This window comes from Caloenas nicobarica, chromosome 3 (assembly GCF_036013445.1).
Source record: "Caloenas nicobarica isolate bCalNic1 chromosome 3, bCalNic1.hap1, whole genome shotgun sequence".
Taxonomy (NCBI): domain Eukaryota; kingdom Metazoa; phylum Chordata; class Aves; order Columbiformes; family Columbidae; genus Caloenas; species Caloenas nicobarica.
The window spans coordinates 25757202-25877811 of record NC_088247.1 but is presented as its reverse complement, the minus strand read 5'-3'; the positions used below and the strand labels follow the sequence as shown (position 1 = coordinate 25877811).

Below are 120610 nucleotides of genomic sequence, written 5' to 3'. Positions count from 1 at the left end.
TTTGCAAGCGAGAAAGGTTTCAGAATATACAGAATATACATGGTCTCATATTTTAGTTCTGTACTTTTAACTAAACCAAAACAACGTGAGGAGTGAGCACATGATCTCAAAGGAAGGCCTCTTTCTTTTGGGCTTCATTTACCTGTAACTAATGTTCTCCATACTATATAACACTCGGATTGCATTTCATCTACATTTTCTCTCCTGATGTGCAGGGCTGTATCACTACAGTAAACTTATCCTGCATCCCCCATTTCAATCTTGCTTCCAGTGACCTAGCTTAGCTTTATATGCTTAATTTGCACAGTTTTATTGCAGGCATATTTAAAAAAAAAAAAGTCAGGTGACACTCAATGTAAACTACTACCCAAAGATTTTATTTTAAAGTTTTTATTTCTTTAGTCAAAATGAACTTGCAATCTCTGTAAATAGCATAGTACATACCCACTGATGAGTGCACATTCCTATTTTAAAAAGGAAATGGCTGTATTAGCAAAACCACAAAAAAAAACCCAGAACAGGTATCAAAAGACAAGTCTAATGGCCTTTATTACTTGATCTATGATCTCAAGGTTTTAGAACAGCAAACCTAAAGAAAAATGCATGGTATCATTGCCAAAACTTAAAAGATTCAGAAAAAAAAAGCAGTAAAGAACTTTGAAATTCCTAGCAGAGGTAGCACATGATAGTAAATTTAAAAAAAAAAAAAAAAAAAATCATAGTTTGAAATCTGAACCGTTACAAGACAATTTAAGTCTCCAAAGCTGAGCAATCAGAGCTAAAACCCAGTCATTCCTCTATCTCCATTTTGTAGTAAACGAGTGGAACCTGGAGAAATTATTGGCAGACTGTTTCCTAGGGAATGAAGGGAATCTTTCCCTTTGTGACTTCAGCTGGGCTGTTCAGCACTGCAGGATGCTGTAGCATCAAAGGGCAGCTACTTTTGAAAGCACAGCTGGTTTGGATGCATTGCGATGAATGGCAGAGACATTAAGAGAGAATATGTGTGTGTTTATATATATGGGCTTGTAGTCCAAGTGTTCAAGTTTTTAATACAATTTCTTGACAGCCGTGCTTTTATCAGACCTGCCTCCCACACTGTCGCCACCACAGCTAAAGAACTGGGGATGAGGGAAAAATGCATCAGACCACAGGATTTCTATTTCACCCTATTGCAAGAAGGCTTTTGCGTGGAAGTTAATAGAAAGGCCAAGGTCAGCAACATGCAATCACTACGCAAGACATTATTGGACATAAATCTTAGCCTTCAGATTTGCTCTGGGTTTTTTTAATTAAGTTTTGCTAATGAGACAAAAATCTGGACGATGTTAATTCTGACACTGAGTGCTATAACGCACCAAATATAACACACGGAAAATGAGAAAAGACGTGCTCATGGAAACTCAAGCCAAGTGCTCATTGGAAATGATGATCCAGTTCTTTTCCTTATGTCTGTATGGCTCCATCAGTTCCAAGAGAATGACTCCCGATTTGCACTGACATTAGCAAAATGCAAATCTTCTTTATTATTGGAAATAATTTTTAAAAGTTTAAAAGGAAAAAAAAAGCTACCTTATGTGATAAATCTTATCAGCCAATCAGATTAAGTGAACAGGCAAATCTGTGTCTTAAATTGCGGAATTCTGTTTTCATTTATTTTGTTGGCTTTTGGGTTTTTTTTTTGGTTGTTGCTTTTGTTTGTTGGTTGGTTTTTGGTTTTTTGGTTGTTGATGGGTTTTGGGGGTTTGGTTTTTTGTTTGTTTTGGTTTTAATTTTCAACTTTAAAGTCTTGCTGATGATAATCCAGAGGCAAGGGATTTGCTTAGAAATGACATGAGCTAGTTTACACAGGAATGAGATTTCTTTTAAAGGGATGTGAAAATGTAACTAGTGCTTATAAACAGCTTTGTTTTGTGACATAAGAAACTGCTGATACTTGATAAAATCCAATTCACATTCGTTGGTGTATGTTCAAACCTTAAAAAAACCCACAAATTATTCTGTTGTGGTTCAGGAAATATTTTTATTTCAGTAGTTTCCTTTGTAAGCAAAAGTAGCTTCATGCTCACTGTACAAAAGCATGTGTTGACTTACCTTTAACTACTTACTAACAGTTAAACGTGATCCTTTTTCTCTATTGAAGATTAAGCTATTTCAAGCACAACAGCTCTGCTAAGATTTTCAGTTAGGGTCCAAGTCTTAGTTCTATTCTTCACAATTAAGTACAAAAATATCTGACTTGTAACTGTTTCAGCTCTACCTGATGTCTACCCTTGAGCTTCAAAAAACTCCACACATTTGGCAGGAATTCAAGTATTAAGATCACTGAATACTTGGTGGAGTAACAGATAAAAAACAGTGAAAAATGTCCAATAATTTCTTTAAAGCTGGAGCAGGATTATTCCACAGCCTTTCTTTCAAAGGTCTCCCTGATTTGTCTGAATGAGCTTATTAGAAACCATAAAATCTCATTGCTAATCACCTTCAGAGTACAGGCGATAGCACTGGCTGGTGGGGCTCTAGGTGGTGAAGGTCACTCCCAGGACAGATGACAGAGCTCATCCCATCAGAAGACTGCGGCACCTTTCCTTCTCCTGGCTGCTGCAAGTGGGCTGGGGTGAAGCTTTGTGCCCAGACCCAGAGCAAAAATTGCAGTACTGCTACCTTGTGCCAGGAAAACAAAGTGATTCTTGGTCAGTTTATGAAGAAACCACGACACCAAACCTCAGTTCAGTCATTTGCCAGTAGATGTAACTCAGTGCATCAGAGAGGCTGTGTAATTGCTTATATCCAGGTTAAACTCTGCAATGATACAAGCCATCCCTTGCTTTCAATTTAATTGGAAATTTAACCGATGACTCCTTGCACAAAATACATCACTGGTCCGCAATGGCTGCAATTGTTTATACTTACTGCTCTATTATTAATGTCTGCAATGCAGTAAAAGTTTATAAAGCAAATTCGCTTCATTAAAAGTATGATCCCACAATGTCTTCTCTCTTCCATGCACTAAATACAGGACAGGATTCACCCTCCCAGGCTGTGAGTGACTAGCTCCTAGATGTGTTTATGCAGAGAAAAGCTATGTGTTAAAGTGATTTTCTCACTGTCACTTTGGTCTCCATATGTTTGGAGCAGGCACAGGAATGGGGGTGCTTTCACCCTGTTTGGCAACAGCCTGGAAGCTCACTCTGGGTTGTTGGCACGGTATCAAGCAGCGCCACTTTTAATTCAAACATTTCAGGGCTGACTGTCTTAATTCTTCTGATGTTAATCCAGGTTACATGTAACTCAGAATAGTGGTGGCTTAGATGACAAATTTTGGCAGATATTTAACAGAGTACTGTCACAATGTGACATGGCCTCTGGGACCAATGCACCCAGTTCCTCAGATATTTAAATCAACAGATTTAGGGTCACAGTCAGAGGTAGAGGAAGAGAAACTGACCCCAGCTGCCCATGCCAAAAAAGTCCTATTCCTCTCACACACAGATTCACACACACACAAGTGGTCAAGTACTCAGAGTCAATAACCACCACGTGTAAAAGGAGAAGACTTTGTGGGTGTTACATGGTACTAAGAGGTTGCTACAGCCTCGTAACCTTTTCACTCTTCCCACCACAGCAACACATCATGCATGCATCCCGCGCCAGCTGCATTGCTTGGTCAACCTCAAGGCAGCAGATGCCATCTCATTCTTCTTATTGTCAGCCATACTCCGGCATTGCCCTGAGGTCAGCCCACCCTGGGTTCAGACAAGAAAATACACGTGGAGACTGGGAGGACCTGTGCATGACCCAGCACATGTGCGTGCAGCCACACAGCTGCAAGTGCCCTCCTAAACAGTGCTTCACTAGGCCTTGCAGAACAGGTAACAGCAGTCATTGTGGCTTATATCTTGTTATGAACCTGTCAGGAGACACAACCAGACATGGAAATCTTGACAGTAGCCCCATCATATCATGGGCCACCTACCACTTTCATTATGCTGTCAGTGCAGATTATTGTGGACAGGTCAGCCTGTGCATGGCTGTGCATAGTTCAAAGAGGCGATGCTTGCAGTGAGCTTGCCAATCTCAAACCTCACCAACCAGTTAGAGGTGAAGGAGAAGGGGAATATACTGTATTTCACTGTCAATATGAGCTCTCAGAAGGTGGCGTGCTGGTGTTGCATGGCAGATGTGTACCTACTAGTGATCTTCTCAAAAGTGTGGCCCCACCTGATCCCACCACTCAATGCTGGCACCCCAAGTACAAACTCTTCTCTTGACCATGTGTAGACTGACAATGGAAGAGGCAGAAGGAGCCTCCCAAACCAATACTAGAAGCCTGAAGAGATTGCCCATGTGCCTACCATTAGTCTTACCACAAAGCAAGCTCAGAAGCGCTTTGGATACATATTAAGTTTGGTGTTATCACAATGTGAGTGTCACCAGACCACTTCTAGAGAAGTCAGCTTACAGTAGGCTCTTCCCTTAACTTGTAAGCTACTCTGTGCCTTTTGCTTTGGGGTGTATGACTTGACTGGTGTAGACACAGCCTAGGATTGCCCTGTGCATGGCCAGGTACTACTCTTTGCATAAGTGAGAGCGGTCTTACACGGAAATCGCCAGCTCGTTTTTGTTCAAACATCTTTTATAATGTACAAAGAGATGCTGCAAGAATGATATATGCAACTTATTCATATGAAACGATTATGCCTTGGCTAATGCACACACTAGAGAGCCACTATTGACATGCTCACCAACCCTGGTTAAGACAGCCAGTGACCCTTTGGGGCAGGAAAGCATCGCTCAGCTGAGGGAGGACTGGGCTCCTTGATCCTCATAACAGGCTGCTCCTCAGCGCTGCTGAGCTGCCACTTTCTGATTCTCTGCTTTTAAGGATTTCTTTATACCTTAGGGTACAGATTTTTTCATTTTGTCTCCTTGAGCTGCTGTTGTTACCCTTTTAATAAAATCTTTCTGTCTGTGCTTTTGCTGTTCTCATTTTGTATAGCTTTAGCTTGTGAACTTCTTGAAATTTAAGCTATCTTCTTATTAAAACTGAGTCAAGAACATAGCACTGTGCCACACCAAGCCAGGCTTTGGATCCCAGACAGCTGAACCCTTGGGCCAAGGGCTGCCCTCAGCCTGGTGCAGCAAGCCAGTTTCCTCAAGTAATGAATTCTGATACTCCTTCCCATGGCCCGTTTTATGCTGGTGCCCAGGTACATCCCTTGTGCTGGGCAAATCTCCTTTCTGACCACCTGGGCCAGCTTTAATAAGTCTTTTCTTGCCAGCTTGATTTGTAGCACATAGCAACAACAGAAACAACAGCAGCATGCATCGAATGGGGAACACACTGAGTATCAGACTTTGTATTAGCCTGGAGGATGGGGAAAAAAGGACCATAAGCCCTCACAAAGCGTAGGCATGATGGGAATGTGTATTTTACCAGAAAAATAATGAATAAAAGCAGGTTAAAGGCATCAGAATTTGGCCTAAACATATTACTCTATTGCATAAACAGCATCCATTAATTTTATAGTGATATTGAAAAAGCAAGCAATTTTTTGTGTCGAGTTTAGCACTATATAATCTCTCTTTAAAAGATTTTTTTTTCCTCTTAATACTTTTTCCATTGGTTTCTCAGGATAGACTTCCTAGACTGCAATTGCCAATGTACTCTCATTTTTCATTCATAGATGGAAGCTGTTTGAACTGATAAGGAAACTGTTTTTTAAAGTATGCACAGATGAAGAAACTTACAGACCCAGAGGTCAACGAAAAGATTCCTCTTTTTACCCTTCCTATAATCCCAGTAGTTTTTCTCTTGTGTTCCGTCCACCTATGGCCTTCAGTCTATCACCTGGGCTAATTTAAAACTAAAACATATATGAATAATTCTCTTGGCTAGACATGCTAGATGGGATTTGGGCTTTACAAAAATGAAATTCAAGAGGAAAAGAAAGTTGAGTTTGGAACAACTTCGTAGCAAAGCAAGTGCTTTGAAATAATGTGCAGGCTCTTAGAATCACACAGATCATACTGGTCCTAAATATAAATTTTGCCTGCTTCAGTGCCTGATTGAAAACAAGAAATTCTATTAGGTCCTTGGTGGGTAGACCTATTACATCTTGTACAGTATTTATAATATATTTATAGTTATAAATGTGTATATGTATTAATATATATATTAGTTTAAAAAGATTTTTTATTATATTTACCTACATGTATTGATTTCTGTCCCCAAGAACTCTCTCTTGAACTCACCGAAATGCTTTTCTCAATATTTTTTTGGTCATTTGGTTAATGGCTATGCTGTCCACAAGATGTACACACTTAAATTTGACTATTTTTCTATTGAGAAAAGAAACTAATACAAAACCAAAGCTTATCTATCTATTGGTCTGTTCATGACATTTTGAAGGACATGTGTACTCCTGTAGGAAAAAGGTATATTTTACCTATATAGAAAGACTCAGTGATTGCTGTACTTCTGTCTTAACAGTTTCACAGTTCAACAGTTTAAATGCAGGCTGGATTTAAATTACACCGAGTCCAATAGTGCAAGAGGTTGAGTAGCCTAAGGACTATTCCATTTAAACTGATAGGAATTTTAATGTTTTAACTGATGAAAATATTTTCTAAATTAGTTCATCACATTAATTTTAATGAAAACAGCACCATGTCTCATTAAAATTTTAATCTTAACCACAGCGCAGAGCAATGTGTCAAGAGGTAAAATGTTCCTGCACACCAGGACAGGGCAGTTATGCAAAGGTTCTGGACATGCACATATCTGTGGGGTGATTTAAAGGATCAAGGGGTCAAGGAGAAGGTGGTTGACTGATGCAGGCATAGACAATCAGCTTCCATAGATGTTTATAATGCACCTTGAAAGCAAATTTTTTGAGATCCAGGCTCAGGCAACATTCAGTCCGTGGGAAAAGCATAGGGTCAAACTAAGAGCAGCATAAGCTGGAGAGGAAAGTGGTGATTCTCATACGTGCAGCAGGAATGCAGCTGGTCATTCTGCTGCTCTCATCAGCTGGCACAGACACTGCCTGGCCAAAAGGGCCACGAATATTGCGTGGCAGGGAAGAATCACTGTGCCTGCTGATTGCTGTGGGTGCTGACACAAACTTTGATAACTCCTGGAGTGCTTCACAAAATGTGTCTATATAGCAGCAAAATGTGACCAAGGTTAAGAGCATGGGAGCATTCCTTTCCCAACGATGCTGCCATTCATCCTCAGCTATTTGAAATACACGAAGCTAAATTTACAGGAGGAAAAACAAGAATCACAGCAAACACTTTGCAACAAAAATATGGCTTTATTTATTTTCAACATGTATATTATTCCTAAAGAAAATATGCTGTGTTATTTAGGGCATCTTTTAAACCAGCAAGCACTTCAAGAAATCATACTTCAATATGGCACCTTCATGTGTGTGTCTCTGGGGTTATTTATGCTAGTACATAAGATTGTCTCTTGAAAGAATATTTGATTATTATAACTGCTTTGCAATTAGCATACTGGAAGCAATTTTATTGTAAATGGTGCTTTAAATAATACTTGTGCCGTTGATTCCTTCTTAGTATTGAAACAGGCCTCAAGATACTCTACGGTTTTATCACTTGATCCTAATCGGGGCTGGAAAAGAAGAGTTTTCACATGAATACAAGTAGTCAAAAGTACAGATTAGTAAACTATATAACATGCACGTGGGTCACTTAGTTTTCCTAATTTATGTGACCTGGTGAGCTGACTAATGAACCTAACTCATAGTTTCACAGAAAAAAAGGCTTGAAGAAATATTCAGCCACCCCATTAGTGCTGTCACTGTGGGAGAAGATGACAGCTGGCACACCAAACTTATCCTGTGAGATACTTGCCCATCTTTGCAGCAGCCTGAGATTCAGTTCTTGAATTTCCACATAGCTGGAACCATTCAAATTCTAAACTGACTCTGTCTTCCCGAAATTTAGGTCCATTTGTTTTTTTCCTACCCTCAGGAAGGATGGAAGAGTCACTAATATTACTTTATAACATCCCATTTGCAGACATACCAACTGCAATGCCTCTGCTCTATCCTTATTTCTTTTGTTCTGTGTGAGGACACTGAAACCTCTACATCTTTTCTAAAACTCCCATTTGTTTTCCACATACCATGCAACTGATTCTTCACTAACACTGAACAGACACGAGTAACTACCTCTTTCATATTATAAACCATCCCTTCAACATCTCCTGTGAGTGGCATTTTTCTTAAGAGCATCGCCTCTAACTCAGATTGAGTTTGTGGTCCCTTATAATCCTCAAGTTCTTTCCTGCAGTATTATTGTCATTCCTTTTCTCTCGGTGCTTTTCATATTTCCTTGTATTTGTCTTCAGTTAATTTTATCATCTTGATTTCAAGCTATTCCTCTAACATGTGACATTTTTTGAATTCTAATCCTGCCTTCTGAGCTGCTTTCAAGTCCTCTCAAATGGGCATTATCTGTAAATCTGGTAAGCTTGCTGTCCATGTGATTGAACAAGTAATTAATGATAATGTTTTATACCGCTAGAGCTAGAAGGCAGCATTGTGGAAGCCTGTGTGAGATGTTCTCCCACTTCAGCAGCAAACAATTGTTCTCCGAGTCCCGCTTTCTAGTCAGTTGCGCATCTCCCTTATGTGAATTTCATTTAGTCTGTATCTGCTTTGCTTGCATATGAATGTAATGTGGGACTGTGTCGACAATGTGCTGTATAAGATGCATCTCCTATATCTGTTTTGCTGTCAAAGAAAGAAATGAGATCAACTCAATAGGATTTATTTCTGTGTCTCTGTGTAAGTCATCTTATCTCCTTACTGTTCTCTAGATGCCTACAAAGAGGTGGTTTCATACTTTGTTCCAGTGTCTTGGAAATGCCAGGGCTGACTTTTCTGTGATTCTTTAGATTTTTCTTTCCAGTCTCATTAGATACGTCGTGTTTGCCTTTCTCCAGTTTTCTGGGAACTTACTCATCCTACTAATCACTAATATTTGAGAAATTGCTTTGATTGGTTTAAGGGTAAGTTTCATTAGGCTGTGCCATCCTGAATACTCGAATATACTTCAGCATTCCTTCAGTTGTTCTTTTCCTATTGTCTCCATGATACTACCCCCAAATTCTTAATAATAACTGAAATAAACTTTTAGTAATAATTAACCTTCTTTGTGAAGACTGAAACAGACCAAAAAAAGGCATCGAACATTTCAGCCTTTTCTATTTCACCTATTTGCTGACCTTCCTTGTTAAGTACTACATTATATCTGCTCTCAAGCGCAGCAAATTATTTGCAATACAGTATTGTTTAGCAAACAATTAATTTTAATAGCACTACATGGTTATGCGCTCAAATATAAAATAATATTCATCTTACTTCAATGACATTACTTCACAATCTAATTCCAGACTACACCTCAATTTCTTCCAACTGTTTAATTTCATCTCCCTTAAAATTAATTCAGTTGTGACTTTATTCTGTGATGCTAAGAAGTGGAATTGTTCTGTATTGGTACTTATTAATAGAAAATCATTCACCAAATATAGCCAGCTTATTATCCAAACACTAAATTGTATAGCTAACTCATCCTGTCATCTTTTTAAACAAAACCATGAAAATATATTAAAATTACACTAAAGAAGTAGTTACATATTCAAAGTGTGACTGTAACCAAGTCAGAAAAATACTAATACTCACCATCATATCTAAACAGAACCTCTTTCATTGGCAACCTGTAGAAAAAAAGGAAATATAATGTGAAAAGAACGTGGAGAGGACAATATAAACCGGAGTATGTTAAGCAGGCACAGTTCTACAGACTGGTGGACAACTTCATACAGCTCCTTGTCTTTTAAAAACATGATTTTCCTGCACTGTTAATTTATAACTAAGATACTGAACATGGGACAATTTTTCATGCACTGATGTGTTTGAGGAACTATACTGCATACAGCAAATTTCAACAGACGAAGCATCACCTTGGTCAAATGCACGTTAGAGGACATTTCAGACTCATGTTGGGTTTCCAGTTCTTTTTTGGACCACATCCTGGGAGGACAGAGCATGTGGCCAACCTTGCATTCACATGGCATGGATGTTGTTTTCCTCCACTTTAGCAAGGATTTCGACACAGTCTTCTACACCAAAGTACCCTAACTAAGGAAGGGGGTGGACTAGAGAGTGCATGAATAACTGGCTGGACCACTGGTCTGAAAAGATAGTAGTCAATACTTCAAAGTCTCTGTTCCAGGTGGCACTTCAGAGGATGCTAGAGTGAATGCTATTTGATATCTCCATCAGGGACCCTACCTGTCCAGGAAGTCTGTGGACGTTACCAACTTGGAGGGGAGGGAGAGACTGATACGCTGAGGGTACAGCTCCCATTCTGGAGGACTTTGCCAGACTGGAGGAATGGGCCAACAGGAGATTTGTGAACGAAGGCAAATACAAAATCATGCATCTGGGAAGGGACAAGGGTGGGGAAAAAGTGAGCAATCCCATGCAACGGTGCAGGCCAGGGACTGCCTGGCTGGATAGCAGCTCTGCAGAGAAGGACCTAAGGCCTGGCTGGAACCAAACTGAATGTCAGTCCACCCTTGTTGTGATGAAGGATAACCTCATACACGGTTGCATAGCCAGCAGGTTGAGGGAAGTTATTTTTCCCCTCTGCTGGGCACTACTGAGTCTGCATCTGGAACATAGTTTCCATTTTTGAGCCCTCGCAATAGGAAAGAGTTGTCAAGCAACCAGAAGAAACTCAATGGAGGACCATCAGGATAGTTGCAGGGGTTCCTTGACTACTGGAAAAGGCATATGACGTATGAGGGGAGGTTACAGGGTTTGTTTAACATGAAGAGTAAGTTAAAGCACACCTATTTTCGCTCTCAAGCTATTTAAGCAGGGTTTATAGAGAGCTGAGATTTGTGTGGTGAAAGTAAAGGAGGCAACAATTAGGGAAATTTTAACTAGCCATAAGGAAAAATATATTTATGTGGCAGTTGCACTTCCCCCCCACACACACCCTGAGAACTGGTGTGGCGGTTGCACTGGTAGCTGCCCATCCCCTCTCAGAACTGAGGCCTTCAATGGGGCAGCCAATGGCTCTTTGTGGAGACCCAGAGTTGGTGGGCAGGGTCGTCAGCAGAGGAGGGGCCAAGAGCGCCCACAGCCCAGAGAAGCCGAGAAGCTTCTGGAATGGCCACAGCCAGATCTGATCAGACTATAAATGAGGTTCCTGCTGGAGACTCCCTTTGTGTGGTCTCCTCAGAGCTGTGGGTCTGTCATGCTGCCGGAGTCCCTCCCCTTAGACGGAGAAGCCGTCTGAGGTAACCTCCCGGGATGGGGAGCGCCTCACCTCCGCATGTGGGTGAGTGATAAATTACTGAATATATGCTTTAATAAGTCCTCGTCTGGTAGACGAGTGTAAATTCCTCATCTGGAACAGGCAAGTGTTTATCTCTTATGGGCAAAACAGGGCAGAGAGGTTTTGTTTTCTTGTGAGTGCATATATGCATGCTGTGGATCCTCATTATTCTTATTTCGCTGCACCCCAAATAATCTCCTAACCTAATAATCTGAACCTGTATCTTATGTTATCAGAGTGCTAACTAATTGTATAAACCCCATTTCTAATCGGTTTATCAGTGGTACTTTTCTGGCCAGAATAAAGTTTTGTTTTGGACCTTGTTGTCCACCTAAACTTATTTTGGGGTGCCTCCGTGACAATTTTTCATAAGAGTGGCCAAACACTATGACTATTTTTTATCTGATTCTTTGATTCTAATTACTTATGCACTATTTAATTATTGAATTTTTTTAAAAAAAAGCCCTCTTCAAACTCCAGAACTCGAACTGTGTTTTGACTATCTATTCAGGACAAGCTCTTTTCCTCTAAAATTATTATATAGAATGCCTGCCATTATCTAAAGGGGTCCGAATAAACCAGCTTTTTCCTAAAGCCAAATAGATGGAAATAACCCTTTAAATGACATAGTGGCATTTCATACTATCATATTTATATTACTACCCTTTCAGTCTTTTTAATGTAAGTTTACCATATAACTAATACATTTACAATAATTCTTCTTATAGCAATCACATTAGAAATAAAATCCTATAAATTCATAAAATGCATTTTCCTTGTTAATGCGTGGTGAGTTAATATGCCTTTTCACATCAGCAGTCTATAACTGAAGCATTTTGCTTAAAACAAGGAGATACAATTGAATCTGGCAAAAAGTATTGCTTGAATACCTGTTGCAAGTATCAGTTTCCTGTTTTACACATAAAGTACAAAAAAGAGTTTAAAGCATTCTTAAAGTATAAAGCAAATAGAAAGTGTGTCCGCTGATATTTAAAGGTTTTATTTCAGAATTTTCAAATGTGCATATTTTGGACCTACCTTTCTATTTATAAATATCAGAAGACTACAGTTTATTGTGTCCTTTTAGTGGCCCATCCATTTAGGACGTTAAAAAAATTGTCACATCTAACGCATGAGATTTCCTTTAGTAAAAGCAGTAGTTATTCTTACTTTTAATGCTCATTTGCAGGGTCATTAAATTTTCAGTTAAATGAACTGTTCTGAAGATATGGAGAGAGCCTACTGCTGCAGTCCTTGGCTTGGTCAAAATAAACTATGGGTGGTGAGACTATGACTTCAGAGAGGTACAGGTCACTTTGCTCCAAAATGTTTTGGAAGATTACAGGTCAAGTCAGAAGAATTCTCATTTTGGAGGTAAGTGACCTCAAAGGATTTTCTAATTTGCATCAGCTCAGAGCTTTTCTTATATGTATTGCTGTTGCTCTTTGCCTTATTATTTGCTACCTTAATCACTATGCTTAAGCTCAGTCTGTGCAGTGCCCTTTATGAGTTATCTAAGGCCCCCTAGTTCATTAGATAATTCATAATCTCTGCAAATCAACAGTGCTGCAAAAACCACTGACCCTGCATCCCAGGTGGGGGACCAGAAGAGATGCTGATGGTGTCAGAGTTTAACACACACATGCTCTGCAGCCTGGCCAGCTACAGAACCGGCAGTGATGCTCTGCCATACCAGTGTACACCAGCTCGCCGCTGTCTGCAGCACAGGGCTGTAATATTATGCAAGACTGAAAGTAAAAATAGTGTGTCTGCAATGTGATGGGTGGAGATCCCATGTTTGTGGCTCCAAGGAAAGCACAAGAAGCAAACCAGTCTTTCACTTCAGTATATCTGCACGCAGGGAAGGACAGGTCCCAGCACCAAAGGGAAGACAAAGGTGCTTGAACAAAGGAGTTGACATTTGTGTAAAAGTGGCTGCCAATACAGTTCCCTCTAGTTTCATCTGGTATCTACCACAACCCCTGTTCTCACTTTGACAAGGATCTTTACCCGTTGAAAAGGTAGGTGAGAGCTGGATCATTCCAGAACACCTAACCACCACCATCAGCCTCCTCCAGGCTGTCAGGACAAGCTGGAGGAGAGGACAGCCTGCACCCTGCCCTCATACCTCCTCACCAGAGCCAGGGAAGGGCACAGCCCATGCTCATCCATCCCATCCTCATAGTGATCATGATGTCAAGCACCTTGGTGGGGGAATTTTGCTCTCTGGGATTTTTTTTTTTTGTAAATCCAGGGTACAATGTCAATATTTTTGCTTGGAAAAACACCTTTTGGGTCTGATACTGCCATTTGGGCTGGAGCTTTGTTCAAATGTAAAACCTCTTACATAAATTCTTTAGTACAAGGACTCTTTCAGAAAAATGGGTGCATTTTCTTCTTATATGTAAAATCTATCAATGATTAATTCTAATGTTGACCTCTGAACAGGAACCCTCCTCAAGTAAATAACGATTAAGAGCAATGTACAATAGAACTTTAGACCTTATTGACATTTTCACAGAATTTAAAATTTCAGTAACTTTTAAAGTTGTTTAAAGTAGAGCGGGGCAGATTACTTGTTTCCCCAGGAGAAAAAAAAAAAAAAAAAGGTATTTTACTAAAATTCACAAAAATTTGCACGAAAGATGGTCACTGAAATTCTGTCACCACTGAAGTCAATGGAATCATCTTTTTCTGATGAGGTCTTTTTATGACTGTTGACCTTATAGATCCTATTATTATCTCAAATAATTATTGCAGATCTTTCAGGAATAACAAACAGATAAGACAGAGTAGCAGCTGCAGCAAAAGATAAGAACCTAAAGTAAATGTATAACAGACCTGGGATTTTGCAAGCCATGTATGAATAAGGGTAATGAGTACACACTTTTAGCACCTGCATGCAATGTCCTTTTGGGACATATGCCCCATGTTCTCACTAAATAATCTGACTCAGTACTGTTCTGAGAATGATCATAATGTTATTCACATGCCATAACCTGGGCAAACACTAGATTTACTTTAAAGGAAGATAGTCAGTCTTAGAAATTACTGGTATTTCTTTTGCTTAGGTTTCACAAGAAGATAGGTTTTACAAGAGAGAGAACAGAAAATGTGTCATCTCTTGACATTATTTCCTGACCAGCTTGTGGGGAACCTGCCCCAGTTCTTCCCACTGTGTCTGCGTGTGGACTAGTGTCCACCTGTCTAGTCATGGTCAGTTTTGTGACAAGCCCCAGGAAACCAGAACAAATATTCAGCTTGCTCAGCTTTACCAAATGGTGTCTGACACTTTTTATTTTAAAGCTGACTATTTGCCTCACCTAACATTATTTTAAGTGGAGAATGACCATCACCTAATAAGAATTTAATCAATGGAAATACGAAGACTGCTGATAACAGCGTAGATAAATCGTCTTCTTTCCAAGTGATTGTCTTTGTTCTTTATAAATGCAACCACAATTTCATCAGATCTTTATTCTACAGGTCATGGTATAAATGTTCCAACTGTTGGAGTGCATTTAAGATTTTAATGAATTGATTGATAGAAATTAGGTAAAGTGTTTGTTTATATACAAAGAAACTTTTAGAAGACAGTGCTATATATTTTACCTGCCTTGGGACAGACTAAGCTGGCCTCTAATCAAAGGAATTTAACACTTTTGTTGTCATTGTCATCAATCTGGAACGTTACAACCTCTTGTTTTCAAGGATATCTTGGTCATTGCAGTCTGACTTTTCTATGTCAGCACGAGATGCTTCACTTTCTACACTAAACTTAATAATGCATGTTAAATTACATGCCTTGTTTCTTAAAAGAGTTTTCTTTGAAAAGATCTCTTTCCTAGATCTACAAAGCTCTTCCTCAACTAATTGTAAAGACAAAGGATGAGAGATGGGGAACTAGCTGTTTGCTTTCCGCTAACTCATTTTCAAATACAGGAAAATCAGTTGCATCATCAGATGCTGCATTTATATACACACATGTGCACACATATGTATATATATACACATACATATACATATATATACACACATGTGTACATACATACACATTTTAGAATGCCTGATGTGGTGCAAATCTGTTTCATCTCAATAACAAATTTATCCTCAGAACTATTCAGTCCCTCTCACCACCCAATAATGAAATACTTTTACTTTGATAATATTTCAGAAACTTTACAGATGAGATAGAAAAAAACAACCTATCTGAGAAGCTCAGCAAGGTTTGTCGTCTGACTTCATTTTGTGAGGGCATCTTGGGGCTTCCTTTGGACAGATCCCCAGCAGAAACAACTGCTTTTGAGAGAACAAAGACATGGCTCTTGGGAGGTGGAGTGTCTGGGTTTTGGCTGGGATAGAGTTCATTTTCTTCATAATAGCTGATATAGTGCTGTTGTTTGGATTTAGAATTAGAATAATGTTGATAATACACAGATGTTTTAGTTGTTGGTAAGTAGTCAAGGACTTTTCAGCTTCTCATCCTGTGCCAAGTGCACGAGAGGTTGTGAGGGGACACGGCTGGGACAGCTGACCTCTTAACTGAGGCAGGAAGGCCGTAATGAGCTAGGAAGTATCTCTAAGTCTCTGTCCCTGTGCACAGGAAGGCTGGGGATGTGCATAAGAATAAAAGGCTATGTTCATGTCTCATATATTCCTGGTGCAGAACAGCAGTCTCTTAATCCAGCCAAAAAGTGAGATGTCTACTTTGTGTTTTAAATTATTTTCACTTTTTTTTAAACCTTTTTTTCAGTGGAAATCAAGATAAATTGGAAGGATATGTTAACAGGCTTTGTCAACAAACTCAGAATTCACGCAAACCCTCTGCTTCCAACATGCAAAGGGACTGACCTCAAAACTCCCTCAATATTTTTCAAAACAGTGAGACAGTTACTCCTTCGGTAGCAATTACTGGCAAACATCCATTTCGTTTATTTAAATGCTCATTTTGTGGCTTTTAGCAAGACTAGCATATAATTTTTAAATAATAAATTTAAAATTACCTGTTCCTAAAATGTAATTATCATTCCTGTTTAAATTTTTAAACTCATAAAAAACTTGTGAATTAATTGTGTGCATGTGTCCGGTAACCAAAGGAGGTCTCAGGAACAAAAATTAATTCTTGTGTCATAAATGTACTCATACTACTATTATTGGTAGTAAGTTATGCCGCCTTATGTGAATTTCTAAAATAATGTTTAAAATGTCATTTAATTAAAGATGTTCTATTACATTCCAAAGCCTGCGGTAAACAATATGATAGTTCATTAAATTACATATGTTTATTTCAACATTGAGGCTATATTTCAGCTTCATGTTCATGACTTTGTTGGACAAAAGATTTGCCTGTGCTGGCAGAACCTTTTTAATTTTGATACATTCTCAAGAGAAAATTAATGATGTGTAGCATATCACATTGGCTCCCACTGAGTGAATTGTCTAGGGTGGTAACCACTGTGGTCTTAGAGTTTAGATATGTAAAAGTAGTAGGGAATTGGCCACTCAATTTAGACTTCAAGAAGATTTATGTCCTTTGAAGTCAAATAAAACCGGCACTGTATTTTAATGCTGGGCGAATTCACACTATGTGTTCTATTATATTTTCTTGACAGTCCATTACGAAATTCTCAATAATTAATTATCCTAAATGCTTCTGGTAGTTTTTGTATCTGTTATTTAAAAAAGAAGTTATAGCAATGAGAGCAAATTGTGGAATGCATGATTCAAATGGGCCTAACTGTATAATTTAACAAATCTCACTTGCTAACATCCCAACAGCACACATCAGGAACCTGAAGTGTAAATGATAGTGCTACTCCAAATTCACACAAGCAACAGAGCCTGCAAAACAACTCTTTTTTTTTTTTTTCTTTTGTCATTAATCATTAAGAATAATTAATGCTTATCTAATCTGTGCACTGGACAAAAACAGATTTGGGAGTTCAGCACATTTCTTCTCATCAACTTTACACAAGCTACGTAAGTAAAATATAAAGCTAGCGTGCAAATGCTTAAACCCATCAAATGTCAACTGATTACCTGCTTTGAGCTGAGTGTTTCGTTTTCTGGAATAGGCACTATGGGATGACTGGGCTGCCAAGCCAAGATGTCACAGGTTGGAGAGAGCATGAGATTAAAAACAGGAAAGAGGAATTAGTTATCAGTTCTATTTCTGCATAAAATATCATTAAAGTTTAATAATGTAAGCCAATACCCTCAAGCATGCAAAGGATAGCAAGGCAAGGAGAAACCCTATGTGTTCAACAGGCTCCCTGCTGATCAGGCTCTCTCTTAATACTCTTTATCTGTAAGAAAATCTATTTCAAGGTATGGTCTGTTGTCTGTTATATCATATTACCATAATTAGAAGGGTGAGGAATAGACAAATAACAGTTTGAAAGAGGCATCTCAAGTAAAAATCATAGCAAGGGTCCCTGCCTTATAACACATTTAGTATGAGACAATGCACATAAAGTTATTTAAAATTGCAGCTGTATTTCTGCCACTTTGAATATCTGTCTTCTTAAATCTCCTCCAGAAGAGCTCTCCTTGATCTTAAATTTCATAGACATTCATCATACAAACATTTAAATAAAAAATGCTGTATAGCAGCAATTAGTATGTGCAGAAAGAGGTTTCGGATCTCAGGCATTTTTCAGTGTTTTAAGTATTATATGAGTTGCATCTGAGTAATGAAGTTCAATGGATGTGACTCAAGTGAAGAACCATACCAATTTCAAGAAGATTTTAATTAGAATACAGGTAAATAGATGAGCTGCAGTTTATAAAGGCAGTCTTAAATCATAAGCTTGTGAGATTTTCCTATACAGTGACATGGATACATTCTCTTTAGAGCAAAAGCTGCTGAATGTATTGGGGTTTGGGTATTTTAGGATTGTACAAACACAAGGTTGGAAGAAGCCTGCTATTTTCAATGCATCAAAGGCATCGCTTTGTTTTGGTATTTAGATCAAATAGTAATTTAACAAATAATCTGTTGCTTAAAAAAAATATTGCTCTTGCCCTAAGAAAATTAATTTTGGAACGGTGCTTTTTGAGAAGCAAGACTGATCAGCTAAACTGGCTCTATAAAGAAAGAAGGATATTGAAGCGGAATATACATTAATCTTCACAGAATCACAGAATGGTTGGGGTTGGGAGGGACCTCTGGAGATCATCTAATCCAACTCATCTGCTAAAGCAGGTTCACCTGGAGTAGATCACACAGGAATGTGTCCAGGTGGGTTTTGAATGTCTCCAGAGAACGAGACTCCATAGTCTTCTGTAATTACATTATGGATCTGCTATGTATTGCACTCACCCTTTGTAAATTTGCCCTGATTTATTTACAGGGAAGCAGGAATTGACTGTACCAACAAGAGCAGCAGTTACAGAAGCTTTGAACCATTTAATTATTTTTTTTTCAAAAAAAAAATGAAAAGGCCAAGTGAATAACTTTAGGCAATACGTGTATTTATTTATTCAGTGAATTTAGACAAGGGGCTAACTTCAGGCAAAGGAAGGGTAAGGAAAGGGTGAGGAGCCCAGATCCTCTCAGTGGCCACATCCCTCTCTCTGCCACACACCTGGCTCTGGATTTCAGCCAGTGCTGCTGCCAAGGCAGCCCCAGACCTGACACCACCCGGCTGCTGCAGCACAGCTCTTCACAACAGACACAGGAGGTGTCAAAAAGCCTACGTCAGAGACAGAAAACCTATTTCCAATCCCAGTATCCTGCAGTTACTGAGGGGGAGGCAATATTTTTTGGTATGCAGGTACAAAGTTCTAGCAACACCTGTGGTACGTTGGCAAGCTTATTTCATTGAAATAAACCCTAGAGTTGAGTTACCTGTTGCCTCACCAGAATATGGCACCTTTGTATTCCAGGCAAAATAAAAAGGGTGAATCACAAAGAAAAGAGAAAAGTAATGATCATTTTCTGTTTGCTTTCTGATGTGCAGTTAAGCTCTCTGAGAAGAATTGTCCACTGCTTGCAAGGAAGAAAAGCTCCCTAGTCAGGTAGTGATTTGAGAATGCAACAGCTCTTTCTCTCAAATTGCATGGAGAGTCAATCAATGAAAAATGCAATTTTTGTGTTATCTCATCCTGGCCTTTCTTGCTGGTATTGCCTACCATGTTAACCTGAAATGCCTCTCTGAGTCGTGATTCTGCCTCACCTTGTTCCTTGAGTATGAGGTCTCAAGTCCTTCCTTAGACCTGACAAAAGTAATCATCTATTTTTGCCCAAGAAATGTATTTGCTTCCTTTATTTTCATAGCATCCTCTGTTCAAACTAAAGAGCCAACATGTATAACAATCTCTGTGTTGTCTTCTCTGCATGGTGGTCAGCCCAGAGTGTTCGGAGGACACTTAACAGGACAGATAGCCTACCTGATTAAACTCAGGCTTGTACCTGAATCATATATAGTATAGCTTACGGCCCTAAGCACAGGGGAAAGACCCTCATAGGGTATGGACATCTCTGTTGATGGTGGAAGATGACAATATTGCATATTTAATTTCTATTCTTCTTTCCTTCACCAGTTACAAAATTCTGCATTACTCTTACAAGGTTAATGGATAATTCTTAACTTTTCCAGACATCACTTAGTTTTCTGATAATGTGACATCTTGTTTATTATTTCTAAGAAGACAAAAGGAGAGAACTAGACAAATCTGCATTTGTGGCTGCAAAAGTTGTACTGAGGAGAGCAGAATGTCCTGATAATATAAGTGTTTGCAGCATGTAAGTTCAAAGCGAAATTTTATACCTGGCCAAATAACCTCTTACACACTCAGTCAAGGCTTAGAAAAGAGGTGGTTATATAACATCTTCGTTAGACCTTTGTTCATTTAGCTCTGTAATCAGCAAGACATATTTGCCTTTAAAAGGTCAGTTTATCTTTATTGGGCTATGAATCACAGCTGCCTCTTAACTAATATAAAGCTTTCTGAGGTGTTCTCAAGGTAATACCTTTTTCATAAATCTAAGTCATTCTCTAGGGGGTCTGCAACCTTTGCTAATTGAGACACAGGTTTAAAACTCTTCGGAACCGGTGAGAGATAAGGCACATAAGAAATAAGAATGTTTCAACTATAGTAACCAGAGAACATTCAAGTCCACACTATTCTTTCAAACTACTCCATTAAGTCTTTAAAACACTGAAAATAAACTAGGTACTCTTATGAAACAGAGTCATTGCTTAAGAATAGGGAAAACTAATGATTTCTCAAAAACTAAATATGGTTGTTTATATATGCATAACAAGCAAACTTTTAAATAAAACAATTTTATAGATAACCACTTTTTCTGAATATCAGAACATGAAATCTAGGTTACCAATAAATGCCAAAACACTCACATCAGCAGAGCAAGGACTACACTAACTAAGGGGAGAGAAAATATATAATGTAAAGGGACAATTTACAATTATGATGTCTATAGTCTCTCTGAAATGACACAGCATAAAATGCATTTCAAAGATGCACTCAGTTAAGCACCCAATTCTTTTGCACCTTCACGTGTCTATAAAAATGAATGTAAAGTAGAAATGGCAATCACAACAAAGATTTATAATGTACTTTCAGCCACGTATGCAACAGAACATCCTGACTGACTTGCAAATCGTCATTATACACTAACGTACCTGTGCATTTTTAACTTGAAGATTTCGAGACTCTCTCCAGATACTGATAAGTACCTGCACAAGAGGAACGACTCGCAAGCAGACATGCTTCCCTGACAGATTCTCACAGGACACAGGCCTGGAGTGCACCAGGGTGGGGCGAGGCTGGAAGATTTGCAATAGAATACCAGAGGCTGGAGGAGTTACAGGGCTTTGCAGTAGGGATTCCTTATCTCTAAGTGGAGCTGGAGGGAGATGCACGCAAGCCCAGCAGTGCAATTTTCCTTGGGCTGCCTTTTCCCAGGCCAAGTTCAGCTTCTCCTGTGGGTCTAATCTATGATGGAATTGGCTGCGAATTTTATGCCAAAATGATTTTTCAATGGAAAAATACAAGCAACCAAAAAATGAAGCTTTCTGAAAAACATTTTGATCTCTCTTGCAAACTCTCACTAGTCATTTAGAAAATCAAAATGAAGCATTTAATCATAAGAAATCCTGTCTGTAACTGGAATATTGTGTTTTCTGACCTGGATGTTTCTTTTTGGACCACTTCCACCTGATATTAAAATGTATTTCACTATCAGTGCACCCTGTGGCAATCATGATAAGAGCCTCTGTTTTCTGCTGTGGGCTGATCAACCTTCGTAGTTCCTCACAGGGCTAATTTCACTATAGGTGATTAAGGGAGCTGGTGGCCAGTGAGGGTACCAGGCCCCTAACAAAGACTTAAGGCATGAGAACCACGACACACGCATAGAGTAAGTCAGCAGAGGGCACAAACATCTTCTAATCATATGGATTAGAACTATCTGCTTTGAGTTAGTGCATATAACCCAAATGATGCATATTAATTTCTGGAGTATTTAAATGTTTTCAAATTTTCATCTGTATTGGAAAAAAAAATACAGAATTTCCAACAACATAAGTGTTTGAAATTTCCCTCAGCATATTGTCTGTGAACTATTTATGGACTCACAGAAACTGAGTCATTGCTTAGAACAGACGATGCTTCCTTGCCCCAGGAAGGGGCTCATTGCTCATTGACTTACAATAGCCAAAGAGCTTTAACTGCTTTCCAGGTGAGAGTGTGAAATGAAATGCATTTAAGAGGTAACCTTCCCTTTACATATCTTCTTCACAGATTCGCTGCAAACTGAATTAGCCCTGTTTTCTGAGCAAGCTTCTCATGCAACAGAGATCTTTGACCTTAACTGATTTAAATCCAAACTACAAACTTTGACTGAATTTTCAAAAGTATACATGTATAACTGTCACCTACTATCTGAAAATTTGTATTAAGAACATAGTCTGCCTATCACGTAACCACTAAAATGATAACCACTGTTTAATCAAGAAGAAGAAAAAGCTGATACCATAATTTATGGCTTATCATATCTGACCTCTACATCAAAGTTCAGAACACTTTGCCAAAAAGAAGAAACACACTAATGCCTTGAAATTCATAAATCTCTGTAACACAGGTAAATACTGACTACATAGCTCTGGGTGTTTGGGGATAGTTTCCATCAATTATGAATTTTTTTCCTTCAAACTATGTTTTCTCCCTGTCTTCAATAAAAAGCCTAAAAGCATCATTTTTGTTTCTCGCATAGGTTACATGCCCACCCAATCTTGTTTGATATATTTCACTCAATAGTATATTTCTAATTTTGCTGTTAATAACAACCTTTACCTCTGTGTGGCTGTGATTCTTCGTAATTTTGTCTTTTATTTTTATTACTATCTTACAAGCAATGGCACGTCCCCAAGTTGCAGTTCCCATTCGCCATATCATTAATAGAGATTATTTTTTAACATTCTCATTTTCTATGGTTTCAAATTCCCCTGGAAATGGAGTTGTATCCAGTCCAAATGCAGTCATATATCAGGATTCTCGGAGCAGAAGCAGCCTCCGAGCTGTGGCAAGCTTGCCCCCATCACCATGGGCCACATCACAGAATCCCCTTCACAAACCAACAGAGACTTTGGAAACAGATACTAGGAGTGTTGTAGCATTTGTGCTGTTGTGTTTCCTTTCATTGTTCTCCTAAGATGTGTGTTCACGTATTAATCTGAAGATACCGAGGGCTAAGATAAAGACATCTCAGAAATGAGTTGTTAGCTAGGACTAGAATTTCTATGATATTTGGAATTGGTTTATGTATTTAAAATGTCTGCCTGAAATCCACTACGCAGAAAACTAGACACAATCATCCTAGAAAGCCAGGCATAAGATTGAACTGAAGTTTTATGTTATGTAGAGACTTCTAAGAATGAAGACCAAGCAATTTAAAGCACTTTGGTGCTTGGGGCTGGTTTAAGCTATCCCAGCAGAGGCAGCCTGTATAAATGAGAAGGCGGAAAGCAACAGAAAGGCCTATAAGTATGTTCTACGCAGAAACTTGGACACTTCTCAGTACACCATTTACTAGCAACCACATTTTGTTTTCTAAGTACAGAAAGTGCCTGCTGGGGTTTGATCCTACCATGTTCAAGAAAACAACGTTTTGTGTGCTTGTTTTCTAAATGAACAGAAGTATGCCAAAAAAAGTACCAGGGTCCTACCAACAACAACTTCTCCTAGTGGAAATAAGACAGCAAGGCTCTCAAAATTGCCTAAGTACCCAGGCCAAAAGGAGTGACACAGTAATCAATTCTCTTTTTCGCTTTGGAAGAGCTGTCTCTGCAGGAGTGGGTAGCAAAGCTCTTTCCAGGCACTGACAGACTGAAGATGTCTCCAAGTTAAGTGCATGCTGCTGTGTCTCCTATTGAGTCTAAGCTACCTTCATGTTCTGTTGCTAACTTAATGGTTTCGAAGAAAGTGATTGATTACTAAGTTATGATCCTTCTAAAGTGCTTTTGAATAAATACCGTTTTTTAAAGACAAGCTGAGCGAGAGCTCTAGAGGCATTTTCTGCAGGCATGATCAAACGAAGTCCAAAATAATAGAAACATCATCTAAGTGTGATATGATTAAAATAGCTCACTAAGCCCAAGCAATGCGATAAAAGAATATACAAAGGAGACACAACAATATTAAGCATTAATATTTCCTCAACGACGAGGTCCAATTTGTAGCACAGCACTAATGAACTGGCTTGTTCACCTTTGATTTCTTTTTCTACACTAAAGCAATTGTTCTGGATCACAGATAGTAGAAAGTTGATAAACCAAAATATACCTGCACAAGTACAGTATTTAAATATCAAAGTTCAAAGGAAAAAAGAAAACTCTCCTCTAGAAATAAAAGCAGCTGGGATGATGTCTGCAAGAAAAGTGCTTCTCCATGGCAACCTTGAAAGGCTGCCGTACTTGCAGAACATCAGTTCTTACTATGCTACTATTAATGAAACTCCAATGAGGTAAACACCACTGACTTCATTTAAAAAATAATAAAGATTCCCTTTAAATATTCTGCTTACCTATGAGCCTGCAGACCTGCAAGTGATTACAGAAGGTTGACACTTCCAACATGACAATATTTACTGATTTCAAGAAAACTTCATTTAGGTCCAGGTAGAAAAATGGTAATTTTTTAATATTTGTCATACCTCTTTCAAAAAGCCAGTGCCCTCTAATCCATTTTCAAGGCTTTGCTGCTAAATATTTAACTGACAGGGAGATTTTCAGAGGGATATACATGAATTGTGTGCTCAGCCCTTGCTTACAGAAAGAAAAGGCAGTTGGAACATCAGTAGGGACTGAGAGGTGGTCCCCAGCTGTGGGAGCTACCCCCGCTCATTCCTGTCTATTTACCTGGGCAGGTCATTCCTTTCTCCTTCAAAATGACAGCTGGTTTCCCAGAATCTACTGCTCCCTGCCCAGACAGATATTTACATGATTGTCCCTCCATATGAATCATAGAATAGCCCAGTTTGGAAGGGTCCAACCTTTCATGGGAAAGGGAGCTTAGATGAGGTTATCTCGCCCCCTGTCCAAACACATCTTTAAAACCTCCAGTGATGAGGACTCCACCACATCCCTGAGGAAGCTATTCCAGTGATTGATTGTTCTCACTGTAAAAAAATTCTTTCATATAACAAGATGAAGCCATTCCCAGTGCAAGTCGTATCCATTGTTCCTTGTCTTCTCCAAGTGGCTCCCTGTGAAGAGAGAGACTCCATCCTCTTTGTAGCCACCCTTTAAGTACAGGAATACTGTAATGAGGCCTTCCCTGAGCCTTCTCTTCTCCAGGGAGAAAAGACCTAACTACTTCAGTCTTTCCTCGTAGAGCAGGTTCTCCAGCCCTTTGATGATCTCCATAGCCTTTCTTTGGACCCTCTGCAGTCTGTGGGGTTTTTTTAATTCCAGAAACCAGAACTGGACACATTATTCCAGGTGCAGTGTTGTACTCTTCCACTGTACCCAGTCCTCAGCTAAAGGCTGGAGGGATTCCCTGCAGAAGCACACTTTGGGGTTAACCACAGAGCTGAATGTTACCTTGGACTCTCTATTGCTGCAATGGTTGTGCTCAAGTCCGTCTTTCTGAGCTGTTTCATTCCAAACAAAATGAAAAGGAACTTTTTTATAATAAAAAATTTGACTTATATAATTATTCAAGATCAAGGTGTGTAAATAAGGGCAGCAGCCCCTGGGGCCTGGGGGACAGGGTGAGAAAAGGGGGGACAAGGGAGATGACAAGGCCGATGAGAACAGAATCAGCTCACTTGAGTGGGTGACATTTTTATTTCAGAAGCACCCTGTGCTTAGATGAGAGGAGAGAGCCTTCTCTGCTCCTTTTCTAGGAGGACAGACACAATACCTTTGTTCCCACTGCCTCCTCCCATCAAAGCTAAAACTGCCTTGTGAAATTATTTGGGGCACAGCATACAGATTTTATCATAATCTACAAAATCTACCAGGTCTATCTTTCAGCTTCATCTGTGCAATTCCATCAGATATGATGATTCAGGTGCTTGGTGGAGCTTCAATCAAAACCAACCTGGCACTGGCTCCAACCTGCCTAAACAACACCGCAGTGTCCTTTCCATAAAGCATTTCAGATAGAGACAGCTGCTATTTTATTATGCCCTGAGCCAACAAATGAAATGATACTGGTTTTAGGAGCTCATCAAATCAAACCTCCCTAATATGACACAGGTGATCATTCTGGTTTTTCCCATATCCCATTTCCCACTTCTGAGGGAACAGTTGTTTAAGGTAATTTTTTAATGAAAGTGCAAGTGAAGAGTAGCAAATTCATTCACTGGCACATCCTGTCCATTCTCCATAGTGTATTTACAACATATTTCAAATTATTGTAAGAATTTATGCCAGTGAGTTTTGCCCTCTAGTGGAATATGAAGCAAAATACAAGATACAGTTAGAAATGTAACATGTATGTATAGAGTGACTGCGAGAACACTGGCCACGTGTTTACTGGATGGCTGGAGAGACAGCAAGCAAGTCATGGTGCATATTGTCCCTTATCCTCACGAGTGGAGAGGGGAAACTGCAGGGAATTTACAGAGATGACAGTCCAGGTTAAGTAGAGAATGGAAAGAAATTCCCATTATGTCAGGATTTTGTTTACAGAACAGGTCTAATGGTTTGAAATTTCAACAGCTGGTGCTGTGTCTACTGTACTATGCTTTCTGTTCCTTCAATTATTTATGACAATGAGTTAAATAACTTCTTTTGAAAGACATGAATAACTCTGACTGTAGTTGGGTGGCGCAGAAGACAGGGTTATTGCAAGAAATAATAGCCAAATATCATCAGGGTTTTTATCAACATATATTGACTCAAATGTTCAATATTGATCATGTGAATAAAATCTAAATTAATATTCCTTTGCTTATCGAAAAATGTAAATGTTATAGACCAAAACAGAAACAGTAAAAAAATTTTAAGTGGTGAACATTTAATTCTTGTGTAAATGAAACTCTGTTTGTATTAAACTAGGGCAGTATTGACATCTGATTACTCTGTTTCCCAAAGTATTGGGCCACACCTACCTAGAGAGCGACATCAGTTCAAAAGTACAATGAGTTTTATAAAGGTATTTACTAGCACTACCAGTAATGCTTAAAAATCTTACCTATCTCTGACAACTGAGTTTGTCTCATTCTATATAAGTTAACCTTATCTTAATTGGCCGAGACTTTAAAATTATTGCAAATAAGTAAATAATTAAAACTATTTTAAACACTAGGAACCAATCAATGGTAAATTGAGTTATACTGAAAATTCTCCAAAGAAGTCTCAAAAATATATTTGTCTCTAAAATCTTTAGCATTTTCATCAATCCTGCTTCACAAGATCTAATTATTGAATTTTTTGTACTAATCATGGTTGACATTATAGATTCCCATGTATTTTCACTATAATCTTATGGGACGGAAGAGAGTACTTGCTACATTAACTAAATTAAGGGATACATTTGGAGAAACAAAAAGCGTTATCATTGCATGTGGTCTCGATCAAAGTCAGCAACCTGTTTCACCTACATGATGAGAGGGATGGCAGTGGGAAGTCAGTCAGAAGCCCAAATGCATGAACATTTTTTGCTTAAATTGTCACAGTAGGTCATACTAGGGCCTCATCTAAAACACAGCCCTCCCAATTAGCTCCCTGATGACAAAACCATTCAAAATGCTACTGCAGAAGGATTTGAAGTAAAACCAGATGATCCTCTGAGCTTTGCTTTGGTAGTATACAGCACTCTTCAGTGAATTCTGGGCTATGGATGGTGCTGCTCAGCCCTGGAATGTTGCAGACTTAAATACAGAGTCAGAGTTCAATGTGATAATAGGAATATATAAAATATACATAATACATAAAAAATTTAAAAATAAAATAAAAGTTATTTACAGATGTGCTTACAGAAAAAAACATGTGAAACACATTTCCTAACAGGGGACAGTAAAAAATGACCCAAGTAAGAGAGCAAATTTATGTTATACAGGGAAAAGGAAGAAATCAAAGAGATAGAATATAGAAGTACAGAATAGTTTGGGTTGGAAGGGACGTTTAAAGGTCATCTAGTCCAACGCTCAGTGATGATGTAGCTCTCATATTCACATTTTACAGAAAAATAAAAAACAAACTTAATGTCAGAGAGATGTGGCTGCATTTATCAGTTTGCAAAGCTCACAAAGGTTGCTTGGAATGACAAAAGCTCCTTGAGATAAAAAATTGTGGATGAAGAGGCCTCGTAATCAACACCGTATGGGTGGAATGCAAATACTCAGGCTGGGCTGTCCTATGGCCTCTGCATTCAAGAGAAGAGTTTTGGGTGCACAGTACTATGGGAAGTCAGAACAGCAGCAAAATTTCCCTATTTCAGCGATTATTCAGCAAGAATACCCCTTTTTGAGAAAACAGCTAATATGATATACCAAAAAATTATCTTCAGACAACTTTTCCCTGCCTTATTCACCTTCTTATACAAATTTCTTAGTTTCTAGCAGTGTTTTCATTAGCAACAGCAAGTACCCATTTTCAATATAAAAATTGACTTCAGTGGTCATATGAACTGTTTGTTTGCTCGTGTGAATGTCCTGCAATGAAACAGGAAACCTGTCAAAAATTACTTGATCATAAAATCATTGCTGCCTAAATAAATGTGTCAGCTTGGTTTAGTAAAAATTGAAACAGAACAAAACCCTGTCTAGCAGATGTGAAAAGGTACTAAAACACAGAATGGAGGGCAGGGTTTAGTTTTAGTTAGTTAGTCCATCCTAATAAGTGAGTAAAATAGTAAATTCTATAAATCCCACAGGACAGAAGGGCCAACTTCAGACAACATTAACACTGTCGTCATTGCCTGTTAACCTAAATTATGTTTCTAGATAGGGAGATAAAGGTGATTCCGGGCATTTCTTCAGAGTCTGACAGCTGACCAACATCTGCAGAGATGATTCTTCCCTCCAGAGCAGTCTTGGCTCCCAGTGTGCCTGAAACTAGTAATGCATATTTCACTCTGGTGCTTCCCCTCATGAGGGAACCGTGACAGAGCCTAAAGAAACAGCACCTAATGCCCATGTTTTAACCTCTTGCATCCCAAGTCAAGCACTCCGTACATCTCAGAGTGGGATTATCTCTCCTGGCATCAAGGTTTGAGCATTTGCAACCAAATCCTGTGTTAGAAAAAGAGGACGTGGGAGGAATGCATCTAAGAGGTCCAAAGAGTATCTTCTATGGACTTCCACAACTGATGTGTTTTTAACACCAGAAAGGGGCTTTCTTGAGGTATGGTAGATACCTTGTGCTGGCTACTCTTCAAAAAGAGTAATGAAGACCTGGGGCCCCGTTTTCACCTCAACAAGGCTCATTACGAGCCCTGTCACCCCTAGACATTCGACTACAGAGATTTTGTTTAACTTCTTCACTGCCATTTCAAAAAGGACACCGATGTCAGCAAGGGTGCAATTCCCTTTGCTTTGGCAAGAGACAAGTGCTTGCCAGGATGACAAATGCCTCCGGAAAAGCCTGTATTTCTTTCATGTTAACCTCGCTTTCCTCAGTCCCCAAGGAAAAAGAAACAGACCATTACTTTAGTTTGGGTAAATGTTAAAAGTAATCTGAGAATGAGGGATAAAATAGATAATTCCTCCCTTAGAGAACAAATGGTTTGAATGAAGACTGGTGTGAGCCCTGCCCTAGCTGGTCTGGAGTCAGCAAGCCCTGACATGACCTATGCGAAGGGAAGGAAAAGCAGTATCTCCAGGGATGCTGGAGATATGGTCTTGTCTAAGATGCATCTCCCAGAGCACCCGCGGGCACTGAATCCTAATGACTCAGCTGAATTCAGCCTAGAGTTAAAAGGATCAAAGCCTGAGAAAGCTCTTGAATCACACCACATTTGATGCTCACCTTATTGTACAAAGAGTCGTGGCTGTAAGGGCTATAAGGATTCTCGTGAAAATCACACGCGATGGAAGACAAGTGGCTGAAAGGTCCAGGGTTTAGACAGTCAGTGAGAGAGACGGACGAAGGACGCAAAGGGGACTTAGTTGGAGGGATCAGTTTAGTTGAAAACAGAGGGTGTAGGAGACCAGTCTCCTATGGAAAAAAAAAAATAAAAAGCAAACAGAAAGAGATTAATGCATGAGAAAAAGAAGTTTTGGACAGAAAGCAAAGTGCTTGTCTTGCACCTTATTTTACATTTCGAAGGCCTTGATGCTTAACTAGGAAAGATACTCTACCTTCATGCCAAGACAATTGCTTTACACTAAGCACTTTCATCAGCATGAAAGTACGCACACAAAAACCTGCTGTAGATGTCCCATTAAACCAGCTACATTTTGACCAAGGTCCAGTGCATCTCCCTCCTGCAGCTCAATTCACACTCTCATGACAGAAAAGAAAAGCCCAGAAGGATCTTGTGCTAGGATGAAATGGTCACGTTTTCTGAGAGGGTGAATTGGAAGCAAAAACAATATAAAAATAGTGTCTGAGAGGTACAAAAGAAAGTCTGACTTATCTAAGCACTAGCAGAACCACTTCAGGCTTTTTAACGAGACTCTTAACAAGCCTTTAAGAGTTAAACCAGTGAAGGTCAACACACAACGTATTTCACTACTGCAAACTGTCAGCAGTTAATAGTGTTTCTGTTTTTTTTTTTTAAAAAAAACCAACACAGACAAACAAGCAAATAAAAAGCCAACAACAAAAAAAATCCCATATGTGCTTTGTGCACCTAAAGGAAAAAAATCTTAAAAAAAAAGAAAATTGAAAGACTTGGGCTAGAGTCAAGGAGGCATACCCAGCTTTTGCCACAAATCTCATGCTTGAGTTTTGTCAAGGCTGTTGACACCATACACCTCGAATTCTCACCCTCTTGGCTGGCTGAGTCCAGACCAGAAACTCCCCTGCGTGCTGTGCCTTTGAGCTCAAGACTGAGAAAATTTGTGACAAGAGCTGTGATTAGTTCCAGCAGAAGTTAATGTCCTGCTCACCAAAAGGGTGAGCGTGAGCAAAGGAGCAGATCAGAGCCCGGCAGTGGTGAGAGCAGCTGGAAGGAGACCAGGCAACAGCCGCTTCACACTGACTTTGCCTCCTGCTGCTCCTCCTCCAAGGCACCATCCCTCATCCCTATCTCTATTCATGATAAACCTGGGCAAAGCAGACTCACAGCTTCATGCCAAGTATAACTAATATCTCTTTAGTTTATCCTTATCTTGTTCTTCCATTGCCCAAAGTGGTTTATTTTTTTTCTTGTGACAAAGGAGCCTATGTAAATGCTTGTTAATAACCATTGTAAACATGTGAATTCTCCAACTTCATTCTAGTTGTTTTCTTCTTACTGTGTAAAAAAATGCCCTACTTTTTCCCTAAAAAAAATCCATTTCCCCAGTTTTAATTGAAAATTTTCATGAAGCCATCATGTCAGCACTGCTCATGAGTTACACGTATTATACTTCCAGAATATTTTGTGGTGCTCTTTTGAACAAATAGGAGCACAGCTGAAAAATTCCTGAAACTTTACTGAAATGTACTGGGAAAGGGAAAAAAAAAGATCTTTCTTATGATGGGGAAATTTCCTTCTCCAGTAAGGCTACCTAAAAATGTGGGAAGCTTAATTCTGGCAGACTGGAACCTCAGAAATACTACAAACTGTCTGTAACAAGTGTTTGATGGGGAGTTATCCACTGAATAGCCAGTGTGCTAAGTTATATTACTATATGTCCTCAGGGAAAAAAAAAAAAAAAGGGCAGCATAAACTAATCTAAGAAAAATTCAAAATAATAACGTGATTTTTCCCTCCTTTGTAAATTTTATTGGCAAAACAATGTCAATCTATATACAGTATACTCAAAACACAGATAAAAAAGAACTAGCCATGAGCTGAGCTACATAGTTTTCAGATGATCTTTACTGATTTAGGAATCTCTTTTTGTCTCTTGGCCTAGGAAAATAATGACACATCATTTCAAGATTGCTAACATGAAAGCTCATTCAAAGTAAAACAATATATTATTATTTTCTCACTTCCAACAGTATAATACGTAGTGCAATAAGAAATATAAATTAATAATTAAAAATATTACTTTGGATAACGTGCATGACAACAGCTACCTGTTAAAACAGGCTTTTCCACAAGGGGACATTACTTTAATGAAGCAAAAACCAAACAAACTGCTCTCTGTTGTGGGAAAGAAAAATAAAAGTGTGCTCAACACAGGGACATGAGCTGAAGGTCAGCAGTTATGGCTGGCTGCATCATTATGTCTCAAACTGAATGTCACCCACATAGTCACCAGTGCCCAGTGTCACAGTGGGAGGTTTGGCAGGGAGGGAGGTACTGCAGAAGTCTAAGAAAAATCAAAAGAGAGACATTAATAAAGCTGATGCCATCTGGAACCTCATTTACTCTGTAGCAGGCTCAAAGATGCAGTCTGAAAAGGTCTGTCCTTTCAAGATGGGCTGGGTGAAGGAGGAGTAGCAACGTTACCCAGGGAGGATGTTGTTGGCAATGGTATATTAGAAAGAAAAGAAAATGCAGAAGGAAGGAGAGAACAGAAATGTAAGAGCTGAACCTCCCAGCAGGACTGGGAAAATCTCCAAAGAAAACCAGGGAAAGTCAGTAACAGTATAAGCAGTTTTGCCCTCAGCCGCAGTAGATGCCTGCTAAGTTCTTATTTGAGGACAAGGGGACTGGCACCAGTTCTTCTGCAGAGAGCCTAGCTGCTAGTCTCCTAGTTTTAATCCACAGCTTTCATAACCCATGAAAGCAGCCAGTTTACCTGATTTAGGGGTAATATTTGTGGGAACACCTCCCTTTTTTTTGGAAGCCAGCTGCTGTGCAGCCAAAAATGCTAACTACTGAGAGCAGGTGAAGAGGGAGGATGAGTGTCCTTATAGATTAACAACCCCATGGTAGGGACAACCACTGCAATTTTCAAGCTGTTGTCTGGGCAGCGAGCCCGGTTCCACAGGCAGTGCTGCAGCCCATTTACAGTCACTAAAACCCCTCAGGAGAGTTTTACAGACGCTGTAAGGTTGCGAACATCCTCATGTGGGCACTCAAGTCTCCTCCACTTGCAAGGGACTTACATCAGTCCCATAAACCTACTCTGAGAGGCAAGAGCTGAAATCATAAGCATATGCTGTCATGTTCAGCAGTTTGCTGTTTTCCACAGATATGGCAGTTATCATGCTATCAATCGTTGTATCAGACCACCACTAGACTCATATAGCCATTTCTCACACAAACAAAACCAATTTATTTAAGTCAGTGAATCCAACCGACTACAAGTCAAAGTACTTCCTTTTTCAGAACAAAGATGTCCTAATAGAGATCTCCCAAAATAACAAGTATCTTACAGCAACTTCTGGTATTTCCTAGGTTAGGATAAAATACGTATTTATCATTACTTTAAAGAATATGACATTGATCTTTAAATAAATGAAGCAAAACTGAGCACACTCGTTGTGAAATTAACTTTTCCATCTATCAAATTCAGTTCACTATTTGTTTAGTTTGTTTTAATACATAGCTTTTATATAAAATACTTTTGGCTTCTATTATGACAACCACATTTATTCATGGACTTATTATGTCCTCAGTCCTTCGGGAATATGTACCATAAGTAATATATAAGGTGGCAACATAAGTAATATATAATGTGTAAGTTGATTGATTTTTACAATTATCTTGAAATGTCAGAAAGCTTCGAAGTATGGCAATAACCCCAGGTTTGTATTTGCCAAAAAAATACAAAGTTTGATGATTGCATCATTCCTTCATTAGCAAAACTACAGCCAGCAGAATCAGTGCCCAGACCTGAAGAAAGGGAGGTATGAGCTGCCCCTGCCTTTGCAGAGAGGCCCCGCTGAGGTGGCCTTGACCAGAAAATCTGTTGCAGCAGCTCAAAGTCAGTTCTCCTCGTCCTTCATCCCAGGCAAATGGCAGCACAGTGCCTTGGCATCAGAAGGTTGTCAGGAAGTTAAAGTATGAAAAACTCATTATGAACTCACCTGTGGTCTCTGAAGTCAAATATTCACAGTCAACCTCAAAAGTTCAGAGACAAATTGTAAATTATCACTTTTATTCATTTTTTCTTATGTTTTACAGAAACTGTACATGCTATAGAAACCTAGAGAATGAGAAAACTTCTGATGCCACCATATGTGTTGCTGAAATCCACTAATACTACAAATAAATCTTCCTCTGTTTGTAATTCTGTAGTACTCTTAACACTGGCTTTGCCCTACAGCAAGTCAGAGATATGGGGTAGAATGGAAAGAATTAAAATGAAAATCTTAACAAAAAATCAGTTAAAAAAGGCAAAAGAGACGACTACCATTGCTAAAGTCTCTCTCTAATTTGAGAGGGGCACAGAAGTAAAAGAAATCCGATTAGTAAGGTATTTTATTCACATCATGTCTGACATGAGGACTATTGGCTTCATTTTACTACCCTCCAGCTGGAAGATTCCAGACATACTGGATAGGTTAATAATGAGCTCCTACAGGGATATTCAGATTACGTATCCCAGTTAAGGTTTAATTCACCATAATGCACACAAGCACAGTCTGGCAAAACCATTTATCTGGGGTTTCTCTGAGATAATGCCCCACACAGGCCTGCAAAGCTCAAGATTTTCAAAGTGATCCTGTGGCTTTATGCAGAGGTCTCTGGGAGAAGACAGCACTTTGGCTGCCCCATGGGCTGCCCATTAATGCCCCTCACATGTGGCAGAACAGCTGTCCCCTCAAGCTGTGGAGGCACCTGAATACAGACCTGGAGGAGCTACACACTGGGGACTGACAGGGAAAATCACTGTGGTCCTCTGCAGTCTCCCTTGGGGAGGGAAGAGTGAACCTTGCCCAGTCCTTGCAGTCCTGATTTCTTTTTAGAGAGGATTCAGGTCTATACCCAAATGGAGGAAGCACTTTCTAGTAGATCCAATGCAGACACCTGCTTGACAGGGCAGCACAGGATTTCTAATTTCTTTCAGACAGTGTTTCCTACAGACATCATTAAAAGGTCCTCTCCTCAACTTACAGATTTTTAGACCACCAAAAAAACATGCCCCTGTAGAAAACGCAGCTGCCCATCTCCAGCCTGGAGAGTCTTCTCCAGGAGCCAGGTGTCCCTTGGGGAATCATCTAACTTTGAAAAAAAAGAAGACACTAGGACAGAATAAGTATCGAAGATTATTCTGTCACTTTTAAGGATACTAGCTGAGGCTACAAAATCCTTTAGAGTGAGAGTTACTCACCTGCTCAGTATCTTGATCAGTGATTTCTTCAAGGTACTTTTTAAAAGGATTGGGTTGGTAGGGCTCCTCCTTTTGCTGTGCACTCTTCGCTTTCACCAGCACGGGACGAATGACACCAGGTTTTGTCTTGACCCATAGCACACCCAGGAGAAAGAGATGAAAGAAAAATAAAATACTTTATAATTTACAGAATATTTATTACACAAGTCAATTCCAGTGGCGCTACACTGACTAGACTTTTAAAAAATTTATTAATAACACTTCACCACCAAAATTATTCATGCTGCCTACTTTTAATAAAGATTGTGGACAAAAATAGTAAGAGCTGATTTTATGCACAGAACCTTATCACTGACGTCCGTTTGTTACTGACACAAAAATAGATGCTGGGGTGTCAGACTATGGTTTGTGGGATTTGCTGACTGTCTTTGCTAGCCGTTCAGCTGCATCTTGATAAGAACATGAAGTCGCACTTTATGCACAGCCAGATGTCTGCTTTCATGCTGCAAAATCCTTCCTGGGATCCTCAAAACAGTAACTGTGAAACAAGGAAGGGCAACGTGATGCTGTTAACTTAGACCCAGGCAACAACATATTAGAGGAAAGTTCTTCTGGGGTATAATACCACTGATTGCGTGTTGGATTTTGACAGTGTCTTTAAGAGTTCACTTGGTAAAGTACAGTTTTAGATCATTTAATCATCATGGATGTGTGATACCTCCCATTTCAGACAAATTGGATTAAATAATCAAGCAAAATGTCTTAGTTAGCTACCAAATAACCAAATATTTGACTATTAATTTGTCATTTTAGCAGATCTGTGATTTTCAGAATTCTTATAGTAAAGTCTGACATGATGGATTGTGGCATGAACTCTAAACGGAGGCTAGAAGATAATTTTAAAACAGACAACTTGTTCAGTAAGCGAAGGAAGAAGAAAAGTGTACATTCTCATTGGAATTAGGTGAGTACTGAAGTCCTGGCGGGGTCTGCGATTGAATTTAAACTTTGAAATGTCAGTTGTTTTCATGTAAACTAAAAATAAAATCAGTAGGCATCCAGCAAGGACAGGGCAAGATGGGTGCCCATCGGAGGGGAGGGTGCAGGAGGCAGGAGATATTCCCATGTCTTGTGCTTCTGCCTCTGGCCCAGGAAAGGACAGAGCAGTGCCCAGGGGCTGAGGTGGAGGTGGCAGAGGTAGGGAAAGAGCACAAGACACCTGGGAAGAGCAAGGCCCAGGCAGCAAAACATCTTCCCTTAGCTTTGTGTTTTATCCCCTCCCTCCTTTCCATAGGTCGGGGCCCGTTCATCTGCCTCGTCAAATAAGAAGAAATACATTCAACTGAAAGCAAAATATCAGCCATGAGGTGATAGTAATTTTTTTAAAAGAGTAATAACTGCTAAGTTGCAGTAAAAACTTTTTCATTACAAAGGTCAACTTAGTGAAAGACGCAGTGCTCATTTAATGAATTTATAGTCCATAGTTCATGATTATTTCTTTTAGGATCCAGCATAAAATACTTATCTTCCTCTACGAGATTTGTGAGAGGAGTTTGTAAAAGTGAAAGACTCCTGGCTTTCAACAGTAAGGTAAACATAAAAATAAAGCCGCAGTTGTTATCAAGTCATCATTATGCAAATAAAGGACCTGTGGCCTTCTAGCACTCCTCCATACCATGTAACCATGCTATTAAAAGACCATTGAGGTACCTGAAATCATCAAGGATATGCTATTCGCCTTATGTAAGAAGCCTCTTTCAACAGTACACTGTGGAAATGCTTTTAAGGAAGCTTTTTCTAAACAACATCATGTACTCAAGTGCTGACTGAGTCATATGTTTATGTCTGACTCTGCTAACAGAGTGGCAGATATCAGCCAGCAACCAGCATTTGAAATACTTTATTAGCTCCCTGACAAGCAATACAAAATCTTTGATCCAAAACTAAAAAACTTGAACTCTTCCTTTGATAGCAGGTGGCACAACGGACACTGCTGAGAAACAAGCTAAGACTTAGTTTTCCCAAGGAAAGTGTTCCTTTTCCTGCAATAGCACTGAAAAATGTTATGGTAGCATTAGGCTGTCATCATACAGCTACAGCCCTATTAGCAAATTATACAGGGTCAAGACACAAGCTCCAGAGCTGACCCATAATCGATTGTACGGAATCAGTGTCAGGATGCTCCCTGGCATGGTTTCGGCCCAAGTCAGCAAGCACACAATCAGAAATAGGAGGATAGGCTGGGCCAGGGTGTCTCTCAATAGGTGGTATGGACATGGCCACCCTTCTTCAGGGACAGAAGGTGTTTTGGCTGTATGGAAATGAGCCTTGCATGATATTTGCCTCCAAAGTCAGAAGACTGAACTGTTATTATGATACTGCTTGTCCCTGAGATCTTGCTGAAACTGGTGAGCAAGGTCCCAGTTGCAATCCTTTTCCTCTCAACAGAGGCCTAAAATCCTCTGAGTCCATTTTTTCTCCTTTCTGAATCACTGTCACTTCCCCTTATCCAGAGTATTCAGAGATCCCCAAACTGTGTATGGCCAGACCTTTATTTGATAGCTAGCAATGACAGCAGCCACTCTTTGCAGTGCTCTCTATCACTACACAGACATTAAGTCATTCTGGATACCTGAACAGCTTTCTCATAAGCCAGAAAGTTGCCTCTGAATGTTTAACAAGGACTTGGCTTTTTTAGTATGTTATTGATGCCATGCTGTTTTTAAGCAGCCTGTCTCTGAGACAATCAGACAAATGATTAACAAAAATATGACATGATTAGATAAAAATATACAACAAAACAGGAGAGCTAGCCTTGGGATAGAAGAGTTAGCTGCCTTCTTTCTTTCCTTTCTGCTCTGAGTCCATCAGACCTCGCTTGACAAATAGCAAGCACTGAGTTTTTTGCCTGTATAGCCTTTATATCCAACTTTTCTGTACAAACAGTCTCCCGCAGTCTTTGAAGACTTCTGCTTCAAATGAGTTAACTAAAGAATTCCCTCATAGAGAGGAACCATTCCTGGTCCTTTCCAATAAACTCATCAGTTTTGGGGAAAGGGACCCTGAGGCAGATGGGGCAAGTAGGCAACACAGCACAGCCCAGCCAATGCAGTCACCTTCTGTCAGCACTGAGAAGCCAGAGTCATCTGAGGAGTCTCTAAATGGTGGAAAGCACCTGCTTTCAGATAGTGAGGACTGACTCCCTTGTCATGAAGAAGCAGTGCAGTTTCCACTGTCAGCAAAAAGATGCTTTTGCCCTAATAATACATGCATAGGGCATTTGTCTAGTTGAACTGTGAATTACCCTAAAATATTCCCCTTCTATTTATTTTCTGCCACAAATTAGTCTTCACAAAGGGAAATGTGTTACTGAACATATTAGTTTATTTTCCCTTATAGAGGCCTTGCAGTTGGAAAAACGTGATAAAGCATTCCAGGCAGTGTATCAGTCTACAGTGAAGTTCTTCTTTCATATATTTGAAGGTGTGAAGGCATATAACTGTGGTTAAAAGGATTTCCTCTTCCTCCAGCTAAGTAGTAAATCACTGAACTCACTGAAAAGCCTAGAAAGGAAGGATAATTATTTTTTCCACCTCCATGCTGAAGCAGCAGCAGGTCTTGCACCAGAGCACAGAGAACAATAAGAGTCACGTGTTTGAAATTCAAGTTGTCTTTTGTTCATACTGAAATATTTGCATTTCAGGAAAGATCTGAATTTTCAATGACATGTCTGATACTATGCTGCATTATGATTTCCACTGGCTCTCTGCTAAACTAAGACAAGACTAAAATGAATGTATTTAGTTCTTTTCCATTCAGCTCACAGTACAAGGATATGTCTTTTTCACAACAGCTGGATAAAAGGGACAGACCCGCAGTGAGAGCATTGTGAAGGAGGCACTCACCGCTGATGCTGCTCTAGGACCAGCAGAGGAGCAAGGTTGCAAGTTTGGGAGCAGAAAAGGGAGCAGGTTTGCCCAGGCACTGCTTGCTGCCGAGGCTGGTGGCAGGGAGGGGAGGAAGACCAAGTCCTTAGCACTGGTGCTGCTTTCTGCTTCCCTCTCTGCATCCTTCTCCTTCTTTAGGCAACTCTTTTAGCGCACTGGAGTTTCCTTCACTCACATTTTCCTTTGGTATACCATGAATCTCTTTCATCTCCTACTTTTTTGTGTGATGGCTCTATATGGACCACTACTCAGCATAAGTGACACATTTCACACCAGCAGCACTGCAATTTGGTGCTTGAGAAATTATCGGCATAGAGCCATGGCAAGGACTGCCTTCCAGAAGCCATTCATCAGTGCTTAAACGCCATGAAATCATTCTGGGTGGACAGATGTACCCACAACCCCTGATTTTATGTTCGACCTGACAACTGTGCTATATTTGATGCCATTCTGACCTGAAATGGGTCTTAAAAGATGCTGAATTTACTACTATTTGACTTGAAATCAATCATGCTGTAATTCTTGAGGTGTCATATTCTCAAACATGGTTTAATTTATTTCATAGAGCCTTAGGCTCAACAGCATTAAACGTGGGAAATACAGGAACCTCAGTAATAAATTTGCTTCAAAATTAATGAACCAGAGAAAAAAATACTTCAAGCTGCCAAGTCACAGCTAAAACATTCTAGAACAAAAAAGCCACAAAAATATGTCTAGGTATTAATGAGAACACTCCAGTTTCAACTCCTGGCCCAGACCATGAGGATTGTTATCTATTTTTCTCTAATGCTTTTCTTCCTTCAAATGCTTGAACTCATCTTCTGTCAAGCCTTGAGTCCCTAGAACTCCTATCCACAATCTTTTTCACACAAGAAACTGCACTGTATTATTTCTGTTACTATCATTTAAACTTGCTCACAAAACACAGAATTATCATTATGTATTTGTTCTAATCTATGAGTGCCTTCTCACTATTTTTGTGTATAAATACATTCTGATAAATCCTTCCACCTGAAAACCATGAATGACTGTTGCAACATGAAAATGTATGAACCAAATAAACTTAGGAAAATGCTACAAAGTTAAGCAAGACTGGTCCCACGTGAATTTTGTCTTATTTACTTAATATATAAAGGAAGAGTTAATGATAATGGCAACATTCTGTGTGGTATTGGTGTGCTGGGTATGGCTTTGCACTTTGTTATCACGAGTCATTCATAGTCATCTTTTGAAAGAGTAGAAAATCTGTTGATGAGAGTCACAGTGGCATGCCCAGTGCTTCACCTGTCCATTGGATAAAAGTCGCATAGTTGAGAGGAATAGAGACAATATTTCTGGTCACCATAAATAATCAGTTCCGTATAGCTAGTCAGAGATGCCACAAGAGAAAAAGTAATTAGCTGAATCATAAATCCTGCAAAATTGCTAAGTCAAAACGTTACTACTGAAGAATTATTCATGAATGGAGATCACAGTGTGCTCAGAGACAGTCTTGCTGTCTGCACAAAAACACGCAAAAGTATTCCACTGTTGTGAATGCAACTTAAAGCAAGTGAAATAAAATAGATAGTTAAATAATTAAAGTAGTTATAAAAAAGAGGAAAAAATCAAAGGAGCTACCAGAAGGACAAAATGGTTATAACTGACCCAAATACTGTTTAAGACAGTAACATTTCAGAAAAGCTGTGCATCAGTTTATAAAAAGGATTAAGAGATCAATAAATTCTGGGATGTTCAAAGAGCAGTGCAAAGACGTGGGGAAAAAAAAAGGAATAAGGAAGAAAAGTCTCCAAAGACACAAACTCCTATTCAAATACCATATAGAGGAAAAAAAATCTAGCCCACAATATAAAAATGTCATGTATTAGGCCAAGGAAGACTTTGAGAAAAATAAACTTGCTAAATGCCCTTTCAACTAGAAGTCTATGAAGCCACTGGATATAACCAAGACATAAAAAAGATGCATGAAGAAGAGACCAAGGCTGAAAATTAATTCCTCACTTCAGCTTTCCTTACAGGAAGACTTAGGGAAGTTCTAAGTCCAGCAAAGGAACAATCTGGAGGAACTGTCTCGAGTTCAGTGTTAACAAGACAGGTTTGAGAACAAAACAATAAAATGAGCAGATGAAGTGCAAGGAGTAAATAAAAGTATAAAGCAATTCCAGTGTGAAATTGCCACACTATGAAATGTGGTATTTAATTTACTCCTTCAGACATAATCAGCACCAGAAGAATGAGAAGTGACCAACTATGGGGCAGGTTTTACTATAGGATCCCAAAGGGCACCAGGAATCACAAATCGCCACGTGTCACATTTTAAACTCTGCAAAATAGTAGGAAAAGATACACTAAAGAACAGAATTAGTATATATACGGAAAAATAATAGGGAATGGCTTTTGAAAGGGCCTAATAAATCTTTTACAGTTATTTAAGAGTCAAGGATGCAAGAAAGCTGACTGATACAGCAGATGTAGGTTATGTTTAAACTAGCAATATGAGAATCTTTTGGCACCTAGGAACACTCATGAGATGAAACCAAGTAGGAATAAACAGACCATCTTACATGAGGCTCAACATTTGGGTTTTTTTATTCCCACCAGCTCCCTAAATGCATGGCCAGGGATAACAAAATGAGGCTGCATCACAGATTATAAAGTTTGGTGGACATGCAGCCCTGCTGCACATGGATTTCCAAAGACCTTTGTTGAAGGTCTTCCAGCAGGGTCTACTAAGGAAATGAAACTGCTACAGAGTAACTAAGTGAATATTTCTTATGGGCCAGTTAAAAGATAGGAAGGAAAAGGCTGGAATGAATGTTCAAATTTCACATTGAAGGGAAGTCACAGAGTTCCTCAGAGGTGTGCCCTTGAATCCGGGCTTTGAATTATGGATTTTCATCAACTAGAAAAAAGTGGCTAGTAAGGTGACAAAGTTTGCTGGTAATACTGAATCATTCAGGGCAGTAAAAACAAAATATCAGTGCAAAGAGTTGCAGATAGATCTTATGATACTGAGTGAGTGAATGATAAAAAGGCAGATTAATTAATTCAACATTGATACATTTCACAGAGAAAAACTAAACTGCATCCTAGATTTATGCATGCAGTGATGAACTAGTTAGCTCAGAAACTAGCTGTACTCAGGAAATGTGTCTTGGATTTATTGCACACCCTTATTAACAAACATTGATTCCTGCTCAAGACAAGTAACAACTAAATAAACTACTCAGAATTTTAAGAAAGGAATAGAAATAACAATAAAGAACCTTATCACATCATCATGTAAATAGGAAGTGCTGTGTTCAGAGCTAGACAAGAGCAGTTTGTGGTTTTAGTCTCCTAACCTCAAAAACAAAAAACCTGAAAAAGATATAGTAAAAGGCAACAAGGATCCACAAATATATGGGACGGTATCCATACTTCTCAAAGACTGATTAAGCAATTTTGACTTTTCTGTATGAAAAGGAGGTGACTGATAGGGTATTACAGTTAATATCCAGAAAATCTTTAGTATTATTTAGACAGTGAAGAAAGAAAAATGATTTACTCTTTCAGTACAAGAACTGAGGTCAAGCATTAGGTTTAAAACAAAGAAAGTACTATTTCATACAATGTATTATTTTAAAATAAATCCTGTCGCTACAGAATGTTGTAGAGACCAAAGTATAACAAGATTCAAAAAGCAACTGGAAAAAAATAATTAAAGAAGTGGCAAAAGATTACTAAACATAAGAAATTGATTCAAGAAGTCCCTAAAGTTCCATTAGCCAAAATACAGTGGGAGAAATCTCTCATCCACACCTCATTTTTTTCCCTAAATATTCACCAGTGGTCACTGTCACCTGGACAGGCTCCATGACCTCTTTCCTGACTCTTCTTCAGAAAGTTTGACTCCAACAGCATTAAACTGTGTTCAGAGCTAAAATGAACATCTAATGCATAATCTCCCTTTCTTTATTTGATTTTTATTCTTGTTTTTCACTTGTTAAGCCATCTTTGATTTAAACCAGTGTGTAAGAAGAAAACAGATGCCCGAACATTTTTGTATATAAATAAAATTGTAGAAATGGAAAGGGTCCAAGAACCAGCAATAGACTCTGTAGTTGTCATATACCTCAAGATTCAGCAAGACTCTAGTTTGTCATTTGGTCCATGCATTTACAAGTAGTGTCATGATTTACAGTTATTTAAACCAGGTGTGTATTCAGTACAGAAGGCAGCAATGTAGCTCTGTAGAAGCAATACAGCTTTGTAGGAGGATATTGACTGAAACTTCTTTCAGAGTCTAAGAAAGTAAATAATAATTACTTTAGATTTTGTGCTTATGCAAATTTTGAAAAGCAACATAGCACAGCTGTGCATTACATACCAACTGACTCTCTGTCATCATAGGTGCTGATTTGTAAAGGTTGGCCTGCAAAAAACATAAATATATACAGTATTACATACAATATCACACTTATTACAATTATGACAGAAGAAAAACCCAAAAGGATAAGGTTTTTCACTGATGATGGTTCACTGTTTCACTGTTAATGGTTCCTGAATGACAAAATAATGCATTCACATTTGACATTTCACTTATATTTTTCTGAGGCCTGTTTTAGGAGAAGAACACATGGACAGTAGTACGGTTAAGTACAGAAGCTTTTACCACTGATGCAGTGATGTCTAATTGGTAAGTGAAAATATTGTCATTTCATCTCTAGGTATAATCAAATATGAATGCCTGTTGTTAAAGTTTTAGGGATACTTTTTTCTAAGTGCAACAACATTTTTTCATCTTGATCTGATATTGAAATCCTGACATTTCTGAATTTGCTCGTGTCAGTTAATTTGTAGTATCAATGTTATTAACACTAACAATTCTGCAGGGAGATTAGTCCAGCCTTCTCATCCTTCTGACTCCACATTATGAAAACCAGAACAATCCTACTCAAGTATTACATTTTTTCTGAGTATACAGTGAACAGCAGAAGCCCTTTTTTCAAGATCAAGGGTAAATGTGCTAAATGCAAATTATTTGTGTTTGTATGTGAAATAGTCATGTGCCACATGCTTTTTTGCCTACACTGTGGCAAGGTTCAGGATTTCTGGTCATGAGCTACTTCGAACTCTGTAGGACTTCCTCTGGATAACACACTGATTCTGTACAGATAATGTGCCCTTCCTTGATGTATAATAGGTGTGATTTGCAGGCCTTGAGACTCTAAAATGTGAATATTCTTCTGTATGGTGGTAGAAAGGGTACTAGATACAACGGTTAGATGCTATAGCTATAGTATAAGACTGCCATTACGGCCTGCACCCTCTGTAGAAGGACCACTACACTTGGATTTTTGTTGACTCAACTATACCTTCTTACAGTTTCAAGCAGAGAAACAATTCCAGCACATTTGGTGAGGGAAGACCATACTCTTCCCTTGTCCTCCCATGACAAAGACCTTGCAGAGGTTTGGTTACAAGACTCTAGATGTGGTCTCCCAAGTGTTAAGCAGAGATGTTTAATGACTTCCCGGACCTGCTGGTTCTACTTCTCTATCAGTGGTGAGAACATCACCATGAGTCATGGTGGAGGACTGTGCTCCTCACTGAGAGCACTCACATCTCTGAGCACAGCCTCTGGTGGAGGAAACCTTCCCACTCACACAGGGACAGCTGTGGTTTAGCACTAAATCTACAAGAAGTACATTGTGTGCCATTGGCAGAGTAAACTAGAGGTTTTACTAGTGGTTACTTATATACTAGGAGCTCTCTTTCATGCTACGAACCAAGTGTGATGACCAGTCTCATGTTGAGCTTAGAGACACCAAAGCACTTCAGAATGATCTACAGATACAAACTGCTGGAATTAAATTTTCTCACTTCAGTGGTGCAATTGAAGAGTAAATCTCATTTCAAAGGGGTTACCTGAAACGTATATAAGCACAGCGGACCACAGATGAAGAAAAGCACTACTTATTTGTGCATGCCTGTGTGCACTTTTAGCTGCTTCACGTTCCCTCATTTTTTCACTTCTCAATTTCATGTCTATTCCCAAACATATTTTTAAATATTTATTTGTTTCATTTTTCCAGAAAGTTCCAGGAGAGACTGGTAAGGAAGAGTTTAGAAGGGTGATTTTCTATGCCAGTAAAGAAAACCTAACTGTATCCATATGTACACAAGTTGCATGCCTGAATTTATGGTATTTGTCAGCCATAGTTCTAGGAGCTAGAGATCTACACTGGAGTGATATTAAACATACTCTGTTCTCACAGACTGCCTCTGAAACACACTCTTCTGTTTCATTAAAAAGCTCTCTTCCAATATCCTTTGTAATTAGTATGAGCCAGCACAATCTGTCAAGTAAAAATTACAGTATGCAATAAAATCTGCATGTCTCCACATTCAAGAAGCAAAATTGATCATTCAGGCATTTTGCTGGCATGAAACTGGAAGTCCTCTATTGCTTTGCCAGCACTGCTTTAATTTGAGGTTCAATAGAAATGCTGAATGATGAATAGTAAGCAGAGATTTCTCACCACATGACTAGATGAGTTGTAAGTAAAATATGGAACCTGCAGTAACTGTGTGTGCTAGTAAGAATTCTAATGTTAATTTGGTTTAATGTTTCAATAATTGAACAGGTTACTCAACATAGAGATTTTCTTTATATGTTGGCACATGCATATATGTGACAAAACAGCTTCTATTCATCTAAGGGTTTTCAGCCAGCTCTATACCTTGGAAAGAAAAGTTTGGGTCAACCCCAAATTCTGATGGATAGGCAAGAACCAAAGGACTTCTAGCAAAGCAAATCCCCTACAGTGCAGACTGAGTACAACCAAATGGACCCTTCAGCACCTCTAACAATCTGTTTGCCAAATACCTGAGCTTCTGCCCCATGCTCAAAGCAAACAACAACAAAGAAATATGTGAATAAATTAATTTTAACATCACATTCACACAGGTAAAACTATCAATATAACTGCACTGAAGAGATTCTGGCCGTGGTGGGTTTACAGCAGGGGAAAGACATCCCAAGTCTCAATTAGCAGTGCTTTAACATACTCGTTTCTCTGTATTAGTCAACTTCTCAAGTCATGAGTAGATGCCTGTGCAGATTGAGCCAGTATTGTAGCAAGAGCAGACCAATTAGACATTTCTTCATGCAAAATGTAGAGTAGTTATAAAAGTACTTACATATCTGGTTTCACGTCCAGCTGCTCTCTGCAGTGTTGTTGACACCTTGTACAAAATAAATAGATATGTTAAGAGCAAAGAGTTACTCTATGGAGTAACTCAAAGATATTTTAATCATTGTGACAATTTGTCAATTGCTCAAATTCAATAAAACTTCAGATTTCCAGAAAGATTCATGTGATACATGAGAATAACGTGTATTAAAGTTTTATTCATTGTGGAAAATATTATTTCATTTTTTACTTCTCAAAATCATTGTTCCCACTTCTATTGAGGATGGCATTTAAATTATCTCTCAGAACTCTCATAACAAAATGCTTATTATTAGATAGCCATAGGTGTGGTTGCCCCATAAAATGTAAGTTTCATTTGCTCACAAAATAACCTGAAATAGCACCTTTCTGTGTTCTCATTTGCAAGAAATTGCTTTCATCTGACTATGACTCTCTTTTACCCTATTTTAAGCACTTTGCTCTCTCATTCTGAGGTGCTCACAGCCTTTAGCTGCTAAGGAATACTGGTTCTGTGCCCTATTTTTGCATGGTAGACTGGACATTGTGCAGGATATTTTGAATGTATTGACTCTTTGATGTGTTCCTTTGCCAAATATCCTTTTCCTCCTATTTCCAGTTGGATTTCTGTCATTTTCACTTTAATGTAGCTACTACAAGCAACTTAAATTACCCGGAGCAAACTGAGTACAGGACCCTCTTCCCTTGGTTAGTCCACCTTGTGAACAAACCAAGAAGGCACATCATTATAACTTAGGGAAAACAGAAGTTTAACTCCAGTATAGAAAGATATCTGTCCCTCTCACTATCCGTTTCTGAGTCATCCAGGGCAAATGGATGTGGCAGACATCCCCGTCCTGTGAGGGCCTAGGGTTAGAAGGAAATCAGCACTTAAGTCTACTTATTAATTTAATTGTCCCATTATTTGAAAAACAATAATGAACAAGAAAAAAAAATTCTGAAATATGTTTCCAATCATTGAAGCTAGAAATATTGCCCCCTCTGTAGTGAGGACACATAGATGGGACAAAATCTGGGAGACGGCCAGAGACTGTGTAATATGGAAGGCAAGATATGGTGGATTTCTTCCTTGTGGATCCTAGCCTCTGAAGCCTTAATAAACAGTTTTTCTTTTGTAATATAACTCCAGAGCTACGGTTCTGTCCTTCCATGTCTTTTAAACTGCCAGGCATTTCTACTGACATTGCATCTGTCAGCTGCAGCTTTCTTTTGCCATAGCCTCTACCGCGATTTTGCTTGACTTAATGTCTACCTGGAAAGAACCCTTAGTGTGTGAGTGGGCTTTTCCACATACCTTGCCAACATCTGACTCGGTGCTCATCTGCAGAAAACTTGGAGAAGATTCACATCGACGCTGGAAAATTATTTTCAACAGAGAACAGGCTTATTAGCGACTAGAGACAAGAAGAAAGGAAGATAAAAAGTCAATCCCACATACTGATGGGTTACCATAGTCAATGGGTCCTGCAGGACTTGATCAATGACAGCACACAGCTCTTCTGTTTGTTGTCTGAGCTGGGCAGGGGAGCACATCTGAAAAACAAGGAGATATCATTCCATTAGCCTTTGCTTTTTGATTTCAAATAGAGATTTGAAAGAGATATAACAGTATTACCTCTGAATGGGTGTCCAAAGCAGTGCCTTCAGTCATACTAGCAGTCTTTGTTGGCTCTTCTAATGCCTGCAATTAAAAAAATTTCGCTGTTCAAAATTTTAAAAACTAAGCAAACATACACTTTTTGCAATACTGTGTTTCCAAATGTGACACTTTTCATTTCACCATGACAAAACGGAAAAAGCAGGAATTACAGGCCTAGTAAGGTTCTTCAGGTTACCATCTTCTGATTCTGAACTGGAGGGAAAGGGGTTGCAGAGAGGCAGCTAGGTGAACTGTCTCTACTTTTAGAGATCAGAAACTACCAGTTTAAATTGTCTTCTCCTTCAGCAATGCCCCCGACTTCTCAGTGGATATGGTCGTGTGCCATGGAGGCATCAGGGTCTGCCAGCCATGTACTGTCAGGGCAAAGCCACCACCTGCGAGCCTGCGGACAAGGAGGGGGTCCAAGCATGTCAGAGGCACTTCTTTTTCCTCCAGTAGTTGTTTTCTTTAAAAAGTGCCTCTTGTTTAAAGAGGACGGTGATTCCAAATTGCAACAAAAACAGTGCTCACCATTTTTGGACCTTAGCCCTAAGTCAGAGTTGTATAAAGTGAAATGTGCACTAAACATATGTGAAACCACACTAAAATACAGCTAGTCCAAACAGGCATGCAACCTCTCCAAAACAAGCTTCTTGTGCTTGGCTATACAACCCACTTTCCTACACTCATACTTGGAGCAGGTTTAAGAATAGTGGGAATCAGTTGGCTGATCCCTCTGCTTTATGAGGAAACTCACAAAACACCCTCAAAATCCAAACTCCAGCGCTCAGTTCCCTTTTCATCTTTGTCCAGTCTGTGAGGCACACACTGCCATCACCCATTTTTGCTTTGAGGCAATTTTTAAATAGACTCAGTCCTGAGACCAAAAATTACTCTGGAAGCCTGCTAATGTGTGAAGCTGGAGTACGGGGGAGGCACCCACAGGGTTTATGGATTTTTTATGTAACACGTTATGTTTTTCTGATGTTTCCTTTTGCTAGTTATTTCCAAAAAATAGATTATAATAAGAGGGGGAAAAAAAAAAAGGAGTATTCCAGTAAAGCACTTTTTCATGCATATGGGACTATGTGGGAATGGACTTATCCCAGTGAGGCAGAGGTCAGTAATAGAAGGCATATGTGGAGCTGGGACAAACATGGCTGAATCTTTAAAATAAAGAAAATAAGCATATACTTAAGTAATTATCTATGAGTTTAATTTTGCTGAGTACAGGGGGTTTTTTCTCCTGTTGCCCAGCTACTGGCAGCATATATCTATGTAGACATAACTGAAAAGTTAATGACAATTAATTTTTAATATTATTTTAATACCATCCACAAATGATCCTGCACACAAGCACATTTATGGAACACCATGTATTCTGTCAGGGAGCACAGTAAGAAAAAATTAAGAGTAGCTTCTTTCCAAACACATTTCTTCCCTTTCCTCCAGTGTTGGACAAACCTGTTGGCCTTAGAGTAGTTGTAGTTCAAAAGGAAAAAAGTAAAGGAACTATTATTTCTGATATACAGAAAATAATGCAATCATATCCCAAGAAAAAAGATGGAAGATATATAGAGTTTCTCATCTCTGCTATTTCATCACTGTTACCCAGCTAAATTCTGAGATCAACAGACCATCCTGTAGAAGGGGAGGGCTCAGCAAAAGAGGGCTCAGCACTACACTGGAGTACTGTGGCCCTGGTTCAACTTCAAGATTACATCCTCCCAGTAAACATAAAATGAAATGATAAAATGAAGTAGAAGAGTCATTCCAGTGTCTGTGGGGGCCAGGATTACCAAAGCAGCCTGGTATAGAGAGATGAGTCTTAATTCAAGCTAGGAAAAACAATAAGTTTTAATCAGTCATGGGTTCAGAAGGGAGAGATTGCTAAGTTTCTCAAAACCCCCAAGAAATCAGTAGGGTAATGAACATAATAAAGTTGTTGTTAAGAAAAAACACGTTTCTATTTTATATTCACTTCACCAGAGCAGTGGGAGAGGGTGAATGCAATCAAGAAACAACTACCCAAAATCTACCAAGGAATCTTTCTAGAAGAACTACAACCACATCTGCAAGTGTCTGGTCAGAACCAAGACTGTGGATACTTTAGGTATTAAACATCTATCAGTTTCAGTAGAAATTGGGAACCCAACTATCTTTGCATTTTGTAGCCTTCATTGACTAAAGAACTCAAGTAAGCACAGCACTAAGACCTATGTGCTCTGTAGTCCCCCTGGGATATCGACATTGTGCAGGAGCCATACTGAAGAAAGCTGCAGCATTCTTTTCCCTTTCTGAACCTTTGGGGAAGGAAAATTTTAATCTTCAGAGTGATACATCTAATTTTTTTCATTGTTGTGCTTTTTTTTTTAATAATTTTATTTTAACAGTCCAAGTCCTCCAAAGAAAGAGAAGAACAAAGAGAACTACATTTAGGCATCCCTATCACCTCTACAAATAAAGTTTCTGTTAAGTGTGTTGTTAGCTTTTGAAAATACAACTCAATCTTTTTTCCAGCAATGCCTTTTTTTTAACGTAGAGAAAAATGTGACATTAAAAAGTATAACTAGCTTTTTTGAACTCATTACTGAAGTTACCATGCAATAATGTTATGATTAATTTAAAGCATTAGTGTTATCTACAGTATTGCTGATTAGCACTATCAACAGCATTCAAGCTTCACTTCCTATGCTGACAGTCTTACTTCAAAAGTGGAACATTCTTATTTAGGCATTCAAAAGTTTTTAATAGATATGAAAAACAATGGGGACCTTTGATTTAAAAGAAGAGTGCAATTTAGAGAGAGAAAATGTATTTGTGACAGAATTTAAATGTTCAGATGAAGTAACTAGTTGCTAAGCCACTAATTTTTTCCTTACAAAATGAAGCTTTGAGGGTGTGATGCATAGGTGCCATTAACGTCAGTGATGACTACAACCCTTCCCTCCTATTTCCCTCAGGATATTTGATTGCTAAGGCTGTATCCGAGCTGAAAGGATACTGATAAATGGTCCGAACAGTACCTCCAATATTTTATTAGAAGAATCATAGCTCTTGGAAACCTACAGGAAATATAGGACATTGTTTCACCCACCAGTGAATCACATTAATAGAGGGAGAAAAAATGAATACTGTAACCTGGAACTGACACAGCTTCCTTCTTACTGTATTCTGAAGACCCTGTACTGAGTAAAAGCCAAGAAGTTTCTTCTTATTTATCTTGTATATTTTTCCCATCAATATATTTTTCTAAGCCCTCAGCATATGCAAAAAAAAATCCCTCTGTATAACAGAACTTCATATACGATGAGTTTCTTTAATATATTCCTTGAAGATCCTGGGAGCTGATACTGAAATGACCTGACTACCTTTCCTCTTTATTAATATTAAAAACTGCAAGGCCTTTGAAAGAAGGAGGGAGCTTGTATCCTGCTCCTACATTGGCACACTTGGTTATTATTACAGATGAACTATGTCCTTTATCACTCTATGACTGCACAGAAGATTTCCTTTCTTTCTTACCACAAGGTATCGATCTCTAGCCTTGAGAAGTATTTTGACAGGAACATGTAGTCTGGGTGCAAGAAATTCACTCAGTAAGTGCACACCAGAAGAACTCGGGGAAAAATAAGTTTCTTTTAAATCAAAATATTCACGACAAAGTGTTGTCAGAAATGCTCCTGACATGCTTGATAATAGCCAATTGTCCAACAGTTAGGTCTGCCATCTGAGACTGGGGAAAATCAGCTTTCAGGTTCCTTCTGTGTGATTTCAGTGAGGGACTTCAAACTGTGTTTGCCAAAAGATTTTAATAACACAATAGGTAAGAGTTCCCTCAAGGCAAGAAATTAAAGCTAGGTCTCCAATGTAGCAGATCACTGTGGTATTTACTCATCTGCATCTCTTTCTCTTCACGAAAAAAAAAAATAGTCAAACCACTCTCATTTTCCTTCTGTATGTGAATACTGCACTGCTGGAAGTCCACTGAGCATGTGATGATGAGATGCAATTACTAGGTCTTTGAATTTTTTCTAGAAGTGCAACATCATCTGGAAAGACTGTTTTAGACTCTCTTGAAGTTAGCCAAATGGCACTTTGACAAGAGAAAATGCGAAGAACAACCATATAGAGACAAAATCAATAACCTAAAATATGTATTCTTTAAGAGAGGAGACTTTTTCCAACATCTATTTAAAACTGAAATTATAGTTCTGTACTTGTAATTAGTTGATAAATACAAGCTAGATCAGTCAACAGTTCTTTCATTTGCACCATAGCCTAGTGCTTTCTGAAGATTGGTGAGTGTGGGATAAGCCTCGACTGTGAATCAGGTGTACTTCGTGGTAAACTCCATCATTCTGGTTTCACCATAGTTCAGATTGGGGGAAGTCTGAGCAGAGCATTTGCAGCACCTCCTTCTCCCTTCTCCTCACCCCAAGTCTCTATGCCCAGTTTTCCTTTCCATCAAAATGATGCCCAGATAAGGGAAGGTCATGCCAGTCAGCATGCAGAGGAGATGCGTATCTGGACAAATACAGCAAACCCGGTTCCTCTGCATAGACCTCGCTGTAGACCAAGGTTCACTGATTTGTTCAGATAATACAAATTTGGTTTGCAATTGCAAGATGTCCAACAGAGTTTTGGGGTTACATCTCAAATTTGACATAATTCTGAAGATGAAATAGGATCTCATTTGAGAGACTGCCTACTTAAAGATAAGAATTTTTCTGTAGCCCCCTGAAATAAACTTTTCATCGCTATCTGTTCTGAGTAAAATAGATTTTTATAGATATTTGATAAATAAAATCTCTAAATAATAGGTGCATTACTTTTTAAATACTAGCTGATTAGGACTGGAATTTCGAATTAGACTGTAATCACTTCTGTGTAACTGAAGAAGCAATAAAAGAGTGAATGTCAGTAGAGGGGTGACTCACTGATTCAACATTAATAAGGCCAGAAGGAACCACACTGAGCACCTAGTGTGACCTTTTCTTTAAACCACAGAACTGCCTGGAATTACTTTATGAAGTGCCAGAAAAGAATCCTATCTCAATTTTTCAATTTCTATCATAAAGAGCCCATTTCAGTCTCTGGAAATTTATTCTAATGGCTAATTAATCCTTTCTGTTAAACTTTTGCCTTATGCCTACATTAAACTTGTCTAGCTGCTTCTTCTAGCCAGTGTATCCTATCATCTGCTGGGCAGAGCTCATTATCACAGTCTGTGGACCTACCTCATCGCTGTGAATCTATGTGGCTGTGATGACACTGCTGACTGACCATGGTCACCATCATCTCATTATCACCATCTCTTCTCTCCTTACTTAGGCATTGTGGAGTTGTACCCTTGCTGGTGAGGACATGGTCTGTCAGCCCTGCTGTCACCCCAGCTTTTGGTTCACCGTCCCTGGAGAGCAGCCCACTCTTGCTGCTCTCTGACAGAGCCTGACCATGCTGAGGACAAATCCCTTAAAAACAAGTTTTTGCTTTTCTGGCTGTGACGGAATTTACAGCCCAGTCATCCAAGAGATATTCTGTATTGGCCTTTTTCTGAATAGAGCACAGGCAATGCGAGGAACATCAGGTTCATACAAACTCAAACAGATTGAAAGCATGCCAGTTATGAGATTTGATGAGATTAAGCCACTTCTGGGATTGCCAAAGTATACATACATATACTCAATAAGCCTTTTCTTCTCTCCTAATGAGCACAGATTGAACAACTCACTTTGAGAAAGAGTGTTGGAGGATAAGAACATGTTCTAGAAAAAACATTAAGATGATGATAGCCTAATGGTTTCATAAGGAGAAGCTGAAAAGTAGCAGCTGATATTAAAGCATCTACACTCATATAAAAGAAAAAAATGACTTGAGAAAGAAAGTTAGACACAAGGAGACAATTAACAGGCAGACAAAACATTCTACATTACATGACACATCAAAGCCAGTTTTCTCTCATGGGATCTAATTAATACTGCACGTGAATTGTCACTAGGATCGCCCACATCACAGTTCTGACTAACCCTATTTCTCATGACCACTCAAATTAAGTAATATAATTACTCACGCAGTGGAAAAAGTTGACTTCTGAGAATGTACTTTTCCAGTTCAATCACATAGCAAAATACTTTTTAGCACTTTAGGCAGATAATGTGTTCCTAATCATGCATACAGCCCAGTAATATCTGTGCCTTGCAGATGTTACCTGCCTTCCTTCCTTGTTAAAAAAAAGACGCTTGAAAACTTCTTCTCCACATAACCATTATCTCAATCTTAATAAAACATCATGTATGTAGTTAAATCTTATTGTCCTTAATGTCTTTTTAATCCAGTGCATGAGATGCATTCCATAAAACGGGAGCAACACAATTACTGTCATTAAGCCACAATGTGTCATGAGTTCCTTCCTGGTTCCCTTCCCCATATTTTTAGGTGAATACCTGGATATCAGGGCTTGGTACAATGGGACCTGAGTTTACCATGTGACTCCTTCATGCTTCTTTAAGATCCATACTCCAAATGCACATCACCTAACAAAACAGAACTTGCTTATGAGCACTATAACTAGCTGCTGTTATGGATCAATAGGAGGTTATTGTCCATAATTCCCAAGCTGAGAGAAAACATGTAGTCAGGCCATACTGAAACATAGAGTTTACAATGTAAATTAGTCAAAAGCCTCAGCTGAAGGCAGATCCTGTAGCTTAAAATTGATTTCTTATTAGTTTCACATGACTGCTTTCGCTACCGAAGAATATACCAAAGCCAGCATTTTCAATAAAATTCCCCATCTTTTGAGATACTTTTCTACAGATACTGACATTAGATTATACGGTTCAGTTTTATGTATTGGAGACAAGTAGCCCATGGCTTGCAAGTCAATGCCCCAGAGGACAGCAGTGAGACCATCAAAAGGACTCCCCTTTCTTCTGAAAATATGTGGTCAGACGGCTGACATTAACCCACTAGTTCACATCAAGAGTGCGCTTTCAAAATTAACACCCTGCTCAAAGTCACCTTCCTGGCTTGGTTTGCAGAGTAGTGCAGTCTTAGAGAGCACAAACTGGAGGCTTTTTTATTAAGTTAGACCTGAAGCACCGCTTCAGGAGTCCGCCAAATGTTTCCAGCCACTAACAGACACTCTGACCAAACAAAACCCTTCCAGAATACATTCCATAGGGGTGTAGTGTCCCCTGCATCCGCTGTTTTCTTCCACAGAGTCATTTCTGTTGGACCACACTGCATGCTATTGCACACTTAGCCTTTGTTAGTGCATTCAAGATTTAAGGAAGGGGAGGATCAGGTTTTCTATAAATAATTTAAAAATTATCCAAGATTAAAAGAACATTGGGAAAGAAAGAAATGTCCCTTTTTTGAAAAAAAAAAAAAATCTTATTTATAACAGTTAACTAGCAAGTACTAGGTCACAATCAGTAATATTTTGAGGAGAAAATTATCTTCAAAATTCTTATACCCCCTCCACTGTCTTCAGGCTCTTCAGACTCCTAATGAAATCAAATGAGCTGTATATGTGAATACATATTTAAATGAGTGGTTAGAAATGCTTAATCTTACAGAAATTAACCTGGGGCTAAGTTCCTGAACTAGGTCCACAGAAAGATTTTTCTGATAAAGCTATAAAATGGATGTCAGAGTGATTAAGCATGCCTTAAACATGTAAGACACTTAGCTCATTACTCATCATAGGAAAGTTTTGTTAAACTTAGTTGGCTATTCTTTTGTGTAAAAAAAATTTGGGAAAAAAAAATTTAAAATGGACATTGGTGGGTATTTTGAACCCTTTATGCAAAATCCACATTTTCAATTGACTTTCAAAGACGCATTATCTAAATATATCTAAATTTGTTGGCTGTCTTTGGTAGTAAATAAAGTCAACAAAGACCATCCATAGAATTGGAGAATGGTTTGGGTTGGAAGGAATCTTAAAGATCACCTAGTTCCAAACCCCCTGCCATGAGCAGGGACACCTTCCACTAGACCAAGTTGCTCAAAGCCCCATCCAACTTGGCCTTGAACACTTCCAGGGATGGGGAATCTACAGCTTCTCTGGGCAACCTGCTCCAGTGCCTCACCACCCTCATGGGGAAGAATTTCTTCCTTATATCTAGTATAAATTCAGCCTCTTTCAGTTTAAAGCCATTACCACTTTTCCTATAACTACATGCCCTTGTAAAAAGTCCCTCTCCAGTTTTCTTGTAGGTCCAGTTAGGTACTGGAAGGTTGCTATAAGGTGTCACTGAAGCCTTCTCTTCTCCAGGCTGAGCAACCCCAGCTCTCTCAGCCTGTTCTTTGGATCTATCATCCTGACCTACAGAAAAGGATTGTTAGTCCAAACTACCTACTGGGAACAGGCCCCTGGCCCATGATGATTGTTGAAGTGCTCGGGGAAGTTGTTTGGGAGAATGGTAGTTAACAGAGGCCAGTGCAATGTCCAGAACCATTCCCACAGTTTAACAATACAGCTGGTCAAATTGGCATATCTTGGGACGTTAAATTTACTAGTATAAGCATAACCCTTGAATAATCACTAACTGACCAAGACCTACCAATTGGTAGGTCCCAGAATAGCAGTGCTCCAGGCACTTTCCAACAACAAAACAGACTTTGAGATGTTTCCATTAATGGCAATTCCTTTAGGACTTCTAAGGACTCATTTTGTCTTTTTTTTTGTAGAGGTTTTTTTTGCAGAAATTCAGATTAGCAAAAGTTTTGATCTTCAGTGGAAAGTAGTTGACCCTGAATAATGATTGTAATTATAATCCTGAGCAGTTAGTTCCCAGAGTTTGCATTCTGCGATATGCCCCAGAGAAATGTCAGAATATGTGCGTAAAGTTGAATGGTCTCAAATACATAATGTAATTCCCACATCTTTGAGCAAACACTAACCTTCTGTTCCATAAGTAATGTGTTTGTAGGGATTGCTGCAAATGCCTTGTAGCTTGTCTTGATCTTGTACTGCTAAAAGGGTAAACCAGAAAGCAGGAAGAGCAGTAAACAGGGTAGCAGAGGAAGAAGGAGAGAGGGGGAAGAGAGGGGAAAGGTACAACAGAATGAAAGATGATTCCAATTGTCTTGCAGACATGGTGCAACAATACAATGCTTACTTACTAGCTAGGAAAGCTATTTCTTAATCTTTTTCCATTAAGATTTTAAAGGACTGTAATCTACATCTTTTGCTTTTAGGAATGAAGTAGGACAAAGTGAATTCCCTATACCAACTTTTAACTTCTAAAGTGTTTTTGACCACTTTCTGCTGACTACTATACTTAAATGAATGTCAGGAGAGGTTGTGAGTTTTTTTCCAAGTTAGGTTGTGATTTGATACTTCTGCCAGCACATGCACCTCAGCAACTGCTGCTGTGTGGTGTGATACTGGACCACTAAGTCAGAGGGGTTTCTGTGACTGGCTTTAATGAGACTGATTAGGATCCTTAAATGCTGAATTACTTCTGTAAGTGGATAGATCATTTAAGTCATGTCACAGTTTTTCATCTCCTGAATAAGTAACTCTACCACCCAAACAAATATTTCAAAACGAGTGTAGAAACTTTCACATTCCAACCAAGCATACAGAACTGACAATCTACACCATTAAAAACCACAAAAATTCTAAAATTAGCCTTTAAAATGATTATTTTTAAAAAAATTATATCTTAAACTATATTAGCTTGCCCAGTTACTTTTAAGTCTTTAGAAACCATACTTTCTACATTTTCTTTGCAATTATGGAAGTTGAATTCAGTAATTTTTGAATTATCGATGAGATTCCTCTGTACTTATGTGAGTTCAACAGCTAGGATTCTTAATCACATGATTTCTGGAATATTTTTCTTTTTAACAATTAAATAAGGATTTACTACATAGCTCCCTTATCAGCAACATTCTAATTAAAAATCATACATTCACACAATACTAGAGTTTTAAGGTTTTTATTGATTATTTCTGTGAGAGTCACTCAGAAATAGTTATGTGTTAATCACTTCAGGTTTTTTAACATACTGTTGTCTGCAACAGTGAATACTGGTGACTGAGATAAGAGGCTGAGCAGCATGCTGTACTTTGGGTTGTTCTTTTGTCACTTCTTTAAATCTAATAAAAGCCTCAATGGCAGCAGAGGGGACAAAATTTAAATTCAGATAAGAGAAATCTATAGTATTCTTGCACCTCTCTTGAAATATTGTTGGACATCAACTTTTAATTCTTTCTATCCTTGTTTTTTGGGGTTTTTATAATTGATATTTTATCAATAAAATTATATAATTCAACACGTAAATGAAATGCAAGGTCTTCACTAGCCCACAGGCTTTTACACATGATGAGATGTGCATCATATATGATAAAAACACTTTGACTACTTTAAAGTTACAGTGTTATATGAGCTAAATAAAAGCATATCAGACTGTTAAAAATGTAAGGGTTTCTATGCTACTTTAAGGTGTTTTATCACTTCTAGTTACTATAAGACCTGCGAGCAATGTTCTATTGTCACGATGTCTAAGACAGATGGAAAGTCTTTAGTTCAGTATCTCATCTGTATGAATATGTTTCTTGACACATTAGTTCCCATTAATTAAATTTATTCGTTAATGCCTAAATACATTTAATAATCTGGTTTATAGGAATCTAGTAATATTTTTAAACAGCCATGGACTGTCAGGTCTGCTGGCCTACACCATGGTCCAGCCAGAAGCAAACCAACTCCAGTATCAAAACTTGGGCAAATATCAGTCTGGGGAGTTTTAGGGAAAATTTCCTGCTTTTCTTGCTCAAATAATCACTTAAGGGACTCACAGGGCCTTGCAAAGTGTGCTAGACACATACCTATAAAGGCTTCAAGTCAGCAACTAACCATGGTAGTGTAGAGCTCCTCATGAGTAATCTTTCCTGCTTTGTGGTAGGTTTTGCAGCTGTGCAGAGCTCCATGTTGCTACAGTTAGTTTGTTTCCCAGCTGTTTTGGGTAGATCTACATACATTTAAATAGGAAAAATCAAAGAATATGTAGAAATAACACCCCATGAAACCACTGCAAAGAGTTTTCAAACAACCAGAAGTTTGTATTCTAATCTGTTCCTGCAGAATCAGCAATTTTATCTGTCTCCACTCCATCCTACTGTTTATTTTGCTGTATTAGGTCTAATAGGACATTATTAAAGTGGATAAAAGAGGATTTTTTATTTCCTGCAGTCACCCACGGTTCAAAATTCACACTAATCTGTGGATTTATCTTTATATTCACTCTGCAAAACAGTCATACTTTTAAATCTTTGGCAACATAAGGATAAATATATAAAGCATGGGAAAGCATATGCACTTATATATGTAATACAAACACAAACAGATAAGTTCATAAGTTATTCTTTGATTTGCATGAATTGGTGCATGCATAGACATAGATATCTAAAAGCTGCCTATTAAAGAAGCCTGGTTGCATAATTGCTTTGGTATCCTGCTAATGAAACTGTTTGATGCGAATATTGAGAAGTACATCTAATGTCAAAAGTCTGGTTTAATCGGTTTAATCCGTGTCTTAACATTGTTCCAAGGAACATTAAGGTTGCAAAATTACACATGCCAAAGTCAGGCACTTTTCCCTTGATATTCACATAGCAAATTCATACATGCAAAAATTTTATCATGGATCTACAGCCATCAGATGGAGCAACTTGCTTTTTGTCCACTTCTGAAGTTGACTGGATTGGTACTAAAGAGACCTAAATACTGCTCAGAATGCTAACATCTCTCCTCAATGTTTTCCTTTTTTCTCTGGAAATATCCTGAGATTTGAGGCTCAAGTGCTATCGGAGAGCCTAGTACCATTAACAGATCAGCAAAGTTTGTTGAGCTATGCTATAAACTAGCTATGGAAATAAATCAGAGCAGGAGGAAAGGGGAATATTAAATGCACACTATTGTTCACTGTAAATGAAGTCTCAGCTTCACATTTTAAAACTACAAGAGACCTTTCCTGCACTGAACACTCAGCTGCATGTGATTAGAGATTTCAGGTCTTCCACATCCCCAGTGGAGCCAGCTTTGTATGATTAAAAATTGCACCAGATTAACAATCCAAGTCTGTTCAACTAGTGGACACTCTCCCAGTTTCAACGGGGTTATGGGGTAGTTTCAAAAGTGCCACCTTATCACATGATAAATCAGAATTAGCAGAAAAAGGGACAGTGGAGAAGACAGAAAGAGTGTAATAACCTCTGCAAATATAAACCCAGGCAATAGCTATGTGTCACAAGCAGAGAATTTCCTTACTGCCAGAGACTCTCACAGTGCTCATTGCACTATCAGAAACTGCAACTACTTTGCAATCTGCAGGCTCAGTCATGCATTCCAGGTCTGTCTTGGAGGTTTTTTTCTTGGAATTTCTGCAATTTCTTTTATCTTTTTGTTTCATTAAGTAGTACTGGCAGGGTGTGGCAACACTGTACAGCTGTGCTTGGCACAATGATTCATCTTGGGCTGTTTGGTTTTTAAAAGAACCATTCATGACAATTGCTACTTTGCGCTGATTTAAACCTCTCATTTTCAATTAACATTTTCCAAGCAGTTCAAGTCACCCTTGCTATTAGGAACGCATCTGACACAACTTGATCTGACAGACCAGGCTGTAATTTTGTGCAATGAACAAATAAATCAATAAACTACAATAGCCTTTCTGTGAAACTACAATAGCCTTTCTGTGATGGGCAGAGCTCAGATATCAGCAAGAGAAGGCAGATAGGAAGCGCAGAGTGCAGCTATAAGACAAAAAAGGCTAGAAATTCCTCTGCAGGTCTGATGTCTTCTGCCACTACCTCTTCCTTTTTACACAGCAGTTCCTTTTGTTTTCACCTACTTGCTGCATGTTTTTTGATCAGCTTTCCTTTCCTTCCATTGCCCATTCTTGAGATTTAGGTATAAAGTGTGACTGGTTCCCAAGCCCTCCTGCAGCAATCACTGCCATTGTTTATTCTCACTTCGCTGGGACTCCCCTGCCTTTGGGCGGATGACAAACAGCGGGAGTGTGGCTGATTTATCAAGCATGACTTTCATATTTGCAGTAGCTCATGTTGTGGGAAGCTTGGTTGGGTTTTTTGTTGTTGTTGGTTTGGGGGTTTTTTGGTTTGGTTTGGTTTGTTTTTTTTTTTTTTTTTTTTACCCTTGCCCTCTGCCTAGCACAAGAAGATGAGAGAATTACCAAAGAAAAGGAAGAAGCAGAAGACTGTCCTTATCTTCCCTCTCTGGCTCTTGGCCCCAAAGTCCCTGCTCAGGCTGAGCCTCTGGGCTGGTCCTGGAGCAGGACAGAGCAGCTGGGGTGGGTACAGCCTCCCGGGGAGCAGGGGGGGCAGGTGGGATGGGGTGCTTGGGAGTCAGTTGTCACTGGAACAGCCAGTTCACATCAATCAGATTAAGATGTTTCTTGCTCAGCCCCACACCTAAGATCACCATAATTCTGTTACTTTCAGTAGGAATAGATATGAATTTACATTAGCATGGGGTATATAGAACATGTTTTATGGTTTATTTTTGACACAGCAGTGTTTTAGGTGAGCTTCAAAAATAAGTGCACCAAATGTATATCAGAGCCTATGTCCACAAACCCGGGTTTAGTAGTATTTCCTCCAACTCATGAATACAGTATTTTATTTTTATGCTAAAGGATTCCTACAGCATCTTCCCCACAATATAGAACTCATTGCTAGCAATTTTATATGGTAGGATTTAGTCTTTGCTATCTTCACTATCAATACAAAACCAGTTCCTCTTTAAACAATTTTTCCACAGCTCATTTATTTTACTAGCATTGTGCAACACAGATGTGGTTTTTCCTACATGGACAAAGAACTATTAGAAAATAAGCATGCACCAGGAGTACCTTGGGTTTGATGTTTTCATGGTCAGAAGGCAGGGAAAAAGACTGTGGTGAAGTCAGCTCTCTGGGTCTTGATGGCAGTGTGCCTGGTGACTTGTCTGAGACAGGAGATCTGCACTTTAACACCAGTGAGGTGGCAGATTGCTCAGGTCTTGGAAAGGAGGAATTAGACCTATAATTTGTATGCACCAATGAAGAATTAAGCTGCAGTGGTTGGGAATTAATATTGCCAGTTTGTGGAACTGGTGGAGTAGAATGAGGCCGTGGGAGAGACCACTGCTTTAAAACATTTGAAGGGGTAGGAGAAGGGGTACTTATGTCCTGAACAGATGTTTCTGATGAATCTGATTTAGATCTAGAAGCTGAATGCAAAAGACTTGGGGAAGGAGGTGGCTGTTTTTCTAGGGCGGGGGAGACTATGCCACTAAGACTGGTAGAAGAAAGCAAAGGATATGACCGGCAGGTAAAGATGGGTGAGTAAGTGTGTACTCTCTGAGACGTCTGAGGCACCCGGGGCCTGGAGGCAGCATCCCGCAGCCCTTCTGGAGACGGAGAGGTAGGGTGTGCAAGGGAGGAGGGTGCTGGGGCACAAGAAGGAGGCAGCGTAGGCTGCAAACCTGGAGAAGCAACTGATTTTCTATGGGAGGAGACAGGGGATGACAGAGGACTTTGGTATTCTGGAGAAAGTGTTCCAACTGGAAGGTGCTTTTTAGGAGAAAGGGACCTTGCCCTAGGAGTGAGCTGAGGCTTGGTGGGTAAAGGCAGGTGCCGAGCCCAACCTGAAAGCCAATATTCCTCTCTGCTGGGAGAATCTGGCTTTCTAGGGGGGCTTGAAACAGATTTCTTAGGGGTTGGGGGAGTTGTTTTGGACTTTTGATCTATTGCAAGTGTTGAGGAACCAAGGGAGCTAGGAGAAAACGTGGGACAAGAAGCAGGGGAAAGCGGTCTCCGCTGAGAAGAACCTGATCTCAAAATAGCAGTTAACAGGGTCAGTCTGGTTGGCAGAGGGGATCTGACATCTGATTTTGCTAAATTTCCTCTAGATGACATTTTTGTGCAAGGCTCATTTATACTACATATGGTCGACGAGGAGCCATAAAGAGAGGGTGGAGACAAAGGTTTAGGGCTAGGAGATAATGAATGTGTTATGATATGTACAGGGACAGGAGACAAAGTATTCAATCTTTTGGAGGAACTGGAGGACAAAGGCTGAGCTGAAGATCCTTGCGTTTCATCTGAACGTGGAGGATCAGGGGAAAGACTTGGGCTCTTTGCTGGAACAGAGGATGTGAAGTCTCCCATTTTGCAAACACAGCCAGGGGTATAGGGACTTGGTGTTCGTAGCTTATCATACAGTCGGGGAGCAGAGTAACAACTGCTTGGTGCAGAAGAGGATATTTTAGTCATGGAGGAAGGTGAACTACAGGAAGCAGACTGAAAGTAGAGAGATGATTCTTGCTTAGAAAACCCAGTTGCTGACTGCCAGTTGTTATGGGAGTCTTCCAGCGAAGAGGCTTGATTCAGGTTAACCACGGCACCACACGCTATTTTCTGATTAGTTGGAGAAATTAAGTGGACAGCAGGTGGTTTAGAGGAAAGATGATCAGAGATGGAAAGAGTAGAAATTAACTGGAGAAAAAAGAAAAACAGAAATGTTAATACAGGTGGAATCTGTGGAACTGTTAAGCACCCCACATTTCAGTCCTGTGGTCATGCACATAGTGTTTCCATTAGTACTGCTCTGTGAGTTGAAAGCACAGGACTGTCTTAAAGTCGGGGATACAGCCTGATGGATGAGGTTCTCAGGGGAGGTGGCTGTGTGCAGACAAGTTATGTGTTACTTTATTTTTATAAAGACCTCGGTTTTGTTGACATAAACAAGGTTCAAGGCTACTGTGTTTTCCATTTTATGGAAAATCCAAGACAGTTGTGCCATCGGTGTCCAGAATCATGTGATGCCGTTCGCATTGTATAACCACAATGGAAAGTGAGAAAATGGCAATATTGTCCCATCTCACTTTACCAGTTCAGTGGAAAGTAGCCTTTCTGTAAACGAGATTCAAGTCAAGTACTCTTTTTCTCATTCAGTAAACAACACCTACTGCAGCACTGTGATATCAGAACAAGAAATTTGCTCAGAACTGCTTAAATCAGACGTCCAGTTTGTTTTGAACTTTTCTTGTCATTCACAGAGCAGTGCCTTTGACAGCTTGCAGGCATATAAGAGTCCTTATCCCTTTCTCCACAGTCTTACAATACACTAATAATATGGTAATGAGCTCTTTCAAGAGTGCCTTTTTTCTTTGGTCTATTCTAATTAGGATTTGTCAAAACTAATTAGAGCATACAAGTATATTATCAACCTCTTATACAGTTTTATGCTTCTAAAGAAAGAAATTCTCTCAATATCTTCCAAGATATTGTAATGCTGAAATTAAAAACTGGGATATATGCAATATGAATAAAACATACCAGTATGAAATAGTGAGCTAAGTCAACTGTAAAATCAAAAGGCTACAAATTATCACCTAACTTTTGACTGAGCAATTTGAAAGCAGGGAAATTGACTCTAATCCCTACAAACTTAATATAAATATAAGAACACCTATTTATCTATCGGCTGATACCCTCAAAAGCTTACATAATTCTATAAAAGTCAATTATAACGCCCAGTTTCTACAGACACATGGATTTGGTTCAGCTTATGAATTCTTCTTAATACAAATATCTTCCCCATAAAAGAGAGGAATTATTATTATTATTATATCATACAGTATTGATTCATCACAAAACAAAAATAAGTACAAAACACAGAATTTTCAAGTGAGTGCATGTGCTGGAAGAAGCTGTGAGAGGAGAGCCAGACTTCCAGGCTTTGAAAGGTGAAACTATACCTAAAATGCTAAATATGGGCAAAATATGCACAGCAGAACCCTATTATCTTGTGTAAATTAAAACAAGTGAGCTCTTCCAGCTAAATGATTCCAAATAAGTGGCAAGCCTGGTAAACTGAAGATACTTACTGTATAAGATATCTTCGGAAAAGCCTTGGCAATACCTTGATTTATAGAAATAAACACCAACCGTCAGGATACCTTTACAACCACAATAACTTCCCCTTATTTTATGTGTCTGTTAAGGTGTCTCGTTTCGAAGTGGAAAGCCAATGGATGTATACAGTGCAGTTATTAGAATATAAAAATGAATGTCCATGATAGCATTGTTACATATATTCTAATGGATTAAAAATTTATGACTCTCATTGAAAAAGCTGCTAATTAAGAATAAGAAAAGTAATAGAAATTGAGAATAATTTACCGATATTTAAGCATTATGAAAAATTATTATTAGATATGTAATCAAATAGAAAATTATTTAATAGGTTAAAAACCATCATGGTAATACATCTGATAATTTTGAGCAGTTTGATGAATTTCATAATGAATTCTGGAAGCTGATCAACTACCAACAAAAAAACCAGGAAATGAAACTTTATATTTCAAAATAGAATAGATAAATTTCCCTTATAAAGCCAACAGATTAAAAGAAAATTAGGAACTAATATGAAACTCCGTAATGAAAGAGCAGAATGTGCAATGACTTCTAATTAGTTAAAAATTAATAAGAAAGATTTATAAGCAGCTAGGAAAATGTTTATGGTAGCGGATGATAGACATGGTTCTGCAAATATGATAAAGACATTTTGTTGTAGTCTTCTTCCAGTTTGAACACCACTGAACATTTACGTGTTGAGCTAATTGAGGCATTATTCAAGTCTTCTGAAAAGGTTTTGCTACTATATTATAGTGTTACTACATCTATAGATTATTACTCTCTTATTTAGAGAATCAGGTAATAATATCAAAGTTACTTGGAAGTGACTTCTCGAGGTCATCTAGTCCAGCCTCTAACACAAAGTAGGGCTCTCACCAGTGGGTCAGGTCAGCTGTGGCCGTGTCTCACCAAGTCTCTGAAGTCCCTCACAGAGGCAGCCCCACCACCCCCTGGGCAGCCTGTGCCAGTGCTGCACCATCTCCCAGTGAGGACGCTTCTCCAGATGTCCAGCTGGGACCACCCACACTTCAATTTGCATCTCACCTGCCACTGCAGAGAAGAGTTTGGCTCTATCATCTTTGCCATCCAAGTAGTTGTGGGCAGTTCCCAGATACCTCCTTGATTGCCCCTTGGTGGGAGTCAACAAAGCCAGATAGATAGATAGGAAAAAAAATTCCCTACCACAGCCTGCAACCTAAAAGCCAGAAAGAAGCACTGGAGACTGTGGAAAATCTGACAAAATCTCTGCAGACGGCACAGTAAATCAGCCTGCAAGCTGAGACCAAATTAATATAGATGTCATTCAGAACAGTCTGGTTTCTCCCAACAATGAAGGTGAATTCTTCCTGGCAATGGTAGGAGTTTGTAAGGACTCTTGACTGACTTGTTGGGAAAAGTGAAACCAGATGACATGCACTGGACAAAGGAATACCAAGTGACTCTGACTAGCTAAAAAAGCCGTCTGGCTATTGATTCACCACAGTGAGTCAAGAAGTTTCTCCAAGCTGAGTTAATGTCCTGGCATTCAGGAGATCAGACACATCCCCCCTCACCCCATGGATGGACTCCTGACAGCAGGAAACAGTCTGCCATTCTCTTTCATAAGTAGACTTTCTTTCACTCTAAAAAATAACAAAAACAAAAACCAAAAAACAGCAGCACAATATGTAAACAGTAAACTATCACCAAAAAGTTCCAAATATAACCAGAATGACTGTTGGGATTTTTTAAACTGATTTGGTTTTCAGATTTGAATATGGCATAGCATTTTCCAACGTTATTCAGGACCTTTACACCTAAAAGAACAATAGAATCTTCCATTTTATCAATGCTTTTCTTTTTCCTTCTTTCATTTAAACCAAGTCAGAAATGAATGAAACTGTAGGAGCCCTCTGGTTGAGTTAGAGTGACCCTCTGTACAACATAACACTCCCCAGTGCTGGTTCTTGTTTTTCTCATCTCTGGCAGGAAATCCATAGTCTAATTATGCTTTTAAATTAACATAATGTCATATGTAATAACTCTGAAGTGGGACACGATACTGCCGTTATAATCCTAGAATTTACAAAGTAGCTCCAATATGTAATGCTTTGTACACAGGAAATCTACCAACAGGTAACTAATGCATCTATCTAATAATTTTGTAATTTTCCTTTATTTCTGAATGGATAATACTTCATTGGATAGCAAACCAGAAAGAGTGATTCCCAAGAAAACACAAGAATCAGAACAACAGTGAAAAGCAACTCAGTAAAAGATAAAGAGATCTAGAGATATTTAGAAAAAGACTGAGGAAGCACTTTCAGTGCTGAAAAACTGAATAATGGTGAGATATGCATTACCCATAATACATACTATCACCAGATTCAAGTGAATAGCTAGTAAATTTAGGCTTGAATTCCTTGTTCTGTCCAATCTGTATTTTCTATAACCTTACCAGGTAAATCTGTTTACTCGTCAAGTCATCAAAATCTTAGGAAAGCTACAGCATATGAATTTTTCCGCATAGTCCTACAAAATAGCTTTAAAATAAACCATCCAAATAAACCTGGCAGAAACTGCATACTGATCATTGCTGAAGTAAATTTGTATTTCCCTAGGACAATTATTCTTTTACAAGCTGCTTCCCCTACAAAGATTTACCTATGCCTTTACACCTTCCTCAGGTAATATTCCCACCAAATTCACTGCGAGTTTCTTGGAAGAAATGAGTATTTCATAAGGCTGTGAATGCCAAACCAGATTGGATTTCTCATTCACAATTTCCTCAATCAAAAATTGACACTGAATTTGATGAAAAACTGAGTAGCACAAGTATTTCAACACAAGTCCTATTCATTTGAAGAGATGAAGTAGCCATGATCACCTTTTTTTAAAACTGTCAATGAAGAGAGGCATTTTCAACTGATGGAAACTTTGATGAGGTCAAAGGAAATGTCTGAATTTACTCCATGTGAGAAGGATGTTACTGTTTTACTAAAGGTAGAGTTTCCCAATGCATATACATCCTTGAAAACTATGAATGCTCTTTCCAAAATGAGAGATATTAACATTTTGTGCAGGAAATTGGATTGGTGCCTTTTGAAAATGAAACATTTCAAAGACCCTTTTTTGAATTCTCCCATTGTCAGCCTAAAATTTCAATTAATCAATAAATGTGCCCTATAAAGATCAATATAAAATGGACCTTTCACCTTCATTAGTTCTTTACACCTGTGCAAAGTCAGTGCTAATTAACCATCACAATAATAAGATTTTTACAGCTTTTTTCGCTAGCATAAAGGGCTGCAGTAGGTGCTGAGAAAAAAAAAAGGCCTGGGAAGCCTGATGCTAGTAATTCAAATGATCTACAGGCTCCATTGATTTAAACGACCTTAGCCAATTTAGACTAGCTAGGAATCTAACACGTTCTGATTAACTTGCTGTCATGATGACCTGCTCTTAAAGGTAGAACAATTGACCTGCATTACCTGCTTCATTTATACACCAGAGCCGCAGGGAGACGCATCAAGTCAGAAGGGTTGAGACAGCTCCTTAGAGTCTAAATATTACAGGAATGGCCAACAGAAAATGCTAATTACAGAATAAATTGGCCAAACCTCTTTATAAATTGACTCAGTGTCCAGGTACTGAAAACCTGAGAAAGCAAAGGTTAGCTCTAGAGCTTAAAGAGCAGGTTACCTGATGTTTTTGTGGATCAGCAGTGCTGAGAGAAAATGCAGCACCTGGAACGTGCCCATCGCCAGGAGGTTTCCCTGCCCCAGTGCCTGGGGACACATGGGACGTGGCCAGCAGCTGAGCGCTGATGGGACCGTAGCCATTGGAAGGCCGATGCATGTTGTTCGAGGCAGCAGCTACTTCATCTTCATCACCGGAGTCCGTAATCAGGATAAACTCAGCTTTGAAAAGGTCATTCTCCTGCATTTCTCCTTTACTCGGGTTACAACCTGGGGACTGGAAAACCGCTTGGGTGCTGCCTGTATGGACGGCGGACACACAGTCTTGTCTGGCCCCGCTGTTTACGGCCAGCTCATGAGAGACTGCATTAGACTGCAAAAGATACAAGGGAAAATACCTCAATTAGCTGCATTTTATTTGTGTTCCCCAAAATGCAAAGTACTTTTGGTTTGCAGCGGTGGCTGGCACTGCGCTACCAAAAGCACAGAGGGTGAATGAAGAATTTGGGCATGGGCATGAGCACCCAGCAGAGACCAGCTCCCAGGGAGACCCTCGCTTCCAGCCCCCCAGCTGACACTGTGGGGGCTGCTGTCCCCGGCGACTCGCAGAGTAACAGGGGACCCTGAGCACAACGATGGCCAGAGCCCGGGGCTGGCACGGGAACTGAAAAGGAGGGTGCAGTCAAGCCGAATGAGCTGTCAGACCAGACTATGCCAGACGCGATGGGAAGACATCCCGACCGCGGGATCCACGGGAGCAGACAATGCTCCTCAAAGGAGTCTGACAGACAAATCTGGGACAAAACCTATACATATTAATGAAGAAACAAAGGCCTTTAAGCCAGACCATTCTCTGAAGACAGCAGACAAAGAACCTGAGGTCAGAGAGCTTTACTGCATGTTCGAGCTTCTCAGCACAGACCACAATTGTTCTTCCTGTTTTCTGCAATTTCCACTTCCAGTATGTAACTTCTCAAGCACACTTCGGTGGAGAGCAGGAGTATTGCAAGCTGAGCATATGACATGCGCATCACCAAATCATTCAATATTGAAATTGCAAAGGTAAATCACATTTCTCTTGAAGCTGGAATCAAGTAAAATAATAGAATTATTGTGTACTCCAAGAGAAAGCCTGTAGATTGGGCTCATATTTGAATACCACTTCAGGAATGCAGTAATGGCAAATTTCCATTGGCAGCTCTATGAGTCCCTGGAGTTCAGTTCTTTAAAAAATATTGAACCATATTTTTGGGATACCACTAGAACGACTTCGGAGATGTTATTTTCATTATCTGATGTTGGTTGTTTTTTTAAATATTTTTCAGGTTCTAGACACTTTAGAAAAGGGAGTACTCAGTGCTGTGAAGGCCTCAGTACTGCATCACCTGCCAGGAAAGTTTTCTCTGCCTGTATTGAAACACAGGGAGACAGAGGTCAGGAATGCCCGATTCTGCCTTACCCAGGTCACTAGTTACAGCAAAACTACTACTGAGTGGCTGGAAATGTAACTCATGAGTTAAACACCCTGAGGATAATAGTCAAACATGTCTGTTCTCTGCCCAGATCAGCTCCTTTTTTTAGGCCACCGCAAATACTGAAGCATGTTCAGGTCAGAGGACTCTGAACTCCTCAGAAAAGTTTATTAGCACCAAGAACTCCAGCCCCACCAATTTCCCAGGGAAGGAGCTGTTACACAACAGCAGATTCATCACAAGTATTAATATTAACCTGAGGGTTCCAGGTTCCTCTCAAGCAGCATGGAAGAGAATAAGAGGCTGTTTGGCGTTGTGAGGCAGGAAAGGAGTGACAAACACTGCGGGCTGGCTAAAGGCAGGAGAACCAGGAATGTTGTGCTGCTAGTGTTGGAACAAGCTCTCAAAAACAAAAAGCAAGCTTTCACTTTGATGCATTGCTACACAGCTATGAAAGGGATTGGCACCTTTGCTGGAAGCCACAGCACCAGCATTTGCTGAAACCAGGACCCAGTGACCAACTCTTGGTCGATATCCATGTGATAACATTCCTCATACACCACCCTTGCTTCCATGAAGATCAGGAAGGAATCTTCCGTGGTCTGCCAAGAACATAGCCCTTGCATGACTGACAGAGGATAGTATTCACATAGGCAAGGGTTTCCTTCCAATATAAACTCTGCCAAAGGCAAAATAGGCTGCTGAGTAGATATCAGCCTTCTCTTGCACAACAATTCTGCATCTCTGATAGGCTTGGTAATTAAAATGAAGTACAAGCCAAGAAACAGTTCAAGGGAAAGAGCTTCAGATCAGCGATGCTCAGGACCAAGTTTTCTGTGTCTTTTGGAAGAGTGGAAAAATTAGCACCAAAAAAAAATCTACCTTATTCAGAAGTCCTTGATTGCTCAGATCCTTTGGGTCCTCTGGAACTGTCACAAGGAACTTGGAGATATCTACAACCTCAAAATGAGTTGGAAGTCTTCCAATGGATGGTACAAAAGTGAAGGTCAATGGTTTTGTTCCAGATTCTTGAGAAGTGACCTGCAAAACACACAATTAGTTCAACTTTTTTGTCCAAACAAAAATTATTTTTGTCAGAGTTTAAATAACTTTAATTACTTTGTCTGCATAACTTACAAGTCTATTATCAACTATACTGGTCATTGCTTTTTTTAACAGGCCATTGTATATAAAGGTTTTCTTTAAGAGACAAAGTACTGCCTTAATTATACCTGTCATCATTCCATATATTCTAATGGCATGGCACAGCAGACAGGGTAAAATTTGTTCAATAATTTGTGGTTCTTTCCATTTTCCATACCAGAAACAGAAAACCATATTCAATTCATGACAAGGCTGCTTTTATCTTTAACTCCGCTTTAGTGGAACAACAATGTAATTGTACTGCTCTATCTGGACATAATATAGCCCCTAGAGCAGGGGTGTCAAACTCATTTTCAGCGGGGGCCACATCAGCCTCACAGTTGCCTTCAAAGGGCAGAATGTAATTTTAGGACTGTATAAATGTATAAATGTAGGAATAGAATGTAATTTTGGGACTGTATAAATGTAACTACTCCTACATCACTGCGAGGCTGATGTGGCCCCTGGTGAAAGTGAGTTTGACACCCCTGCCCTAGAGTATTTGCTAAACAAGTTATGACAGATTTGAATAACCTCCGCTCTGCAAAAAGAAAGAAAAACATGTTTACATTGTCTCATGCAAATGCAGCTGATTCTGAACAACACCTGGGATGAATTCTGATTCTTTGAACCATTCAGCCACATATACCAACTAATTCTGTGTCTTTCTTCTCATTTCTCCCTCCCCACATTGTATTCTTGCTGGGACTGTGTATGTCGGGCCTGAAAGCACAAGAGAGACTAAGAGAAGGCAATTTCACCTAAATGTTCAATTTTATGACAGTGTTCTCCTGTCACTTCCATCCCTTTCACAGGAGACAGCGGACAGGAAAAAGAAGTTCACACCATGATGAATCTCTCAGTTACTTTGCCAAGTATCAGGGAGACAAACTCCAAAGGCCTTGCCAAGATAAATAGAGGGAACCACATCCCAAACGACTCAACATGATATGCTGACTTTCCCACTACTCATTGTAGAAAATCTGTCTTTCTGATTCAAAACTATGGAATGTATAGATTTCTTCTTGTTTTATCATCTGTTTTAAAGCTTATGGCAGTTAACTGTGTTTTCAACGAACTCTAGTACGCAGAACCTTAAAATCATAGAGGAAAACAGGACCATTGCTTTGACTCTTTTTTTGGCTTACTTGTTTAAAGTGAAACAAATCTGAGAGCTATGGGTCTCATTATGGTTCTCTGTAATTTGCATCTGTAAGTAAACAGCAGTTATGGAACAGAGTGGGATTATGGAATATATTCACGTGACTTGGTCTTCTCGTGGCTGGAACACTAAAAATGATAGACACAGATTTCCAGTTTTAAAAAAATCTAAGCAAATATTAATTACTTCCACTGACAGCTGTTTCCTGAAGGGCTTGAGCAAAACAGAGGCAGGTTATTTATACAAATACTGCCAACTGCTGTTTTCTCTACAATTTAGGAGAACATTGCTGTCTCAGACACACCCAGAACAGATTTCCATGTGCCCGCCTCTAATTCTGAAAGAAGGATGTGGTTTGATGTTTGAAAGCAAAAAGTCTAAATAAATGGCAGCCATCTGAGTTCTGAAATCGGGCCCTTATATTCACAAACTCACACGAGTAGGTTACGTGACGCTGCAGGCCTGCTACCCAGTTAGAGGTGTGTACTGCAAGGGTGCAGGGACAAGGTGGTCTCCCACTTTCACCCCTTCCACTTCACACAAGTGGCCAAGCACCCGAGCACGCAGCGCCTGAATCAGTAGCAAAAGGCTGGCTGCGAACTGCTCCACCATGCCGGGAGCTCTGCATGTTATTTTGTGTGGGGGAGAAAGAACACAGTTCTGCCCTTCTTCCAGCAGCTGAGGTACGTGGGTCTGCTCACCGCTTTTCATAAAGCAGCAACACGATTTTAAAATGTCAACAGCTGGCATGTTAAGCGCTTAGTCCTTGCTCCTGGTACAGGTCAGCAGAGTAACATCAGTACTCAAGGACATAGTCATTAGCAAGCAGCCGCCAGTCACTACAGCACAGCCAGGGCTGCAGCCTCCACCTGAGCACCTGCTGTGCCCAAAGGTGCTCTTCAAGACACAGGATCACCTGCACACAGGCAGGAGCACCCATCTTACCGGCAGTGGTGATTTCTGGACAGCTGACACTGTCCATTAGAGTCTCACACAGCACCTGGGTCTCCACTGAAACCAGTTGCTTTCCTGCAGGTCTGCAGCTGTGCTTTCATCCTGTCTCTCTCACTAGGAAATGCAGTTTGTGACTCGGGCTACCTTGGTCGTCTTTAATAACATTTGCTCCCTCTACCTCACTCGCTTGTCATGCTCTTGTTTGACACTTGACATCAGTTGTTTTGTATCAGTGAATATTTTTGTGTCACAGCACAAAATATTCCTTACAAAAGAAAAAGGAAGAGAACGAAAAAGAGTGCAAATAACAAGCCTCCACACAAACAGGTTAATAGAAAATTCCAATCAAATGTGCTGGCATTGCTAAACTCCCAGTATTTTATCTGCGTATTTGTAACAAGGTAATGTAAATAAAAAAACAAGTTATGAGCTTCCAGACCATTGCATAGCAGTGGGGAGATCTTGCCAGCACCTGATTCTGTACCATGTCTCACCCTGCACTTCCAGTTTTATTGCTTTGGTTGACAAATTAAAGAATACATGATGAAAAACTTGCTGCATTTAGCCTAAAAACATTGTGGAAATAACCATCAAAAATGCTTGCAAGCTAAAACTAGGACTGGAAGTCACATATAAAGGTATGCAAGCTAGAATATTTTTTGAAGTGGAAGATACCATTAAAGCATGCCATTTTTTACATTGCCCAATATATTTTATTTTTCCTGGAGTTTAGAAAGTATAAACCAGCAAATAAAATTGATGGATTTCAGAAAGTTTTAAGTTTTCAGATACTGCATGGGACAGTGTGGAGGAATGCGCCCCACTTAGGTTCACTCATAGCAAGTGTTAAATGGGAACTTCTAGCAGGTAAAACTGGTCATGTAATCCAGGCTGCATCACAGGAACACAGACAATGAGCAAATTTCACAAGAATGGTCAGAAAATCTCAATGTTTCCACTGGGGAAAACAAAAGGTAAAAAAACTCTTGTTTAAAAATACCTTTTAAGTGGTTGTTTTCATTTTACAGATTTCAAAAACTAGGTAAAAAGATGTTGACATTTTAAAATTTAAATTTTAATTGGACAATGTGAAGCAGAAGGAACCATTACATACTTTTCTTTTAAGGTAGGGGAAGGATTTTTGCACCTTTTTTCATGTACTCATTTACTATATCCTCTGACTGATGTTTCTATCCTTGAAGAACTGAAAGAAATGAACAGGGTGGACTTCCAGCATTAAACTACATCTATTAATGTATGACATATAGAGGTAGATAATAGAGAAATAACCTTAAAATTCAAATATATAAATATATTTATATATGAAACTTTCTTGCAGATTATCATCTTTTCTTGACACCCAATAGTAACAGCAGAAGGAATTCAATGCCATACATTCCCTGCTGCTGTAATTCATTTGAATCAATAGAGTTACAGTGGCAGAAAAATACCATATGCGACGTCTATTCCAGTTAATACTAATGAATTCTGGTTTGTATTATGTAATAGGCTTTATGCACAATGAAATAATTGATTGTTTTTAATTGCATCCTTTCATGTTACTTAGTTATTTAAAGAATAGAAATTATAGAGTTTAATATAAATAACCTTTGAATATCCATTGGGGACTATAGGCTTTTGCACACTGCATTGCCGAATAGCTTCAAAAGGAGAAATTTATGCTGGATGACTTCCACAACTTCCTATGTCATCAATTTACGGACAGGTTTGTTGCATAATTAATACCATCAATTTACAACTGCCCTGGGGATAGTAACTTAAATTATATTAATTATTGTTTTCATTACCACAGCTTCTACAGTCTTTACTTGTAGAGCACATTTTTATTGTCTCGGTTACCTTATGAAGACAAATGAACACTTCTATTTAATCTCTCACATGCTCTATATGCATTCAGCATACTGTCTATTTTGTAATTTAAATTGAGGTCCCATTGTTGGTGATTGCTTCCCAGGATCTCCTCCTGGAATACAGATTGCTAAAGTGAAATTGAATATGCTGGTTCACGTTACCACTTCTTCCACTGATTTGCTAATGTAAGTCATTTCGTTAATAAAACAACACCCTGAGAAAACCATACTCCTGAAGTATCAAATACTTCCTTTTGAGACTGTTTATTTATTTAGATAAAGGACAGAAAATTAAATATATGCATAAATTATAGCAAAATAACAAGCGTTTACGTCATGAGGTAGAAACATGCCAACTGACATGTTTTGGTCAGAGCACAGATTCACATGCCCAAAATTCCTGCATGATAAATATAGCTCTGGCACACAGAGCACAGCTAAAACCAGTCACCCAGGGAGAGAGGCTATCCAAAAACATGGCCCCGGTTTGTGTAACCTCTCCCTAAACTCCTTCTCTGTTCCGAGCAAACTAAAGCCACAGAAGAGGCATTTTCTCCTTCTCAAGACAGAGAACAAAGCTACTCTACTATGAACAAATATTATTTTTGAATGAGATGTAGGAATCACCAGGTTATATTAATATCCTGCTTTTTTATAGCTAGCACAGTAATCTAATATGGATTGGCTGATGATTGTGTAATATGAGCACTGTCTTATCTAAAACCTTTTACAAACACCAGCAGATGATCATCTGAATACCAACTTTGTGAAACTTCAGGGGAAAAACCTAAATCTACTTTAAAAGTCCAGGATGAAACTACAGAGCAGCTGAAGTTCATGCCAAAATTCCCACCGACAGCAGTGGTCCAGAAACTTCCCCAAGCCATTTCCCTGGCTTTGTGATGTGTCCATTGCATCACCTTCAGCAAATCACTTTTGCTTCTTTCAGTACAGCAGCTCACACCAAAACGCACACGCAGACAAATATCTTTTGAAAATTAACCTGTGCAAAGCACTTGAAAGAGCAAATGAATAATTGTATTAAATTGTAGCCTATTATTCAAAATGAAATAGCTTATTCAGTTGAAGTGTTTCTTTTCAACAATAATTTTAATTAGCTCTTCAGCCCAGGCTTTATACAACTGTAACAGCCCTTTCATACTGGTCTACACATATGCAGCTAAGCATGGTGAAAAGTAAGTAAAGATAATTTAATTTCCTCCTTCACAAAGGAGGAGTAGAATACCTTGACAGTTACATTTAATTGATTTAATTATATGCAGTTTTACTAAGTAGCCATAAATAGCCATAAGACCCTAAAGTAACCTGGGTGTCTAAATAATATTTTAGGATCACTGACATCCTTAAAGCCCTTATCTGCTCCAGTCTCCTAAACCTCCTAGGAAGCAACATCTTCTAAGCTAAAAACATCCCAAGCTGCTCTAGTCCATCAGCCATGCACAAACCTCCAGGTAGGCAGTCCCACACCTATGCTGCCTCCAGACAATCACCACTTCTTTCCGTCTGTCATGCATTCATCATACTGCTTGGATCAATCACAAGTGACCCAGAAATATTGCCTCCGATTTTGCACAGGTTTTTTGTAGTATGGCCAGGCTTGTCATCTGGTCTTGCACAGAAGGCAGTCAAGGACTGGTGAAAGTAGACTTTAGAAGTTTGAAAGCTGACTGGAAAAGAAAACTTAAAAAAAACCCCTGTTGCTGGCTAGCATACACACAGGCCGCTTGTCAAATACATTAGCGATCAGAAGACTCCCTGGGAACTGGGAGACTACAGACCAAGTCCGGTGCCTCTAGATACATAAAAATACCTTCACCTAAGCTTAGGTCCTTACAAGGTCATAGGACTTATGAGTTCATATGTAAAATATCCATACTAGCGTATATACAGAGACATTCACACATAATACATGCTTATACAATGCCGTGATACTTCCGTCCAACAAAAAGGCTGCGGCCTGCTTAGTCACATTAATATAACAGCAGAAAGACACAACAGACCTCAATTTTCCACTCCTTTTTTTAATAACTCCGTATCAGTTATTCAGTGAGAAATTGAAAGTTAACCGAAATTAATTTATTATTTTTTCCTGTAAAAGTTTCTTCCAATTTCAGCCCTGCGACAGAGTCCCAGAATGCTGCTGTTGTCCTTACAGAAGTCTTGGAGCACAGTCTCATTAATGTGTATGACATAATTCCCCTTATTTTCTTTTCCCAAAAGCTGCACCTATCAGTAAGCAGGCATAATTTTCAAATCAGGCACTGAGAATAGAAATAAATCCCTGCTTACATCTGTCAGAGCTGAGAGATTGGTCTTGGGGAGGATGCTAACAAGAAGCTTCAATTTTATAGTAGCACACATCAGCCGCTTGCCCTTTGGTTTCTTGACCTGTCTGAGTGGTTGAGGGCCAAAGGGATTTTGACCAGACAAGCTCCCTCTCCACGGAGCTGAGGCTCACCTGTGGTGAGATGCCTCCATCACAACCCTGGGCGCTGCCAGTCCTGCCCTCACCACCACAGGGGCATCAAGCCAAGGTGGTGCTACCACCACAGTTTTCCTTTCAAAGGAGTTCTCCTTTCAAAGATGCATTTCAAAGCAAGTTTGGTAACACACTAGTGATAGTGTTGCAAGCAATACATTTTGGTAGCAGGTGGTGCCCATCATCACATCTGTGTCTGTACGTACCCCTGCATACATGTTCTAATGGACCATTGCTTTTGTACAGTGAACTAACTATTGAGTGATTTCAGAAAAATGATATCTATGTGCTAATAAAACATATGTTGTGTTACCAGGAAGCCATAACTTGAAGGCTGTTGAAGAAAACTAGGGAATCTTAATAAATGTCTCCAAAAGTAAAAGTACAAGATAACAGCAGAAGCCTTGAAATTGGAAGTATAAGATAGGAGGCCTAGGGCTACAAGGACAGATCATTAAGAATCAGTTATTACTCACTACAGGAATGCAACCTTGGTGCTGGTATTAAGGATAACAGAAGCAGCATAGAATCACTATCCAGCATATGTAAAACATATCAAACACCATAGAATTTGGATATAACATAGAATTTGCTGGCCGATGAAAAAAGAACAAGTGAACTTTTAGCAAATGTAGCAAAAGAACTTTAAGTGGGCTAAAAGTGCAGGGGAAGTAAGCCCCACCATTTACATCATACACCTCCCTGCAAACAACTGAAGATGCTGGCAGCTTCTGTAACAATGCATAGAAAAAAATAAAAGGTATAATTATTGAGAATGAGCTATAATAATTGGACCATTTGGACTTTAAGTGTGAGTATCACTGTAGCTGGACTAGTAATCATCATATAAGCCCCACACACATGAATTAGTGTGCATTTGTGTGAACAGTACAATGGAAGAGGTGCTAAAAACACCCAGAAGATTGAAGAGGGGGTAAGTATGAGAGGTAGTGCGTGAAAGCCCTTTCTAAACTGATAAACTCAGGAGATTAGTGGTCCAGTTGAATACACAAGAAATTATTCAGAATACGAAGAGACAGCCCAATCTGCCCAAGGCCACGAGGACACACTGGGATCAGCAGTGAACAAGCTGAACCCCGTCCAAGAACGCTGTAGCTGCTATACATGAACATAGACTGCGGGATTTTACATCCAAAGAAACAAGAGGCCACTAACATAACTTTCTGATCACTCACCTAGAAGTCAAAAGCACAACAGTAGAATTTTCTGCTTCTGCACAAAGGGTTGTCCTCCCAGCTGTGGCTCCAGCTGGGTACCTATGAGTTAGTTCATGAGCATACAAGAGACCTGCATGAGTAACTAGGTGCACCGTGTGAATAGTTTTCCGCTGTTAATAAGAACAGCCTTATTCTATTAATGATGATAGCTTGGCTAATAAAAAGTGTTCTGATAAATATTGTTTGTGATGAGTGCCTCTTCTGACTTGGCCCTCTATCAGGGAAAAGGGAAATAACAATATTATAATTCCGTGATTAGACTGCTAATACTTCAATTAGATTAACTACAAATTTTTGCGTGTCTATGTGTTTTTCTCTAGCTCGCATAAGTTGCACAAGGTATCTGGTCTTTAACCACACTCTGGAGGCTTGGTGGTGATTTGGGCACAGCAGATGAGACTGAGTATATCCCACTTGTGCGATTTTTCTGCTCATTTTTGAAGAACCTCCTTCCTGCATTGTTTTCACACAGCTGAAGGAGGACTGGTACAGCTTCACTTTAGCAGCTGAGTTATGCTTTAAAACAGCTCCAGGATAACAGTTGTGTGTGGAATGTCTCGTGGACTCTGAGGAGGATGTGCTGAATGTCAGGGCTCTCGGTGTTTCACTGCGAACCTGCTGTTAGCAACAGTGCTTTAGCAGTATTTTGGCATACACGAGCACTGGTGGTGTCTCCGTGCTTGCCCAGGTATAACTCTATACAAAACACTTCAACACAGAGTGTGAACACCCCTATCATCCAAATCTGACAGCAAGAAATGAACAACCACGACCCTTTATACCACAGTCACCTGGTATTGTAGCGCTTACTCTAAAAAAACTCTCTTCAAACCTCAAGGACCACAGGTTCAGCCTCAAATTCATTCTCACTTCCAGCACTTTCAGCAAAGAAAAGCACCTCTTTCCAGGAGAAGATACAAGACTGTTTCAAACATCAGGAGGTCTCTCCCTACCCAGAGAATTCACCTGTCTCTGGGTGACTTGAATGTGCCAGTTCTTGCTGCCCCGAGTTAATAGCTCCCGTCATTACCTGCTGCCCCCAGATACAAACATCTGTCTTCATCTGCTTTCACTGAAACACCAAAAGGCAGAGAGATGCTCTTACTCACGCACATCCTGTAGGTACCATATGCATATACTCTCCACTGGCAGCTGTCTCCTCATTCATTTTGACCTTTTCTTGTTCCCTAAAAGTTTCCTTTTCCTCTCATTTCCCTCTTCTATTACTTTTGTCTGTTCTCAGCTAAACAATATTAAATGTATGTTTAATTTTTTGATAGATTTTTCAGGTTAGTTTAAAAAAAAAAATCATTTTGAAAACTGTAAAATGTGAATGTTAAAAATTTTGGCCATTTGGATTAATCGAGAAGCAACTTTTCATTTTAAAATAATTGATCTGACAGGGGGAAGAAAAGGTTGATGTGATTTGCTCTTGGCAGCACAGATTCTACCAAGTTGTCTCATGTGTTCAGACTCTTCCATTATTATTATAAAACTTTTGGTTTTATTTCTTTAAAACCTCTGAGCACGACATTTTCAATAGACACCTCTTTTCCCAAAATGTTACATCTTGTATCTGGGCATATGTCTTGCTAAGGAGCTATATTTTTGAAGCAGGGATCCAAAGGATATGAAGAAACACATAGAGCTGTAGAGCTTAAATTTTCAAACACTATGCACCTGGCACCCACATATCAATGACAGATAATTGCACATCTTTCACATTTTAGAGCTATCTCACCAATTGATGATTACATACTCTCAAATATGATTTTCAAGATCCAAAAAGCCCTCTGACATCTGGATTTGTCAGTTCTTTGAAGAATCAGAAAAAGGTATTTTAAAAAAAAAAAATGCTTTAATGGGTTTCATGAAGTACTAATTAGAACTTCAGTCTTTATCCACTCTTTTATGACCAGACTGAGGACTTCCAGTTTATCTGCTATCATTTTTTTCTGCTGTCATTCCAGTAGACAGCAGTGAAAGTCTGCTACCCCAATCCCTCAGCTCCTTCTCATAAAGAAAAGAACAGAATTGTCTTGTCAGTACATTAGGGACACAAAGAGTATTTTGGAAATATCAGGCACTAAATTTTCAGCTTTTTATCCAACCTTAGGAGGAGGCAGTTGGTATTTAATCATTGAGAAATGGATTAGTTCATCCTGTACAACAAAGAATAGGTTTCCCATCAGAAGCTGCACCACCCTTTACAGTCATCTGCACAAGGGATTTAACAAATAATCAATATGATCCCGTCTACAAGCATTCTTACCTGTCCTCTGCTAATAAAACTCAGTGGGCTGATAATTGGGAGGTTTCTTTCCCCAGGCTGCTGTCCATAGCATGTAGAGCACAGTTGGGAGATAAACAAAAAACAGTGAAGAAATGTGCACAATAAAACAGAAGAAGAGGTCATATTTTCCCCATCTCAGCAAGGATTTTCAGAGGTCCTTTTAACAAGCTATTTTCTGAGTAGGTCTGTGTGGGCTCAGAAGAATGCTGGCAACAGAGAGTAATTATTCTGGCGCTCAGCTACTAACAAACAAAAAGGTAAAGCTGAAGGGCTATTGGCTTCTTCTGCATGTTCACAGGAGGGCAGGATGATAATGTTAGGATCTTGTTTTCTTCTCTGTGCTAATCATTAAAAAGCAGTTGTCTTTAAACATTCAGCTTGAGCTTTCCCAGATGTCAAGAATACCACATGGTTAATAGTGCCAGGGTCATTTTCATGCAATTTTATCTATTTGGAGAATAGCTACATTTGTTCCAATTATGTCATTTTATTTTTTCCAACAAAAGCGTTTGTGTGAAGAATTGTCATTTTACAAACTTGACTTTTTCTCATCCAAAAAAAGCCACAAAACATTTAGAGTTTTGTACTCTGGCATAATCATTCAGCTAAATACAGTTATGTACCATTCCTCAGATATTTTAGAGTGTAGGAGAAAGAATAGGAGTAGATTTTCCACCACAGCAGACTGTACATTTTGTACCAAGAACAAGCATAATTTCTTTAACCAACAAATCTGGGCTGCCTGCAAATTGCAATCTATACTTTGCCTTAGGCTTTCTGTGCAGCCCTGAGTAAGTGCCTATAACCTTGTCTATACTAAAATGTTCTGACAGTCTATGGGTAACTGCAACTTCATTGCCATATATTCCCAGATATTCTACATCCACATGACATTATTTGATGAGTTTTGGCGAAGGTAACAGGTGTAATTATAACAATATGTGCCAGCCTTAACATAGGACAACTATCACCTCTCTGGTTTCTGTATCTAAGGATGAAATGTGGCATTTGTCAAAGCTCTCATTTAAGGCAGCCAAGCAGCTCTTCAGAACTATGACTGTCCCATTCGAATGGCCATATTTACCTAAGTCAAGTTCTGGTTTTGCCATGCAGGTCATAGTCCTGCCACTACAGAGATATAAATTATGTTGTTTACTTTCAAAATCAGGTTTTCCTTCTTTCTAGTCCTATGCTCTTGGTCTGCTATTTCAGTGTCAATTAGCATATCTACTGACCAGTGATTCTTTCCTCCTTCTTTTTATCTTGTCCTTACTAATCTTTTGTCATCTGTGTTTCTCTCAGTCATGCTCCTCTCCATTTCCAGTTTGAAATCTATCTTTAAGTTAGGGCAAACAGAGTTTACATCATCTGAAGCAGACTTCTAGAAAAGTGAATAAATACAGTAAACTTAGGTTTGGCTTCTAGACCAAGTATGCTGCTAATGTCAGGCTTCTAAAGAAGACCCTTCCAAATTTGAGTGGAACCCTGTCAATGTTATGAAGAATACTTCAAACTTTCAGCTGAAAATGCATAAATAACACTACCTCTGTAGATACTATGAACAAAAATCTGTGTATTTTCATCTACTTCCTACCAAGATTTTCTTCAGAAGTTCCCAATATAAGAATACAGGTGATAATGCAAAGGAAAACACTTTTGAATGTAGCAGCAATGAAGGTAGATTCAGTACTTGATTCCTACGTATTTGTACTTTTATGTTGCATCTTCATTCTAGGCAATTGGGGGAAGTCACAGATGTAATAATTGTAGCTTTAGATTAAAGAAGCAGTTGACTTAGTTTATTGCCAGAACTAAAATTGCAGAGATTTTATAAACATTTTTATCACCTTAAAATATTTTAAGGCCCATATTTCCTATAATACCCCAAAATAAATTCGGCACAATCAAAGCTGACCCTTACAGTAATTCCAATATATTCCATATAGATCCTTAAACTACCTTCATCACCAGGGAGAACTGGTTACACTCAAGTTATGCATTAAATGACACAACTAACATATGCAACATCGGAGGTATTTTTTCTCTCCTCCTGTCCAGCAGTTTAGCATTTTGATTATGTTAAGAGTCTTTTTAAGTCAAGGTTATCTTGTGCTATGTTTTTTTGATTAGCTAAAGATGCATACTTTCAAATTTAAGTTCTATACTCCAAAATTCTGTAGCCTTTCAAAGGGACCTTTGCTCCTTTTACCTCAGTGGCAGATGACTCTGCAGCCCCCTAAGACCAGAGCTGCCAGATTCAGGGAGAATGTTTCTTGCTTACTGAAATGTTTTAAAATGTCTGAATTGAGGAGAGTCCTGCAAGGCTTCAGAAGAAATGTTGATTTTTTTTATCTCTTTAGACCATTCTTTAGATCGTTACTTGCAATAAGTGAAATTTTGAAAACTGATTGAAAATGGATGTGATTTCTGAACTTGGCCTTAGTTTTGAAAAGGGAAGAAATGCATTTGGATGGCAATTAAGTATTATTTCTGTCATTACTAGTAACAAAGCAGTACCATTTATCAGCATGCTCCCAATTGTAACAATGTATATTATTTCAAAAAGACACTCAATTCTGAGTTAGAGTTAACTTCAAAACTCCAGAAAATAATATTATATATGGACAATTTGCTACCAAGAGAGATTGGATTCTATTTTTCATCCATGTCCTGAGAAACATATTTCAGGTGGAAATGAAGATTTCAATCCGAATTATATAAATTAGGACATTAACACAAAAGTTTAAAAACTTGAAGTGTTTCAGTTATCAGTTTTGTTGTTTTGAGATATTAGTCAAAGTTTTAATTTCCACTAGCAGGGATCATTAAACCAGACATCAAATATATATCTTTAATTTAAATTCAATAGGAAAGACCCTGTAACTCATATATTACTTCTTCATTCAATGTTTTCACAAGTTAGGAGATTTACAAATAATAAACAGATTTGGACTTAATAAAACTCCTTTTTATGTTTCAGTCAATGACTCCTGCTAGGATTGTTTATCCCAGAGATTATGTAAGTCCTGTGAACAATATTAAGAAATCACAAACATTTTTGATAAACTTCTAACATCTGTATGTACAGGGAATCATGCAATCTGAAAGCTTCATAATCAATGTCTTCTGAACAGCTTCACAGGTTTACATAATACAGAAGCATACCTAGTCTTGAACTAAAAAAAAAAAATTAAAACCCCTAATACTGTAAGTCGTGTATTAAGAACATCTTAACAGCAATGTATTGGCAATCAAATGTAATAGCATTTATGCACATTTTGTACTAAAACTTTGGGTTATTTTGAAATTGTCTTATTTTAGTTTTTAAGAAAAGGGCATTGCTGTACTATTTCTGTCAAGTTCTGTCTTTTTCATGGTGTTAGATTTTCTGTTCCTACTGTGACTGTTTCCTCAGGGAAAGAAGTGATTAGGAGCTAAGTCTTGCCAACATTATCCAGCTGAGGTTTTGATTACAGCAGAGACTACAGGTCAGTGGGAGAGCTCAGGCACTCAAGAGAGGCGCAAGAGAGATGTGCCTGCAGGATCAGCTCTGTTCTCTGAAATTCTCATTCTCTGACTTTTAAAGGAACAGTCATAAATGACATGCATTTTACCAAAAAAGCAGTTACGTCATGCGATACATGTGTTACAGCTCCAGCCTCTGATTTTTGCATCTGCCCTGCCTAATAGGTCTTATTTGTTAACTAGCCAGAAATTGGCACAGAGAAAAAAGTTTGCAAGTTGAGGAAATGAAAAAAAGTTATTTTTGGAAGTCACTCAAAAGCCTTCTTGTACCAAGCAATTATTTTTTCTCCACTTCCCAGAAAATATCCTTGTGGGAAATTACCCAATATACTAGTAGCTGGTAAAATTTCATTCATTTAAAAGGTTGCCTTTAATTTTAGTAGAAGTGGTCAAATGCTGTGTTTGTTGTATGTATCATTGCCTTGGCTGACTCTATATTGCTACTATACATAGGAAATCTCATCTCCTTTGCCGTTCTGAAGTGGACTAGGAATTTTTCATTTAAGTATTTTCTTCAACACAAAAAAGTCGGTTTGCTGGAACAAAATCAGTTCAATAGAACATATTTGCCTTTACTCATTTTTCATCTGGAAGGTTCCTTGAATCCAGGATGGACTGACTGGTGGAAACATCAGCACAGAGAGGCAGAATGGCTTCTGAATCTGCCTCTCTTTGAAGGACAAGATGGAAACTCATCTCAAGTTTCCTACAGTGCAGATGAATGCCTCGGCTACCACGCTATTTTCAGATGTCTCTTTCTGAGATGTGTTTTTCAGCATAAGTTTTGAAAGATGTCTTTCTCAATTAGCATCAGAAAACAAACTGCCAAAGTTTGAAATTTCCCTTCAGATAATGTTTTCTCCTAGCCAGAAATGTCAAACTCAGTCAGTGAATGAAATCTCAGAATGAATGGTGATACGACCTCCCAAGGTCAGGGAAGCAATCAGCACAAAAATCCTGAAGTTAAGGCCTTGGGTGAAGGATTTGAGGAGTGAGTAAGGAGCTCTACTAGCTCTTACCTCTAGTAAGGAGAGGACACCTTTTGTTCTACAGCACTCCCAGCACCTGCCTTTCGCCAGGGAGGAGCTGAGCCTCACGGCAGCACCTGAAGTTCACCAACAAGCCAGAAGGATGTGGAGGAAGGCTCTGGACTGAGAAGTTGTCATCAGCCTTTATTCTTCTTCCAAAACAATGCATTTGAGGAACGCACATGGTCATAGATAGATATGAAGTAATTGCCAGGTATTTTTGTTTGGCTTCTTACTAATGATAAATAAACAGAAGTTTTAAGGCTGTACTGGCCCATAGTTGTTCTGTCAGAATTCAACAGCAAAAATGCTTATGCAGAGGATTTTTGCAACAAAAACAAAAACCACATCTGCTTCAGAGCTCCTTGTCTGCTATACAAGGCACGAATTATTTCTTATTTGTTATACTTTCCCTGTGGTTTACTAGAACCTCAGACATTCAGTGGAGCATTCAGGATTAAGAAGTTTTTGGCATGTTTTCTGTAGAAAGCGTAAGAGAGAGAGAGCATGAGTGTGTGTAAAAAGAAAGACAGGAGAATGCTATGTGGGTGGAGGTGAAGTGTCAAGAATTTGGGATTTGTTTTTGCAAATAGCTATGCCAGCAGACGATGTACAATTAGTCCTTGCTCACATGAAGCTCTACAGTTTTTAATTGTTACCTGGGAAAAATTTAGATTTGAAGACAGTTTTTCTGGAGTTTTTGAGATCATGTAAAAACAAAAATAAAATGTGCTGTGATACATTTGCACCTGCCTACTTAAAAATATACTTCATTCCATGAAGACTAATTAAGGGCACGGTCCCACAAGAATTATGCTGTTTCACTTCAGAAGATCAAATTCTAAATGATCAGCTCATTTCAGCCCTCATAATTACTTAAGTGGCATACTTCAGAAGTTGCTTTTCTCATCCAGACTCAGCTTATCTCTTGTGGAGCATGTGCACATGATTGTGAGTCTATTTTAAAAGGTTATTATTTGTCAGCTGAGGTACAGATAGTGAACCAGCCATCTATGGGCTGTTGGACATCTGCAGCTGCAAAATAAAAAAATTACTCTGAAGAAAATGAGTTTATTTAAGTAGCCTACCATTGCTTCTTCCCTGGGCAGCAAGAGAAGGTGTCTCTGCTAAGAAGGGATAACTTGTTTGAATGTGTTGATAGAACACTTGCAATCATGTGACATCTCGTATCTGGTAAAAGAAGCCTGAAACATCACAAAAAATGCTTTTGCAAGATTTCATAGTCAGCACCATTGAATTCTGCTTCACTTTTAATATAGTTAGTTGGGGTTTTTCTCTGTTTGTCACCACTTTAAAACACTAGTATAGAAATATATGCTTAGAAAGTGTAGTCTAGGTAAGAAGTTTTATACACTGTGTTTCTCATAGCAATTGATCGGCAAGATAAGCCCCCTGGTGAGGCTTCATGTTTCTATTCAGATGGAGCTCACACTTTTGCAGCACCCACACAATGTCTGCTAACCAAGCTGTCAAACACACACTTTCTGGGAGCCTAATGAGTGCTGGTTCAATGCACAGACATCAATTTTTTTTCATTAGAAAATAACAATAAGATTATCGAAAACTGAAATCTAAAATAAAATAAAGGCACATTTCTGAGGAGCATACAGTTTACTCATGTGGCAGCAAAAGAGGGTGCACAAAAAAGCCACCAAATGTTAGTTTGCTGTTTTTTCTTGCCATCACATGTAAAATATTTTCAAGCAGTCAACTAAATCCCGTTCAGAGTGAAAAATATTTTAAGAGCCATTAAAAGGTTCTTAAAATTTTCTGAGGAAAAATGAATCATTTAAGGAAAAAAAAAGCTCATAATGAGAACATTTAGAAAAAAAGAATGTCAAAATACTAACAAAAACAAATTTAGTATGAAGTAGCACAGGTGGTTTCACTTAAAAATACATAGAAATTTACAAAAACACCCAGGTAAATAATTAATATTAAGGCAATGCAGAAGCAGCTAAGGACCAGCTGATCATCAAGACATGGGAATGAAAAAGACAATTTAGGTCCCTCACTCTGACCCAGTGAGTATTCAACTATTTAAACAACATGAAAGACTTTCATTAGGAGAAATTCACTGACATACTCTGTGCCTAATGATGAGGTATTGTAATTCTGCAGCAAACTTCATTTAGCAATGCTTGCCCCCTTGTTGCTTTTCTCTAGCTGTCAGCTATCAGCCATGGCCTGAGACAGGACACTAGAGAAGACAGGATTCTGGTTCATCCAATATGGTGGTTTTTATAGTCTCGTTCTCGTAAGAAACTGATATCTAGTTTAGAGGCCTAAATTTGGAAAGCGTCACAGCTGAGAATGCCGAACAAGGCAACCTGCTTCCCCATGGCTCAGCATTAGGTGCTTGCAGGGCCAGGGTTTAGGCTCTTCTCTACAGCTGGCTTTTCCTGATGGCTCCCCGAGGCAGCTCCCTATCATGATGCCGTGGTGATAATTTTCATGGGTGACTATTGCCAACAGACCCAAATGACTCCTGCTTAGGCTCCTGAGCTCAGGAGTCTTGAGCCAGTCTGGGTCAGCAGCCACGCAAAGCTCAAGCTAGTTGTATAACAATGTCACTTGACTTTATAAGCACAGCTCTGTGCTGACCAAAGGACTCATCCTCCCACCAAAGTGTCTCCCATCTAGCTGGTGCAAAGCATGGTGGGAGGTGTTTGCATCCTTTCCTTTAAACAGGGTCCCACAAGGCATAGAGGGATCATGCAAGAGACCCCAAAGCACCTGGAGGTGAAAATGTTGCACTAAGAGCCATTGCAGTTCCACCCTGAATGTCTCACCAGTCCCAGCAAGCACCTCTCACTTCTCACAGAACTTTCCTGTTCAAATTTCTTGTGCTCCCAGATAATTTATGCTCTAGAGAAAACCCCACGCTTACTTCATCCTTCCATAGTAGCCATATGGTGAAAATAAGATAAAAATCTATGGCCAAATGAATTCCAGTGAGATCTAGAGTTGTAAGTCATCATGGCCTTGTGCAAATCAAACACAGCTCAGATTCCCACCATCCATTCAGAGCCTGTGCCAGTTATGTTCTCCACAAATTCCTGTCCTTTGGAGGGTCATGCAGTTTGCAGTGTTTTTTTTTCCAGAATGTTCCTGTTAAATCAGCCTACTATTTTAATACTGGACATTCATGTTCAGAAGTTACCATCCTCTAATTAATTTTAAAATTGCAATCGATTAACACATTTTAAACATACATCAGTCATTACATAAGCAATACTGTAATTCCATTTTCAACAGAAAATATATGTTTTGAAGACATTTAATTTTGATAGAAACATACAAAATGGGTTTGTACTCTTTGAAAGAGAAAATATCCTTGAATGACATTGAATCTGTTCACAACATCTTGAATTGCTGGCAATGAAATGAATTGTGTGACAGTCTTTCATAAGGAAATGTTACATACGAGGCATTTTATAGCCAAACCAATATACGCTACCTTTATCATTAAAAAAAAAAAAAAAATCAGCTTATTTTCTTCTGAAGGAGATGTTAAAGGCAATGCTAACAAGTGAACTGAAGAAATATACAATAATCATCATACTCCTGTCAAAGAATATGTAATGCAGAAGTCAATGTGATATGTATGTTAATACATGCCAAATATATTATAATATCAAATCAGAGTCCTGGGTCAATGTTTTGAGTAGATGATGATTAAAGTGACACCGGTAATAGCAGTATCACTTATCAAGATGTGTTAATGTCAGCTTGCTTGACACTGTCAACAGCTAAAACGTATAGTGATAATGCAGTACATATGCTACCCACCTCTCTCTGCCAACATCAACCTAACTTATGTCAAATCTTTCTGGAAAACACTAATCAACATGCTCTGCTGTAGAAAGCTGCGATACTGAGGCTATCTAACTTGAGAAGCTGATGAATAAATAATAAACCATCTAGCATTACAAGCAAACTAAGATTCCTCCACCTGCAGATCTCAAAAGACTGACAATGACTGCGGTTGAATGTTTGAGTCATTTCTGTACTAGGAAAGTATCTCAGCTTCACAGTAGCAGATATAGCACCTATTAATGGCAGTATAATAGAAATATTTGATTATCTACACAAGACCTTGAAATCATTTTACAGATTTGCTCCCAGTGAAGTTGTTATAAGAGTTAAAGAACTCCAGCAGAAGTATGCAAGAGACACATTGCTTTTTTCACTGTCAATAAAAGAGACAAAAAACCCCTTTGGTACCATCATTCTAGCCTAACTACTGTTTTCCAGCTGTGGCAGCCTTCATAAAGTAAAAACAGAAATATTCCTCAAAAAAACCCAATACAAATAACAGTAAGTTTTCTGTGTTCAAGTACCAGAAAGACTAGTCTCTAAATCTCTAACAACAACTTGGAAGTACTCCTTGGTATCTCATCTGTACTTAAACAAGCTCCGGTGAACATTGCCTACAGTGGTGGTAATGGATGCTCATGTCACTAATGAGCATGTTCGTGTGTCACCCAGATGGAAGGGTGCCCACATAGTGATGTATCTGCTTAAATCAGTGAATGAGACCTGAGCCAGGGAAAGGTGGGATAGAAATGCTAGAACCAGAGCTGCCTCTGAGATTTTCACTATTGGTTTCAATGAAGAAAGAACGTGTCCTCAAATATTATCCAAAATACTTTAACAAAAGTGTTTATGAAAGGTCAACTGGAGATCTGTGGTTCCTGTTTTTTCTAGTGAGAAAAGAAAGCATACGGTGGACTTGGATTGTGTTCTGTCGTATGATTTCTCACTCTTTACATACTAATATTCCTTTAGATATGAAATCCCTGTAGTAGGATCTTCTAATGGAAACCTAGTCAAATCCTGGGCAAGATCCTCCCAAAACATCACACAAAAGATTACACTGTAAATAAGGTTAGAGATTATAGACATGATTACTGTGCAACACTCAGAACTAGATGTACAATATACACTATAGCTTACCCTTTACACGAGACTCCAGAACAACAACCCTTTTTTCTTTTTGGCATGAATATCCATTTCCTTAAGTAAAATACATGACAGATGCTAAAAAATTTGAAGAATCACTGATAAAGGTATTAACAATATTGTTACCTCAAGAAGTTAATGTTTTGAAGAGTTTAAATGCAGTCAATTTGCAAGAAATTTTCCCTATGCCGTCCAAAATCAGGTGCAGCATGTCTTGTGGTGGCTGGAAGTGCACCATAAGTATTATGGATGGCTGGAAGTAATGCGTTAATTTGTCAGATTCTAAAATGGCTGCTTAACCACTAAAAAAATAACTACATTTGTATGAATAAATGACATCAGTAGTCTTTGTACTAAGTACCATCTAAGACCAGGTTTTACATTTACAGTTATTAGCACAGAGTTAATCTCCATCAGTCAACTGCAACTGTAATAAAATACGTTGAGAGTCTTGGAGCTTACCGTATGCAATACTGCAAAAGCAATTACATTTCTCTCCTGTTATGGAAGTGAAGTTTTTTGATGACAGCCAGCCAAGTCCATTCTTAGCGAAATACTAATGGTATAAAGGCAATAGCCTCAGGGATCTGTCTGTCCATTATCTCCAAACAGAATCAATTTCATGTTTCTTTATGTGTAAATATGTATAAATATTACTGAACCTCATTGAACCTTAAGTCTCTAAAAGCATTTCCAGAAAACATACTTGATCCATGCAATAAGTACCGTAATGCGATAAAACTTTAAATTAAACCAAATAACCTCAAAACTGACAAATGACATGACACTGAGAAAGGAAATGCTAATGATACTGTGCCTTTGATCCAGTCCCCATGATTTGTAGGCAAATTCTGAACTATACATCAAACACGATACAGAAAGAAAGTAGCAAATTACTTTCTAACCTCAAAATCACCATATTAACTCCTTTGGGATGGATAATTGCAAAACAAAAGCAGGCCTGTGTTAAACTAGTGATCACCTTTAAACCTGACACAACTTTTCTGAGGAGAAAACGGTAGAATAATGATGGAGCAAAGTTTATAAAGAGCTAAAAATGAGCAGCTGGACAGAATGATTCCTCTGGCTTCAGGAAGGCATAAAAGTCTGAAGTATCTGAGGAGGAATTAGTGAAAGAAGTAAAACTCATCTGAGGACATATGAAGGGACTGTGGGCTGCTTCTTCAACCAATGTGAACTGGCACCATGCCCTGTATCTTGCTGTGGCTTCACTTGTCCACACCACAGGGGCAGCGGGATAAAAAAAAAAAAAACAGAGGAAAATATTTCAGCTGAGTATCAGGAAACATTTCCCAGTGGCATTTATCACTCTATGAAATAATCTTCCAGGGCAGTAATGCAAGTTCAGTGCTAAATTGATTCAGGCCCAAACTTGAGAGATCAAGTTTTTAGTAACACAAGAAAGTAGGTAAGGCTCAGAAAGGTATTTCCTATCTCAAATGTTCACGACTCTATTGTAAGGACTATTATTTCTTTCTACAATATTTTCCTTTAGCTTATACTCCATTTCTAAATACCTTCCTAAATCTTATTCAGCATCCAATTAACATCCTTCATAATTTATTTGTAACTTGTGTGATTCAATGAGTATTTGCAATATTCAAGGATTCTTTCTGTTCCACCAGGGACAAGGCTGGCAATATAGAGATGGTCGCAGTACTAAACATTAAGGCAGGGATGTAATAAAGGCAATTGTTTTCCCTTTTAAAACAAGTTTTCTGAATAAAGTCCACCTGAAGAAATGTAAACCCATGTATTCCCCAACCACTAGCCTAGAGGCCATTCGAGCAGGAGGTCATGCTCCTTCCCTTTCCTACTGCAGCTGCTTTCCATTCAGAAAATATTCAGCACATATGATTCCTTCTTGTCTGCTGATGGTTAGGACACATCCTTAATTAAGGGTGAAATTTGAGATTTGGGGTGCATCTTAAGGGTGATTTAAAGAAATTATTCACCGACTGGGTTTCCAGGATGCTGGAGGCCCCCCACCCACCAGACCCACCCCAGTAGCATGTCTTCTAAAAGGGACAAATTACTTTTCCTTTCCCTTTGTACTAAACAGAAATGGCCAGCTGTGCATCTCTGTTCTGTGAGGTGGGTTTAGATCAAATCCGTAAGATCCGATCAAACATACCAGATGACTTGTCGAAATAACTTCTACTTTCTGCATTCATGATGGGGCTACAGTTTGAGACAGGCAGCAAAATACTCAGAGTATCCTGTAAAACTAAGTCACTGAAACTGAAATTGATGTGCTTGGGAAATTTTAGTATGAAAACACCCTGAATGCTTTTATGTTGATAAGCTGCCCATGACTTGAAGGGAACTGAAAATGGACTTTCTCAGAATTTTAACTGAGACATTAAAATTCTGTCTGAATATTATTCTGGATGTAAAAGGCTTTTCAGCTCAGGTCCCCGAGTAGGAGAGCACTCCCTGCACTGCAGTAAGCCAGCTTGCACGTATGGTTGGTAAAAGCCATTTATTTTTTTGTCTTTTGCCATCTCTAAAGAAAGAATTATGGTATAAATCTGGAAAATGAATAGGAAGAGACCACATTTGGTTTAGACTAAACAAACTAAAATCAATCTACATGCCATAATATTACCAGGACTGCTTTGATACATTGCTGATACATTATCATAAGGTTTTTGGGAACTTCAGAACAGGATTTCAGGGTTGGGGAGAAGAGCAACCCAACCCTGACAGCAAGGCAGCCAATGAACATTGGATGCTCTGATATGACAGTACCGAGCACTCCTGTTCACTGGTATACAATGGGTCCTGGAGATGCTCGGTACCTCTCGTCAGGTAGAAAACTTGAGATAAGTGCCTGTATGTGCCTACCCGAAGCCAGCTATTTGCTGTGAACTGTGCTGTGGACAGAGCTGTCATAGCAAGGAGCAGAAAGGCTGCTCAGCCAGCACAGGCTGCTCAACAGCACTCGGTGTCATTTTTAGCTTATCTGTCTCTGAAAGCACTGCCAGGAAATTTTGCATGCCTATGAATCTCCTGTCAAAAGACAATGGCCACGTTCGTTAGTCTATGTGCCTGTCTGAAGAAGTAATTCTCAAACACAGCCATCAAGGACTGCATGGGCAGCTGCCATGGGAATGTTATTCACTTGCAGCTTGGCTTTAATGTCAAAACTGATATAGCTGTGGACTCACTGCTGTGCTTTGTGCCCTCTCCTTTCTTTTTTTTTTTTTTTTCCTTCTTACATGGTTATTGTCTCCACTCTTGTAATGTTAAATCGAATTTAATCACCAAAGACAAGGATTTGATTGCGCAGGCTCTGCTTGGGAAAGACCATGCTGGGAAGCCCTTCAGCACTCTGGGAAGTCCCGTATCCCATCAACACCTCCACCAGCCCTGCGGGGCACATGGCTGCTTTCCACTGACGCTAGGAAAGCTTTGGATCTTTTTTCCCATCTGTCCGTACTGTTTGCCAGTAACATGCATCATGCTAAGCCATTGTGTTCAGAAGGATCACATTGGGAAGGCAGTCAAAAATGAAGATGTCTTTCCAAGACTTCCCTTTGGGTCTGTGAATTAAATGAATGTGAATTTGTTTTTACAAAGGCAGGGTGGGGGGTGCGTGGGGAGGAGAAGGCAGACAGATTTGTCATCTCATGCACATTTAGGGTCAAGTGGAGGCACAGAATTTTTCTAGAGAGCCTGGCAATCTCCCCATCAGCTTTCAGTAAAACTGACAGATTTTTTTTTTAATAAGTTCTGACTAAAGCAAACCAAGGTTAATAGTTTTATATATCTCTATATATTTCCACTTCATACTACTTAATTTCAGGCAATCACTCAGTTGAGAGAGCTTGACTTGCAGAGTCTGCAACCCAATGAGCAAAGTGGCTGGGAAAAGCAGCAGATCCCCTCCCAACCCCCTGATGCCTGCAGACACAGCTCCCCCCAACCCAGTTCCTCAGATGCAGGTGACATGCTTTTCTCCTTAGTGCAACTGTCCAGCTTTTTGCCTTTCCTCAAGTAATATAGACTTTTTTTTCCCTGAAGAATCAAGTTCCCTCTGTGCGAAACAGTCTACCAAAAAAAGAAGTATTGTCAATGACCCCAATAAGTGTAAATCATGAATGAAATCAGATTAATCCTAGGCCAGGTGCACTGAGGCAGAGAGTCTTGTTATGTGGCTACTAAATGCATTCCCCTGCTAGAGGTACCATGGTTGATATCTTTGACAAATCTCACGGATTTCATTCCTGTCTCTGTCACTATGTGGCCTTAGGCAAGTCACATTTCAGCTTATCCTTGCATGTAACATATTTGACTTTTTCTTGCTGGGGAGGCTTCAGGTTTGTAGAGGACATCACGCGGTGATGCAGCACAGCGTGGCTGTGTGCATTAATAAGGTCTATCAGGTGAAATGTAACCCAGTCCCTCTCTGTTCCTACAAAGGAATGCCCTTCTTCATTTATAGACAAAGTGTCCTTTGTGAAGTTATTCTTGTTTAAAGGAGAAAAGCTACTCTTTCTGTAAAGATTCTATGTTGCAAGGCACTTTTTTCTATAACTGATTTTTTCTGCATTTTGATTTTCTAACAGAAATGGAAAACTAAATTAGAACAATCAACTGGCTATTCTGTTGCTGTAATTCCAGTAAATTCTTGCAGTAAATTATACGGAGGTCCTGCATAATCTTACTGCTTCAATTCATAATCATTGGAGTATATACACTATAGAGTTAAGCAAAATTCAAGCAATGAAGGTGGGACATTTCCAAATATTTCTGTCCCCCACTTTCATGAAAAAGAAGTAGAAAACTTCTCTGCAGCCCAAGTGAAGCTTTCATCGATTCTTTGAGAGAAGATGGACTGACTGGTCTGATCTGTGAGTACATACTTTGAATCTCCTTCTAAAATATTACTACCAGGAGAAATATTACTACCATTTATTAAGTATAGTTAATTCACCCCATTTGTACAAAGACCTTTTCTCCATATTTCTAAGTTCTATTTTCCCAAAACAGAATAGAGTTTCCAAGGAAAAAACAGATAGTTCCTTTTATCACACATCCATTTTCTGTTCTGAATGTGTGATTGCCCTCTCTCAGAACATGTCATGTCCCTTTTTCTTTCCTGACTTTTACTTACTAAGTCATAGAGACCTGCCTGAATTCACAAATGCAGCAAAGAGAGTAACCTTCCAGGACTGTTCTCTTTAATAAGAAAATAAAGGAATATATAATACAAACTGTGTGGGTCAATCCCACTGCAGTAGTGTTATACAGATGGTGATGTTCCTTACCAGGAAGGGGTTATGGTTATTACAGCCTGGAAACTGCAGTACTTAAAATCACATAATTAATAGTACAAATTGAATGCTTTCCTAACCATTTTATCCTTTATTGTGCAAGTGAGAAACATGAGCAGAGCCTTGTTAGCTTGACAAATGTACCAGAAAGAATATTCAGAATGTAGTCGAATATTCAACCAGGTTGTGTGAAAGAATGACTTTGGAAAACAAAAAAGACAAAAGTGTTAAGAAAATATATGTCACTGACATACTTAACATGCTGAAAGTCCTCTTTCAGACTGAACTTCCCTGTGCTATCAATCAAAAAGGGTGGCTCTTAAAATAGTCTAACACTTTTCGCAGGAGTAGGAATGTCACCAGCTATTTCTTGGGACTTTGCCCAGATTTCAGTCTACATTTTCTCTGCATTTTCACTTGTTTATATCTTGAACTTCCCATCTAAAATTAGGGTGTGTCAGCTGATACCTTTATTCTACACCAAAGATAACTGAGTGACGCATGAAATAATTTGAAAGGCAATAAAATAGCATTGCTATAATCTGAAAAGCCAACATTTCTCCAGACTTAAATTGCAGTTTCCTGTACAGATAGTTAAGGAAATGTAAGTACTTACCACATCTACATTTGAGCTTGTTCAAGGTCCCATTATGGTAAAAGAAGAGAGAACAGGCACTTCCTAGTAAACAATTAATTTCTGAACTACATCAGAGAATGATGCCCGAGAAGTCCTTATTTTCATCCACTGACCACGACAGGAGTCTAGACAACCTGTTCAGATGTAAATGCAGCTGTCTAAACCCAGGAGAGATGAATCACGACCTATCGACTGGCCATGTTAACTAAAATAAGAATTTCTAAATTTCTGATTTTAGGGAATGAAGATTGGGTAATTAAAGTAAGATCAGACTCTAAATCAGTAGGAGAAAAAGGATTGTAACTCAGGGCCTACCCACTCTCATCTCTTTGATTATTCCTGAAGGCTAGCAAGTAGAATATCGAAATCTCCTGTGGGTCTCAAACACCTAGAGCTTGTTTTCCGCATCCCAAGTTCATAGAGCAGGTCTTAAATAAACTTAAAATGGTACTCTGATAGTTTCTTCACAATTTCTGCATTGAAATCTCATGTTGGCAACCTGAAATTTCTGTGGGAAGGAATGCTTAAATGGCAGAACAACTAAGAAATGAGCATGAATGTCTTTTTTGTTTGTTTTGAAGAAAGCATAGCACAGGAATGCCAGAAAGCACTACTAGAAACTAAATGTCATTTTCTGTTAGCTACACAAACTGCAAAACCAGGGTAAGTCAAATGCCAGAGGTTCTTTAATGCTTACTTATTGGCTCAATCTAGGATGGTTTATGTCCTTGGATCAATTTCCCTCTCCTATCTGTTCACTGGAAAATAATTAAAATCAAAATATCATTTCCAATTACCTAGCGGAATCAAACACTATGGATTTGGCATCAGGATCAGGAAAGATCTGACATCAAAAGGGCAACATCAATAGCAAGGCAGTATGTTTGTGCCAACGTGCGGTATGGCAGCGACAGATTCCGCAGCCATCAGGGAGATCAGATTTTTGGAATGGATTTGGGATGGCAAGCTCTCAGCTAAAGGCACGACATCACGGTGTTTGCAAGCTGAGTCTCACTATCTCCCACGTGCAGAGACCAGCACTCCTCTCCCTCTCATCCTGCTGGGATCATCCCTTATTCTCCAACGCATTGCACATCATGTGCGTGTGAAGATAACATTTACCTGACATCTTGCTTTAGTTAGAGGAGAAAAGTGGTTTCTTTCACCTTGCCTTGCTTTTTTTCTTGCTTGATTTTCCTCCCTTTTGCTAGTTGCCAGACATAAAGAAGATAGCATTAATCAAAAAGTTCTGGGTGACCTTCTAAGAGACACTGTGCTGGGAACCCTCTTTGCAGTCGAAATGAAACACATCATCCCGGGGAAAAAAACAAAGACCATGATGTCAGGTATTAAGAAAAAAAAAATCTAGTTTTAGGAGTATTTAATTGGATGAAATTTCCTTGCCATTTCTTTCGCTGCTGCAGAAGCATTTTAGCTAGTATGCAAGGGGTCTAGTTACCGCCTGCCCAAAGGGTGTCTGAGGGAGAACAGCAAGTAAAATGTCTAATACGGATAAGATTAATCATGTTCTACAAGTCCTGTGTTTGTTTGGGTTTTTTAAATTGACTGTAAAAGAAACTCAGATGAGTTTCTCACTCAGATGTATAATATAAATACCTAAAAGAGGGGATATGAATCCTGTCTAAGCAATTTTCATTGAACCATTCATGCACAAGATTCCCTGTAAAAATGAGCCAGTGGTACCAAGAGTGAGGCTATGCCTACTGCAATACTGTGTAGAAAAGCAAATATATATGAAGGTCAGTTTTCACTACAATGCCTTGGATTCTTGGTATAAGACAGAAATTGCCATGGTACGCCACATGAATTTATCGTGCAGTCAAAACTGGGAGGGTTTCATATAACATATTTACACTATTAAACTCCCTGCCTCAGGAAATTCCAGATGCCAAAAAGAAAAACAGTTGAAAAACAAAAAAAATACATCCATGGTGAACAGATCCATCCATTTAAACTAAGGCCAGAAGGAATATGAAGGCATAGGAATATCTATCCTTTTCCCCATGCTTTTTTTCCTTAAGTATAAACAACAGTCATGGACAGGATACTGGCCCAGGTGGGTGTCCAATTAAGTTAGTATGTCCATTCTTATTTTCTGACCTAATATTGCCAACACTTCTCTTATGGCAGTGAGCCAAGCAAAGAATATTACAGTCCCGCCTCACACATATCATTTTTCATAGGATTACCGAATGCAGCTAAAGCCTCAGTTTTACACCCAGAAACACACTCAAAGCACAAACACAAAATACAAACCCTCATCCCACCTGTTTCTACGAGCCTACTTTGAAACATTTGTGCTTGGTCCAATTCTCTATTCCTGATACATTATTTCGGTACAGATATTTACTGATGAGGACAGTCAGTGTAGGAGCCAAACACCTACTTGACATTATCCATTCTGTTTTTCATCAGTATGACTCAGCAGCAGTAGTCTCATCTTCCATCCTTTTGGGCAAGGTTGAAAAACTGCTAAGAATAGCAGCAGACCTTGACTGCGGAGAGTTTTTCTGGGGAACTCAAATCTTAGACTCTAAGGCTGTTAATTGAATTTTTACCTCCATCTTGTTAGGGGAGAACACAAACGGTAAGAGATAAGGCTGCTTTTTATAATGCTTCTTTCTACAGCATTGTCCCTGTCTTTCCATTTCAAGGCCATGAAATACCAAATCATTACATAAAACCTTCTCCTAAAACCCCTGCGATTATTTTTCTGAAGAATCAGACACATGGGGATTTCCCAATAATAATCTGGAGCTCAGTGGTGAGCTGTCATTGCAACACAAAACAACACATAAGCTCTGACCTATTTGTGATTTAAAATATCTCATGTATGGCATATTCTTTTTTGCTTTTTTTTTCTCCACGTCCCACCCCCCCAATCTCCTTTTCTTTTAAATTAGCCATCAGATTAACTACTGTATTTCAGCAATGACTGTTGCTATGCCTAACCAAATCGGAACTCTGAAACTGAAATGGACACATATTGTCCACAAAAAATATTCCTCTAGATGACTGAGAAAAGTATGTTAGGGAAGATAAATTGCCATATTAAGCTAAGACAATCTCTTTTGAGCCCTTTTAAATAAACTCTACAGGAAAAAAAAAATCCAAATAAGCACAGGAATCTTATTTTGCACTAAGTAACTACCATTCCAGTCAACCCATACAAATCCAGAGAGAAATTAATTGTTCTTATCTTCCAGTACAATCATCGTAAATGAATTATTTCAAAACCAGGTACTCCCCCAAACAGGAATGTTCAAATGCTGCTAAAACCAGGAAATAGTTACAGCAATTTAGAAGAAAATCCATTAAAAAAATAATAATAATAAAAGTTTCCTTTTTCTTTTTTTTTTCCCCCCAAATTTTGCCTGTGTTCACTGCAGGCAAGCCTGTGTAACAAACCCAGAAGAACAGACAGCACAAGGGGCAGAGCCTTTCAGCACACAAGCCAGATAGCTAGGGTAAACCTGTGTGCACTGCTGGTAACCCTTAGAAAAATATCTGAAGTTTCAGCGTCTTGTGTTTTGTTGTTGTTTTTTTTTAATCAAAACAGGATGGTATATAACCAAAACTGGCCGCACGTGTAGAAAAGGAGGCACATGAAGCTGAGCACTAGCAAACAACAGTGTGAGTGCTTTTTCTAATGGCAAATACAGTCAGGGCTTACATTCATCTCTGTATCAGTGCTTACAACAGTCATTGCCATGGAGTTATTAAATTTTTCAACCGCAAATTCTGATCCCTGTGGAGCTTAAATCACAGAAGCAATCCAAACAAAATCAGCGGAGTGCTTCTAATGAAGTGTGTGCGTAGATCTGCACAAAGTCTTAGCCCCGAGTATTTATCAGACAGGAATCGGGGCTGGTGACCAGATGCCAAAAAAATAAATAATATGTCAGAAATGAAAGACTAATACCAGTCAGTTTGTTGTTGCTGTGAGTGACAGAAGACAACCAAAAGGAAAATAAAGGAACCAAAGCATAACCCCAGAAACAACCAGGACAACCGCACAATCTCATTTATGTTATCTGATAGTACTCCAGGCTTCTCAATGCTGAAAAAAAGTGAGGTTATCTCTAGACTCAACAAAGACCCAACCATGGGACTGAAAAGCACTGCAAAGCTGGGAAAGGACAATTGTTGTTATTATGCCCAACGCTCCCGTCAGGCTGGGGCACAGCGGCTCCTCACGCCTGGCGTGCAGCGAGCCAGAGTGACACAAATCCTGTAGACACTTCAGAAGACACAGGAGAACAAGAGGTCACAGAAAAACAAGACATATTGTGTAGTGCTGATGAGTGAGAGGCCAGCCTCAGCACTGAAAGAACAGCAGCAAAGGAGGATTGTCTGTGGATGCTGCAGAGATCTTAACCATGGAAATAATAATAGCAAAATAAATCAAGCAAAGAGCTGAAGCATTCTCACTCGAAGGTATGATGGAAAGTATCACTCCTGGTTTCCTGAGTAGCAATGTATCTTCTAGTTATACAGCCATCCTGGGATATAAAAGTCTTCTTTATACCTACCTACATCTATTCATATAGATCAACATAAAATCATTTAAGGCTGAGTTACAAGTGCAGTCAAGTGCTTTATGTAAAAATGCCAGAGGGAAAGGGAGGGAAAATCTTGTTTACAGTTCAGCTAGGCTCAGGTATGGGAGTCAACGGCAAAACTTGTTTGCACAGATAGAAAAAGTTGTCCCTAGTATCAGTATCAGCCCACGTGGAAAGCCGTGCTCATGAAGCCAGCAAACAAATCCAACAGCAGGAAAGTTTAGTCTCTTCATTGAAATTCCTTATCCTGCAGTATGTGATAAAGCACAATTAAACTTTTTACTGGAAGAGGCTTGTAAGTGCCTAATGGGGAATTAACAGGTGTTGGGAGAATCACTTCATCAGTGCGAAAGGTTGTTATAATCACATTGACAGAAGGAGTTTCTCCTTTTAAGTCACACTTACAAACTACTTACAGGTGTTCTGGCAATTAATCTGTGAATTATATGAAATTATTCACCAAAAGTGTGAGGAAACTTAATATTAGGTGCAAATGATGAAATATTTGATTGATCAATAAAATGCAGCTATTACTTCACACATGCCAATTACTACAAAGAATAAGCCTGCAGAATATTTAGCCTATCACATCTCCTATTTTTTCTCTTCCTCTATTCCTGTGTTTCTTGAACTTTTTTCTTCACAGTTATCTGTTTCTCACTCCTACCATCTTTGTTCTCTTTTAGTGCTTTTACTTCATTTTCCAGTATTAATTCTCTTTTTTATTTTCTTTCATTTCTGTCTCCCATCACTTTTTTTCTCCACCTTCTCACAATGATCGTTAGGACTCCCTGCCTTTCCTTTGTAACCACCAGCTTTCTTGTGAAGCCTTGTCTAATGTGTGCATTACAGCTCTGTCTGTAACCTGCAGTGCAGCACTAAAATGTTTGTGGTGTATACACCCCACAGTGTGGAACTTCAACCAGACTAATTCAGCCACTAACACTGTGATTTTCACATTTTGCGCAGCACTGCTGAGTGCAAACACCGCCCCCCGCCCCAGACTCACCCCACTTTTTACTTCACCAGTACTTTTCCTTGCAACACTGATTTCACTGGCCCACACGGGGAAGGAATAAAATGATTTAGCTAAGTCCCATTACTTCAGGAAACAACTAAGTTCTGAAGCTCTCACCGAAACCAATTTAGCAATTCAAAACAGCACTTATGCCTCAAAAGTGCTCCTAGGTTCAACTTTTCAACTCCTATTCCTCCTCCTTTCATTGTCCAGCCCTGTCCAGCACCAGCAAACCTGTGTGTGCCTAAATTTGGGGACTAAAATGCCCTTAGGTACCTATGCAACCACTGCTGCTTGTCCGAAGGTGCTACTGCCTTGGCTCAGTTCCACATTGAGGTGCTCGTCTCATGCCCGCAGCCAGCCCGTGATTTATTCTTCGGGTATCACAGACCCACATCTCCCGCCAGGCAGCATGAAACTCCCAGGAGAAGCAGGGACACCTCGTTATGAAACCCGGCCCCGCGGAGCACACCCAGGCGCGGGAGGCGTTTCGGGTGGCGCAGCATCGCTGCTCAGCTGGAGGAGGGCGGAGCGGGATGAGACATCAGGTTAATGGACAAAGACACAAACTAAATGGGTGAGAATATAATGAAACAAATTTGAAAAGTAACAGGCTGTCGCGAATAACGTTCACTGAGAAATAAATGGTTGTTCTGTGTCTGTTTTTAAACGTTAAAAAATAGCTTTCAATTTCTTCCTGGGTGAATAGTTTCAAACACTCTGAGTACTCGCCGTGCCATGTAATACCTAGCTAGTCATTTTCTAAATAACTGATCTCAACACACAGCTAACAGACGTAAATGTACTTTCTGATTATTTTTCTCTAAGTCAAATATATTCACTCCTTTGAAATAAAAGCAAATAAAAACAATCTTTAACTTATGACATAATTGCACCCTTAAAACTTAATCAAAATTACTCTAAAATGTACCTGATTTTCCAGCACAAAAACATACATAAGTTGTAATTTATGGCAATAACTTTCTGTTTATAAAATCTACACATCTAAAATTACACACATTTAATTACAGAACTATTTATTGAATTCAAGAATATAACAAATGTTGGGAAGTTTGGTCATGAATTAGAGGGGAAAAAAACGAACTGTTTACAGTCTTTTGAAGATTGTTTCAAGATCACATGAAATAGGGCTTTTCCATGTACTCAATAGCAGCTTAAAATAAATATCTGAACTTGACTTGAAAGACATTTACAAAGAATTCACATAAATAATTTAGTGTACAATAAGCATGTGCAGAGTGTTCTGGAGACAAGAATATGCGTGCATAAAAATGCAACATAAATCATATAAAATTACAATATTAGTAATGCTAATGATGACACAAAGATTATTAATATTTATACTAAAATTTAGAGTCTTCATTGGTTTCCAAAACAACCATTTTGAATCCTAAGTAGTATCTGACTCATCATTCAATAGTTTCCACTATTGGAACAAGTTGTTATAGTTTAAGTCTGAAAGAAGACAACTAAAATATTTAAACCTTCTCCTGTATCACTAATGAGGGATCATCTAAATTTTAAAGATTTTGTATGAGAAACAGTAATAAAAACATAATTCAGGAACATTAATTGTAACATTATAATATCTCATTTCCTAGATAAATAATGTTTTACAAGTTATCTACTATATACAACAAAAATAAGACTATATAAGGAATACTGTCCTTAAAAGCATTTCCTATCAAGAAAGTTATGCACAAAATCAGAAAATATATGTTTTCAGAACACTAAGGTCAAAATTTCAAATGAGATTAAGTTCTGAATTTTGAGAAGTATATAATATTAATCGTTACAGCATGGTGTATTCTGAAAATCAACATCAGCATGTGTCAAAGCACATCCTGATATTCTAATGCCTGGCCTCCTGCTCCTCACAAACCTTACAGTGCAGAAAGCGTAATGAAATTTATTTCCAGACTTTTCCATGACCCTCACGCCTGCACTGCCCAAGCGCTTCATGGTTACAGAGTGTTCCCAGCAAGTCAAGTGGTCTCATCATTTCTACTTCTAAAAAACCACCAATATCCACAAATTTTGAATTTTCTGGTTTTAAGAAACAGCTTTTACTTGTCCCTAGTAGTTTTGAGAGTGCTGCCCACGCCCCTTCCTGCCAGTGGGTAATTTCTGAGAGCACTTTGCAGTGTGAAGAACCGTTTTCTGAACTCATCCCTTCAACTGCCATTGTATGGGAGGGTGAAAATGCCAAGTTTCCTTTTCTTTGGACATCTCAACCATTTGACTTACATTTTCTGCATCTGTCAGGAAGCACATTCTGAAAAATGCAAAAATACTCAATTGGAAACATAAGGATAAAATATTAGGTTTTATTTTACTGTGTTTTACTTATAAGATCACTGAGGGCAGCTGCTCTTTTGTTCTGATCACATCATATCCCAACATAGCTGGTGGTGGTGATTCCTAAACACAATCACCATTTGAGAAGGAAGAAGTAGCCCATAAGCCTGTTATTGGCATTTATGTCATAACTCAAATAAAACAGAGGGAAAATTAAATTTGCTCAGATAATCCTAATTTGTGAAATTTAAAGTGCATTTCTTCAGATGTAGATTCTTAGAAGCCATAAGTACTGGAGCTCCTGAAAACCCCAGATAATCCATCACATGATGCAACCTTGTGTCACCACAAGTCATTGACAAGGTCGGCAACCTTGAAACCCCTCAGCCTATATTTAATAGGATACCTTCCTATTAAAACAACGACGACAACAACAACAACCACACACAACTCTCTTGTTAGATTTAGCTACTCCTCTCCTGACAAATAAACCACTGACAGTTTATTGGGATTTCTTTTTTTATATGTACAAATATCAGTATCAGTTCACTAACAGATTGTAAATAACATAATTAAAGCTGCTGTATTTTCAACTGAGATCAGTTTCATGACACGAGCGAAAACATTATCTGCTAAAGAAAAACAGAGAGAGAGACAAATCATGTCCTTTTCTCTGCTGGGATTTAAAATACAAATACTTTGCATTTTTCTATAGTTGTCTCAGACCAAAAAAGAGCACAGTTTTGGCTCAGGAGCTTTGCTGAGAATTACCATCTCTTTGGTTGATTATCACTTAGTTCAGCTGATGTCTGGCTTTTGATCTGGATGTATTTCAAGGTGCATTTACTGAAGAAGGATATTGAGACAGTTCTTGCTTGAGGCTGAAAACCTAATGATTTTTCTAGCATGTTTGTTATATAAAATAATCACCAATAGCTATATTTGTAAGAAATAGTAAAATGGTGATAAATGTGCTGTCAAAAACTTTTTACGAGATGTATGGAACCACTGTGAAAACAATTTTTAATCTATTCAACAGGGAAAACATTTTTGATGGCTGTTTCCACATTCTTCAATTGTAAGTAGTTCAGGTGAATCCAACTGATTTATTTCACATAATTTAAAACACAGCAGTTAAAAATCCCTATATTTTTTCCATGTTTGATTTCTAAACTTTCTTCATGATCAAGATAAGAATAATGAAAGAGCAAAGACAGAATGGTAAGGATTCTGTCTCATAGAGACAAATGTGAAATTGTGGGGTTTGTTTATTTGTTTCTGTAAATACGTCAGCTCGGGAGTATGAATACATTCATTTGTGTACAATTCAGGAGATGCAAATCTTCAGCCTGCTGCTTTCCACTTTTCAGAACCCTGAACAAACTAAAACCTGTTGAGCAAAATTAATTTTTCACCTAAATTCAGCAAATCTGCTTTTGTCCGTTTTCCTGAAGAACGGATCTTCATTAGTTCAATCTATATTTAATTAATCCTTTTAAGCTGACCAGGTATGGATGAATATAGTAAAAATGCCATCAGAAAGTATTTTGCAGTAGGTACTACATGTCACCATCAAGTCCTTTGGAAAAAGCCACCAGTTAACTCTCAACAATGAAGTATTTAATGCAGAAAGGTTTTCTGTATGACCATCACATTCAATCAAGATCAATCTTGTCTTAAAACAACATCATCAAATAGAGCTGATGACAGGATGACCGCTGCCAAAACGTAAGATGCGTTTTTTGCTGCTGGACAAGACGTGATAGTTCAGCTTTCTGTTTCATGATAGACATTTAAAAAAATCAGATGGGAACAAAAATGTATTGTGAAAATGCAGAGCCATTGTGGAAAGCCGCCTTCCTCTGAACAGAAAGTGGCCTGCAGATTTGCTTGTGCAGTGTTGCATATGCTGTGATGGCATTTGCAGGGCTGCACTTCGGTAACTCCCCTGCCTTGGCACACCAGAATATGCTCCCTGGTCTCTCTCCACTTGGACTGGCATGGCATGTGACCCTTAGAAAGGCAGGGAAGGCTGCAGAGTGGTTACTAGAGCATTTAGTATGCAATGCAGCAGGTTGATAAGCTAGCACGCTTCTGTCTGCCTGCCATAGACAGTCTTCTGGCCAGCTATCATGCTCAAAGGCCTTTATGCCAATGTAAACCAAGCTGAAAAATGGGTGTCTTCCAAATATGCACAAAGAAAATAATGTTCATCTGAAAACCAGTATTATTTCAAAGAAGCAGAGAACCAGATGCCCTTATATTTCAATCATTTTACTTTGGAAGACTTTGCTCTTTCTGGGTTAGTGTTTAAAGTGTTTAGACTCAGTGTCTAAAACACATTTAGGAAAGTTATTTTCAGAAGCAATCACTGATTATCAGCCTTTAAAGAGATTATAATGGTGTATCCAATGGAGGGCAATATGGGCAAAACACACTGAAACGTTATGCATTTCATAGTTGATACAAAGCAAACATGGAAGCATGTAATTACTTGTCTACCTGTTGCCCTGAAAGTCTGGCTCAGTTAAGGTCCACCTTCTTTCTGCATTTCATTAACCACTCATTTCCTTTTATTCTGTTCATTGTCAAGTAGCTCTGTTTCCAAGAATTCGTATCAAAGTAACAGATTTAATGTCACTGCTGTATTATTGAGTGCTTTCAGAATTCAAAGGACAGTGAATTGAAAGCAGTAGGTTTAAAATGTAAGAATGAGGAGGTTTTAACAATGAACACAGTCTCATTGTATATCCACATTAAATGTATTAAAGGTCTCTTGCAGATGGAAGAATCTGTTGGCATGTTTCCTGACAAATGCAGTCATGCAGCTTCAAAATCAAAGAATGAAAGAAATTTTGTTTGGAAGAGACCCCCAGAGGTCAACCACTCCAGCATCCAGCTCAAATAAAGACTATTGCCAAAGTGAGGTCAAGTCAGCTATGGCTTTGCACAGTTGAGTCCTGAAAATTTTCCAAGGTAGATACTCCAGAAATAGCCTGGTTGTGCCAGTGCCCCCTGCACTTCTAATGAAGGAACTTTTCCTCATGTGCGTCCTGAATTTCAGTGTTAGCAGAAGCAACGGAGAGTGAACATCTGCCCAAGTATCGTCCATAACTCACTCCCACATTCCTGATGGATATCTTTTAAAAAAAATCATGATTTTTCTCAATAATGGTCTCTATATCCAGACTTATTTGTGGAAATGATCTCTGGCCCGTCCTAACTCTCAAGCTATACGTGGATACCATTCAGGCAAATACTAAACTGATACCGTACCACAGAAAAATCTTTTGATTTGACTGAATTCAAGAGAGTTCCAGTGCCTAGAAACATTCCCCAAAACTGTTTTAATTCATCAGCAAGGGGTGTCTCTCCATGCTAATTCTCCTAGTTTTGCTGCCTCCCCCAGAATGCAATAATTTGAATTGCCCTGCATGACTGCATTGCAGCAGTTGATCCAGCTGTTACAGAGACTCTTATCTTTCCTCACCCCAGAAAGTTAAAATATGCAATTCTTACTTGTTCCTAAAAAGCCTGTTTTATCAACACATTAAAGTCCCTGCAGGAATCTGCTGCCCTCCTCTTCTGAATCCATGCATGAAATTGCATGGTAATGTCTCATATAACCCCCAGCCAAAAACGTGCTGATGACGTCTCTCCAAGATAACTCTTTTTCCACTGATGCAAACAAAGCCTACCTCAAGCGTTCCAGCAGTGCCTCTGTGGGACTGGCATTAGGTTAAAGAAAAGGTAGCAGAAACTCAAGTAAGGCCAGGGCTAAGTGACAGAATTAGAAAGTAGGGCAGACCAAGATCCAGTGCTTCCCACTTGCTTTGGTCCTCTTGAATGTCACATCAACAGTGGTAAATATATGCTGGTACTTGCAGCCTCCAAGTTTACTCCTTCCTCCTCTGTGATCACCTGCTGGAGTAATCCATGCCTCCACAAAGCTCGGCAGGAATACCTCATCTCTTGGTATGCAAGAGGAAATACTGATCCTCTAGCTGGGGTGCTGTCTTGGCCATCTGACACCTGCATGGTGAGACGCGATTGCCTCCACACTAGGGTCTTATCAGCCTCTTCCTGGAGCCACTGTGGAGCCTCAGTCCTGGTCTTCAAAGCTCAGGGATATTTGAAAGTTTGTCCCATGACCAACCCTTTTAGTTGAGGTTGCTGTAATTTGGGACAGGGTAGCACAAAATACCTTAAGTGTGACGACTCACCCAGCTGAGTTCAGCTGAGAGACAGAAGCTCTCAGAGGTCACAAACAACATCTAAAGCAAGAAATAAAGCACTCTTCTTAGATAAACAGGAATCATTTAAATGCATATATACATAAAACCTTCTCTGACTATATAGTTATGTGTGTTTATTTCGTTTCATATGTTATGCTGGAGATGAGTATGATGCTCATACTTCAGTACTGAATTATCAAAGTGAGGAACGGACTCAGGCAAGCAATGTATTTTTAGGAGTTTCTTTTCTGGGTACGTGTGTTTTTAAAGGAGACAGAAGTAAAAAAGTCACTGTGAAGTAAACTGTCTGAGAAAGAGGATTTAAACAAAATTTCTCATTTTTCCTCTCACCTTTACCCTCTTGTCTAAACCACATAAATCAACAGCCACCAGCCTGTCCTCTGTTAAGGGAGAGAACAGACAAAAGAGGGGGAGGGTTTTGTATCTGGCAGTCCTCTCTATACTTGCCACTGGCTTCCTCACAGGGCGTAACCTGCTGAAGCACCTGTACGTTCTGTGCCCCGGGCTGTATTGCTGTATTTCATGTCTGAATCTCTGCCATCCTCACCCACAGCGATTATCACTTTCTCTCTCCAAAGAAAGAGAAGATGCTTGGCTGACCTCAGCGGTGCAGTTCTGTGATCTTACACTGCTGTCCTGGCTAGATGCATACAGGCAAACCCTGAATCGTACATGGACGTGAGATACCAGATGCACAGGGAATCTACAGATCTGCTCCTCTCACAGACACCAAAGCAAGTTGCCTCCCTTGAGCAGCAAGCACGTCCTTCCCATCTCAACCTTTCCAGGCTCACTTCCCTCACCCACCCCACTGAATCGGGAGGGGCCTTTGCTTGTGGACCCCAGGAGAAGAGGCTCACAGGCTGGTGGGTCACACAGGCGTAAGCACAGCTCCTCTCTGATGCTGTAGGCAGGAGCAGCTATCCTGAAGTTACTCCTCTCTGATGCTGTAGGCAGGAGCAGCTATCCTGAAGTTAGTCAACTGTAGAGATTTCTGCTGTTGCCAAAGATGATCCTGCTGTCCAGGCATTTGACTCCCTGCATCTGCACAAAGAAACACTTGCTCTTCCCTCAGCTCCTCTTCTTTCCCTGCTGCTTGGCACTAAGAGCTTTTACCGTGCTTCTCCGGCCGGTACTGCAGCCACCCCTACTTGCTCATCTGGCCGCTCCGAACACTGCAGCCATGTTGGGCAGCTGGCGGCACCTGCTCTGAGAGCCTAGCACATACCTGGAGGTAGAACGAGAGAGCACTGGCCATGGATGGGGTTCTGCTCCCAGCAAAGAGGGGAGAGCCTGACCCCGGGGGCTGTCCTGCTGTCTCTGCCCCTGACGCCAGCTCTTACCAGCACGAGAGTGAAGATGACCTGGTGGAAGAGGTCCCCGTCTGTGGGTGATTGCATCCTGCCATGCCCATTCCCACCAGCCTCCACCCATCTCTCCTCCCCTTCTGCTCTTCAGACAACCCTTCCTGTCCCATACTCGGTTCTTGCCTAGTTTAACAGGCAGCTAAATCAACAAGTAAACCTGCAAGCAGGGCCTGTCATGACCATATTAGCTACCACCTTCCATCTTGTTTGGGCTCCTTTAGGTGCCAAACTTCAGGAAATGGGCTGTCTTCTCTGAGGAGACTTCCCACACTTCCTGCAGAGAGGACATGATCTTGACAGGATTCTTTCTGTTGCTACCAGTGTGCAAAGATTAATCGTTGTTTCACTTGGGTGAGCTTGATCCAAACTGCCGAGCTCTGCATGAGCTCTATCAAGATATTGTTTGGGAAAAGCAAATGCTGATTCTCTGAATGACGTCCTGCGGCCATTTCTTACAGAGTACATCCTCTCATCTGAAAATTAACCTTAATGCCATTTCAAGCAGTGCATGGCATTCTTTCTGATCCATATATTCATTTGGTTTAATTTATTTTCTCTGTATGACTGTACTTTTCTTTATCACTACTTAATGTAACAAGAAAGTAAAAAAAAACCTTTTATGAAGATTGAATGTTCCCTGTTAAATGTAACAACGTAAACATTATTTTAAATGCACTACTTCTTATGCTATATTTTCACGGGGAGAGAAAAAATCAAATAGGAAACAAAAGTATGAAATATAACTAAAATAATTTCAAATAACAGAGGCAGTCCACACTAATGGAGGAGGATTTCAGAATGTAAACAGACTATTTTGAGCTGAGCCATCATTTCAAAAGGGAAACTCTAGAATTACTCTGTCATTCTGAGCTATGCCAAAAATCAAAACTATGAAAAGGAAAAGAGTCCATCTGCTTAGTCCAATCTATTTTATAGTGAGTCATTCTATTTTCCCATCACAAAGTGGGCCCTCCATTATCTTCCATTTCCACAACCACCTCCACACAAAGACTCTCTTTACGATGAGGCTGCCGAGGAGTCTTCCTCCAGGAAGCGAGGACAAGGATACTTTTACAAATATTAAGTGAAATAGCCTGAAGTGGTAGAGAATTTTCTGTTATTTATCTTATCCACAGTAAGCAGCAAATTTAAAGGTACAACACCACTTAATAAAACTGTCTGTGAGGTTGTCATCTATGGAGGTTATACTTTGAGCATGAACTGGTCTCTATTTCATTGACACACTGCAATCAGAATATTTTCAGGATGCTATAAACTTTGTTCTTTTGAAAATAGGTAGAAATATTTGTAACAAATTATACACCCAGGATTTGTCTTAAACACATATATATATATATGTCATAGAACTATGACATTGTAGAAATAACTGAGATGTGATGAGATAGCTCATGTGGCTATAGCACTGCAATGGATGGACACAGGCTCTTCAGAAAGACAGGGAAGATGAGGAGAGGATTTCTGTGTGAAGTGGCAGCTTGGATGTGGGGAGCTCTTGTACAAGTTGAACAACAGGGCTGGATGAACACTTGTGGGTCAGGATGAGAGGAGAGGTCAGGGAGGGTGACATCGTGGTGGGAGTGGGCTGCAGACAGCATAACTGGGGTGAAGAAGTGGGAAACACCCCTCACGACAACTTTAAACAACCCAAAGTATCTGGATCACAAACCCTGTTTTCTACAGAAAACTTTAGCTTCCCTGACACCTGCTGGAGAATAAAATGGCAGGATAAGCAATTCAGAGGATTTCTAGGGGGTGTCAAGGTTAGCCTCATGATACAGGCACAGGACAGGCCAACTGGTGTCATGCACAGCTGGATCTGTTATTCAGAATTGAGGAAGAAGTTGGCTGGGGACGTGGTACTCAGTGGCAGGCTTGGCTGTAGCAACTGTGAAACAGTGAAGCTGAAGACCTTGTTGGGGACTGAGGAAGGTAAGTACCAGAACACAGACCTGGGGCTTTAGGAGAGCTGACTTTGGCTTATTCAGAACCTGTTAAGTAGGAAGGCAGCTTGGAAACGGGAGGAGTGTGGGAAAACCGTCGTGTCTGTAAAAACAATCTCTTACACATGCAAGACTGTCCATGCTGATACTCGGGAGGACAAGCTGACTTATGAGGACACCAGCGTGTCCAAGCAGGGAGTTTGTGACTGAGCTGTGATGCAAAAAGGCAGCACAGGAGGTCGAAGAAGGTATGGATAAGACTGGGGTGACTCAGTGGTATATTTGCCTCAGCCTTCATCAACACAATCTCCCAGAGCTCTGTGCTTAGCAGTAGGGGTTAGGGAGAAGGAAAGCAACCAGCAGTGGATGAGGATCAAGGCAGGGATGGCTAGAGTTAACCCATACCTGCCTGTGAGAAGAAGGTGGTTGGGAACAGCACTTGGATTTACCAAGGGGAAATCATACCTGACCAACCTGATTGCCTTCTATGATAAAGTGACTGGATTTGTGAACGAGGGGACATCATTTACCCTGACTTGCCTCCAACATTGTCTCCTACAATATTTTCATACCCGTGCTAGGGTGTGACAGCCTGGGTGGTGGACAAGTAGGTGGCTAAAAAGCAGGTTGGACAATTGGACTCAGACATTCGTGGTTAGTGCTTTGTACTCTTCTTGGAGGACAATAACAAGTGGAGAGCTGCAGGTCTGTGTCCTGAGACCTGTCCTGTAGAACAGCTTCATCAGTGACCGATATGAGGTCATGCAGGGTACTCACCAGGTTTGCAGATAATGAACTGGGGGGAAAAGTCCTGCCCAAAGGCAGGGCTGCCGTTCAGGGGGTGATGGCAGGCTGAAGGAATGTGCCAACAGGAGCACTATGGGCTGGGAAGGGAGGGCTCCTGTCAGCGATCCAGGCCTGACTGCCTGGGGGCAGCTCTGCTGAGGAGACACTGGGGGTGCAGCGAGGTGAGCCTGAGCCAGCAGAGAGCCCTGGCAGCAGGGATGGCCAACAGCATCCGGGCTGTGCTGACAGGAGCACAACCAGTAGAGTAAGGGAAGGAATTATCCTCCTCTGCTCAGCACTCACTAGATTACATCTAGAATAGGGAATCCAGTTTTGGGCCGTCCAATAGAAGACTTCGAAAGATTCAAGCACGTTCATTGGAGACCACTAAGACGGTCAGGGTTGGAACACTTGCTCTATGACTAGAGACTGAGGGAGCTGGGCTTGTTCAGCCTGGAGAAGAGATGGCTCCTGGGGAACCGAATAGCAGCCCCTGTCCCTGTGGGAGGTTATTGAGGAGCTGGAGCCAGGTCTTTTTACAGCAATGCACGGCAGAAGGAAAGAGAAACGGACAAAAATTGAAACATGAGAGATTTTGACTTAATCAGAAGTGAAAGTTTTTCCCCTTGAGGACAGCCCAGCAGTGGAGGAGGTTGCCCGGAGGTTGCCCAGATGTTGTGCAGTTTCTGTCCTTGGCGGTTTTCAATACCCAATTGGATAAAGCCCCAAGAAGCCTGGTCTGACTCCATATTTGTTTTAAGCAGGAGGTTGGCATAGAGAACTCTTGAGCTGCCTTTGCACCTGAGTTGTCCTATGCCCCTATGAAATATACATAAAAAAATAAAGTATCATCCAGTTATGCATATATAAAGTATCATCCATTTCATAGGCTATAATATTGAAAATGGATGCCTCATGGTGGCTATAATATTAAACAGTTTGTGTATTTGCTATACTGAAGTTAAATATGTGAACAGGCACCAACAATAACATGTACAAAAAATATCTGTACCACAGATTGACACGGCCCCCATGCAGTGTTTGAATATTGACCTGACCTGCATGCAACAAAGAGAAAAGGGCGGAATCAATAAAAGCCCAGGAGATACAAAACCAGGAAAAAAATGTGGAGGCAAAGCGAAATCCATCTAGCAATGGGAAAGAAAGGCATTGAGACTAAACAGGCGAAGAGAGGGAGCGGTGGATGGAGAGGAGGCTCAGGCTCGGCTGGAGGGGCCGGCGCCAGGTGCGGGTCAGGGCATTCCTCCACTGTCAGCGGAGACCCCTGAAACTCCCCCGGTCCCCTCGCTGGGCACCCGCGGGGATGTGACCTGCCGCTGCTGACGGGGCTCTCGCAGCTCGACACGTTCAGACGGTTCGGTTTTGAATCCACCGAACACCGGGTGACCTGGCGTGGGAGTTAATGTGGCTGCCATCGTGGGGTCCCTGTTTGCACCAGTTTGCTGTTCTTAAAATTAGTAAATGGCACACACAGAGAAAGACATCAAAAGATCATTAGGGTTCAACATGAAGCTGTCTGCATTTTGGAAAAGGCTCACTTAAGGACGTCTGTTCAATTCTTTGTGCATCAAGATGCAGTCTACAATTAGATAATCATACTGTCTGATTACATATTTTTTCCACACATGAGCTAGAACAAAATTTCAAAGGTTTTCTTTGAAAGCTTTCCTGAAGCATTTGTTGAATTTATAATTGCTTTTAATTTTGAAGAGTTTTCTGTATATTTTATTTTTCAACCACAAATTCAAAATTAGGTCACTGTCTAAAGTATTAATTCACTAACGAGAAAATAAACAAGTAAAACATTAGATAATATTCATATTATAACTTCATGATGAAGGTTTAGCAATGCTCTTTTGGCTATTACTCTTTAGACAAATACTCCTTTTCATTTAAGAAACAAACAAACAAGCAAGCAACCAAACCAACCAACCAAACAAAACCACCAAGGTACTCTAAGTCCAGGTCACTACTTTGTTTCAGCACTTCTCATGTTTCCTAGCCAATGCACCGTGCCTCAGTGAAGTTGTATTTAAAACTGATAACTAACATTCAAGCTTGTTAAGTCTCACTTCACTGAGGCTAGTAGAGGCAAACATAATTAAATGAGAGTAAGTCCTGGCCCACCATGAAATCAAACCAATGCAACACCACCACTATTTAAGACAAGTGATAAAAAATTCAGTGCTAGTTTGTTTAACAAAAGTGATGGCCACCTTTCTTCACAGATTTGTAAAGCCAAAAATAAACTTCCCTTTTTGTGATTTCAAGAAAATAACCTTGTTAATGCAAGACAAATTACTAACTGCATGTCAAGCCCGCGCTAATTAGGAATAAGCTGTGTTTTGACTGTTTTCACTTTCTGTTAATAATTTGTTTTGGTCACAGCTCTTTTCAGTAAGCTCTAGACACAGGAAAACAATTTCTTCTGCCATTTACTGATCTAAAGTTACGGAAAATAATGTGCAAAGACATGAAATACTGCTTCAGGAAAAACCCAAGAAAACCACAGACTAATACCTATCAGTCTGGGTTATGATAACAAATCAATGCTGAACTAGATTTCAGTTTTTACACTTCACATGCACACAAAACGCATTCACAAGTTTCCATAATTTCAACAGAAATGTACCATCATAATTAATTTAACATACATGAATGAAGTTTTAATCTTCAAGGTCAGTGTTTAAAGGAAGACAGGAAACACTCCTCTAAAGTACAACAGATTATTTGTCTTTTCTTCTTATCATTAAATTAAAAAAAAAAAAGAATATGAACATTTCTCAACATATCTTACCGTTTGCTTTTCCTCTAAAGCTTCTCTTCCTGAGACTTTTCTTTCATGTTTTCCTAACTCCATTTCTCAGGGGAAAAAAACACCCTAATATTCTGAGCAGAAGTGATTTAACCTGACTACATGTTCAATACTCCTGTACTTTTGGAGTCAGGATAGAGAAGTATCAGGCAGCAGTGTGGTGATTTCTGGTCAGCGCATGTTTCCATTTATAGCCGTTGAAAATCCACAAATAGAAGTGTGGAGAGAGGGCAAGCAGCTGCCTCCGATAACAATAAATGTTGGTTTGGAATCACAGCAAATTTTTTATGAGGGATTTTGGTTACCAGCCCCATTCACTCTCGCCTTGCCCCCTCTACGCCAAAAGCTCAGACTGAAGAAGTCCACGAAAATTAATAGCTATGTCGCAGTAGCACTAACTTGCATTCACAGAGATAATTAAGCAAGTGAAATGACAAATATGATTAGCTGGCACCATATGTTGTTATGTAGAGACAAAAGGCGTACAGAACAGTATTTTAAAATGCTGCTTTAACATGACTATTGACCTTTCCCCATTGAGTGTTTGGGACTGAGCTATCCTAAAATACACTCATGCAGAGTGTACTCTCCTTTTTTAATATCAGGACATGACATCTTGGATTTTCAAAATGCAGAAAGAATTGAAAAACGTTCAGCAGGCACTATGAGCACCCCTAGATACAAGAAATTACCAGTGAGCAGCTAAAATGGAGCTAATACCCATACAGACGGTGGTTGTGAAGTCTGTTTTAGTTGACTGCAGAAGAATAACTTGGCTCTGGTTCACAATGATAAAGTCAGGAGGCCAATATTAGAAACTGCAGTGCGGGGGGAACCTCTCGGCGGCTCTGCTGTGGATGCCAAGGTTTATTACACGCCCTCCAGTTGCCACATCAACTGGGCTCATGTTGTCTCAGGCGATTCACATACAAGGCTGGTTCTGCATATATCAGCAAGGGAAGGGGAAGCACAACGACACAGAATGACACACAAAATGTTTGCTACGAGAATACGCTCTCTGGTCAACCTGTGGTAGTCCTTTGTAAAGATGGCAGCTTAAGCATCTCACAAAATCCCTATTAAAGAAAACACAAACACCCTTTCCCTCTCTTCCTCTTAACACACTGGTAAAAGAAGATTCTTCTAAAATAAATAAATAGATAAATAAATAACTATAAAAGCCTTCTTCATCTATCATTTTTCAATTCTCTTTGTGGAAATGACGGCCAAAACTAGGCATACTCCTTTCTACTCTGCTTGTTTCTTGACATCTGCTATACCTACATGACTTTTAGAGCCCCAGGTAGGAAGAAAAGTCAGTCGAAGAAGTCACACAACAGTCTATACAGTCTAGATATGAATAGCTGATGAAAAAAAGCTTTAGAGTGTTCCTGTTCTGAAACACTCTTCAGAAAAGAAAAACTTACTCCAGTGACAACTATTTTTCTTTAGTCTCTCTTTTACCGTCTTTTTCAGAAGTGTAAGGCAGCCAGCAAACAAGTGAATGTGGCAAGGCAAACACTAAGAACCAGTCAAATCTACAAGGGCTGCCGTAGTAGAGGGAATAAATATGAGCTTGATGTCATAAGAGTAAAAATACACCTCACTGCATCTCCTGGAAATGCTGAGATGAAAGGAGCAAGAGTAAGAAACATATTAATAATACTCATAGGAAAGCTGTAGTTCTCTGCTGTTCAGCAGGCATGCAAACAGTATTAAAGAGTTTGTATCTCCAGAATATTTTTTGTGAGGCTGAAATTTATCCCTGCGGCAAGGGACTTGCATAATGCCTTTGTACCGTTTAACGTCCTCAAAGGACATCTTCAGTAGGATTCAAACAGCAGCTTATGTTACGCTGCTGCTTACATTACCGACCATTCCTGTGGCACAAGTGACAAACCTGAAGTGCCTTTGCACCCATTAACCTGCCCATTTGCAATGGTTTTGAATCACTCACAAGGACCGGAGCATCTCAGGTGGGCGCGTTCAGCTGCGTGTGCTGGGTGCCCTCCCCAGCCCTGTCCCATCAGTGACGGGGACACCCAGCTGCCAGCAGGGTCCCAAATGGCAGCTCCCAGGGGAGTCGCTCCCTCCTCAAGCTGGAGAGTGGGCACCTGTGGCAGAAACAAAGCAGCTGTCACTGGTGAAATGAACCAGCAACATAGCACCCAAGAGACATGTACGTCCATACAGACTACAGCAGCATTGGCAGACTTTATCTGGAGTTTACTCTATGTGTAACTTAGCACTCTTACTAACTACCCTACAACTTAAACCTTCAATCATGTTCATACTTTCTACTTCCAGATACTGTTTTCAAGCATCAGCTCGCCCACGTGAATGTTAAAGGTGATCACCACAAAAAGACACAAGGAAGTGACTGTGAATTGACTTCACTCATAATAATTCCAATATAAGATCCTGTTTACAAGCAGGTTTTCCATCATTATTCTTGTAAAGGTGTCTAATAGCACTCACAAGAAAAAACGTAACGCCTTTTCCATTCATTGTGTAGCTGCTACAGACTGAACACTGGATTCCATAAGAAGGAAAAAAAAAGGTGAAAATTAAAATACTAACATAGGGGAAGACCTAATTGCTACATTTCTTGTGAACTGAAACTCATATTCTAGATGCATCATACCGCTGACTGTCCAAGTACTAGGGAGTTGGAGCAGATTGCATTGAAGATGGAAACTGCAGCAAAAAGGTAAGAATGAAACTTAATATAACACCAAACTTCATGCCATCAAGTTGAAAACAGAAAGCACAAGAAACATCAGATTCAGGGCTCTTCCGTAGCCTGAATGATAACAAATAAAGACTGTGGAGATAGCGTAGAAAGGCTGACATCACCTTGTTATCTACCACACCTCGCTTACATGATATTTTAACACTAAACCTGACGAATGACCATGATCCTAACCAGATAAGAGTTTTGTTTTATATAATTATGGGAGTACATTTCTTACTCTGACATAGAAATAATGGTTATTTAAATCTGAGGACTTTCTAAAACACTGCTAGTAACTGTATATTTCCTGGTTTACTTTGCAAGGGAAAACATAGTAAACAGGTGCTAAGTAAAAAGCATGTTATAGACATTGCCTAAATTACTGTGCTATTTCCAATTACTTCTTTGTATTACAGTCACTGGTCTCTTGACACCTGTTTTTCTTCTCAGAGCAGAAGGTAACAAGAGGCCAAGAAATGAAGATGTTGAGGGGGTTGTATATTTTTTTTTTTGTAAGAAGCAAGCCTTGAATATCCAAAATAGTAGTATTGTGTAAATAAACTATTTAAGCAGATGTATTTTCTGTGCTCACTTGATCTGCTGTTCTTGGAGAAGGAAGTGAGCATCAAAAATTTTGTCAGTCACACTCCGCTGTGTTTTCACTCATATGGCTACTGCAATTCTTTTACTTTGCACATTTTCATTTTCAGCCTGACACAGCTGTAGCCCAGGGCTGCCTGTATCACACACAATAGATCCTCACCGCTACTTTATTAAGCCAGTAGCTTTTATTTGCTCAGCATCTAATCATAGGCACTCAACAGTCAGAAGTATTAATTCTGACCCTGATGTGCTCCATCATACTATACTCAACTAAAAGCCATCTACTGAAGTCACGTATACCGGCTAAAATAACTAAGACTAATACAGAAATCACATCTGATTTTGAGAGACAGTTGCTGTCACACACTTAAGTCAAAAAGTTAAAAGAAAACAAAATACAAAACTCAGCGGGCTCCCTCACTAGTAGTAGCCACAAGTTAAGCTCTCTGGGTTATTTCTGGTGCCCACCCTTCTCTCAGCCCCAGCAGCCACGCCAGCAAGTGTCCCTGCACTACTCCAGCGTGTCCACCCAAGGTCACACGCACATGCCCGCTCACGTCAGGACCTCGGCAGCATTTCCAGCTGGTATTTCATGGCATGTTCCTCGCAGAAACGAAAAGCACGCCGGAGCCACCGGGGCTGCACACGTACCAGGCTTACCTTCCACGCCGAGGGAGCCGCGGGCGGGAAGCTGATCCTTAGGAGACGTGGGTCCACATTCCTGCGGCGGCAGCTGCTGCCGTCGCTCCCCGGTCCACCCCGCCGGCTCTGCAAACACTCCGGAGCAGGAGGTGAAGGCGTGGAAAAAGAGGAAAACATCACAGGCACCGCAACGCTCTGCTTTGCATGTGAGGAAGCAGAGCCCTACATGCCACGTACAGGGGGCAGGAGGCTCCCTGACCAATGTTCCCCGAAGTTCGAATACATTTGAGGATAAAAGCTATGAAGGTTATTTCAACATTACCATAAATTCATTCTTTAAGTTCTTTCTTCTCTTCATGGGTCTTTTAGGCCAGTTGTGTTAAAGGGGACTATCTTTGTGCTGGCAAGGTCCTACATGTGCTGTCCTCCGGGAGTAGGGGCAGCAATGGAACAACGGAGCTCTTTTTTGTTGGATATTCATTTTTTCAGCTACATACACATGATCTCCCTGTATATTACTGCTGTGTCCCAGCAAACCAAATTACCCCAGGCTGTAAAATATATTTCAATAGATGCATCACAAAAAAATAATCTTCCCTCCCACATTCAGTGGTACTCTTCGCCTTGCCCTCATCCACAATGATGGACGTGGCAACACTGGGACGTGGCTAACAAAATACATTAGGATAGCGTTAAATACTTTCTAAGCTATCTTTTAACTGATGTGGCAGCTGGGAACCAGGAGGAGCCAGTTCCCCATGGAAAACAAGCGACGGCTCGGCAGTGAGCTCCTT

General features: G+C 39.4%; 1 protein-coding gene across 5 annotated transcripts; it reads right to left on the bottom strand.

Annotated features, from left to right (window-relative positions):
• Positions 1-7299: 7299 nt before the first annotated feature.
• On the bottom strand, positions 7300-116025 carry MLIP (muscular LMNA interacting protein). 5 transcript variants are annotated; one of them, XM_065632160.1, is made up of 15 exons: positions 115820-116025; positions 70957-71115; positions 68607-68975; positions 61875-63500; positions 56896-56967; positions 47959-48024; positions 47793-47876; positions 47638-47697; positions 46312-46356; positions 43496-43540; positions 35180-35305; positions 29826-30014; positions 17422-17475; positions 9717-9751; positions 7300-7639 (listed from the first exon to the last, which is right to left on the bottom strand). In XM_065632160.1, exons 1-14 carry the CDS (start codon positions 115880-115882, stop codon positions 9725-9727), a joined length of 2985 nt encoding a protein of 994 aa, XP_065488232.1. In that variant the 5' UTR covers positions 115883-116025; the 3' UTR covers positions 7300-7639; positions 9717-9724. The 5 variants fall into 5 exon arrangements, with proteins under 5 accessions (XP_065488232.1, XP_065488230.1, XP_065488233.1 ...); XM_065632158.1 differs by lacking the exon at positions 115820-116025 and adding an exon at positions 81215-81373; XM_065632159.1 differs by lacking the exons at positions 7300-7639; positions 115820-116025 and adding exons at positions 7646-8765; positions 81215-81373.
• Positions 116026-120610: the final 4585 nt, after the last annotated feature.

What these genes read in the sequence shown, in the direction of transcription:
- MLIP (XM_065632158.1), bottom strand. Translation starts at nt 81,358, where the DNA reads ATGACCTCTTCTTCTGTTTTATTGTGCACATTTCTTCACTGTTTTTTG. An exon ending in CATTACTTATGGAACAGAAG is followed by an intron (nt 48,025 to 56,895) that starts GTTAGTGTTTGC and finishes TTTTAATTGCAG; the next exon opens with GCATTAGAAGAGCCAACAAA. An exon ending in TGATGACAGAGAGTCAGTTG is followed by an intron (nt 35,306 to 43,495) that starts GTATGTAATGCA and finishes CTATGGGTCAAG; the next exon opens with ACAAAACCTGGTGTCATTCG.